Source organism: Pempheris klunzingeri, chromosome 17, assembly GCF_042242105.1.
Source record: "Pempheris klunzingeri isolate RE-2024b chromosome 17, fPemKlu1.hap1, whole genome shotgun sequence".
Lineage (NCBI taxonomy): Eukaryota > Metazoa > Chordata > Actinopteri > Acropomatiformes > Pempheridae > Pempheris > Pempheris klunzingeri.
In genome coordinates this window covers 3,589,922-3,733,038 of record NC_092028.1, presented here as the reverse complement: position 1 = coordinate 3,733,038, position 143,117 = coordinate 3,589,922, and the positions used below count along the sequence as shown (strand labels likewise).

General features: G+C 39.7%; 10 protein-coding genes across 11 annotated transcripts; 4 read left to right on the top strand and 6 right to left on the bottom strand.

Annotated features, from left to right (window-relative positions):
* Window positions 1–9,182: 9,182 nt before the first annotated feature.
* LOC139217217 (serine/threonine-protein kinase SBK1-like) lies at window positions 9,183–15,067 on the top strand. Its single transcript, XM_070848530.1, has 3 exons — window positions 9,183–9,354; window positions 13,379–13,581; window positions 14,246–15,067. Exons 1-3 carry the CDS (start codon window positions 9,183–9,185, stop codon window positions 15,065–15,067), a joined length of 1,197 nt encoding a protein of 398 aa, XP_070704631.1.
* Window positions 15,068–27,347: 12,280 nt separating this feature from the next.
* LOC139216993 (uncharacterized) lies at window positions 27,348–32,775 on the bottom strand. The gene is made up of 5 exons (XM_070848245.1): window positions 30,829–32,775; window positions 29,958–30,051; window positions 29,224–29,273; window positions 28,352–28,416; window positions 27,348–27,700 (listed from the first exon to the last, which is right to left on the bottom strand). Exons 1-4 carry the CDS (start codon window positions 32,740–32,742, stop codon window positions 28,375–28,377), a joined length of 2,100 nt encoding a protein of 699 aa, XP_070704346.1. The 5' UTR covers window positions 32,743–32,775; the 3' UTR covers window positions 27,348–27,700; window positions 28,352–28,374.
* A 4,320-nt stretch (window positions 32,776–37,095) lies between these two features.
* LOC139216504 (myosin-10-like) lies at window positions 37,096–47,217 on the bottom strand. Its single transcript, XM_070847642.1, has 14 exons — window positions 47,123–47,217; window positions 46,491–46,547; window positions 46,089–46,157; window positions 45,913–46,002; window positions 45,725–45,834; window positions 44,995–45,517; window positions 44,019–44,111; window positions 41,636–43,903; window positions 40,968–41,115; window positions 40,214–40,331; window positions 39,921–40,080; window positions 38,836–38,937; window positions 38,090–38,176; window positions 37,096–37,387 (listed from the first exon to the last, which is right to left on the bottom strand). Exons 1-14 carry the CDS (start codon window positions 47,126–47,128, stop codon window positions 37,247–37,249), a joined length of 3,972 nt encoding a protein of 1,323 aa, XP_070703743.1. The 5' UTR covers window positions 47,129–47,217; the 3' UTR covers window positions 37,096–37,246.
* Window positions 47,218–47,418: 201 nt separating this feature from the next.
* On the bottom strand, window positions 47,419–60,687 carry LOC139216286 (myosin phosphatase Rho-interacting protein-like). Its single transcript, XM_070847376.1, has 10 exons — window positions 60,497–60,687; window positions 58,247–58,324; window positions 58,065–58,130; window positions 57,526–57,677; window positions 57,335–57,419; window positions 55,888–56,062; window positions 54,428–54,623; window positions 52,590–52,704; window positions 47,957–48,096; window positions 47,419–47,539 (listed from the first exon to the last, which is right to left on the bottom strand). Exons 1-10 carry the CDS (start codon window positions 60,620–60,622, stop codon window positions 47,419–47,421), a joined length of 1,254 nt encoding a protein of 417 aa, XP_070703477.1. The 5' UTR covers window positions 60,623–60,687.
* A 2,176-nt stretch (window positions 60,688–62,863) lies between these two features.
* On the bottom strand, window positions 62,864–75,984 carry LOC139216770 (splicing factor U2AF 65 kDa subunit-like). The gene is made up of 11 exons (XM_070848001.1): window positions 75,919–75,984; window positions 72,930–73,104; window positions 72,702–72,805; window positions 71,038–71,189; window positions 70,831–70,947; window positions 69,823–69,961; window positions 69,654–69,733; window positions 66,461–66,583; window positions 66,290–66,376; window positions 64,980–65,222; window positions 62,864–64,534 (listed from the first exon to the last, which is right to left on the bottom strand). The coding sequence occupies exons 1-11, from the start codon at window positions 75,965–75,967 to the stop codon at window positions 64,403–64,405; spliced, it is 1,401 nt and encodes a 466-aa protein (XP_070704102.1). The 5' UTR covers window positions 75,968–75,984; the 3' UTR covers window positions 62,864–64,402.
* Window positions 75,985–79,569: 3,585 nt separating this feature from the next.
* dhrs7ca (dehydrogenase/reductase (SDR family) member 7Ca) lies at window positions 79,570–85,332 on the top strand. 2 transcript variants are annotated; one of them, XM_070848246.1, is made up of 7 exons: window positions 79,570–79,697; window positions 81,452–81,629; window positions 81,756–81,868; window positions 82,632–82,842; window positions 82,956–83,048; window positions 83,519–83,674; window positions 84,709–85,332. In XM_070848246.1, the coding sequence occupies exons 2-7, from the start codon at window positions 81,467–81,469 to the stop codon at window positions 84,912–84,914; spliced, it is 942 nt and encodes a 313-aa protein (XP_070704347.1). In that variant the 5' UTR covers window positions 79,570–79,697; window positions 81,452–81,466; the 3' UTR covers window positions 84,915–85,332. The 2 variants fall into 2 exon arrangements, with proteins under 2 accessions (XP_070704347.1, XP_070704348.1); XM_070848247.1 differs by having other exon boundaries at window positions 79,590–79,722.
* A 712-nt stretch (window positions 85,333–86,044) lies between these two features.
* LOC139217183 (protein NATD1-like) lies at window positions 86,045–87,636 on the top strand. The gene is made up of 3 exons (XM_070848481.1): window positions 86,045–86,232; window positions 86,862–86,980; window positions 87,071–87,636. Exons 1-3 carry the CDS (start codon window positions 86,079–86,081, stop codon window positions 87,185–87,187), a joined length of 390 nt encoding a protein of 129 aa, XP_070704582.1. The 5' UTR covers window positions 86,045–86,078; the 3' UTR covers window positions 87,188–87,636.
* A 3,392-nt stretch (window positions 87,637–91,028) lies between these two features.
* On the bottom strand, window positions 91,029–101,504 carry LOC139217254 (germ cell-specific gene 1-like protein). The gene is made up of 5 exons (XM_070848572.1): window positions 101,201–101,504; window positions 98,978–99,025; window positions 98,045–98,197; window positions 93,464–93,575; window positions 91,029–91,332 (listed from the first exon to the last, which is right to left on the bottom strand). The coding sequence occupies exons 1-5, from the start codon at window positions 101,502–101,504 to the stop codon at window positions 91,029–91,031; spliced, it is 921 nt and encodes a 306-aa protein (XP_070704673.1).
* Window positions 101,505–106,496: 4,992 nt separating this feature from the next.
* Window positions 106,497–107,847, top strand: rcvrna (recoverin a). Its single transcript, XM_070848201.1, has 3 exons — window positions 106,497–106,877; window positions 107,529–107,640; window positions 107,729–107,847. The coding sequence occupies exons 1-3, from the start codon at window positions 106,497–106,499 to the stop codon at window positions 107,845–107,847; spliced, it is 612 nt and encodes a 203-aa protein (XP_070704302.1).
* A 5,174-nt stretch (window positions 107,848–113,021) lies between these two features.
* On the bottom strand, window positions 113,022–131,889 carry gas7a (growth arrest-specific 7a). Its single transcript, XM_070848404.1, has 10 exons — window positions 131,761–131,889; window positions 126,225–126,314; window positions 124,437–124,552; window positions 122,293–122,367; window positions 121,138–121,216; window positions 119,486–119,617; window positions 118,060–118,183; window positions 115,746–115,825; window positions 115,181–115,279; window positions 113,022–113,187 (listed from the first exon to the last, which is right to left on the bottom strand). The coding sequence occupies exons 1-10, from the start codon at window positions 131,887–131,889 to the stop codon at window positions 113,074–113,076; spliced, it is 1,038 nt and encodes a 345-aa protein (XP_070704505.1). The 3' UTR covers window positions 113,022–113,073.
* Between the last annotated feature and the right edge of the window lie 11,228 nt (window positions 131,890–143,117).

Below are 143,117 nucleotides of genomic sequence, written 5' to 3'. Positions count from 1 at the left end.
AATTAACTCACGGAATGAGACAGCAGTTCACCAGCGACGGGAGGTCAAATTAGTCTGTGCTGTTAAATGATGTCTTATTGCCTGTTTGATTTTGAATCGAGGAGCCATTTACAATTTCTTTAAAAGCTGTTTGAGCTGATTAGAAATGCACAGTAAATCGATGTGCAGTGCAAGGTGGCAAAGAATTGTCGAGTCGAAGTAACCGTTAGCCTACAAAATGTCAAAAATTGGAAAAAAAATGCCCATCACAACCTCCCAGAGCCCAAGGTGATATCTTAAAATGTCTCGTTTTGTTCCACATCCCAAAGAAAAGCAACAAATTCTCACATTCAAGAGGCTCAACTACAAAATACTTTTTTTGTTGCTCCTTAAAGTGAAACAGTGATTATCAAAATACTTCTTCTGTCAATTTCAGCTCTAGTGGAACCTTCACTCTCCAGTCAAGCATAAAAAACTGTATAATACAGGCTCCTCTGACCGAGCAGAGCAACAGTCCAGTTGCTGGACTCCACTTTCTAACCGTGTTGACTGTCATGTTTTGAACTCATTGCAACTGATGAAGTCTGTCCTGTCTGTCTGTTTTCAGACAGAGACAAGGCAGATATTTGTGAAAACACAAAAAAATGGATTCTGATTGTTGGACATGATTATTATTATTTCCACTAAAGAGGTTATAGTCAGTCCTATTCGTTAGTTTGCCTGTTAGGACGATATCTCAAAAACATTACCTATTTAATCAAATTTGGCTGAAAGTAAGACCATGGCTTACAGGCACGTGATTAGTTTCCAGCTGAGGATTAAGGGTATTTCCCACAAGTAACTATACTTTAAGAAAAACAACACAAAGAGTCAACAGCCACACTAGCAGCTCTGGAAGGTCGTGCTTGGACACAGTGGTGCTTTGAGCTACATGCTAATGTAATGAAACTCTAACAATAACGACATACTGATGCTAAGCAGGAATGAAACAGGTAAGTGTAGCATGCAAACAATTGCTTGCACCAAATTTCATCCATCCAAGAGCAAAGTGGTGGACTGAGCAACATTTCCGTTCATAGTCATTCTGCTAGTGTGTCTGCTAATACACAAATTACTCCTGATTTTACCCAGATAAAAGTTTTTTGCTGTTTTTGGAGCCATTTGGAGGTGTAAAAGACTTTTTTTGTATGGAGCCAAATATGGCTTCAGGTGGTAGCATTTGTTCAGTAAGTATCTTTTAGTTGGCTGACATATTGATTCAGCTTTACAAATGATTAATTAGGTGCCGATGTTTTACAAGTCAGTGTTGGCTGGAACACAAATGAGGTGGCTGAGGCCGTTTTTCTGCAGTGCTTAATGTGGGTGTAGAAACAACAGGGACACCATTACTCAGCGCTTTTGTCACCTTTGTCACCTTTTATGTATAGTGACTTGTAGTAATATTACGTGTTAGTGAATTATCTGGCTTCTCAGTTGGTCATGGCTGAGTGTCTGCTCCAGCGAGCAGTAGAGAGTCTGTGGATCGCATGGACCATGAACACACCTTGGCACCATGTCAGCGACTGTCTGGGGTCATGAATGGATTCATAAACAAGTTCTTGGATGTTAAAGGCTATCCTGAAACTAAGAACAGGAGCAGTGAGATCTCTTTTCTTTGTTCCAGTTATAATTCTGGCAGCATCATTCTGTACAAGCTGTAATTGATTTACTGACTTTTTGGGGAGACTTGAAAGCTTTGCATTGCAGTAGTTGAAGTCCGCTTTAAAAGCTTACACAAGCTTCTCAGTGTCGAGGGATAGAATACTGATCTTTTTGTTGTGTTAGTTTGTGATGAGAAAATTAGACCAGAGTCAGTCACAGATACATTTCTATCCTATGGTGTAACGTCTAAGCTTTTCTCTCTCTTTATTTACAGGCTGTAAGTGGAGTCAGCACTTGAGTTGCTGTTTTCAGAGTACACTGGGCACAATGCCATCACTGTGGATACCAGTTGGATTATAAGTGTTTTATGACAATTTTATGCAAACAAAAATAGTTTGTCTGTTTCTCCACATGTATTTGACACACGTATAAACAGAGACTCACTGTTAAAAGAACCATGTCAATGGGACGTTCAGAACCTTATTAATGTCAAAAATGTATGAATGACAAAACTTGAAAAAAATTGAATATTAGTAATGGATTTTGACACTGATTATTAATCTTTTTCTTACTTTTCTCTTTGGGGATGTAAACAAAGTGTAATGTTGTCGTGGACTCAATGAGTTAAGCTATGGACTACAGCTTTTCTTTTTTTAGCCTATGCTTGTTTTACATTTTTGCAAATTAGCACCATTAAAAGTGTGCCGAAATAGCTACTACCCGTAAATATTTGCAGTGAACCAATGGATGTATAGAACTATCACTGCATTACTCTAAAGAAAACTTTAAAACATAATGATTCTTAAGGAAGTTCTGGAAGGAGTGTCTTTTTTTCTGGATTCTCTGTGTATTTATGAATGATATAATATATGTATATCATGCCAGTGTGTGTTTTTTTTTAAGGGTGAACATTTCTGACTTTTGGACCAATAACTTTAACCTGAGCTTTTGCATTTGAGTGGTAAAGGGAGTGCAGAGTTTCAGGATCATCTGTATAGAGTTGTGAGTCGTCAGCATAGCCATGAAAGTCAAAACTGTGCACGTAGAGGATGATCCCAAGTAAGTAATAAAACATAAAGACTTAAAAATGGTGGACCTAGAATTGAGCCTTGTAGAACTCCATATAGATTTTTTTTCTTATTGGAGACAAGATACTCCAATCTTGAGAAACGAATTTACTTAGAAGGCCTACTGATTTTTGTTATAGTCTAACCAATACTGTATTTTTGAGTCTGTAATCAGAAGAAATCCAATAATGGGAAGCATTTAGTCTACAAGGTGAGGCTGAAGACACAAAAACACAAATCAACCAATAGTTATAGGCATGACAGATTGATGCTGTTGGTGCAAGAAGATGAATAAAAGGTCATTAACACTGAACTTTTCACCTCTGTGCCACCTCTGCTCCCAGCAGGTGTTCCCACAGGTCACGCCATTCACCTTCCACTCCTGTTTGATGCAATAGGCATGTAACATTAGTGAGGACGTTCAGACAGAGAGAAAAGCAGCAATGACACAAGCCATATTGGCCGAGTTCCAGCTGTGCTTTGATTACAGACGAGCATTTCAGGGAAAGAAAGACAGCAAGGCGGTCTCATCCCCTTCGTTGGGGAAGCAAATGGGACTCAGCCCTCCTTTAGGCCCTCTAGGGAGCAGCCTTGGCACGGTTACCCTGAGAAGGAGCGCTGGTGCTGCTGGGAGCTCAACAGAAGATGCTCCTAATTAGTGCTGGTTGTGACTTCTTTTCATCTCCAGCCCTTTGATATGATGGCAGCATGAGAGGACAGGAGTCTATGCTTAGGCTAAGGAGGTTGTATGGCTAATAGACAGAAATTGAGCGTGAAGCTATACATACTGCATACATGCATGTCAAGGTTACCATGGTTAAGTGAAGCTAAGAATGAAACAAGGCATGAGCAAACATGTTCTTCCACTTAGATGATGCAGCAACACCAGAATGGTCTCAACAACATCTGAGGTACTACATATATATCACTCATTGCTAGTTTCAGTAATTTCAAGGAGCTCAAAATGGAATCAATCTGTGCTGGATTTGATCAACATATTCAAACAAAACATCAACAAAAACAAAAGTTCCAAACATTTCACACACGATGATGATCCAGGTGAACTGAAACCCACTTATTGTCTATTATCACAAGATGTTTTAAGCTGTACTAATAGCACAAGTGTTTACAGTTCGCACTGTTTTTTGAATGCGTGGGGACATAAAATCTGTGTGTAAATCAGTTTAAACACAGCAGTTCCTATTAAAAATCAGTGAATGCTGGTAAACAATGGGCCTTGTGCGTGATACATGAACAATGACACAAGCTTTCAAGTGCCCCCTCTTAGACCTGCCAGTGTCATTTGAAAGTGCCGACTGCAGAGGTGAGATGCGTCCCTCTCCAAGACTTTGGCAAATCCAACGAGAAGCGCCTGTGAAGCAACTCTTTATTCATGTGGACACAAAACCCATTTTCATTTATTACATTGATGTGGCCACTTTGATACTAACTGTGGTGCAAGACTGGACAGCACAGTCATTATTTAGAAAAGAGCTTGAGTTTTAATTAAACTCGAATCACAGAACCAGCATCTAAAATAAAACGGCTGTGTGTGTTCATCCATGAGCTGGAGTTTTATTCTGTGTTTGCAGCTCCAGACACACTCTGGTTGTCTCATCCACTGTATGTTTTATTGACCTTGTCAGAGGGATGCTGAGTGGACCGGTGATAGACAGCCAGTTGGCTCCTTTGGGTTTGGCTGACTCCTCATTTTTAGCTGCTTGTCGTGCTTTCACGCTCAGCACATACTGTTTGTCTCCAGAGCCATTTTCATCCACCACTGTCACTGCAGGACCATCCAATTTTCTTTTGTGAGCGTTTCTAAGGGTTTTATGTTAAGGGTGCTGTCAGTGCTCAAATACCCAAGGTGGGGTAAAGCTGTTGGTGTTAAGGTTGTAATTCAGTCCTGGTTGATTTGGTGACACCTGTGGTTACCGTGGTAACAGCATGTGGGGTTTAAATACAACAGTGGAACAACTGGTGTATATGTATGTATTATTTGAGTAAATGTACTTACATTCCACCACATTTCATCCTACTTTTCCACACTAGAGGAAAACTATGGAAATAAGTTGTTCTATCCTTTATAAAATCTGATATGGAGTATTCATCCCTCCGTCCATTGTCTATACCGCTTATCCTTCAGGGTCATGGGGGGTGGGGCTGGATCCAATCCCAGGTGACATTGGGCGAGAGGCGGGGTACACCCTGGACTGGTCGCCACTCAATCCTACGTAGAGACAGACAACCACTCACACTCATACTCACATCTACAGGCAATTTTAGAGTGACCAATTAACCTAACCTGTATGTGTTTGGACTGTGGGAGGAAGCCAGAGTACCCAGAGAAACAAGGGGAGAACATGCAAACTCCACACGGACAGGCCCCTGGTTCAAACCTGCTGGCCAGCGGGTTCGAACTTGGAACCTTCTTGTTTCGAGGAAAGAAATAAAAAGATCACAGTAAAGATTGTTACTTTGCTGAAAAAATTAGAAATTATGCTCTGTCAATAAAAATCAAAAGTCAATCAAAAGTTTTTTTTGTTGATGTATTTTCCATAAACAGTTGCCGATACACTATATTGCCAAAAGTATTCACTCACCCATCCAAATAATTGAAATCAGGTGTCCAATCCCTTCCATGGCCACAGGTGTATAAAATCAAGCACCAAGGCATGCAGACTGTTTCTACAAACATTTGTGAAAGAATGGGTCGCTCTCAGGAGCTCAGTGAATTCTAGCGTGGTACTGTGATAGGATGCCACCTGTGCAACAAGTCCAGTCGTGAAATTTCCTCGCTCCTAAATATTCCACAGTCAACTGTCAAACAAAGTGGAAGCGATTGGGAACAACACCAACTCAGCCACGAAGTGGTAGGCCATGTAAAATGACGGAGCAGGGTCAGCGGATGCTGAGGCGCATAGTGCGGAGAGGTCGCCAACTTTCTGCTGAGACAATCGCTACAGACCTCCAAACTTCATGTGGCCTTCAGATTAGCTCAAGAACAGTGCGTAGAGAGCTCCATGGAATGGGTTTTTGGAGCAGCTGCATCCAAGCCTTACATCACCAAGTGCAATGCAAAGCGTTGGATGCAGTGGTGTAAAGCTGCCGCCACTGGACTCTAGAGCAGTGGAGACGTGTTCTCTGGAGTGACGAATTGCGCTTCACCATCTGGCGATCTGATGGACGAGTCTGGGTTTGGCGGTTGCCAGGAGAACGGTACTTGTCTGACTGCTTTGTGCCATGTGTAAAGTTTGGTGGAGGGGGGATTATGATGTGGGGTTGTTTTTCAGGAGCTGGGCTTGGCCCCTTAGTTCCAGTGAAAGGAACTCTGAATGTTTCAGCATACCAAGACATTTTGGACAATTTCATGCTCCCAACTTTGTGGGAACAGTTTGGGGATGACCCCTTCCTGTTCCAACATGACTGTGCACCAGTGCACATAGCAAGGTCCATAAAGACATGGATGAGAGAGTTTGGTGTGGAGGAACTTGACTGACCTGCACAGAGTCCTGACCTCAACCTTTGGGATGAATTAGAGCAGAGACTGAGAGCCAGGCCTTCTCGTCCAGCATCAGTGCCTGACCTCACAAACGTGCTTCTGGAGGAATGGTCAAAAATTCACATAAACACACTCCTAAACCTTGTGGAAAGCCTTCCTAGAAGAGTTGAAGCTGTTGTAGCTGCAAAGGGTGGACCGACGTCATATTAAACCCTATGGTTTAAGAATGGGATGTCACTTAAGTTCATATGCGAGTCAAGGCAGGTGAGCCAATACTTTTGGCAATATAGTGTATGTGCAACTAGGGTGACCAGACAAACCAAACAATGGACAAAGAATTTGTGTGGGACAATGTGGAACACTCGGTAATGCTGAGAGGCAGTCTAAAATTCTGACAGTTTTGACACATACCTTTTGTTCATAGTGCAGCAATTAACATGATTGGATAAATGTTTGCAAAATACAATCCAATGTGCAACATATTATTAAAACTGCTTTACAAGGTTGCCAGCCAATTTCATTAGATTTTTTAATTAAGTAGTTTTAGCTGTAGTTTTTCTCGGATCGAGCAGTGTGATGTGACAAAACCGTACGAGAAAGCCACAACTAGTGCCTTGATCTTGTACTGGCTTTCCTCTTGATGGTGGAGGGGCACAGAAGGCCTCAGGTGTGCAATATGCACCACTGACGCTGTTGTTTCCAAATGCACACCTCCATAATGCTTCAAGATCTCTGACAATTACGATACAGTTGTTGATGACAGCCTTCTAAACTAAAGCCAGATTTTAGAAGAACATCTGTCCTGCAGTGGTTTGACTTTTGACTTTTGAAAAGTAGGGCCAAAATGTGGGACAAAAAGGGATAAAAATGCAGTCCCACATAAAGTGGGACACTTGGTCATCCTATCTTCAACTGGAAGTTGCAGTACAGAAATGGAAAATTAGCTTTTGTAATTTTAGAGATTGTGTTAACATTACATATTTATTACATACTCCAGAAGACAAATCAAGGGGATCCATATCAAGATGGGGCAGGTATGGGGGAAAAAAACCTTAGCAACTATGGGCAGATATATTGTTACTCTGCTTTTAAAACTCTAAAATATCCATCAGTGTCAGCCTTAAAAATCCAGCAATAAATGCTGTCAAAAACAGGGTCGGATTTCAAGGATCAAATGAACTTGAGTGAATAACACAAGTTTTACTGTCACTGCACTTCTTTCTAGGAACATACTGTATATTTGTGTTTGGTTTTATTGTTTTCACACGCTGTACTTGAGTTGTGTGTACACACATTCCCCATCATGCACACTCACACTGGAGACAGGAGCTGTCTCTGAGGCAGGCACAGATGGACTTAATGCACAGGATGTGGCTAGCGTCCTGTCTCATTCAACACTTTCTCATCCCCGTTAATGAGAGATGTCACATTTCTGCTGCGCCATCAGGGCTGCAAAGTCTCTCCCGTCATTCAGAGATGTTTGCCGTCGTGGGTGATAAGCGATGGAGGATATAGCAGACGGGTGTTACTTGGCTTTTATTTGGTAACAGGAGGGGGAAGGTGAGACAGATTTGCTGAGAATAGAAGTCAGCAGGTGCGATGGAGTAGAAACACATCGGATCAGATTTAGGCCTTCATTAATGCAGGGGGATCATTAATGAGCTGCAGAGGATCACCTCAACAACTAGCAATACTTTCTCCTCTTGGATCCAAGTGGCCTCGTTCGCTTCGCACTTTAATTATTTTCTTTACCTGGTCCATCTTTTTCAGAACTCAGTTCGTGCCAGCGTGCATTGCTTGACAGGCAAGGAAACAGCCTGGGAAGGGGTTACATCACTGAATTACCCATATTCACATCTACTGTCATCTTTTCATTTGACTTGCATGTCTTTGAGGGACACATGTAAACTCCACTTAGAAAGAGTCCAGTTTTTTGCTGTGAGATGAGTGCTAATTGAGCTGATTGACCTAGAATAACGACTATTTACAGCCAGGACTTCACTTCATGCTGCAGCCATTTTGTGCAGGAAGAGACTTCAGTTTTTGTAACATGCTAAATTTGCATCAAACTAAAGATTTAACTGTTTGCCTTAGAAAACCTTCTAGTCAAGCTAGCAGTGTGGCCCTAGAAATGACAGTGTCTGTTGTCTGGTCCACCACTTTGGACCAGACCAAAGACTGTATAAAAGAAGTGGACATGACTTCCAGGTCTCAAGGGTTAAGCCAGTGCCTTAAATCTGCTTTCCTCCTAATGGCCAGCAGGGAACGACTCCACTGACTCCAAAGTGAAGTCAGATTTTATGGAGGTTTATGAGAAAATGACCCAACTTATCACTTGATTTATTAACTCAATAAACATTTCCCAATGAGTTTGTAATCTCAATCGCTAGTTTCAAGACTTAATTAATACAGCATGATGTTCATTTTGTAAAATAGAAGCAGGGTATGCCTAAGCGTAACCAATCTGACTGTTGGCAGAACCATCAGATCAAAATAATTATTTGTAAATGACTAAATACCTCTAAAACTACACATTACTGTCACTCACTAAGATGATGAACATGGTAAGCATTATTTGGTTAATGATACTGGCACTCAGCACAGCCTTACAGAGCTGCTAGCATGGCTGTAGATTTTTATTTGTGCTGAAGATTTTTAATGACACACTATCCACACCCTGTCTTTCATCTTTATACCGTCTCTGGTAGAGCTTTCTCTCATTGTAATGGATCCCTGTGATCTTTAGAACACACATTTTCTCTAGATTCAAAGGTTGTATAATGGTTCATTTGGCCTGGACACAAAGCCTTCTGGCATATATGTGTGCATACAATACAGCAGGTGTGCTCTGTTTACAGTGGGGGTCATGTGGGAATGGAGACATGGGTGGATACTGGTCACAAAATGAACCTTTCTTTCCTTCCTGCTCCTCCTGTTCACAGGAATATCCGTCTCCAGACCAGCCCCCGGCCCCGGCACGTCCCTCCACAACAATGAACTCCTCGCCCCATGGCTCCAGGGCCTCCATCGACATCCTGGAGGAACTCCAGCTCATTGCTGCTCAGAACCTGGAAAAACTGGACATCAACAAATACTATGAGGTCGTCTGTGAATTGGGGAAGGGCACCTATGGGAAAGTGGACCTGGTCATCCACAAAATCAGAGGTAACTGGTGTGTTTTACCTGATACTAAATGCAAATGTTATAGGTTTTCCACAATTGCAAGTGTTTTGAAGCTGTCGACCAAGCGTTGGACTTGTTGGAGACATGTTGAAGTGCTCTACAAGGGGCTGCAGTAAAAGCAATACTTAATGTTGAAGAGCAACTTAACACCCTGTTTTAAGCCTGAAAACAATGAAAAAGCAGTGAAGCTAAACTGACAAGTTCTATATGACATCTGATGGATCACCCAGACTTCCTAGAAGAGACATAATTATTTGACTATTTCAACCATCCGTACTTAATACATAATTTTAGGTGACAAAATTGACAGTTGCATACTGAATATGAGAGGCTGCCATTGTCAACTTCAGTCTGAAATCAGAAACCCATTGTTTCAAAAACATTTTGAGTGGCAAATTTCCCACCATTATCACTGTAAACTGCATATACGTAAGAAAGGAAAGCCTGACAGCTTAACGAACGGCCAATTAGATCCCTAAAAATCGTGTGAAATGTCAGGAAATGGTTAACATGAACACACAGTTCATGTTCACCAATCTGCCTGGTGTTTGATACTCCAAAAGGCATTTGAGGTAAAAGGAAATCAAAAGATCCGACTTCATCAGCAGACAGTTTAAGTCTCAATCCATCACCTCTTGAGGGAGGAGATTTCACAGACTCGCCTCCAGAAATGTATTTGTCCAGAGCGAGCAGCTCTCCAGGGCAGCATGATGGAGCAAATGTGATGTTCTCTTCTGAGGCTGTACTTCGTGATTCAGAGCGATAAAACAGGCTCATTTTACATAACAATAGTGCAGAGTGCAGCTTTAAAATGCTTCTCTTTGGTACCACAGCAGCAGGTATACACTGAGAGAATCAGAAATAATGATGATGCATCTTGTTTTCACTTCCCCCCCGTCCAAACATGTAATCTATGGACAGGTAAAGCACTCTTATTCGTCTCTCAAGTGTTTACTTTTAAAAATGAACCACCTTTTTGCAGTAATTCAGCACAGATCTGGATCCAGACAGCCTAAATTCACTACTTAACTAATAGAAAATCTGTCCAACCTTTTCACATTAAAAGCCCAAATGCTGACCATCTGCTCTGAGCTTCTTAATAGTCTATTTTATGGAGCACAAAGCCGCAGCTACATTGCCCATTTCTAGTGGCTGCAGTCTGTCACTGAGATGAATTCTGACCTTTTCAAGCCTGTAAAGTGCACGTGTGCCTGTGGTTTCATTATCTGCTACTTCGTCACCAACTTCCCAACAATCAGAGAGGCAGTGTAGCTTTAATCGCTTTGAAATAAATGGGCTGAGGGTGAAGTCATTTCTGACCTTTTGAATCATAATTGTTTGCAAATGGATTTCAGTGAAGAAGGGATCTTGAATTTAAATCAAAAGTAGTTACAGATAACAGTCAGAAGAAGGTATGTTCTGATGGTGTTTTTTCGTTCCTGAATCTGTCTTTTAATATCGAGTATCTGCCAAGAAATCCAATATTTGATTTTGTTATTTTGATATTTCCCTTCATATTACAGCTGCACAGCACACTGAGGCGTCAGTGACATTTCATTAAAAACAGTCACATCAGGAAAGCAATTTAAAACAGCAGAGCAGCTCTGCTTTAATAAAATATAACTTGCATCTGAATACAGCGCCTGTGTAGATGAGTGTCAGAGTGAATCTGCTTTGGCAAGCAGCTTTGAACAGATCAGATCAGACAGCACTGGTGGAGGAAGTATTCAGGTTCTTCAAGTCAGTAAAAGTATTATGTGAAAATACCCAGTTATGAGTCCTGCATTTATATTGTTAGGTTAAGTGTATGAGGAAAATGTACGTAAGGGATTAAACTGCACAATGCATTCAACAAACATGCTCAAAATGATTAGACACTAAACTGGAAAAGCAGAAAATCTTCGCATTTGAGAGGTGGAACCATAACATGTCAAAAATATCAAAATAGTCAATACTGTCAGTTCTTCTAAGAAAGCATCATATTTTACAACCTCTTTTATATGCATTTTTATGCAACCATCATCATTTCTAATGTAACTAACTAAAGCTGTCAGATAAATGTAGTAAAGTAAAAAAGCACAACAGTGACCTGATGTAAACGTAGCACAATATAAAATACCTCGCATTAGTTCTTAAGTACAGCACTTGAGTAAATGATTCAATGTAAAGTGAATATCTTTAGGCTTCCTGTGGACTGGGAAGTTCCATGGAGATAAAGCTGACAATAGAGGTTTGTTCAATGTATGTACATGCACAGCACAGAGATCATAGTTCAGTTTTCTTGCTCAAGGGCACTTCAACATCGAATCTCTATCATTTCAGTAGCTTTGGCTCTGTGTTCAATGCAATATAAACCAACCAACCAAAATTTGTGATAAAATTATGGTATTTTTCCATCGAAATACAATATACATAATTCTATTCATAGTCCTAGGTTAATGCTAGTTAAATATGTAGCAAAAATGGTCAAAACGAAGGTTGAATACCTCGTTGTAAATACTCTTATTACTGGCATATACACAGACATTATGGGTCAGCAGGTCAGTAGTTTTTTTTTTTTTTTAGAAATGTAGGTTATCATTCAGTTTCTGCCCTAAAACACTCACGAGAGTCAGCTGAGTTCTCCTGAACAGATGGTGTTAGCCAGCAGGCTGATTTTACAAAGCACTCATTTTCCATGTAAACATGAAAATACTGTAACACAAGTAACCAAAGCTGCTGCTTGTTGGCTACTGTGCAAATCAGCTTTGTGATGATACTTTGATGCCATGTTTGAGAGCTGATAGTCTTACATTAATGTTAGACTGACTAAACATAGTCACCACGTTAGTCTCACAGAGCCAGCTGTGCCATATATGCAGAGGTTAGTTTATAAGGTGATTAAATAAGCTTCACCTTTACCAGCTGCAACAGTAAAGGGATAAAAACAATAATACATCCTAATTATAATCTTGTGATATAATATGCATCATTCCAAAAATGGCCATTCTGCATAATGATCACTTTTACTTTTAGTATTGCTACTTTTTTTAGCTTGTGATAGTTATCTGGACATCCATGGGCACAATGTAAACAGGAACAACTAATTTAGTATGCTTTTAATTGTGCACATTTTTCCAAAAAGGGTAAAGAATAAAAATGTTGCTCTAAGAATTTTATCTATTTATCTAAGTATTTATTTATTTATAGACTGTCCTGCCACCATGGGGGAGACTCCTCTTGAATTTTGGCATTAAGAACGAACCGAGAGCCCCCTCTTGACCTTTCCTAAAGCGGCTGCACACTGTTAAGTGCACAGAACGCTTTGCAGAGCTGATCCAGTGCTATTGGAGAAATGTCCCCTCTCATCTTCGCTGACACACTGACTGTTGGTGCAGGGAGAGGCAGATGTGGCAGCTCTCCAGGTTATTGTCTGGCATGTTTTTTCTCCCAGCTTTCGGATTAACCCTGGTAATTTCTCTCCCCTCGCTGCTCCTCTTGTTGCAGTCAGTCGCTGCTGAGGGGAGGCGACGTCCCCACAAATGACCTCCGTGTTCCCTCCAGACAACTGAGTGTGTTTTTTTGCGTCCTTTACATTGTTCTATCACATGAAATGATTTACTTCAGGCAGAATGAGACCCTTTTCCTCGTCTCTGGCTTTCTAATCTTGTTTCCAGCCCACTGTGAGGACACGTTTGCAGCTGTAAGTTTCCCTTTACTGCAAACTCCCTGACATGAAAGGGGATCAGTCCCATTTTGAAGCTGGGGTAACTTCCTGGCTACTCTGTGGGAACATAAGTAGTCCAGTAGAGGATTTTGAATACTTGCAGTCTAAATTTCCTGCAAAAACCCCCACCCGGATTTAATTCAGTGACATTGAAGATTTTAATTATTCATCACATTTTTGAAATGATTTTAATTAAGTTTCACGCACACAATTAGGCGGCCGTGAAACAAATCCCCAAACACTTGAAGCGAGGAATGAGATTTGGCGTTGCGTAACCCTTCGCTGTCCTCCTTTTTTCAGGCACAAAAATGGCCCTGAAGTTTCTGAGGAAGAAGACCACCAAGCTGAAGAGCTTCCTAAGAGAGTACAGTATCTCCCTCTACCTGTCGCCCTGTCCGTTCATCATCAACATGTACGGCATCGCCTTCGAAACAGACGAGTACTACATCTTCGCTCAGGAGTACGCTCTGGCAGGAGACCTGTTCGACATAATCCCTCCACAGGTGAGTGCATACATGCTGTGTTATTATGTGCATGACATTTAGCTGTCAGCTCTCTGGAGAGCTCTTGTTGTGCCAAAACACAAAAGTCCACTGGACTTTCATTGTGAAGTGTAATTAAAATAAAAGCCCAGAGCTGGGCTCGTTGATGCAAAACCTTCCTTTATGACTGATCAGGAGTTTTTTAGCACAAGAAAGCCAGATTCAGTTCCTAATGTAGAATCACAATGACCTACAAAGAAATTTCACTCCTGGTATTATCAGCACTTAATGATGCCCTGCAGAGTTTTCTTGTAAGCAAACTTTGTTTTCACCAAAACTTTTTTGTATCCTTGAGGTCACAAAGCTCTTAATTTTATTTATTTATTTTTTGTCACCTGGATTGTTTGATACCACCTTTTATTAGCAAAGTTTTTCCTGCCCTTTGCTGGTACATAGTTATGTAGATCAGTGGATGTATGCTCATGAAAGTTTGGGTTAAAGAGTTTGGGTTACCCTTTTTAAAGAGTAATTGTACCCACAACGTGTGCAGCCTTGATGTAATGATGCACTACATCACAGATTTAAACATTTAAACCCATAGAGGCCAGTCTAACTCTGTTCTTCCTTACCTGATGGAGAGCTGACGTGGTGTGGCGAACCTCATTGTTCCTCCCTCTGTATTCAGGTGGGACTCCCTGAGACGGTGGCCAAGCGCTGTGTGCACCAGGTGGCCATCGCCCTGGACTACCTGCACTGCAAGAAACTGGTCCACAGAGACATCAAACCTGAGAATATCCTTATTTTTGACAAAGAGTGCCGGAAGGTGAAGCTGTCAGACTTTGGCATGACGCGGCGCGCCGGCTCTCCTGTGAAGCGCGTGAGCGGCACAATCCCGTACACAGCCCCCGAGCTGTGCGACACCACGCGGCATGAGGGCTTCTGCGTGGACTACAGCACAGACGTGTGGGCGTTTGGCGTGCTGCTCTTCTGCATGCTGACAGGAAACTTCCCCTGGGAGAAGGCCATGCCAAACGATGCCTTCTACGAAGAGTTTGTGCGCTGGCAGCGACGCCGGACGGGCATGGTGCCCTCACAGTGGCGCCGTTTCACAGATGAAGCTCTACGAATGTTTCGTAGGCTCCTGTCCATCGAGCAGGAGCGCCGCTGCTCTGTCAAAGAAGTCTTCAGCTACTTCAACCAGTGCTGGATGTTGGACACGGAGAATGGGAACAGCAGCAGCAGCGCCGGGAGTTTGGCGAGCAGCGTGCCTCCTCTTGACCTCAGCTCATCCTCGTCAGAAGAGGAAGTATTAGTGGACAGACTGAAGCAGCAGAGCCTGTCACCTGCTTGTGTGGTGGCCAAGGGAAACGTCATGATGGACACCCACTATTCCTCAATGTCTACCAACAGCTCGCCGACCTCCACCAGCAGCTACGACCGCGTTAACAGAGAAAACAACGAAAGAGGACGCATCCTGGTGGCCACGCCCATCGAGATCTGTGTGTAGAGGCGGCTGATGCTGCGTTTCAGGCCACCTGCTCACACCTGTACGGCGAGTGTGAGCTGAACAGGAGGATTTCTCCAAGTATGAGAACGTGGAGGAAAGTGTGGCAACTGGTGCTTAGCGTCAGCAAACCATCAACAGTCAAACAGACAAACGTTGTAGCTTCACTGCAGATTTACTCATTTCTGATGAAGACGACGAACTCTGAGGAAATGAGCAGTGAGACGATCACGAGCCTCAAACCCGGCTACACTTCAGTTACTGAAATCTTACATGAGCTCACTGGATGACCTGTAAAGAAAAAAAGCTGAAGGGGGAAGGCAAAACAAAATAATCCATAAGCAATATGATCAAATGTTTGGAATTATCCAGTCACTGCAAAAATAACCTGAAGAAAAAGATGTGATCAGCTCTCAGTGAGAGGATTTGACTGTGACTGATGGTACTATTGTGTGTTTATTGTAGTGTACCATTTTCACGTTTGGTAGATTTGTTTCTGTAAAAGTGTGTTTGTGTTTTTTCTTTTTCTTTTGAAATTTGGAGTTAAATTATTTATTTATGTCAGATGCATATATTTATGATTTGTTTTATCAAGAGATAAAAGGCCTGTTCTTTTTTTTTTGTTTTTTTTTTCTCTCTAAGAAATTAAAATTCAATTCAAATAGAAATTTGAATTGCTTACAAAAGAACTGTTAGAAGCAGGTGATTGTGGTCCTCACAGACCTACCTACCTTTTCTTTAGATATTCATCATCGTGTTTTTGTGATCTGCCATAAAAGTAGCTGAACTTAGACTGCTTTTCTCACCCAAAACTGTCCTTTAAATGTTTGCCTGTGATGCCTAAACCAACTGTACAGTAGCAACCAACAATACGAGCGACTGATGGTCAGCAGTAAGTGTTATCTGGTTATCTTCTTACTCTTCTAGCCAGTCAAACTGCAGCATACGAGGACCATAACTGATTATGGTAAAAATTGCCAACTCATGACCACATATAATCATCTGTTTGGTAATATGACACAAAAGAGAAAGGCATACAAAAGTATCCTTAGAATGAAATAATTCTTCTTCCTGCATGGTTAATAAGGAAAATGGAAATTGTACTTTTTATTATGGAGCTAATATAATGATCTAACAAGTGATATATTTGGACTTCTCTGAAAAATAGGCAAGATCCAAGAAACTCTAACATTAAATACGCCAATTAAAGAATAGAATTAAGAATTTGGGCAAACTACTTGCTCATTCAAATTTTTATTCCAGTTTTCCGCTGTATAATTTATTTGAAAATGAATCCCTGAAAATGTGAGGTCAGATGGACGAATGTAAAAAACATGGAACATGTCTTTTGGATTTGGGGATTGAAATGTTTCAGAAATCGCTCTGTTTTGTGTTTTTCAGAAGTACTGCATGAAGTGATTATTGTGGTGAACATTTGTTGAAATAAACACCTAAAGAATCAAAGTGATCCGTGCTCTTTTTCTTAATTAAAGCAATAGTAGTAATTAATAGCAATTTTGGGCAACAACGTCTTCTAGCTTACATGAGCTAGCGGTAACAGAAGGAGAGCGAGCCTGGCTCTCTCCAGAAGTACCTCTAAATCTCACTGATTAAAAGGTTCAAACTTATTTGTTTTAAAGTGCACAAAAGCATGTTATGTGTAAAAATAACAATATGTAGTATTAGGGGGGGTTATTGTGAGCCAAACTATTTATTTGCTCTTAACAGTGTCTCAGCAACACTGAACTGAGCTGGTTAATTCATGTTAGCTAATGGAAACGGGCCAGTGGCAAGCCTGGCTCTGTCAAACCGCAACAAACATCCGTCTACAAGCACCTCTAAGATGGTTTCATCTTAGAGGTGCATCTTCTTCATTTTCTGCAGGGTTAAAATATGTATATAAGCATTTCTCAGCATTTGCAACTGCTACACACTCTACGTATGTAGTGACCGTGGACTGTATGAAAGAAGAGGACGGAGCTCCTGAATCCTAAAAGTGAAGCCAATGTTGAAGTGCTTTAAAACCTACATTCTGTCTAATGTAAGTCAAAAATAAGTTTGATTGTTTGGAAGAAAAGAGAAAACGACAATTTATTACCTCAGTAAACATGTTCCTAATGACTTTATGGCCGAGATCACAGGTTTCAAGTCTTGTTCAATAAAGTACAATGTTCATTTCGTAAATTACGGCCTCATTCAGATTAAAAAGGACAATGAAGGTCAGGGTTGGGCCTTTCGGAAGTGGGAGAAAAAAGATGTGCGTCACTTCTGAATCCAAAACCAAGATGGAAAATTTGCTAATTCCAGGCTTCAAAATGGCAGTCCACAAACAAGCGAGTGATGTCGTAGTAGCTACGTCCAATTATTTTGTCTGTGGAGGAGACATGGCAGTGCTGTCCATCTTCTCATGCAACTCAACATAGCCTAATATGTTAATGAGATAGTGCTAATGACAGATTCTCCTCTCCAAAATAGTGTTTGCAATACAGCTTGTGTTGTGTTGCTAGTGACAGCTGGCAATCCTGATGAAACACCATGTAGTCGTCCTCTTCAAATCTTCCCTTTAGTTCACAAAAGAGAAATAAAGCAATCAGAACTGGAGCTGGACTCTGCTCTGTGAGACTACAAAGTGTAAAACGGCTGCAAGGCCGATGCCAACGTCTCATTTTATTTGATCAAACAGCAGATTTAAAGCCACGAGATCAACTCTTATCAAGATGTGCATTCCTGCTTCAGCATTTTCAAACACAATGAAAACAGAGTAAAGCCCAGATCGCTTAGCACATTACATCAAGCTGTACTGTATGTCGGTCACATAATTATGCCCCAATAAGCTCACAGGGCCCCATGAAGCTGTAAAACCACTGAGGCATGTTTCTGGCTCGGCTGTAATGAGCAGCGTCTGCCTCCAAAACCTTGCTGGAAGCTGAATTACATAACACTCCCACCCAGGTAGGCCTGAATCTTAACATTGCAGTTTAAAAAACATCCATACATCTACGGCCAACTGAGGCTAAAACTCTTATTTCTTATGCAGCAGGGCAAAAAATTCAAAGTGAATGTACATCACAGCATTTTTATAGACTGACAAGAAAGAGAAGAGTGAAATTAGTCTTCCCAGTGTCAGTCCAAAAAAATAAACTCAGTCTGCAGAATATAAAGGAACCGAAGACAGAAAAAACAGCCAAGTGCAGCTGAGCTGGAGAGCAAATCATCAAGCGGCTCTGCATGTTCAGCATAGCAATTACAGCTGAGCGCTGCACTCACTGATCTCAGTGTTTCTCCCAACACCATGTTTACATATTCACCACCAGCAAGGAGGCAGAGGGAAGGATCTACCAAAGGATGTGATGTGTATTAAAAAATCAAAAGGAAGAATGTTGGATCGAGTCGGCTGTTATTTTACTTTAACTCTAATCTCCTGTTTGTCCCTCTCCCTTTAACAGCTCCAACAAAACGAATTATCACAGTTTTCACTTCAATATTTCATATTTTTCCTTACTTCAATAAATCCTAAAATATCAAAAAAGAGTTGTAACACTGGGCAGAGGTGGAAAAGCTGGTGTATTGATAAAAGCAAAATGCAAGTAACCATCACTCAACCAACTCCTAATAATCATATGGATCATATGGATGGAAACACATTGACTCACATTTTCTTTTGCTTATTTTCTCGAAATGTGATTACAGTTTGTGTTACATTTGAATGAAAACCCTTGATGCTCTTTCAGGCATCAGTATACAGTTAATTTAGGAAACACCAAGAGTGTGTCTGAGTATTAAAATCAGTTGCTTACAGCGCATTCAGTTTTAAATAACAGGGTTCAAGCTGACTGGTTTTGTGCCCTTACTGTGTTTTTAACTACTGACACAAGCATGATACCCTAAATCACCATGATCTAAACAAACATGACACAGAATTTGATCTACAACATCTCTGTACTGTATTTTTTGCTGATGTTTTTCTTGTATTATGCAAAAAAAAACAACACATCACATCTCAGGGCGGATTCCTGCAAATTCCTGGTATGTTTGAGTATGTTTGTGTCAGTGTCAACCACCTGCTAAAACAGCAGATCTGTTCTGCAGAGATAGTGAGGAGGATTGTGATCAGAAAAGAGTCTGTCAGGCCAAAAAACAGAGATAAGCCTGAGTGGAGGGATGGTGAAGGTAGAGAGACAGACATTGAGAAGTGAACATTAGGTAGATAAGGGAAATGGTGAAAAGGAGGAGAACAATGGAAAGGGAGAAAAAGGCAACGAAAGAGGAGAAATAAAAGAGAGAGCAAGAGATGGCTTCATCTGCAGCTGCAGACACCCAGATCCTCCCTTCATGGCTTATGAAATGTACTTTTTCGCCACGTTAGCAGCAGTCATGGCGCTAGAGATGGCCATGTCAGTCTGTTGGACGACAACTTTGCTCCAGACTGAAATAACCTTTGAAATGACAAACATTCATGGTCCCCAGAGGATGAATCTCATTGACTTTGGTGACTTTTCATCTAATGCCATCATCAGGTCTGCAATTGTGGGTTTTTTTGTGAAATAGCTCAACAATTATTAGATTCTGATTATTCTGATTCTGATTATTCAGTTCTGATGTTCATGTTCTCCTCAGGATGAACTGTAATGACTTTGATCCCTTAGCTTTTCATCTGACAAAGAGCTCTACATTGTTTATATTGTCCTGTTCTTTCCTTCAATGTACATAGACAGTCAAGTTTCACCAAGTCAAATTCCTTGTTTGCCTGTTCAAACTTGGTCAATAAAGTTGATTTGATTAGGTCAAAGTTTGGATTTGGGTTACAACTAAATACCTGCAATGCATGTGCTCACAGCCGCACACTGTGTTTAAAGGAGCCCTTCAGTGAAATGTTGTTAGTGAAGAGGAGCATGCGAACAGAGTTTTCATACTAGCTGTAGGCCTACTGATGTGTGGGCCCAATCAGAATCAAAAAGATATTACTCTACTAGGGCACGCTTCGAGCTCATGCTGCGAGCTCTGCGCTCCCCCAAAATGCTCCTGCTCACATGCTATTAGCGTCGTGCAAAGGTCAAAATAAGTTCTTTCAGACGAAATTATAATGAAATATTTTCTTCTTTAGCTGTAATACAACTGCTTACCATCAGCATGTTGGCAATGTTATTATGAACATGTTAGCACACTGACATTAGCACTTAGCACAAAGACCTGCAGTGTCTGAGTATCAAATCAACTTTATTTGCACACACAACAGAGAGGAAGAGAAATCAGAGTGATGATAAATAGTTAAGTTGTAATTGTAGTGACAGTGAGGGCGGGGCAGGTACAAACTAGAGCGTATGTGTGTTTTAAAATGTTAGTGCTGGGTGTAAATCGTGGAGGGAGCTGCTAGCATTATCTGCAGACTAGTTCGTCTTGTTTGGGAATGCATTTTCTGGAAGTGATGACTCAGCAAATTACATTGATATTAATTAACCATCTGATTTTCATCAACTTCCTCATCAGCACAATAAAAGCTCTGCTTCCTTTTAATTAAATGCATATTTTGATCTTTTATTTAACAATCTAATTGATCACCAGCTGTTGTGACCCCCCTCCAAATGACTGCATTAAGTCTGCCATGGTAACAGTTTCCAGTATGCTCACACTGTCTGTGGCTGCCAGTCTGCTGCAGCAGGTGAGAGCAGAGAGTCTATTCTGAGTCCAGCATGATGGCACAGAGAGGTGAGAAACATCTTCCACATGCTGCAGCAGGTCAGCACGGCAGTCTGATAATGATGTGATGCAGAAGAGCTGTAAAATAATTCCAGAGATAGATTTTTATCACCTCGATGTGTTGGAACAAGAACTATTTCCATTAAAGTGGGGTTGTGACTCAAGGAGTGTGAAAGTCTGTGTTGACTTTAAATACTCATAAATTAACTGTTCAGAATTAGTAACGCAGCAGCAGCAGCAGCAGCAGCAGCAGCAGCAGCAGCAGCAGTAACAGCAGCAGTAGCAGTACACTGCCCACATGTTCAACTGCGAAATAGCAACTTTTCATCTATCTGCTGATGTCAACTCATACATTATACTGCAGCCATACAACACTTACTGTCTACTATCTACATCGGTTTATGAATGAGCATATACATTTGTATTATTAGTATATACATAAAGTACATTTATCCATCACAGTAGGGAAAACTGGGCCTCTGTTGGTTAGTTTGTTTGTGTTATCGTGTAACTTTGGTGTTTTAAAGGGTTAGTTCGGATTCAACACAATATTTGTGCAACAATAATACAAACTGACCAATCAAGGCAGTGGTAGACCAGCAACTTCTATGTTCTGTGAGGTAGAATTACTGCTTATGTTAATGGAGTCTCTCTGTAACAATCTGAGTCTGAGCTCTACTGGACATGTACCTACAAGCCATTTCAAACTAAAAATATAAGAATAAAAACAATTAAAGCTGCAAGCAGCGTTGAAGGGCCCTCGCACCTTTGTGCATGTCGGGGTCTGCGGCGGCTTCGTCCTGTTGCCGGACACCGACCGTTCCATGCGGCTCAGAATTTTCATGTATTTTGGACAGTGCATCAAGGAGTTACACGTCACTTCCTGTGTCCCCTATGTGGTGCTAGAGAACAGCCACTGTCAAAAGACTTTTTCTTTAGATTGAGGAGATCGGAGCCAGCTTGCGAGTTATTACAAAGTTTAATCTTACATGTAAGAGGAGCGTTTAACAGTGCAACAACATCATAGAGGTTACAGAGTAAAAGGCTCAGTGAGCATGTACAGTTGGTTTTTATAATGGGAGTTGTGGGTGTAGCTCCTACACATCGTGTGATCATCTGCTGGCGTGAGGCGAAAGGTATTTGGGCTATTCAGGTCTTCTTGTCCTTGTAGATATGAGGCTACACACCGTTGCAGAGCACACCCCTGATTGCCATTCTGTCTGACAATTCGCGAGCATGTCCTCGGATGGGAATTCTTATAACAGCCACTAATTGCATCCTATATTTCAGCATATGAAGTGTTGACTACACCGTGAAAATTTCATGCAAATCAAATGATGATTAGCACAAAAGACATGTAGATGAAGTTTGGAACAGATTGGATAATATACACTGAAGATACAACAGTTTCCTGTTTCATGGCGAACACGGCGTTGCTACGGTGACAAAGTTTGACGAAACCTCAAAAGCTTCATAAGTGAGCATCATCCACGTCTTGGAAATATTTGGATCAAATTTGAGGTGGCTGTGGTTAACCTGCTGAGACCTTGTAGAGGGGAGTTACTGCACTTTCAATGCTCACGGCGAAGGAACAGCTTTTGACGAAAACTCACAGTTTTCACTACGGACCAACACGGTTCAAGGTCACCAATTTTAACCAGTCATTCCTGGCAGGGGTATTTAAGACTGAACACTAGTTAGCAAGCAAAGAGGTTGAAATGGGCAACTAAAAGTGGCTGGCATAGTCAAATAATGAAACAGTTCAAAGTAATGGATAAACAGTCTGAAGTCATTTCAAACTGCCAGATTTCTCCACAGAGCCGTGGCTCAGGGCAGACGGGCTCTGGCTCATGTGTTTGCTGCAAAAATGACCAGATGAGGCTCCCTGGACATAAAAGAGCACAACGGGCAGGTCCACACACTTCACATTGTTTTTATTTATCCCAAATGAAGTGCTAACACATATCATTGAATGACTCATTAAAAGTAAAGACATAATAAATGAAAAGAAAAAACAGTGAAAAAGAGAAAACGAGTGGAGGAACATTGATAAATAGTTACTCCTAAGGGGGCTGTGTCCTCAAAAATACAAAACACCTGAGCCCAAACTTCTACCTGCACTGTGGAATGAACTCCCTGAAAAGAATTGATTACATTTTGTTTATGATGAACACATCTACAGAGTTATTGCTAAACTTTCCTGGCTGGTTGTGTCACTACGCTGCCACGTTTCTCGGGTCGAGGAAATGACCAGTGCTGCCAACTCCTCAGTGAGGAAAGTAGCTATAATTACAACAATTTTTTGGATAGACGGTTTTAACTTGACAACATTAACAACCGATAACGACCAAAAAAAAGCTGCAAAACATTATCAGGCAGCTTGTGCTCATAGCAAGCCTCAGCAGACAACTTCAGACCAAATCTGACATACAGGATGGAGTCAAGGGTCTGAAGGTGGAGCTCAGCTGCCTTTGACTCAAGAAGGTAACCAAGGTACGGTTTGGGACTGATGTATCCATCAATTGGCTCTTTGAGTACATCAGTATTTGCCAGTGGATTCAGCACCCTGCTACTCACAGACTTTATCAGGCTAACCAAGCTGTCAAGAAGTTAAAGAGGATGGATGTACATGGAATATAATACCTCAGCCATGTAGCAGTGTTCACTGGACTTGGTGAATGTGAAATGCAGTTTAAGCACCTCCCACTGGTCCAAAATGCATGAAACCGCTGGTTCAATGGAGAGCCAATGTGTGGCACACACCTTGGTTATTTGTAAGGGTTTCTCCCCACAGTTGATGCTCTCATATTACGGCTTTGGAGACACTGAAAACCAGTTCTAAGTCTCCCGTACCAAGTACTCCACACTACGGGGGATGGTGTCATTGGAAGCATGAGCTGCAGAGAGTAACACACACAGCAAATAAGAACCAGATCTTTGAGGCCATACTCCTCCTTCAGCACTTTATGGTGTCACTAAAGTACCTCATCACAACCCCCAGGTACTTAGAAACACTTCCATCTGTGGACTCATCGAGGAGGAGGCTGAAACGCTGGTCACCCACATCTGTGACCAACTTTTTGAGAAAGTATGGTGCTAGAACACCATTAATCACTTCCATGCACTTTGTCCTGTGCATTTTGAAGTGAGTAGCAGCAGTGGAGTCTGAGAAAGCAGCTTCACACGCTTCCCCTGGCTCAGTGGTCCACCACTCCAGTCAGGAGTGACAGGAGAGCCCACAGGAGGGAAGGGATCTGCGAGGTGTTGCCACGGTGACAGCGTTTGACAAAACCTCAAGAGCTTCATAACTTTGTATCATCCACATCTTGGGAATGTTTGGACCAAATTTGAGGTGGCTGTCGTTAACCTGCTGAGAGAGAGACATCTGAGAACAAAACGTGCACTTCCTCCCGCCACTAGGTGGCGTTATGACTATGGTTCTAAATTAGCATGTGCATGTCTTCACAGTCGGACAGTCATCAAACAGTATAAATGTGGTGAAGATAGGAACTTGTAGAGTGGAGTTACTGCACTTTTAATGCTCATGCAAAGGCGACGCCTTTTGATAACTTTTCATCGTTAATGCCTTTTCTACCAGCTGACCAAGTTTGAAGTTCATTCATTTATGACCCCTGTAAATCGCCAAAAATGTACGGAAAATCCAATATGGCCGACTTCCTATTGGGTTTAGGTCATCGCTCCTAGAGACTTTTTTGTACATCTTGAAGAGATACATGAACCCACCAAATTTTGTACATGTACATAAAACACAGTTCCGGGGCTTGAAATTAGGGGGCGCTATGGAGCCATTTTGCCACATACATTTGCAAGACCCATAAAATATGTAATTTTTCACGACAACTGATATGCATGTGCAAAGTTTCATGAGTTTTCGTGTATGTTTAGGTCGTCAAAACTTAATTTATTTCGGATGCATTTCCTTACATTTCAATAGGGTCCTCGCACCGCTTGGTGCTCGGGCCCTAATAAATACAAAAAAATGAGCGAAAACTAGGGACCAGGTCCCAGGTTTAAAAATACCAAACTTATCAAAGAGTAAATGGCTGCCTCTGTTATTGATTGGTCACTCATTGTTAGTTGTGTTACAGTTCCGTAATGAGTAATCTTGTTTTACACCTACTGATGTCTAATATAATGTATTTTATCTTTAGAAATAAAAAATAAAATAGATATATATAATTATACTATGTATATTATACTATGTCCACTAAACTCCATTTCTTAATTTAACTAACTACTACTACTCTTACAATTATTACTTACTTATACAATACCATAAATTATGTTCTGCTATATTATTACTTTTCACCTTATATTTAACATTCCATGCTATATTATACTGTACTATACAGTATTACACTATATACCATGTTAGTATGGTATACTGTTTTATTACATAATGTACTTCATCATGGTTCTATATTAACACAAACATTAGGTATCATGTACATGTACTACATGAGTACTGTGTTTTATGTGTACTGCTTGCCTTGAATTACTGAATTTACTTTTTTCTGTTTATCTATATTCATTTCTGTCCTTTTGCTGTTGTGCTGTTGAGTTTCCCTCTTCAAGGCAATTATTCACATCAAATATTTCGTCATTTTCAAATGGCCCTGGTTTTCAAAATAAAATGAGCAATTAATCCACATTTAAAGCTAATATGAGAATTTGAGAGTGAAGTATATGAAAATAAGTTAGAAGTTTCCTTGAGAAAAGATTTCTGTTGGTTTCAAGATGACATTGAAATAAGTGAAACTCCAATAGATACAAGTATTGTTATCGCTGTGTTGATTTGCCAAAGCCCAGACACACTTTGTTCCTTGCAGCAAGAACATTTTGTTCCTGTGTAGGAGCAATAACGATTGTGGATCCCGATCCACATTTCGAAGGCACTTTGAAGGAAGGAGCTTTGCAAAACAAACACTGAGAGAAGCTCACTGCAAAAGTGTTTCTAAGATTTCAAGAGAAAGGCAACGTTTCAGTTTTATTGACTTTTATTAAAAAACATTAATTATCTGTTTATTCCCCAAATGATGAAAACTCCAGGCATGAAACCAAACTCCACCAATTTACTTAAAACCCTCCGCCTTAAACAATGAATGCTTCTACTACCTGTTTGTTGCATCTCGTGAACTGAAATGCACGAGTTCATACAGAGATAGAAAGTTAAAGCTGCACTAGGCGACTTCAGCTCTACAAGCCCACAAAATATATTAAAGGCTCAGTTCACCCAAATCACAAAAACACATTTTCCAACTTACTCCTGTGTCCACAGACTTAAGTTTGGAGAATATTTACTATTTTCTTTCCAAATGGTACAACGTGATTCTTCATGGAAACAACATATAGCTATATATACATACGCATAAGTATATGCTTAGTGTGAATTACATTTTCTGAGGATATAATTATCAAGTTCATTGTAAATAAACATCCATACATGTGCTTAGAAACCAGGAAAAAAATACACTCTGTATAACTGAAGAACTTGCCCCAGAAACATCATGTTTTTAAGTTAAGTAATCTAGAGATAGTTGTTTGTACATCCATGGGTATACTGCGAACAGGAGCTGCTAATAGCTAATTCATTCTATTTTCACTGTGTTGGCTTGCCAAAAAGTACTAAAACTCGTAGCCCAAAGCAAACACAGTGAAATAGTGGCTATATAACAGGTATACTTCCTGTTTACACCCCCTAAAACGTCCGTAACTGTCCTCTAAAGTGCCCAAAGTGACATTAAAATACAGTAGTTTGTTTTGTCTGACCACCAACCCCAAAATTTCTCATTTACAATAATATAATCTAGAAAACAGCAGCAAGTCCACGCACTGGGGAAGATGGAATTGATATTTTTTCTAAACCACTCAAACAATCATTAAAATAATCACTGAAATAGTTGCAGATTCATTAGACCAATTGTTTCAGCTCTAATAACCTCATCAGTGTGAATTAGACCACTTGGAGAAAGTGATTTTTGTTGTGTGTGATTTGGTTGAACTGCCCCTTTAACTTAAGCATTTGCATCATTTTCTGGAATGAACTCTCGCTGCCGTTCATGAGACATTTTGCTCCGTTTGTCCATCTTAAGTTTCCACATCCTGCGAGCGGAGAAGCATCCAAACCTGACACCAGAAATAAATGTTGCTTTGTTATGGCGAATGTACAGTTTATGGTCTCATATAGACAGGACGGGATGTTCTCTGTTGAAGCCCTAACTTGTTATATTTAAAACTTGCTTAGTGCAGCTTTATGTTAAATTTAAATAATTTTAGTAAAAAAGGGAAGGACAAAGTCTACAAACAGACATAAATAACAACTGATAGAATAAAGTTATACTATAAAGTGCATTATAGCAAACATCAACTGCGCATGCAACTTGATGAAAATAAATTATGTTGGTCATGTGATGACTAATCCACTAGCAGTAATAGAAAAGTAGTACAAAAACTGTAGAAAGAAAAGAAGTGGCCTTATATAAAGATATCATATCCTATACAACAAACCAATAAAGCTCGTTATCGTTATCATGTTCAAATAATAAACTGGATTTGTGACGTGGCTAGTCCAAATGTGGCTCTTCAAGAAGAGGAATAAATAACCATACACACTTCCATGCACACACACACACACACACACACACACACACACACACACACACACACACACACACACACACACACACACACACACACACACACACACACACACACACACACACACACACACACACACACACACACACAGACCCTATAGAAAGAACAAAACAGGACACATCTTATAAAAATCCTTAAGTGGCCCCTGGTTGATCTGATGATGAAGGTTTTCCTTCTGCTTGAACACTAATTAGTGTTAGAAAACTGCAGAGGTGAAATCAGGCAGATCACTTCGCACCCTGAGGAGATCTGTGGATCGTTCTGGAAAAAATGACACGATCGACATGATATTAAAGAAGAAGGAATACATCTCTGGATATAAACTAATGCTATTCTTCTGCATTTATACGCTTTCTCCTTACAACCAAGTAAAGCTGCAACTAAAAGAAGTTTTATTCTTCATTAATCTGCAGATTATTTTCAATAATAGATCAATAGTTTGTACAAAGTCAGAAAAAGGTGAACTGCCATCAAACTGTTGAGGGAACCCCTGCCATGAATTCAAGTACCCTTTCAAGACGCAATTATTTCAACCATTTATCCATCACTCTCAGAACCACCTCGACTACGACTGTCAAGAGATTTAAAAAAATTAACTAACTAATCCCACAATTTGCTGTGATTTTCTTCCTCCTAAATGTTTGTGATAATTGATACCTAAAATCATTAAATGAATGTAGAAAAGTCTAAAATGTAATGTTGGTAGGAGCAGCGGAGCTTGATGATCAACTGCATACTGAATATTATATACTATAATGTTGACAGCAGCAGCAGGTCTCTACCTCTCTCCGTGCTCACTAACTCATTTTCTCTGAAGAACAAACTGACAGCAACAATCCGAACATAATATTTAACTTACTACATTGTAAGACAAAGAAAGGCAGCGAGCTGTTTTGAATTTGAAACACCTACAGTGTCCCCAGATGTCTTCTCCGTCATCTCTTGTGTTGTCTGGTTACACATGTGAACGGTTTGTTCTGTTGGATACAAACACACATCAGGTGGAAATAAATACACTTGCTGAGATGATAATCAGATAACAAGGCAAGCAGCACATCTGGTTATCTGCTTATCATCGAACAAAAGAGAACCTGTGAACTGTGGGTATTTTATTAAAGATTACAGTGTAGTGTGAGCTGAATAAGAAGGAGACAAAGGGGCTTCAAATCAGGCAAACTGGATCAGGTAGATAAAATGTACGGCCCCATTTTATGTCTTTTTAGGCTTTTTATTTTACCCCAATAAATAACTGCCGTAGAGCATAAATAAAACATGAAAAATACTGCACGCTGCCTTTAGACAATCATCTCTAAATCAAGGGCAAAACACATCTATCTATCTATCTATCTATCTATCTATCTATCTATCTATCTATCTATCTATCCATCTATGCTATTTTCACAGAAATTGTACATTTCTCTATGTACAAGAGAACTTTGAAACACTGAGATGAAAAACAACCTCGGACCAAACCGGACAGGGGTGTCCACATAGCACACTTTGTTCCTTTCTCACTTCGTCTGAGCCAAAAATAGCATTATTACAAATATCCCTATTCATTCAAATGTGCTGCTGAAAAGGTTTGGATAGTGTGAGGACCATCACCTTCACACCTCCTATTATGTCTTTGTTGTTCCTTTAACACACGGTGTACATTTGCATATTTTCTTTTCATACACTGCAGCCCTCATACGGTTACCACACAGGAGACAGTACGACAACCTTAAAGCTACACTAGTGACCCCCAGAGGCCATGCTGCTCCTCACACTTCATGTCTGCTTACCTTGTGCTCTGGACATCTGATTGAGAAGTTCTCTTCGTTTAAAACGCAGCCTGAAAAACACACATAGACACAAAACAAGATATTTTAAGATCTCAAAATGTGAGTGAGAGAAAGAGCCGCTGTTAAAGACACAGCCTGCAAAACACACAGAGAAAATGTCATTATAGATCCGTCCTTTCAGGCTGAGTGAGTCTTCCCACACAAGTAAGAGAAGCACAAGTGACTCAGGCTCGACAGATCTGTCACTTTAAACACCATTTTCACAGCCGGGGCGAACACAGGCAAAGGATCCCGGCACGGGTCTCCATTTAGAGCTGATAGGGCTGGGCGGTACATCGATGTCATCGTCACCACCCGTGTGACAACATGGATGCAATAACATTACGGTGATAAATCAAGAATAATTGGTATTTCTTCATGTTCTCCCTCAGGTGGGCGCTCCCTTCTGTGTTGGCTGGTATCCTCCACTGGAGGCTGCAGCCGGTGGGTCGCCGGTTGCCCTTCAACTGCGGCAGTCGTGTTTAAACCACCTGTCTGACTCGTCCCGAGCGGATGCCTCTGTCCCTGATAGTATTCATACTATCACAGTATCAGCTATATTTAGATAGAAGGGACAAGACAGGCTAGTCCGAGCAAAACTTCTAAAAAATGTAAAACCAAACAATGAAAAACCTCTGATTAGTTTAGTGTCCTTGTAGCGGACAAACCTTTGTGACTCAGGTTTCATACTGTACCTGACTGAATGGCACATCTGTAGTGATAATTTCGGGGACAGCCCTTTTGGAAACATCCCATTATTGCACCTTCTTGTTGGCACGCTGAGCATTCCTGAAAGGAGAAGCACAGTAAACATGGTATCTTTGTTGTGGATCTTTTATTACTGTATGGAATGCTGAATCACATTAAAAACAACCAAAGTGATATTTAATGCGATTGTGTTTCCACATTATACATGGAATCACTAAAATGATTCCCCCTCTCCATACTGGCTAGAGAAAGGACATGCAGTTCCAATACAAGTGATCTGGACACTTTTTTCATCCTTGTTTTGTGTAAAACTACATTTGGTTTGAAATTCCCTCTTTGTGCTTCCCCAGTGTTTCCATGCTGAGCTGTGATGTACAGACTGTAAAACAAAGAAAGAATTTCATGCTAAAACATAAAAAAAGACCACTTCAGACCGATCCACTGGTTGGCTGACTGCCAGATAAATAATCAACTATTCTATTGATTCATTTTTCAAGCAAAAGCAGGGAAATGCTAAACATTCTCTGGTCTCAGCTTCTCCAACATGAGAATTTGCCTCTTTTCTCTTTTCTTTCAAACACAATAACTCAAAAAAAAAATAATCAGCACATCAGTGGATTGTAGGATGACTCACATTATTAACATCACAATATTAAGTACTGATGTAGCTGGTAAATATCAGTGTGTGCCTGCAGAATCACATGTTAAATATTAAAATGGGGTTTCTGGTACTCATGTAAAATAAGAACTTACATTTTCTGCCCTGACTTATTATTTTACATAATTCTAATCATATACACATAATGTCCACACAGAGCGCTCATTTCGCTTAAAAAGACCTCGTCCTGTGTCACTCACTGTTTCTCGTGCCAGACGAGCCGCCTCTGCCAACCCATACAGCTTTCCTCTGACCAGGAAGACCCCGGCGGACCAGATACCACAGTCCTCATGGATCCAGCACTCATCCAGATGAAGAGGCACCTTTGGGAGAGAGTGGCTGTCGCTCTCGAGGAAAGTTTTGACCGCAGAGCGGTCGCAAGCATCGTCTGGGGGATTCACTGAATGACTGTTGACGGGTCCACATAAATGGTCTTTCTGCTCTGTCCCGTTGTTCTGGTTCTGGCAGTCCACAGGCGGACTGGTAGGATAGTACGGGCCGTGAAGGTCACCGAGGCCCGTGGCGTTGGCCGTCTGACCACAAAGGCAGCACAGCAGCGTGGCCTGACACCTGCTCTCTGAGCTGAAGCGCCCCAGCTGGAAACAGGAAGTGTTAGGAACAAACCCCGAAAGAGACCTGGTCTGCTGCAGGCCTCCTCTGCTGCTCCGGACTGTCGCCTCCTCCTCCTGATAGTTTACAACCGTGCACATCCTCTGCTCCATATGAACAAAGGGACAAAAACTACCAGATTTCTTGTCCTTTTTTTCCTCTTTAATTTTTGCATATTTAAGCTTGATTTCTGGCTCTCTAGGAGGAAACTGAGCAGCAGCCCTCTGTGAGCGCCTCTTTTTCTTACGTCTCACAACAGTTTTCTTGTTTCCCGACATGTTTCTCTGATGCTCCTCTGGTGAGACTCTGCAGCTTTGTTTCTGTTCAGTTCTTATCGCTTTAGCTTTATGAATGACGGGCGTCTTTCGTTTGTGATTGATGCTTTTCGTACACGGCGCTCTGTGGCGAGGCGACTCTCTCCGTGGCGTCCTTCTGTCCGTCTGGCTGTCCACACCAGACTCCTCTGAGTTACTGCTCAGTCTTTGGGACACATTCGGCTGCGAGACCGAGTCATCTGCGTCAGAGCTGGTCAGCCTCACCGCGTACTCCATCATGTCATCCGAATCACAGCTTTCGTTATAAATACCCACCGCGTCGTTTTTGGCTTGTCTCCTCAAACTGTGGCGAGACACGCTGCAGGTAAACTGAGGCATTTCAGAGACAGGTTTCCTGATTCTGGTGCTACGCCGAACTTTTCTGGGTGGAGCTTTTTCATCCTCACTCTGCGGAGGAGTTTCTCTCACCAGACTTTTCTTACAAGGAAAGGTGTTGCTTTTCTTCTTTTCATTAGTGACTGAGACTTCGATAACATCGCTGTCATCGCTCGAAATATCTACCGGAGATTCAGCGCCGTTTCCGTAAACAGCACTTAGGTCTGATAGGAGGACGACGGGCCGGGTGTGATGTATGGGAATGTCCACCGAACTGTCTGAGGAGTCTTCTGAGTACGAGCTGTCAGGACTGGGTGAGCTCAGAGGCTGAGGTAGGTGATAGCAACCTCTCCCTTCTTCCAGTGAAGACACAGCCGGGGACAGGGGCTCCACGATGTGCCTCACGCTGTCCTGGATGAAAGGAGCACATAAGAGGGGCTCCTTATCTGAGGAGACGAGGAAAATAACGTCAGAGCCGCTGTCGCTCTCCTCTCCGCCGCTGCTTTCAGGAACTGGACCGCCGGTTTGGTCGGGCCCATAGAAACCGGGATGCCACAGGTTGCCGTGAACTCCATCACGGTACAGATCCAGCCCTGGAGCTAGTGTCGAATTCATGTATTTACCTAATGAGTCCGGGCCCTGCTCCATGTCTCTGCAGTGGACAGGTGCACCTGGATCAGGATGTGCAGACAGGGAGCTGTAGGAGGACGAGGCTCTGGATCTGTACGGGGACGCGATCTCTGTGTTGCAGCTCGGGGGGCGCCTGTGGTACCACTCGGGCTTCTTTGCCAGGTCCATAGCTTCGGTGTGGCTGCGGGTCAGGGGGTTGACTGAGTAGCCCTTTGACAGGTCCATAGCCACGAGAGATGGATCCTGAGAGGACACTTCCATCACTGCAAAACACACATAAACGTTATTGAGAGGCATTACACAACACCTGTTTCTCACCAGTAATTCAGAGGGAGTTTCACTATTACTTTTATCAGCTTCAAATCTGCAGGTTGACAATTTTATTTATGAGTCATCAAAAATAGTGAAAAAAATACCAAATCATAACCCCTGGTGCGTTCAAATGTCTTGTTTTGTCCAAACAAAAGTCCAAAATCTTAAGATTTTGTTTTCAGTGAATTAAAACAATGAAAAGCAGTGAATCATCCCATTTGAGCAACTACAACCGGAGAATGTTTGAAAGTTTTTTGCAATTTTTGCATGGAAATAGTTTTTTCTGTTGGTTCCAAGCACCACCTGATAGAGCTGATCGGTCGACAGAAAAATATAAACTATTTAGATAATCAATTACTCATTTTTGTCATTTTTAAAGCAAAAATAGTTCTTCATTGTCATGTTTCCCTGCAATGATGCTGAAAGTCATCGTCAGTTCTCTGGATCCAGGCATTGCTGCTGCCACTTGCAAGAGGTCTGAGTGGGCAGGGTGGACCCGGTGCAGGGTGGACCCGGTGCAGGGTGGACCAGTAGCATGGTGGACCAGTAGCATGGTGGACCAGTAGCATGGTGGACCAGGTGCACTGAACATATGAATATAACCATATACATTTACCTGGACTTCAGATTGCATATTGTCCATGCATAGTGACATCCCACTTGTCATACACCCCTGTGATCGTGTCATACCTGTTGTATTTGGACTTTGTATATTTGGTTTAGCATCTTGCTGTTCACTGGTTCAGATTCTGATCACATGATTTTTGGCATTTGGCAACAAACTGTGTTTGCAATTTACGTTTAACTAGTTCACATCTCTACTGATGATACTTACCATTAACCTGTTTATATTTCTTACATTTGCACATTTGGTTTAATTTATGAACCTAACTGTAACTGGGATAAATAAAGCACTATCTTATATATTGGTTGTCAGATCTTTAGTATCATCATTATTTATTTATATATTATTATTAACATTGTGTTAAGGATGAGGGGCTTTCTTCTAAACCATGTGAACAGGACCCGCCCGTCCACTGCTCCATGTGTGGCTGATGTTAAAGGTAATGTAACCTACCTGTGAAGAATGACATAATATACTGCAGCTCGAACTCCCAACAAGTGTTAAATCTGCCATCTTTAAAGTTAGCGCTGCTGCTGCTCTTACCCCTGAGGTGGCAGCAGTCTGGATGGACGGCCCCGGTCCTGGTCCTGGTCCTGGTCCTGGTCCTGGTCCTGGTCCTGGTCCTGGCCTGGCGCGGGCAGTTGTGATGACACCTTCCCTCAAACCAGTCGGGTAGCTGGGTTAGCTAACACACCTCTCCAGGCCCATCATCGGGACTGGATGTAAACAAAAGCTGCGACAGCCCGAGTTCATGCTAGCTGGCTAGCTAACGTTAGCCCGCTAAGCTACTTCCTAACGTATCCACACGATAACGACCGATAAACATCCTCGTTGAAGGATGTCTGGCAGGTAGGTTGAGCCCTCTAGCTACTGTTGGTATTTTAAAGTTGTCATCATGGACACCTTCTTCCTACGGCGTCAAGTCACACCGAAACAACCGCCATGACACCGGAAGAGAACCTTTCGCCTTCAAATTAAAAGCTTCAAGAAGTTTCACAGGCGCTTCAAAGCCTGAATCCAAATCCTTGTTCAAGAAGAGACAGCTGCAAAGAGCACACGAGTTCTCCACTTTAAGTCAAAGTCCTGCTTTTAGAATCCTGCTTATATCAGCGATATTTACTTGAACAACAAAAGTGAACATAATCATTCTGCTGTAAAATGGTTCCTGTTATTATACTGTGTATGACATTATTCCATTGTTAATACTGATGATTACTGCCGTAGCTGCTCTAGCTTGAACTACTTGTTTGTACATTAAGATAGTTAAGTCCAGGTGGGGCCCCCCAAAAGGTCACAAGGTAGATCAGAGGGGTCCTGAGATGAATAAAGGGACAGTACGGATTATTTGAAGTGGGGTTGTATGAGGTACCTATCCATAGTTAGGGTATTACTTGTAGTACATCTATCTATTAAAACCTTGGGGGAATGAAACATCAGTCGGTAACAACACTTACACAATCACCTAATAAAGTTCATGTTAATGTATTACAGGAGCTGTAAGAGCAAATGGAGAGAGTACCAAATCTGTTTCCTGTTTAATGAAAGAACACTTCCATTATATGTCACAGCTTATTTGACCTCAGAGAGAAAGAAAGCTGTTGGGTGAGAGATCTGCCACAGACGTCTGCTATTCGGCAGATTTACTTTTTTAAAGAAAGATAAATTCCTGTTTGGATTAATGTGGGAGTGGTGGCTGGAAAGTTTAGGACGTCACCCAGCAGGACGGCATTCCAATCCTGTTTAGGATCAACAGAAAACTTCATTAATTTATTTGTAAACTTAGTTAAGTTATATTTTTCAGTTTCCTTTTATCATTCTAACTTTTCAGATGCAGTTTGGTTAGGTTCAGGCACCAAAACCACTTGATAAGGTTGAAGAGTGGATAATGGTTTGGGTTAAAATAATAAGTCAAATATAAATAAATATAAAAAGAAGGGCACATTAAACACCTGCATACACATAGACATTGTGGCTTTTTACACGCAGGTACAAATAACTGTTGTTGACTACTGACACCTGGGTGCAGATAGCATCTGATTAAAATAAACTTTAAGCCATCCCAGAGAGAAACAGACTGGACATAGAGGTGTTCAGGAGCTCTGGGTGAACTTGTGGAGGTCCTTTCTGTAGGTGTCCAGTGATGGAGGCTTCAGTGCTGATCGCTAATTCAGGTCGAGTGATGTTCTGCTTTGAAATTGTATGTGAATCATGCTCCCCTCCACATCCACATGGTGACAGAAAGTTGAGACCAAAAGCTATTGTCACTGCTAAAAACGCTGCCATTGTCAAGAAAAAACTGAAGAAGAAAAAACTGGAAGAAATCAGAAAATATTCACTGGAAAAACAAAAAATAAATTGCTAATAAAAAATAAAATAATTTTGAATCCCCATGTGACATAATTTCAGGCTTAATTAAAAAGCTCCTATCATTAGCTATCACCAAGACCAAGTGCTTTAAGCAGGTGGCAGCTGGAATGACTGGGCCTTGTGAACAACCACATTTTTTTGATTATTTTAATTTGTGGCTGCAAAGGGGGAACAGAAGTTTAGAACCAACTAACCAAACTGTACTTATTTTTCGTGTGCTCAATTTATCAATAGAGTGCAATCACACATTACAACATATAAAATTCCAAGTTGTGGAACATTAATCAGGCATATTATTTATTATTCACCATAAATACTTTAATGAGTAAGTATCATCGTGGAATAAGCTGTTTTCTACCAGCATAGATATGATTATCTCAATACATATACGTGATTTCACACTATCCAAAGATGGATTATAGTGAGAAAGCAGTCAGTCACAAAGCTTTGGACTGAGCAGCCTGAGGAGCTCAGGTCAGCAGAATCACTATCCTCTTTTAATTCTCCTCTACCTTTACTAGAGAGCTTATTTTTCTTTATTGATATGAAATAATAACCTGCTTTTTATCTACCTCTTTCAAATGTTACTATTGTGACTTGAGTAATCTTTACTAACATGCCAGCACTCACTTACGTCACCTCAATGTCAATTAGGGCTTTTATTTTGAAATACACACTCGGAACCTAATCATATTTTTCAAAGTAATTTGACTTTTTTTTTTAGTTCTGTCCAAGATCGCCTTTAAATTTCGTTTACATCATGAAACGATGCCACAATAACATGACTGTAATAGTTGTTTTTTACTTCCATGTGCATAAACACATTGGATTTTCAAAAAAATAAAAGGAGGTCTGAAAATTCAACAGTGCAGACAGACACAAAATAACAGAGACAGCATAAGGAAGGTTTAATCTGTCAATTTGATTTAATGAATGTACCTGTTACCTGCCAGAAATGTTTAAACATTATTTTTTTTATTTAAAACATTTAACTGATAAAAACACTTGAACAGTTTAATGACATACAGCAGGGATGAGAAGGTGAAAACAGCACACAGATGTTGTACAAGTCAGGTTAAAGGTTACAGTAAGAAAAGGGCTGTACAAAAAAAACATAAAATTGATATTTGGTAAATACAAATATTAACGATAAAACTTGCAGTTTCATAAGACCATTGCAGGAGTAATCAATCACAAACTCTGTGTCAAAAAGGTTAATAATAATTGATCCAGACAGACATATTACAGAATAAACAGACAGTATAAATATCTTTATTCTCTTAAGAAATTGACAGAAGAAAACAAAAATAAAATGGATATGAAGTGAAAGAGTTCCTGGATTTATTAAATAAGACATAATAAGGGAGAATACTATATGTTACAGTGAAAACGAATGCAGTGTTGTCATTGTAAAAACGGATGAATTCACAGTGAAGTCTGGTCCAGAGCACGATGAGCGAGTCTCAGGTTTTCTCTCAGTTCTTCCATCTCTCTCTCTGTTTTGGCCCTCATGATGCTCAGCTCAGCGTACACGTCCTTACACTTCTTCGTCACATTCCTCTTGTCCTGTAAATTAGTTCAATATTCATCTCTTGTGCTAGACTGCTAACTGATGTTTATTCCGTGGTGTGTGTATCTGAACACCATCTTGTATGGCGACTAAAACACCAGTGTGCATCTGTTTTTTCCACTTCGCTGAATACAAAAGTTAAAACAGCCACCTGCAGAGCAGGGCATTAGTTCATTACAGTACAACTGAGAACATGGCTGCCACTAATACTGAAAACAATAACTAGCAAATAACTAAAATAAAAAGTAAAATAAATGATATAAAAAAAGGATAAAGTGTCTTATCAAAGTGTGAGAGAAGGGATTACTTCAAGCACCATTCTGGGGATCCAAGCAGTTTTAGTGACTATTGACATGTCAAAAGATTTTTAAAAACACAGCCAATTTATTTTCAAATGCTTCATCTACATTTGTGTAAATAATAATTTGCAGAATCTGTTTTCAGGATATTCAACCATTTTGTCCTGCTGAGAAATTTCAAAAGCAATCCTACCACACTGGAAAGTTGAGATTTTGTTCTTGAGTTCTTAAACACTAAACTTGAGTATTCAATAAAGTGGGAAAAAAGCTTGATTCAAAATAGAAACACAAAAACCTCCAACTTTATTTCCTCATTGTATTGGAGAATGCCCTCTGCATATTAACAGACAAAGAAAACTGTTCACAGCTCTTGTTTCCAGCTGCCTGTGTGACTCTCACCCTTTGTGCTGACTGCAGTTCATCCTTCAGAGATGTGATCTCCTGCTTCAGACTCTGGACCTCAGACTCCTTCACTCGAAGAGTAATCTGGAATCAAAACGTCAAATAATCAGCTTCATGTCAAATATTCAAGTTAAGTGCATCAAATTTGTATGACTGGACCCAAATATTTGACTATTCTGATATTTGTTTGTTGGGCTTCAGATACCTTATTAATTTATTTATGTTTAAACATTTTTCAGGACATTGTTATATATTTATGTTTTTTAATGGCACTGAATTATCTCCCTCTCTGCTGGTCTTATTTTGAAAGCCCTGACCAGATGCACTATGTTGTATTGATGGTTGTGTCAGTCAGTCGATCGATGAAGCACCTGCTGAGCAGAAAAGCAGCCTAAAAGATTTATAAATGGGCACTAGTGAGAGAACACGACCGCAAGCTTGAGTAAAGTCTGATAATTGGTGTTGACACAATACTGAAGAATCCTTCAAAATGAATGCCTTCAATTTAAGCAGAAGACCCATGTATGCAGCTCATCTCAGCCGAGAATGGAGAAATGTCTGGCTGAGTCCTTCCAGCGTAACGCTCATCGACCCACCCCTCGACACAGTCCTACAACTCTTTACTTCAGTGCTGGAATAAATGTACTGTTCGAGTGAGTACTGATTTACTTTTGGAGAGTTGTCCTTTCACATTCAACATTTTGACACAGTTTGTTCTTTTAGAAGTGTGTATGAAGACTTACCTCCATTTCGTACACATCCATCCCCTGACTGAGCGGCAGGGTGTCCTGCTTCGCCAGAGAACACAGTCTGGTGATCTCTGCTGCGAGGTGACCGCTCAGCTCCTGGACGAGACAAAAACAATACAAATACCAGGTTTCTTTTAACTGTAGACATAAGGGGCTTCAATTTAGGTTTTAAAGTTCTCTATAAACACTGCGTAATTTTCATACTCCTTGACTGCAAAAGGACACCTCCGGTATTTTTAAATTTGGGCCTTATTTATATCTATTATTTAAATTCATTAGAATATGTAAAGATTTTTGTAATTGGTCCAGTAAATCGCCTCAGCCAGCTGCAGTGAAACAGGCTGCAGTGGCTACAACGTTAACATTTGTCCTTGGGCCACTAAAACTGCTCGTCTGTGCTACTGACAGACAGGTTGTTATCTAAAGTGTCTAAAGGATCCCTACGGAGACGGACCTTTTTTTAAAAGAGTTTGGTCCTTTTTGTTTAGCCATTACATGGCTCTCTTAAAAGCCAACACACTCCACTGACAAAAACACTAATATTAGCTCACAGAATACAGGACTGTATATGACTTTGGTATATGACTTTTAAAGGGTAAGTCCAAACCAACCATTAGAAACCCCAAAGTCTCATAGTAAAGCAAACAAACTAACCGGTCGATGCAGCAGTAGATCAGCAAGTCCTGTGTTCTGTGAGAAAAATTACTGCTTATGTCAATGGAGTGTGGTAGCTTTTAACCCAGCGATAGAACAGCTGTTTCTGTTTAAACAAAAAGGATTTTACAAGTCTGTCTCTGTAGGGATCCTTTTCATTATGTTTTCAGACACTTAGAATAACAATCTGAGCCCGTCAGTGGCAAAAACAAGCATCTTTAGTGCTTGGACTGGTGCGGTTGCCCCAAATAATGACTTAGGTGCCATTGCAGCCCATTTCACCGTTGCTGGCAGAGGTGATCTACAGGACCAATTCTCAAACTTTATTCTCTGCCTATTAGTCATTTAGACACCAGAATATTACGAATAGGGCCAAGCTTTAAAAATACCGGGGCTCTCCTTGAACTATGTAAAAGGTTTATCACCTGGTTTCTGGTCCTCAGGTCTTGGTTTTCCTGCTGGCACTGACACAAGGCTTTCCTCTCAGCATCCAGAGCCTGAACAAGATGTCCGTTCTCCAGACACTTCAGAGAGAACTGCTGGGACAAAACCTGGAGCTCCTGCTGGAAGGATTCCAGCTCCTCCCTTCACAAACAAACAGAGATCTTCAGTGCAGGCATTTCATAAGAACATGTTGGCTAAAACTATTTCTGGGCTGAGTGAAAGTCAGTCATCAGGTAGAAGCTACGCCACAAGATGCCCAAATGTAAAGACATACCTGTGCTGTCTGTAAATGTCCTCCAGGTGTGCGTTTCCTGTGCTCTTCTCTGACCGCCACCTCCTCTGAACCTCCTTCTCCAGCTCCAGCCGGTGGACATTCTTGATGGCTTTGATTGCTGACAGAAGACAAACAAGATACAAGATTTCATGAGATTAACTGAGGACTTCATCCTAAAAAAAATATTGTACTGAAGCTGCCCAAAAATGTTTCACAAAAGGTGTTAGTAACAGTAAGTAGTAACAAGTGGACTAAATGACTTTCCTTGTTAGAAACTAATTAGACTACCACTTCTACTAATAAGACATTAATAATAACTTTACTGCTTCAAATGAGCTCAGGTAAAAGCTAATATTGATTAATTATCAATTCATTATTATACAATAAATTGTTTAGAGTGCTAAATAAATTACACATTTCTACATAATGGAAGATTAAATTAAAATAAGCATTATATGTGTTTTCCACGTAAACACCGTACAACTAAATAGGCTTCTTTTACAGATGATACTGATGCAAACAATCTTTCAGCCCTTTCAGTTTAATGCAATGTGTGACTGGCGCGCTAGCACAGAAGCTACACCCCTACAGCCTGTGGTGGTGAAATCAAGCATGGTGTATGTGACGGAGTTGGCAGTTCAGCTGGAGAAAAGGAATGTAATGTGGTACTCTATTGATTTAGTATCACATTCAGGATAGTGGTATTGCTACCAATTTTGGAATTTTTCAAACAATACCCAGTCCTACTCCTTACCAGTTGCAGTAGCGGCACACTCCTCCTCCAGCAGCCCGTCTCTCTCCACAACTAGGCGCTCCACTTCCTGTTGGTGTCGACGCTGCAGCTCCTCCACAACCTTCAGGTGAGACTCCTCCATGGAAGCAAAGCCACGCTCACATGTGAGCTGGAACAAGAGACAATCATGTGGGGCATTATTATCCTGACTGCTTCAGCATGTAAGAGCTAGCTGCTGTAAATAGTCATCACAGCTAAAATATTGGTTTGCCTGTGTCTAGTTGGACTAATGTTTTACTGTGATGTATACTGCTAAGTCAGTGGAGTCACTGACTTAGCATCACACTGCTATAACGTTGTCAGACTCAGGATAGACTCATGATTATTCCACTTTGTCTTTGTCAAAATCTGCATTAACCGCAGTGCAACTGGACTGCAAACAGATTCGGGTGCGTAATGCTAGTAATGGCTAATGTTGCCTTTAGCCTGCAGCAGACGTGAGCAGTGGATTTCTGGTCGGCTCACTTCTGTTTCAGTGTTTAAATTAAAGGCTTCATGCAACGTTTTTCACATTCGCAGCTGGATTACCCCTTTCATTTATGAATCACGTCTTGCATAACAATGGCCAAATGTACTGTCATCTTCAGTCTTAAAATACTGGTCATGGAAACTACATTAGAACTACCTACCTTCAGCTTTTCCATCTCCCTCTCGTGTTGCATCTGGACAGAACTCATTTTTCCATCAAACTCTTCTTTCATCTCCTCTGCCAAGACAGTGAGCTGCTTCTCTAGCTCCTTCACTCTTATCTGCACTAAAACTCCCTCCGTCTCCAAGTTTGAATTTGTTTCATTGTGTGATGCGTCACTCTTCTCGGTGTTTCCCCCCTGACCTTCAACACATGAAAGCGGGTTTTCCGTTAAGTTGAGCTCACAAGACTCAACCATCTCGTTTTCTTCCCCTTCGTCTTCATCTGCTGTACTTTCATCTGCTGCCTGTAACTGAATATCTGTGTCCTGTGAGTACGTTTCTTCTGTCTGACAACCCTTGTTCATTTTATTGCCCAAAGACGACAACTGCTCTTCTAGGTTTGACAACCTTGCTCTTAGCTCCCTGTTTTCTTCCATGAGGTCGACACAGTTGCTGCAGATGAGAGGAGGAGTGAGCGGTTTCTGTTTGCTTTCTTCAAGTTCCCTCTCATATTCTGACTGAAGCAGGCTTAAATGGCAGCAGTATAACGCTTCAATTGCTGCAGAGTGAATGAACCCAGACCACAGATGCTCTGAAAAGTGACAGTCGGAGAGTCTGTCCACCATCAGCTGGAGCTCGTCCTGTGAGGTGGTGCTGACAGAGGAGGCGAGCTGATTTAGCAAAGAAATTTTCACCTCTGTGACGACTCTAAAATGTTTTATCTCACACGGCTGGTTGTTAAAATAAAATATCCGGCTTTTATCTGTCTTTTTGGTTTCTGTTGCTGTCTCACTTGCAGTACTCCAAATACTATCCAGATCTTTCAAACCTTCCCTGCCTTCATCTGCACATGAATCCGTTTCAGAAAGTAGACCATGTCCTAAAAGCAGCATTTGTTTCTCAACTATCATACGTTCTGTTACCTCACGGACAATAACTTCTGCGCATTTCTCGTTGTCAAGCTGCAGGGTATTTGACTCCAGGTTGTCGAACAGCCAACTCCAAAATTCTTCCTCCCGCTTCAGCTGACTTGCCACTGTGGGCTTGTTCTCATCTCTTCTAAAAACAACATCCAACTTATCAATCACCTCAAGTAATTTCCCCAAAGCTTTCAACCTCATGACCATCCCTTCTATCACTTGCTGGATCCTTTCTTCACTAGAAACACATCCATTGCTCTCTCCGTCTTTTAGCCTCTCTTTCTCCAACTCTGCATTCAGTCTCCTGATGTCGGCCTCCGCCTCTGCAGCTGTTTGAAGGTAAAGTTTCTCAGCTTCCTTCAGCTCCATGTTCTGCATCTGGAGCTCCCTGCAGGTCAATTCTGATTCATCGAGCCGCCTCTCCAGCTCTGTCAGCTTGGCCTCTGCAGCCTCCAAACACTGAAGAAGGTATCCCTCTGCTTTATCAGCACTCTCACTTTTCTCCTGTTCTGGTTCCTCTCTTTCTGCAGGGACGTTCAGCTGCAGCAGCGCTTCAGTTTCCATTAGATTCTCCTCCAGGGAGGTGATCAAGGTCTGGGCCTCCAAGAGCTGCTGGTTTCTTAAGCTCAGCTCCCTCTCAACATCCTCTACCCCTGTTTGTCCCAGCTGTTCCACCTCAGGGAATGGATGGGGTTCTGAGTACCTGCTGCCAAGCTCTGCTTTCAGTCTCTCTATCTCACGGTCTGCCTCTGTCAGTTGGTGCAGCATCTCCTGGTTGCGCTGGTTGAGAGCTTCATTCTGACTGGTGAGCAGCTCCACTTCCTGGGAAAGGCTCTTCACCATCGCTTGATCTGGAGGTGTATGATGCTCTACACAGCAGCTCAGCGGGAGGTCATGTCCCTCTGCGGGATTCTCCAGAATTAATGAACTATATTTGGAGTTTTTTGTTTGTGTTTCTGAGCTGAGAAACTGCTGACAGTGCAGCTGATTGTGCTGGTTGGTTGTTGCAACGTCCAAGTCTATAGTTTGTCCATCACTCTGAGAAAGTAGGTGTTGGCTGTCTGATGTAGGTGATAATAAAGGTGTGGCCACCCTCTCAGGAAGTAGATCTGACAGTTCTTGGAACCTGCCCTCTGCATCTTGCAGCCAGATGCTGGGTGTCTGAGGAGTTACTGGAGGTGGTTCAAAGCTGAGCTGCTTCTGCATGCCCTGTCTGATAATGTTCTGCTGCTGCAGGAGCTCTCTGGTTTCTTTGTACGCATCTTTCAGGGTTTGTGTGTGGTTGTTTAATGGATTTTCATTTGTGTCCAATTGGCAAATATCTGCTTCAGTAAGAGGAGGGTCCCGCTTTAGGAAAGACAAGAGAGAAAAGTGGACATAAATAAGGATTAGTTATATAAAAATGATTGAATTGACCACAGCAGAGGAAAAACTAGAAGCTGAGACCCAAAATGTGTCAGACCTGCTGCTGATAATATCCTGCTGTACTCAGCTGAGCCTCGAGCTCCAGTCTACGATGCTCCGACTCTGCCAGCTGGGCCTTCAGATCCTCCACCTTCAAAAGACAACCGATTCATGTATAAAAGCCTCTCACATCCCAAATCTGTGGCTACAATAATGATTCTGATAAAGGGCTTTTAAAGCATCACATCCTAGATAACAATGCTTCTCTGTCCAGTTAATTAACATGATCATTACAATTCCTGACTGCACAGTCTTGTCAAAAGACGCTACCAAGTCAGACATGATGTAATATCATTTGAAATTGAATAAATTGAAAAATATAATATCGTTTTGCCAATAAAATAGTATAATTTAAAGCTGCTTTGTTGACCTTAATTAGAGTAATATTTTGTCTCTGTCGTGAATCAAAAGATGAGATTCCTGAGACTCTTTAGCTGCAAGATGTTCAACTTTCCTCAACAGCTCGTTGCTCACCTTTTCTGTCTGTTATTTGGTGTTGAGCAGATAGTGTATAGTGAGTTTTTTTCATTGAAATCAATGCTTTTTCAATGGAAATGGGGGTGATAAGAGTGGTGACACTGAACCACGCAGTGCCTAAACTTTACTAAAGAGCTCAGTTGAGCTGCAGAGTTTGTGATAATATAATGCAACCACCTTCTGTCCAATAAGACTAGAAGTCTACAACCATGCTAGCCGCTGAATGCCCAGATGCAATGACAATATTAGCATGATGTCATTTAGCATGTGTAATGTGTACCGTGTTCGTTTGGCATGCTAATAATTGCTAATTGGAAATATACACAAAGTGAAGCAAAGAATGGTTTTGCAGAAATGTAGTAAAATTTCATGGTCATCCAGCCAATACTTGTCGAGACATTACACTCAAAACCACAAATGTGAACCTCATGGTGGTGCCTGAGGAAAATTCAGGGGAACCCAAAAGTCAGTAGGATTCATCCTGTGGGAGCACTCACCCCCTTCCTGTAGCTGTCCAGCAGCTTCTCCACCTCCACAGAGTCTCTGGCCTCAGTAAAAAGTGGGACCTTCCTCTCCAATCTGAAAACGGTCTCCTCCACCTGCTTCCAGCACTCTTCAATCTCTTCCTCCACCTTTTGCTGTGATTTTGGACTCAGTGCTCTTGTGCTGTTATCTGGTGTTTTATCTGCAATCAATTCCCAACCCAGAGAGAAGCCCAGCGTGCTCTCGTACCTCTTCCTCCTCTCCTCCCGCCTCTTCCTCCTCTCCAAGTCACCCAACTCAAGTGCGCCCAGATCTTTAGTCCTCTGAGGGTCTGAGACCAGGGTCGGTTTGCTCTGAGGCCTGAACTCAGCCCAGTCAAAGGTTTTGTAGCGCCCTTCTCGTCGTCTCTCCATCACACTCCTGTGTTTGGGGTGAGGCTCTCTCTCTGTAGAGATGTCAGTGGAGGGAGAGTCCTGTGTCACATCTGGTTTAGGGAGGGCTTCAAGGGGGCTGCAGGGACCGTGGTGGCCATTTAAACTGTACATGACATGTAGGCATATTTAGATGGTGGACAGGAAAACATCACCATGTAGAGTAGGGATACAACAATTAGTCAATTATTTGATTAGTCAGTTGACAGGAAAGTAATTATCAGTAACTCTGGTAACCAATTAATTGTTTAAGTCATGTTTTCAAGGAAAAAAGTTTTACATTTTATCATGACACCATCCATTGAGACTTTACCTGGCTACATAAGGGGCATTAGCTGGATGAACGTTCTTCATCAGAGCCTGGATCCAGTTCTTACGTATCCCTGCAGTCATGGCTGACAGTGTGTAGACACCCTTTGGGGTCTGTGACATAAAAACATTAAACTTGTTAATGCAGAGGATACAGGTTTCCTCTGATTACTGTAGGAACCGTTTTCTTACATGGATCTGAAAGCCATAGTTCCTCTGGACCTGGTACTCAGACACATTGTAACACTTGGTTAGGTTGATTTCTCCTTTAAGATCCGAAGCCTGATGGGAGAAAGGAAACCACATTTGAGCATCGTAAAGGAAACACTTATTTGTATTTTATGTTTAAAAAATGTTCATCAACATACCTCCTCAGCTATTGAGTCGTTGTAATATCTCAGACTGTCGGTCGACAGCACAAACCAAAATTTCTTCCACTAGAGGGAAGCAGAAGACAAATAAAAGGCACACTTACCAAGAGAACGTTAACAAACTAAATCCAATGTATAGAAATAATTTAAATTAATAAAAGCAATCAATCAATCAATATTTATTTATATAGCGCCAATTCACAACAGCATTATCTCAAGACGCTTTCCATAAAGGGCAGGTCCAGACCAAACTCTTTAATTAGAGAGAGACCCAACGATTCATGAATTCAAAATTAAGGATTCAAGAATTCCCACATGAGCAGCATCAGATATTATATTGAGCAACAGTGGCAGGAAAATAACAATTTCAATCACTTTAAGAAAATAAAAATGGTTTACCTGGTCATTTTCATCCAATTTGACCATCCAGCCTTTTTTGAAGTTCAATAAATCTGGCTGTGAAGAAGACATTAACATTTTCACCATTAACAATAGTAACATTATTAATGTTAATAAGATTTGAGAGTAAATTAAACATTTGAAGGATTGTATTCATTTGTGTGGCTGTATATTTAAGGGGTTCACGTTGCTGTATTTAGAGTCTTAAAAGTGACCTTGGTGTTTAAGTTATATGTGTGATGAGTGCTGTAATAATAACTCTAATTGTAGTGAATATGTGAGACTTTTCCTGGTCAACATTTTTTGCAAAGGTGGAGAGAAGTGAGTATTGATTGACAGCTTTAGTTATTTTACAAATTTAGATTTCTGCACAGAAAATATATAAGGAGCTTGTAAAATATGATGTTTTGTCATGTAAAAACACACTATGGTACTAGTACCTCAGGAAAAGATCTGAATAATAATGTGTAAGGCCCTATGTGTCCTCTAGGGGTCACAATTGGAGTTGCCATACTTTTTTGTCTCCACTGTAGTTCAAAGGGTGACCTCTCACTGACATGTTGCTGCCTGATGCTGCCTGATGCTGCTTTAATTTACAGCTATGAATAATAAAAATCTGTTTGGTGACTCACCGTCATGACGGTGTCGGACGTCCGGCGGTCCAAAGACTTGGCTCTTCTCTGAGGCGGGAGTGCGGTGAGCTGAGCAATGTCTCCACATGACTGAAGTTTCTGTGGGAGGCGAAAAAAAAAAAAATCAAAAGAAATTATACCAACTCTTTTCATCTCTAACATTTTTGGGTTTGCCAGAAGCTTTCACTGCTGTGAAGACGTGACGTGTTTTCTCAATCAGGACGGTGGCAGTTTATATGTGCAGCCAGCATTCCATCAAGCAGAGTAACCAATAGTCTGGATCCTTGGCAGAGATGTCAGCTGTAAGGATTAGGCCTGCTGTAGAGCACCGCGGGGAGCCCAACAGGCTTCTCTACACTGCCTGTTAAACTCTTACTCACATTGCCAGTGAACTGCACATGGATGACTGCATTTTCACTACGGAATGCATGAAAAGGTTTTAGACATAATCCCTGATACTCTGCAGCTTTTTGTCTTATATTTCAAAATGATGCTGCAAAGCCTAAAAAAGCGAGTGTGAGCAAAATTCCCAATTCTTCTGGTCAGGTTTCATGCTGCTTCACCAGCACGTATTGGAGCCCCTTTCACGTCTGGATTACACAGCATTTAATGAAAAAAGGGTTCGTTTTTTGTTTACGTCAGCCTCTGCTATTCAAAAGATTCATTCTTCCCTCTTATATAACCACTTTAACAGGAAAAAATGAACACTTTAATCGTTACAAAACATTCTTTGTTTTTCTTTTCTGGCATTTACACTGAAAACGATCCAAGGACCCAACACACGGAGGAACACAGCGAGCTGGATCTTTTTTTTCTGCCCAAACAATCACTGACTGCTGCAGACAGAGCCTGTCCTCTGTTTTGTGAAGAAGCCTCCCAAAGCTGTGGGGGGAGAAAGAGGAGGTGGTCTTGGGAATCTCAGCTCTGAGGCCTGAATGAACTCCGGACAGGCTCTTTTGACCTTCTCCTGGCTGCTAAAACAAATGCACCCAAAGACACAAAAATCATCACGTTGGACAAAAAGCACTGCTGGTGTATTTAAAAGGAAAATCCTCTGGAAAGAGGCTGTGTGTTTAATTAAAGATTAACAGCCGCCACAGTGATGACCATCTGTGTCATCACTGTCAAAATAAATGTACTGTGATTACACTTTTACTGTTGTTTTCTACATCAGCTTTGACTACTGAGGGCTGTTTCTTAAAATCGGATCATTCAAAAAAAATAAACAAGGAATAAACTGTTTCATAACTCAGAGCTGCTGCAGACCTGAAACATCAAGCACTGATCATGTCAATTCACAGAGAGGAAAACAGACATGTTGAGACAAAACTATGAGGTTCCTGGCCACCGGGGACCAGCTATAACACAGAATAAAATATTACAGCAAAATCGAACAAAGCCATTGCCACAATCAAACCACTAGAGAACTTGTGGCATCATGTTTTACATCAGCGGTGAGCTCAGACTCCTGTGGACATGAAGTCAGTCCTGGGGCTTGTAGTTTCACCTAGTCTGGCTCTCTTTGGGTTACTTAACGTTGGTGATCCTGGATTCTGGCGCTGGCATCACAAAGTTGACGATGATGTGTCATGATGTAAGATCACCAGCTAAACTAGGCTTCTTCAAGTGAGTCAGGCTTATCTTCAGCAAATTCTGTTTCATGAAGGAAGTTTAAAAAAGGTTTCACCTTAGTTAACATGTATCTGTCCAGACTAGCCTGGTCTCGTTCTGGCTAGTTTTCAGGCTTAGCTTCACTTCAGAGTTACACTTATATTCATGACAGACTGAAACTGTGTTTTTCTACAGTGCCTCCCGCAAGGTTCCTCTACGTCACATATTGACATGAGATTTGCTTAATTGTGTAATAAAGGTCATAGCTTTCATTCTAAAATATCCACATATTCCAGTTAACATTCCAGACGTGTTTTTAAATACACAAATTTAAATAAAGCTCAAAAACATCTTTCACCCATAGTGGTAGCTACATTGTAAGAAATGTTTTCACCACTTCTTCTCTCTATAAAATTATAAAAAAAAAAAAAGTTGTATTATTGTCACTTGTAAAAACCAAATAAAACAATCCAACTGATACACAATTTAGCGTGGAACAAAGGCGAATTATTTTCTGGTCTTACTGTAAAATAAATTACATGGCCGGGGCCCTAAATGATATGTCAAAGTTGTTTAATGATAAGTTGCATATTTAAATTTCAGTTCTAATTATACAAAAAAGTTGACATCTTTCACAAGGGATTTGAACCCACAATATAATGATTAAATGCGACAAACTGGGATAACAGAGGAGCACATCTGACTTCAGCTCATCTCTAGTTCTGAAACAGAGTCTGAGTTTGCTACGTTCTCTATTGCTTTATTTGTCAGTGATTTTGTCTGTTTTTTTTAGCTCTCCGAATTACGTGCTGCTTTGTGGCACGTTGCAGTTTGGACTTTACATGTCCGTTTTCTTCACTGTGAATTGATGTGATCAGTGCCTGATGTCTCAGCGTCATGAAATAGACCAAGTCTGACTTCAGCAGTGAGTTGGCTTTTTGAAACGGGTCAAGCCGGGCTCAGTTTATTTGCATTTCTGAGCCACCTTTATGAAACACCTGTCTGCTGTGGAGCACAGCTACTAGTGGGCCACTTTCGTGAGACTAGAACATCTGAATTAAGCCCACAGATAGCAGATTAATCCACTAATCAGTCCTGCTGACTGTTTATGCTTCATATTTGGGTTTTGTTGATACAGTCACACACTGACAGGCACTTGTTTACTCACCTTCTTAATCACTAGTTTGCCACCACAACACGCAGTGACAATCATTCACAACAGATGTGCACTGAGACAGGAGCTGCAAATGGCAACACTACTTGGGGCCTGCCAAGAATTTTTTCAAGTTCATTAAATATGAGCCGTCATGTAATTCTGCAGTTTATCAGCAAAGCACTGACATTCTCAGAATGAGTCCTTGAGAGTTACGTCTCCCAACATTACACTGTATCTTGTTTTCCATAGGATCCCTGGAAAAAGTCTGGAAAAGGAATGTTGTCTCCCTGATTACAACACGCAACAGGAGGCGGCTTGAAAGCCTTCAGGGCATAAAAACCAGTTCTGTTCACAAACAAAATGCAGCTCTGAATGAATCACCGCTTCTCTCCCACCTGCTGACACATGCACCCACTCACACTGGAGGGAGCACATGCCTTGGCACAGCATGATTGACTCGTCTACAGGTTTCATGCCAAAGTCTCATCAGCTTCTTTTCAGCAGCCAAGACGAACCAAGTGAGAGGCCGCTGCGACGCACAAGGCTTGAATCAATCAGGGCCCGTCATGTTCACACTCATTGGTTTTCTGATAATTCAAGAAATTTACTCCATCCAGTCAGATCTTCACTGTTAAAGTGACGTCTTTCTCTGCATGACACCTGGTTGTGTGAGTCATGTTCAAACCGGTCCAGCCCAGCACAGGTTGAGTACATCTGGATGCAGTGACTGGCCTTAATCATGACTAACCCACGAGAGCTTAATCAGCATTTTTATTGCTGGTTATTGTGGTCATATGGTAGCTAGCAAACACAGTCAGGAAATGCGTTTGTAATCATTTTAATAGTCATTTCACATGGGATATTTAGGGTTTTATGTTTTTTTCTGTGTTTTTCTCACATAAAAATGGGCAAGGTTCTTTTAGACTAATGGATATCAGGTATTTACACACAACGTGACATCACCCCTTCATGTCAGACATCCCCTATCCAAACAAAACTACTTCAACTTACTCTGTCTCTTTTACCTCCAAGCAAGTTATTATTTGACAATAACTAATTATTACATTGCAATTCATCATACTTTTTTCTTCTGTCTTAATTTGTTTGGTTGGCCCTTTATTTAACTTCCATTTACCTCGTTTTGTCGAAATAAACTAACTAAAGCCGGTGCTGTACTTCACCTGTGTGGAAGATGAGGGATTGAACCTGCTTGTAAGTAAACATCTGCATTTATATTCCTAAAAAATCTTGAAAGATGGATGAGGAACTTAATCCACAGAGGAAGAAACATTGATTAAATTGGAGCTTGTGATGAGAATTTTCTTGTCAAACTATTAATAAATTATTCATAGTTTTTCCCCAGAATGATGCCAGCCTCAAGCCCTAAATCATAGTACCTGAACACTGTTAAATAAAACCCAAGATAAAATTGATTCAAGGGAAGGACTTGCCCACGACAGCCTGTAACATAAATCAGCTCCATAGTAAACACTGTGTCCACAGTAGTATCGCTTGCTGCTGATCATGCTGACAATCCACCACCTCATGATAAACAGGCCAGTGTTGGCCCAGTTCATCATTAAAGGCATAGTTTGACATGAAGCATGCGGGAACAGGGCGTCTACGTGGATCGGCAAGTTGAATTTAAGACTTTTTATGACTTAACATCACTGTTTAATTGAAAAACGCCAAATGTGAAAATATAGCTGTACGAATACATATTCATTCAGTTCAAAATGATCTGTATGGCAAAATGACAATAACTTGTTGAGTAGAAGAACATTTGTCCAAATACATTTATCAACGTGAAATGTGATTTCTCCTCAATGATCACTACAGTTGTCTGACAGCTCGTCTTTTGCCCAAATATTGGTGGAGTTGGATGATTGTTTGAATAATTGTCAATGAATGAATATCTAAAACCTTCTCAAATAGAATTTAAGACTATTTAATACATTTCAAGGCCTTTTATTAGTAACTGTGAATTTAAGACTTTCTAAAACTTTTTGAGGACCCGCGGCCGCCTTGAGAAACATGTGGAAAGTATACATCATACATCTTGCTATGGTGAATCGAAAGTTGCTTGAGCAATATCTGGTGGCATCCATTCGTGGTTGGCAAAAACACAACACTTAAATTGATGGATGACTTAAATTGAAGGTGGCACATCCAGGAGACTCCATGACAGACCCAGGACAAGGAGGGATCACATATTATTAATGCTCAATGAAAACCATGTATGCCCAATTTTGGTGATTTCAATTTTTTTATATTAAACAAACAACGGAGACAGAGTTCATCTATGGGTTCTTGTTGGCGTATGATGTTAATACAGGTGATTATTTCAACAAAACACATATTGTGCATAAAAAAAACCTTGAATGTGTGTGCTTAGATTTGAACGTTTTTTTTAATTACTCCAACCAATAATGCCAACATAAAAATAGTTAGCGATAAATCGATTAATGGTTACAGCTGTACTGTCCTGGGAGCAACTTGGATAGCAAATAATGGAGCGGCATCTTTGAATGCTGTATCCAGTTCTCCATAACACATGGGTGTAGTTACCCAAAGGCTATACATACCATTTAGAATCCTGCATTATACGAAGTGATTTGGACACGAATACAGTGAGTGTAGTTCGACCAGTGTAGTGTCGAAGGTAAATGGTAGCATTAAATGTGTACTTGGTGTGGTTACCTCTCGCTTGTTTGTGCGAGCCTCACTCCTGCCCTGTCTGGAAACGGCTGCCAGGTCCTCCTGCTCTTTCTCTGCAGCCTCCAATCCCAGAAGCCTCTCTGCCGGGCTGACACGGCTGGAAAACAAACTAATTAGTGAAAAGCTTCACCTGAGACAAACACACAGTATGCATGTGTAGCTTCCCTGACCCCGCTAACACACGTGGTTCTGACATCATTTCCAGCAGCGTAACACTGAGGATGACAGCTTGATAATAGACTCCAAGCAGCACCTGTGCAGCAGAAAAGAGCCCAGAGAACACTCAGTGAAGTCCACATCTTTCTGTGTCACCACTGCTATTCTTACTGTTGAGAGACTAAATAAGAGCCGACATCCTTCCCACTGCTGTCAGAGGTGTTTTGTGTAGAAGTAGAGTACGAATTACTGCTAACAAGCTCACAGCGACATGCTAACGTTTATCACGTTCACCATCTTAGTTTGCCGTGTAAATATGGTATCATTTGCTAATTAGCAGTAAGCAAGGTATTGCTGAGGCTGATGGGAATGCTATTGGTTCTGCTGGTATTTGGTCATACAAACATTGGACAAACTGAAATTTTGACCTGATGGTGGCACTAAAAAAAAACCTCAGCGGATAACCAAAGTCAGTACAATCCATCCTCTGGAGACCATGAATGTCCGTAAAAATGACATGGCAATTCAACCAATAGTTGTTGAAATATTCCATTTTGCTAACAAATGTTTCAGTTCGTATCTAAATTCAGAAAGTATGCAAGCAAGAGGTGTAAGTGACATAAAAATATCATTTGCACTCATTGCACCACCAAATAAAAGTTATCCATTCAGTTCAGTTGAAGTGATTCCTTATTATCTAGAGGTTTCGTTGGCTTGCTAGATTGTTTTCACCTTGCTCTTGCAAGCATATTTGTTAGCTTCTTTGCTAAAAAGAGACGTCAATGTTGCGATATTGTCAAATAACAACGATGGAAGTTTTTAAGTTCCTACTACCATTGAAAACTTCCCCTTTAGAATCTGATCAGTCTGTATAAACATGAAACATCACATCAGTGTTGGGCAATATAAAATTCCATATACTGTGACTGAAGATTCTGGCTATATCGCTCACCCCTACAACACATGTTGAACTCATTCGTGTCAAGGCTAACATTTACTGTTAAGCTAAATTATTTTGTAACTTTCAGTGCATTAAAAAACTTGATGTTTTAGTGCCTGATCTGGCTCTGGTGGGTGCAGACAGACTTGTGCCCTCGAACTGAGCTTTAAGCTGAAGTCCGCCTCCTCTGACAGGCGGGCAGACAGTCAGCATTAAGGTCCTGAGAAACAATGCAGCAGATATCTAATTACACAAGCGTTTTGGAATTTCTGCCCTTATTTGGGGGGCATAAGTATTTTGTGTTTTTGTTTCCCAAAAAGGCAATGAGTGAAGAAATTACATGTATTCTCCTCACATGACCAGCTTACGTGCTGCTGGGGCACAAAATGGGAGGGTTTCTCTAAGCTAAATATAAAAATGCGGCAGTCAGATCTCTAATGGAGGGGTAGAGCGTGAGCCTTTGATCTGGTGTTTAGCGGTGTGTGATGGCTGTTCAGCTTTATACTGGGGGGAAGCGGAGAGGCATTGGATGTCCTTTGTGCTAATTGCTTGCACATTTACCCCCCTTTCCACTGCCAAGGCACTTTAAACGGCTGTTACTCACAGAATACATGCAAACATATGAAAATAAACACCAGACAGCTGATGTATTAAATAACTATTTACACATATTATCAACAAAATTGGCTGGAAATTGCTAATCTTTCCCCACTTCATTTCTAACCTTTTGTCCTGGTTCTGGTTCTTGTTGCTTTGCTTTGCTGATGTTTGGATGTTGTTTGACTCAGCTAGCTGGTTGTTACTGCCAGAGTTGGTGCTTCCATTGGCTACCAAGTCCAAGGAGCCAACTGTGCTACTGAAACTACTGTCCAAGGTCATCGAGTCCCTGGAGACCGGGCACAGGTAGGTAGATGCATTGCCTGGATAAAAACACAACACAAAATGGGTCCATTAGATATACCGAGAGCAGGAGCACAGTTTGATTTAAGTTGTGTCTGAAGCAGCTGTCTTTGTTTATAAAGCATGTGAGATTGAATGTCTCTTTGCCTCATAACCCTGACTCTTTTTTACACGGCCAGCAGCCAAGCTCCATGAAATCATTCTTTTTTAAATCACACAACACTGTCAGGGCTCACACTGCAGCCACTGGCATAAAACCTCCATTGTTTTCCTTGGTAACATTTTATGAATGCAATACAAATGAGGCAGCTAATCAGTTTTTCTAGGTGTGAGGATACAACAGTAAGTGATTTGATGTGGTTTAATATTCAAACTTGTTATGGTAATGGTAACATTCACACACAAACACAAAAGACAAATCATTACTAAAAATCAATAAATTGATGGTTGGTAGATGACTTAATGTGACAAATACAGGACAAGGAAATGGGAGTCAGTATAAATCTAACACTTAACTAAGGCTGCTACAAAAACATGATCAAATGTAATGGATGCCTGAAATAAACTGGAAAACATATACACCATAGCCCCTTTTTTCAGATACTGACCGACTTCTGTTTGGAAATCACCTTAAAGAATTCAATGATGGTCCAGGAATTCAATGACGAGAGGGAATCCTGACAGAGTATCATTCATTAGACAGCCTCCCTGTCTGGCTCTGAGAGGGTCCCTTGTGTATAACCTCCATCACTCTAATGAAGCAGCCTATAGGCAAAGTCAGCAGGAGTTAATCCAGGCCTTTATTACGGGACCTTTCCAGACCCTGCAATAAGTCTGACGCCAGATGGGTGCTGCTGTCCACTCTGTCCTAGAACAGAGCTCCGGTAAGGAGCAATACCGGTCCTGTGCCCGTCATCGTGCCTATTAGGACTTGTTTAAGAGGTCTTTTATGGATCATGCTTGGCTTTTATGATGCCTGAAGGTTAGAGACACAAGTTTTCCTGCACATCTCACAGTGTGTTTCTGTCTTTGTTTATGTAACTCTGCTTCCTGTTAAAACTCCTCCAGCTCTGTTCCCATGATTACACATCAGTACTCGGTCAACATGCCTGGTTAAACAAGGGTTAACTGAAATGTATAAATAAGAGGCTGTGAGTGTGTGAACATCTGCAGGATGTTAGGACAGTACGAGGGGACAGGAAGTGGCTGCCATTGGCTGACAGACTTGAAAGCCTGGATATGCGTGTGTGGAGTATATGTGTGTGTGTTTTGCTTCTGGTGCACCTGCAGGGGTCTGCTCAGGGCCGGGGGGATCTGTGTCTGTGACAGTCCACATGGGGGTTACACCTGGTCCCCTTCCTCGCTGCTCTTCCTGCCACCGACTGAAGCCGGACTCTGAAGCGCTCTCCAAGGATGGAAAGCTTGGATCAGTTGCAGCCATCTTTGCTGGACTGGGTTCCTAATGTTTTGATGAAGAACGATTTGTTTGTATTCTATTTATTTTTACTTTACCACCACCTCCCTTCATTTAGCATTTCTAAGCAGTGTACAAACATGATGCACTAATGTAGTCAGATATACTGTAGATGTATTTATCAACATCACAAACTGTTGAAATACTGCACATTAATTCATATTTAAATGTGGCCTTGTATCTTTTAATTGCTATTAGGGCTGCAACTATTTTCATTATTGATTAATATCTTGATTATTTTATCAATTAACTGATTAGTTGTTTAGTTTATAGAATATCAGAAAAAAAACATTTCGATTTCATAGAGCCCAAAGTGACATCTTGTTTTATCCAATCAACAGCCCAAAACCAAAAATATTCAATTTAAAAAGTGAAATGAGATGCAAATGGACCATTAATCAATTAGCAGATCAACAGAAAAATAATTGGCTACATCGATAATCAATTTATCGTATAAGTCACTTTTCAAACAAAACTTTCACAGCAAACTTCTCAGGAAAGTTTGACGCTTTCAGCCATGCTAGCAGCTTTAGTGCTTTAGGGATAGAAATGTCTATCAGGCCCTTGGTCCACCATTTTGGTCTTAACTGAAACAGCTCAACAGCTCCTGGACAGATTGCCACGATGTTTTGTACATTGATATTCATGGTAACCTGAGGATGAATCCTACTGACTTTGTTGATCCTCTGACTTTTCTTGTGGTGCCACCTGTAGGTTGACATTTGTGGTTCTGAGTGAAATTTCTCAACAACTACTGAATGGATTCCCTGAATTTTGATATCAACCTCCATGCTCATGCGCATCAGGATGAACGGTAAAAACCTTGGCAGTACCTAATTTACTTCTAGCACCATTATCAGGTAAAACATTAACCATGTCCAATACTGATTTATGACCAAATATCTGCAAAACTAATGACAACCCCATCACCCTCATCTGTGCTTTGTGTTTACTGCTAATTCGCAAGTGTTAACACGTTCAACTAAGGTGGTGAACATGGTTCCTGCTGAACAACTTAAGGAACAATGCACTAAGAACAGCCTCACACAGCTGCTAGCATGGCTGCAGAGTGAAATGAAAAAAAAAAGTTAAAAACCACAGGACTCATCCTCTGAGGGCCATGAATATCTACTGCACATCAGACCAACAGTTGAGTAATCAAAGTATTGCAGCATCATCTGGCCCTACAGCAGGAAAAATACAATGTGTGATTAAACATGTACTAATGATGTAGTTGATGGATATTTGCTTCGCTACCTGGGCGGCAACAGGTTCCACTTTGCGTTTTTTCTTCTGATTCTGCTTGTTAGTCCGCAGGAAGACGGCCAGCTGCTCACTCCACCTGGTGACAAAAGATAAAAACAACAGAGATAAGACATTAGTTAGGTGGGATATAGGGAGCCGTGTTACTTAGTGCTCCTTTAACTTCTCTATGGTTTTAAACTGACCCATTAATGATTTCTTTATTGTCACCACGGATGAATATTTCCTGCTCCGGCGTGACAATGCAGAGAGCATTTCTTTGGCCCGTCCTGGGCTCTGCATCAGTGATGTCTGTGCACAGATTCATGTTCACCGTCCCCTGTGGCAAAGTGCTCCGCTGGAGGAGAATCAGAGCATCTCAATTATTCTGGTAAATATTGGAGAGTTTCTTACAAAACTGGTTCTCAGTGACATTGTGTTGCTAGGATTACACATGAGAGAATGCACGTGAATGACAGAGAGTAAACAGAGAGTAGTTTGTGGTGTTAAGAGATGAGCGAATGAGATTTGTGGGGATCACAGAGAGAGGGGGATGTGTGCATTAGAGGACAGGCTAAGCCCAAATCATCTGCTGTGGTTCTGCACACGACATCTGGCATAAAGATGCCGGCTTGATCCCAATGTACTGTAAATGCAGATGTACATATAAAGCAGGATTTACTGTACACTGCTACCTTATGTATATGTTTGTTAAAATGTATTCTCTGTTTGGGCAGTTTCCTACCAGTTCATCCAGGGCAAAGCTCAGACTTCCATGTTCATACAGGATAAAGAAGCGCCGCTGCCATTTCTGCCATTTAGACACAAAAAAATAAATCACTACAGCTGCATTTTTCTTGAGGAAAAAGTCACACTAAGGAACTGGAATATGTGTATGAATTTCCTCTCAGTTTCACCATGTCCTACCCTTGACCTCTGCATCGGGTTGTCGAAGTCTGTCCCCTCAGGAGCCAAACACAGCCAGCCTCCATAGATGGGTTTTGCCTGTAGGTCATGGGGGAAAGTGGAAAGTGAATAGTTAGCTTTTAGCCTCTGAGTTGTTGAAGCGCAGGCTGTGATCTACGTACTATTGTATGCAGTTTAAACAACACTTGAGTCTATGCTAAACTGTCCTGTGTTTAAGTACTACCTCCAATTTTGGAAAGCTGCTTTTCTAATTTAGATGACTGCTCATGAAAGCACCATTATGGCAAACCTTAAATCTGAAAGGAAAATATATTTCCTTTCCCAACATTTACAATTACAAATACAAAACACCAGAACACACACATGAAATATCTGCATGATTATTTTCATTATCAATTCTGATTCTTCATTATCTGCCCATTGGTCAATTAAATATCCAAAAATTTCAAACACACATTTTCTCACAATAACAAATTCCCTAGGCCCAAGGTGACACCTTCAAATTGGAGTTTGGACTATTTGTCAGACAAAATAAGAAGAGATAACACTTTCACTTTTATATAAAATAAAGGAAGCAGCAAATTCTCACATCTCAGTAGCTGTATGAAGAGGATTCGTTGCATCTTTTTGCTTGAAAAATACCTTAAAACAGTTGATTTTCTTGAGATTGACTCATAGATTCATCAACTAATAGTTTCAATTCTGCATGTACTATATCTTTGGAAACACTGTCTATTTTGGCCGATTGATTTATGTATTTATGCTTTTGGCAAAAAAACAAAGAAAACAAATGCAGCTTTGCGTTGCCAGATGTCTCCAAATGGAGCGGGAAAATGCGCACACACACCAGAAACATTGCTGACTTTTATGCTTCTCCATCAAAGCAATATGCACTTAGAGTCTGCTTACATGTTAAAAACAGCAAAAAGATAATCAACAGCTTTTCTCTGTGAACACGGTTGACTGTGTCGGAGTAATACCATGTGTAGTGTTTGCAGGTTGAGCAACAGCATTGAAATTACAGGGCACAGTGAAACCAGGCAGGGGGACAGTGAGTAATAACATATTCTAACAATGTGAGGCATGTAGGAAGCCATCATGATCGTCTGCTTGCATCACCTCCGCATGACAGACCTGCACGAACACTATTTCTGTTCTGCTGAAATGTTTGCCAGCTACTAACATGTGGATGGAAGGGTCATTTGGAAGATTCATTATTTGTCATATATGCAGTAAAAATAAACATTCAACTGTCTCAAATCTGGTATATTTAAATTCAATTGAAAGCTGATCTCTGCACAGACGGTCTGACAGTTTTTTTTATTCTGACAAAGTTACACTTTACAATGATTTACAGGGTTTTTCTTTTTTTCCCTTGGCAGAAACGGGCCTCCACAGCTTTACAACACAGAGCAGCAGCTAAAATTAAACCATTCAACATAGTCTCATTTTCTATGTTTTCGGACCTAAAAGTTGAATAAATATGATTTGACGTCAGTTGAAGAAAATTAGCAAGCAGCTGGTCAGTTTAGGATGCTAACAGCAAACCATGGTGAAACCATGATGACCACATGAGGACACTACAGGTGAACAGGTGAAAAAAGAACTAATATAACACCATGAAGCTTTTATCACGTGAAATTAGTTTAAATAGTTTAAATGTGCAAATGGTGCATTATCCAATTCAATATGCACTAATATCCACCCATAATATCCATACAGGAGGAGAAAGCTGCACACTGGATGAAGCCTTGTTCAAAATCCTTGTTTCATTTTGTTGACACATTAGAGCAAAAGCTTTTTACAGAGCAAATGTGTGATATCTTTTTTTTTTTTTATCACTGTTTCAATCAGAAAATACTGTCAACAGCCATAAAAAACATGCTTTTATGAATAAAATGTCACATACATGAGACTAAATCCTTCAGAATATACATAGAATAAAGCTGGGAAGCTTAATGGAAGTGTTAGTGAAGTGGAGATTTGTGGCTCAGAGAGTGAAAATGGCCCTAAAAGATATGAAGCAAACAGACAAAGTGCAGTAAAATAAGCACCTAGAATTGATTTACTGGACTTTTTCTTTCGTAAAGAAGACATGTTATGGTTGTAAAACAGCCAAATATCTCAAACTTGACCAGTACATGAAAACCCGATGTAGCTGCGCCTACTTTCAGGGTCAAACTGTCCTGCAGCTGAAATGAAAGCTTCGCTAACTGTCACATTCAAGTGTTAGTTTATCGTCAACCTTACCTGCTCCATGTCACGGTCGTTCAACAGATGCAGCTCCCGCGACTTGAAGCAGTTCTGACATTTGCTTTTATTAAAAATGTTAGCTTGGAACTTGTTACACGGATTGGACGTCTTTTCCCCCGACATGTTTCGGTCAGCGTGGCTCTCCTCCGCCGGTGAATGATCCGAGCACAGTCCGCTCTCCTCCTGCTCTCCTCCGGCATCGACTGAGGCGGTTTGTTCCGGACTAACATCTGTCAAACACAGCGCGAGCGCTCTGTGCTGCCTGCGGTCGTCATGGGCGTGTCATCTGACGGTACAACATCCGGTCACAACCTACAAAATAAAACAACCAATAGTTTGAACAACCACAAGTTTAATAAACAAAAATAGAAAGACACTATACAGGTCAGGTTACTTTGAAACTTAGACCATTTTCAATGTAAATAAAAATGAATAAATAATATACATCATTATATAAATATACATACATCATTATTACAAAAACAAAAATATTGGTCACATTTAACAAACACGGGTTGAGTAACTTTACTTCACATGTACATGAATACATTTGGCATTCAGAATCGGTTAAATCACATTACCCATATAAAACATACTGACATACATCTCTGTTGGTGTACTGCATTCTTTCTTCTGTTTCCTCTGGAGCACTTGTCCAAGAACCTTACCATATTGTAAAGATGTTAACAAAAGGTAATCAAGTAATCATTGACAATGTGTCTATAATGTAATTGTATTTTTTCAAACATAATCTGGGCACTACTATAGTTAGTTATAGTATAAGGATATACAGCAAGTTACCAACAACACCAATGTGATACATGAACAAATAGATAAAGGAACAGAAATAAGTACAGATAAATAGAGACAAGTAAAAAAAAAAAAAAAAGAAGATAATTAGAAGTACATAAAATAAGAAAAGAAATGTATAAACTATACAAGAGCAACTAAACTCAAACTTACAGGACAAGCAGTATACAAAGGCTACAGTAACTGGGACTAGTGTTTTACTGAAACTTATATTTGCAATGCTACAATACTGCCTAAAGTGAAGTGACATTAATTAGTAGTAATTAGTAGCACCAATGTCAGCAGTATAGTACATGTAGGAGTGATATGATACCATCTACGATAACAGCAAACCTCAGAATAATATATATGACTAAGTAATTGTCTTCATTAATATAGAAATAACCTATAATGTAATGAAACAATATTATTAGCACAATACAGTGTGATATTGTACAGTAGTAGTGCAACAGTAAATAAAATAGACTTTTTTAAACTATAGATGTAATGTATTATTTGACACAGATAATCAGCTCAAAAAAGGAAGTAAAACTGATTCCCTGTCATATTCAGTGAATCCAAACAATTACATTGACATTACATCACCAGTTTTTCAAGTTGGCCGCTGTATGCTGCAGCCAACTCTACACTAACAAACAAATAATGGTAAATAATGTACATAATATATCATGAATACAGAAGTGTGACATTGTTTGACAGTTAAGTCCACAGAAGGATCACTTTTGTTTTGTTTGACAGCAGCTTTGGAGACGTATGAAACAGACAGATTTGTTTGCTTATTTAGTTTTGAAAGTATTAACCGGCGGTGAAGGGATAGTCTTATGTTTTTCTTTACACTCGATCTCCACATCAGAAAATGATCTTTTTAGTTTTACCAAAGCATGATAATCACCAATACTTAGGGTTGGTATTGGTCACATCACATTTATACTACAAAGAACATTTTGCACATACTGATAATGACGCTTTTTTAATTAATATTGTGTTGCAGTTCCACACTGTGGCCACTGGAGGGCGGCGAACACGCATGTTTCTGAATGGTCAACTACACCTTTGTTAAGACAAACAACGCAAAATGCTTATACTGGAAACCTTTGTAAAATAGATTTTAATTATCATTATCATGACTTATAATTGATGCTTTATGTCACAGATATTACAGAATAAAGGACACCCCACTCAGGCCGACCAACAGTGGATGCAAGCATTTATTCAAGGCAATGGCAGTGGCAGGGATTGTACAAACTGAAAATGTTTTTAAACTTTTGGCCATCCAAAAATGTACAAAATGCTTTGGCTGTTTATTAATGTCGCATTTGTTACACTAAAATACAGTTTTTTACTTTGAAACTGAACAGTCCAAATGCATATTTTCTCGCATCCCTATGTCGTACAAATTTGTCTGGACACTGTTCGTATTTGTGCCTGCACTTTCCAAGCAGATAAAATATATTTCATAATAAATGAATGCTTTTGATATGATACATTTTCTTTAACAGATGCAAAACACACAAAGAATAAAGCTTAAAAAAAAGCTTTCAGTATCTACAAATCGTAACGGTGCATTTCTTAACATGTGCATACTAGCTTTATTTTATCAAATGAGACCATGAAGACATTTGATTTTTCTCTGATGTGGAGCACACATTGCAGATGGGAACCGCTAATTAAGCCCCACCCCCTTGGTTACTGTTGCTATGGTGGTCAAGCTAGCCTGACTCCATCACTGCCACTGTCTCCAGCAGTTTGGAGAAGCAGGCAGGAGTCCTTAGCAATCAGCGATGAACTGTTGTAGATAAAAGCAGCACAAACTCCTGTATTCTGACTATTTGACTATTTTTGTCCATGGAGTCTGGTGAACAACAGAACAACAGAGTAGAAATATTCTATATAAAGTATACGCTTAAACTGGTGTTGTGTTTTTAAGTGACCCCCTTTTTATTGGCTTTAATATGTATTTCTGATGCCCCATCCACAGCACAGCATTGCCAGTACTCCTGCCTGCTCCCCCAAACTGGGTGCGCGCCGAAACCCGTCTACTGTGGGTAATACACTGACTATGGTTAAGTACTTCTTACAGCCTCTCATCAAAAAATCCAAACTATCCCTTTAATGGTTACATACATGATATCATGCTAACAGATTGAGACTAAAGGACAAAGCTGCTAATGTTAGCCTGATAGCACCGCAGACAAGCTGCCACATGGTGCAGAAATAGTTGACAGCTAGAAAAACACAGTCGAAACAGTTAAAATATAGTATAGCTCTTATTATAGCCGTAGTCACGGTTACTAAGCTATGATTGGGCCATCGCTGTTCGGGGGAGGGGTTTAAAAAACAGTCAACGGTACAATTCATTTAAATTCATAATATTAACTTTAATAACATATCATTTTCTAATTCAAGTAGCTTCCAGTGTAAATGGCCAATTTAAGATATCAATTATCTTTGTACAATAAAGTTTCATATTTACAAAATGGCCTTTGTTCTGACAAAATCTTTTCACTTTTGACAAAAAAAAAGTTGAAATCTGGTGTTTGTTAGCAGTACAGGTCATAGCATCATATATGTTTAAGGAATATTAATATGTGACTTATAGAGGAAAATATTACTTTGGAAAAATAAATAAATAAATAAAAGCTTTTTTTCTCTCATTGCCACACAAGAAACATTATAATGGCTTCTCAGATCTAAACCAGAGAAATAAGTGTTTGTGCTCAGGAGGGAAATCTAAACATTTGACTGTTGTTTTTCTCATATAGTGCATACTTGATAGACAGCTACTCTGGCATTGTCAGGCAGTATTAGTTTAGGTTTAGGTAAGATACATGTCACATTCATTCTACTACAAATGTAATGGATACTACAGTATTCTTTTAAAATTCAGGATGAGATAAGTTCACTGTGTGAGTATTAGGCTGAAGCTGCGGGTAAGATATTCAGTACTGGAGACACACACACTGCAGTCCAGTTTGTTAAGTAGAAGATGTAATAAAACAAGTCTCTTCCAGGTCTAGTCTCTAAGGACACGTTCACAACATTCAGAAGAGTAAAGAAACCGACTGAAACAGAAAGGAGGACTCGTCTGTGCTTTCAAAACTCGTGTCTGTGGTACATATCTGGATCGTAGTATTTGGTGACCACCACTCTGTTGGCGAACTTGCGGCCGGTGAGAGCTTGCATGGCTTTCTGACAGTCTGCAGCAGAAACGTACTCCACAAAGATCTGGAATGAAAAACAAGTCGGTCCTGAAGTTGAAGCAAACTCAGCCTCAGGTTATGTGACATGACGGTTTATAATGCAACAGTGGAAATATGTCCACCAGTAGAGATTTGGTGATACCGTCCACTGTGGGAGCAATTCTTGCTGTCCTGTCTCATATGAGGCAGTCGATTAGTTTGTATGGAAGTTCCAAATGAAAGAAAACAATCAAATGTGATGAAGTGAGGTATGGCTATTTTAAGCCATTTCTTAATTGAATCTACAGAACAAAAACTGTATTGTGACATATACAGTTACTGTGATATACGACTACATATGCCATTAAGATTGTTCCATATCGCCCAGCCCTAACTCAAACTGAGCCTCTCCAGACCCCAATGAGACAAACAAAAGTTTGTGGGTTGTGTGGAGATAATGAAGTCTACACTTCCACAGATGCGGCGCTCACCTTTCCGCAGCCGGGGACTTCCACTCCGTCGACAGGTCGCGGGATTTCGATGGAGCGGACACTGCCGTACTTGCAGCACTCCTCGCGTATGTCCTCCAGGATCTCCTCGTAGTCCTCGTCGTCCACCAGTTCCTCAGGCATCACCATGTTGAGAAGGCACAGTACCTCCGTGGGCATGCCAGAGTTCTGCAGCCGCTGGAGTCCAGGGACCTGCAGCGTCACTGGGGTCTCTATGATGGAGGTCTGCAGGTGAACACATCAGCTTAGACTTAGACTGCAGACAAATAAGACTGTGGTCCAGACTCACAGCCTCAGTCTCATACCAAATACATTTCCCATGAAGTGCTCCCCCACCCCCTCATCTCTCTGTATCTTTGGCATGCCTGCAGTGGACAGACATGTTGGAAGTAATCTTTCCGTTGACCCTTCACTCCCACCATCTGCCATCATGAGAAAATCCAGCTCCTTTTGTGCTGGAAGTCTTCACATTGTGTAGTTTGTTTACAGGCCTTTTTTAACAGCAGACATTTTGCCGTGTCACAGAAGGAAAGATGCAAAGTAAGTACAAATAGGGCAGGATTTCCACCTATGAATGATTGTTATGTTTCGGTTTACTATAGTGGCCTCGAGAGGTTATCGTAGTGGACTTTCAGATTTTCAGTTAAATACCTGTCTGCTAAAGGATAAGTCTGGGATTTTTAAACCCCGGCCCTATTTGTTATATATTTTTGTTTCTAAATGACTAGTATGTACAGCCAAGAGCGCCAGCGGTGGGCGGTGAACAAGCTACAATGCTGAAATGTAATCCTTTGATTTAAGTACTTCCACTAAAATTGCTTGTTTTTGCCCCTGACAGGCTCAGATCGTTAATCCAAGTGTCTTTACAAAAGGATCCCTACAGAGAGGGACCTGTCAGATCCTTACTTGACCAGAAATACTCATTATATCACTTGCAGTGTTTTCTGTGTTTGGTTGTGTTTTCTCACTCTGCAGCATCTGTAGTTTGTCTGTAATTTACAGATTTTGAATATCGCTTTGTGGACCTGAATTCTAATTTTGCCACAAGTTGAACAGCATGTTGCCATTTTTGCATGTAGACAATGTGATCCAATGTTATTACCGTAATAGCAGCATGGCCTATACACCACACTAGAAATCAGAGAATCACTGTTTCAGTACTTATCACGGTATCTAGCACGCATGCAAAGTTACTTGCAGTTACTTGAGGAGTGAATTTTGTTGAGACATTTCGACAAATACCTGAATGTTGTTTCCTAAGGACGGTAAAGGGTGAAAGGAGTCCTACTCACAGGGTTGGCATTTTTAGCTCCCACACTCGCTCTTTGGACTATCAGCTTTTTGTCCCCCAGTTGCATCCCATTGAGCCCAGCAACTGCCTGACAAAGAAAACACACAAGCCTAAAGAAACACGTTAAACAACACAGCTAACAATCTCAAAACGAAGAATCTACGCACAATACCTGATCAGTGGCGCTGACATCTACGTATTCACAAAAGGCGTAACCTTTTGACAGTGACGTGGCACTGTCCTTCACTAGATTGAACGCTTTGAGAGGCCCAAAGGATGTCAAGAGCTCCTTCACCTGCAAAGAAGAGTCAGACAGCAAGATATGAGACTGATTCATAGTGAACATGCACTAACCTACAGAGCTCTACATGTCCATTTGATACCCAAAACCATCACAACAGTCTATTCCATAACATGATTACTGAAAATAAAATGTGTGTAGTTCAATAGAATTTGCTCTGGTTGTGTGAGTATTTTACAGGTTTTGCCAGACTGGACAGCAGTGCACAAAAGGCTTCATGATTTTTGAGGGTTTAGTGAGACATGTGAAGAGTAAAATGCTGATGTGGATCCGGTCTACATCTGGGGAACAACAGAAGAACTTCCTGACATGAGAGTATTATTGAGACATGTAACACATCCAGAAAGTCATAATAATACTAATCATATTCAGTTATTTTAACGACAAGTTGAGTGGTAAATGGTAAAAATAAATGAAATTGATCTTATCTTGATGTCTTTATAAGACTTTTATTGTATTTTGCCAGCGACAGGCAAAAACTGTAGGACAATATATTAATACTTTCTTACCTTTACATTAAAAGCTGAATACACCCCCACAAAACCATCACCATCAACAACCCCAAGTCTAAATGATCAGGTCTTAACCCAAAATCCCCGGGTCCTAATCGCGCTCCAAAAGCATGATGGGAGAAAGAAAGCAGCCAGTAAGGGAGCCTGCTGGCTAGGAGTGTATCCGTGTGAGGACCAGAATGTCTTACTTGCCTTGTGTTACATGTTGGCATGGCAGCAGTAGATGAGTACTACTGAACAAATTATGAGCGCAGACTTAACGATCTTACAGGCCCCTAGCTGGGGACAAAGTGGGGGAACAAAAATGAAACAGCTGTGAGTATCAACGCAGTGGCAGTGACTGCAAGTATTAAAAATAAATAAGTCAGTGAAGAATATACATCAGGCTACAGGTGCTCTGTAAACTAGTTGAGGTTAAATGAGACAGAATGGACAGATAGGATTAAATTCACTGTGTAACAGAGAACATTTACACCATCTGCCCGCCTGAGAGCGAAGATGGAGCTCTACTGTCAAACTGCTTAGTCCTTTAAAGTCTTCAGTCGTGACGGCCTGTTTACGAGCAAATGTTTACTTTTACTGCTGATATTGTTAAAGAAAAAGTCCACTTATGGCAAGACACTACAGGTGAACAGGGTGAAACGTTTACCTAATAGATATCAACATGAAACTTCCCCTGCGGGTTTCTTACATTAATACAGTTATTTGTTCTATCACAGGTTTTCTGAAATTGTATGTTGAAGTATGCAGATGAGGCACTATCTATTGAAATATCACTTCCAGACCAGACATCTGAAACCTGGATAAAGCCTGGTTCCAAATTTTGGTTTTGGTGACATGTTAGAACCAAAGATTTTTACAGAAAAAATGTGTGAAATCCTTTTAAATCACATCAGAAAATACTGTCACTAACCATACAAACTAATTTCACTATGTTTTTACAGATAAAACATTACAAATCAGACTATTAAAGATATATGAACAAACCCTCAGAGTATAGACAGGAATAAAGGAGAAAAGGTTGATGTCGGTGCTACTGAAGTGTAGATTCCTGGTTCAGAGTGTGAGGAAAAAAACAAACAAAAAAATCTTTTAGAAAACAGCATTTTAAATTGACACCAGCCAATGACGTTTGGTATTCAGGCTTAAACCTACTTTGTGGCTTCACAATTGGTTGCTGGTGAAATGACCATATTTGGATGCTATGTGCAGGACAGAGCTTTGCAATGACACCTTTGATGACGCCTCCTTTCCCTCAACCGGCCTCATTTGAAAACGAAAAGGGCCTAAACTTACTGGACTCGGTTAATAGTTGGGGCAAAATGGGACAGCAGGTACAGTCCAGGATACTGATATTGATATTGATATTACTGATATTGATATTTGGGATTAAACTAAACCAACTTGTAATTTCTCTGTAGTGGCCCAACTGTGTAAAGGTGACACTGATACATTGAGCACATTTGACACATACACTGATACTGATATGAATTCAGTATGCAAGCATTGTAAGTATTAGTTTCTGTATTGATTAAAATGTCAACATTTTGTCTATAAATAACAAAACAAACATATCCATTACTAGAGCTCTTCAAACACTGTTTTTGCATCCAAAGATATTCAATAATCAATTATATAAAACACTAAACACCACCAAATTCTCATGCTTGACAAGCTAGACGCAGAAAATATTTGGCAACTTTGCTTGATGAGTAGTTTATACAAGTAACCAATCAGAGCTGATAAGGTTTTTGCGATCAGCCATTTGATTATTTAGTCTAAAACAATATAAGAGCATTTTGAAAAAAAAAAAACATTCAAATACAAATATGATGGTGATGATCAGATTGCTTACTTTGTCCGTCTTAAGAAAAAACTCTGAATTAATTAACAATAAAACTGAGCTTTTGATCAAAATAAAATCTGCAAAAACAAGTAAAAAATAAACGTTTAGCAGAAAGTTTCTTAAGGTGGACTTTTTCTTTGACAATATTGACCCCAATGAATACAACATTCAGGCACAGAGGAATAAATGCATGTCAGTTAACCAGCCTGTTGTGTAAATATACTGGACTGTGCTTACCTTTCTTTATCAGTATGCTTTATGTGAGAAAGGTATAAGCAGTTTACTTAGAAATCCAAGTCACAAAAAATCCTTAAAATATTCATATATGATTAATGACATGATGGTTAATTAATGTTTAATATCAAAATAACAGCTTATTTTCAAAAGTTGTCTATTGTGAATACTTTAAAACATCAGAAGCATATTCACAAATACAACATAAACCTATTTATGTTTCCGTTTATTGTGTTTTTTGTTGTTATTTTGTCTTTTTTGCATTTATTCTATGAGGTCACATCCTGTTTTGGGCTCTGATAAACATTCAGCTTTTTTCTTCTCTAGTATGACTTCTGTTTTCTCTCTACCACAACACAGTTTTTTTTTCATGTCATAAAGAAATGTAAAACATATTTTGTGCATGTTTGTGCAAGTGAAGAGAAAAATGAGGAAACATGAGTGTGCCTGTGCAGTCTTTCAGTTAAAATACCTGGTCATCGTTAAGGTAGTTGGGCAGGCCTCCAATGAACAGTTTGTGGGGGGAGTCAGGAACGACTGTGGAGACGACGCCTGAAGGAACCAACAGAATACACAAAGAAAACATTTTCTATGTAGTGTAAAAGAACATGTCATTGCTTAGCATTACTCCCTGAACAAACCTGGGACGTGGAAGGCGGGCTGCTCCGAGATACCAGGTAAAGGCCGGTAGTCGTGAGGTCTTCTTATCTTCAGTGATTGGCCCTGGAAAATGATTCCATCGAAGGCCATGGCCTGCGTCGTCTCATCTACAGACCGAAACTAGAGGGGAAAAATCAGACCTCAGCTGCAGAGGCGTCGTTACAGCAACACAATACTAATTTGAAATAATGTGTACATGGAGGATAAGGAGGAAAAGACAATAAGGAGCAGTCAGGATCGACTGATCACATGTTCATATCAAAGATGGATCTACTCGGTCTGCATTTCTGTGTTTATGTGTGTGTGTGTGTGTGTGTGTGCGTGTGTGTGCTGGTTGGTTTATGTGTGTAGAAAATACATATGCAGCACGTATGTAACGCACATCGTAATGTCTGGTTTTGATACAGCGATATAATGAAATGATACTATTCCATCCAATACTATTATGTATATTATTAGTTGTCTGTCCCTGTGACTGACTGGGTTAGAAATAATCACAGCAGCTGTGGCGTCTTCCTTTTTAACTTCATTAGTTTGCTTGTACTGTACTCCTATTGCTTTGTGATTTAAAAAAACCCACTAAGGTCCATTTTGCTGAAAGCTGAAATACTTTCATTTGAAGGCTTTCCTGCAAACATGTGAAGCCTTAAACGATACAAAGCACACATTTACACTCATATGAGAGAGCGCTTCATGTTTTACAGCTACAAAAAGCATCCATGCGATCAGGCGCTAATCATTATGTCAGTATATTATTTATCCTTACACTTTGAATCTTTTAAACCAACAGTTTGACATTTTGGGAAACAAACTTATTTGCCTTCTTGCCAAATATTTGCCGAGATGATTCATACCACTTTCATGTCTGTATGGTAAATCTAAGGCTACATCCTCTCATAATTCTCTGCAAAAGGAGACAAACATTTGTCTATAAATGTCAAACTATTCCTTTAAATAAAGATAAATATATTGGACATTACAGCACAAACCTCTAAGAAAGCAAAGTTTTTATCCTGATTAATCTGCACAGCGAGAACAGGGTTGCTTGGGGCTTGTGAGAGGCCTGCAAGTCGCATCTGAGCATTGAAGAACTCGGCCATGGACTCCTGAAGAGAAAGGAAAGCAAACAACATGGCAGCGTGAACGTGCCACTGTGAACAGGAAGTCAAAGAAAAGAGAAACTAGAGAGACTTTACCTCAGTCACTCCAAAAGGAATATTTCCTACATAGAGGCGCCTGGCTTGTCTTGTCATCTGACTGCCAACTATGGGCACTTGTGTCGGTGCTGCAGCCACTCCGGTGGTGGTCGATGTCGCCAAAAGAGCGATTGTCGGTATCTGCCCGGCCGCTGAAGGACAGAGAACAAGAGAAACCTCACCTCCAAAACTATTACCTTCTGCAACCTCTGCACTGTTTCCCCAATCACTAGATGACTGTTTTCTAGATGAATCATCTTAGGTGTGCATTACAGGATAACTCATATGTTAGGTTCAAAATAACCAGTAGATACAAAAAGTTTTGGAATTTGTCCAGTAGATTCGTGCAGTAGACTGCACTCACTAACGGGTCGAGTTTTAGCCAACGACAGGTTCCGATTCTTATTCAAAGTGTCTGACAACATTATGGAAAGGATCCCTACAGAGAGAGAGACCCACAGGAACTCCTAATTATTAGGATTATTATTATTAATTATTTTTTCAAACTCAGACTCATCGGCCTTGGCTCATGTTGATGAGTCTGAGTTTGAAAAAATGATGAATCGTATAATTTTTCTTTTGATAAAGAACATGAAAACGGATGAAGTCTGGTCCACAAACCCGAACACCATACAAGGGTTAAACAAAAGGAATCGTACACGTCTATCTGTGTAGGGATCCTTTCAATAATGTTATCAGACACTTTGAGCACTTTTAGTGGATGTATTTGCAGTTGCCCCACAGGACTGTGTTGCAGCCAGTGCAGCTCATTGACAGCTGCTGGCTGAAGTGATCTACTGCACTAATTTCACAACATTGTGTACCTAGGAGTCATTTGAAACCCCAAATATCTAAAAAAAAAAAACAAGGGTCCAGGTTTTAAAATACCACAGTTGAATGTTGAGAGAGCTTATTTGGCTGTGTGAGAAAAATGTAATGGTAAATAAAAAATTCAATGATAAAAACCTCAAGTCCTATTTTCTCCCATATGCAATGCTTACAGATCCAGCAAATTAGGGGTGGGCGATATGGATGAGATACTCCCTCTTTTATTCATTATTAAGCATTATTTTATTCTAAAGTAACCGCTGACAGGACAGTCGGGTAAAGCTGCTATCTGCTTAATTTCATTCATTAAAAAAATGATATAAGAATGAAATATTACCATCCAGTCGACCTGCTCATTGATTTGAAACATTGTCCATGTTGGTCTAATAAAGTCTGACGCTGTGGGCCTCCCCCATAGCACCATTAAAAGAATGCTGAATTAGCTGTCAGTTGTTTGCAGTGTGTCCATGGATGTGCCGGCAAAAATCACCGGATTACTCTGCTGAGAGGAATCTCTCAGCGTCAGCGTCTTATTTTCTCTGATCTTTTAGCAGATGTGTGGACACTTATATGGGAAGCACATCAGGATGAGCGATGTTCTCTAGAGGTGTCTGTCACTCTGAATCTAAAAACATGCATCAGGTCTGTGCGTTCAGATTCGACTACTTATGGCTTTACAAATGAGTTTCAATTTGGGTGTTTTTGGTGAAGTTTGAGCTCTTTTGGAGGCAGAACGGCCTTGTTCAGACCTCGACAAAAGCTCGGTACTTGAAGTACTTGTAGGTGTAGCTCTGAAGGGGTCTGCCACAGGGACTAAAAAAAGCAAAGACAAGTACCTTGCATAGCTTTATATTGCATTGGTGTGATGTGTTCAAAGCCAGGAGGAGGCACATCCCAATATTTACACGTCCTTTTCTTCCTTGTTCTCCTCGGAGAGTGGCTGGAAAGCAGAGAAATGAAAGAGATGGATATTTTCCTCAGGAGGAAGTGGCTGAGACAGGTGTATTTTCACATTAAAAGCCTATGAAGTGGGCTTGCCTGTGCTGGAGCTTTCGCCCACTGACCTGTGCTTCTTGTGGTCCCGGGAGGAGCTCCGGCGGTCTCTGCTCTTTCGGTCTCTGCTGCGGCTTCGCTTCTCCCGGCTGCGACTCCCCCGATCTTTGCTCCAGCTGCGATGCTTGTCTCCTCGGCCCACGGATCCACTGCGACTCCTCTTCTTGTGTCTTTCTCTTTCTCTCTCTGTGCAGATAACAATAGGGACAGGACCTGATTCGACTTTATTGATACCAGTGCCATAATGGATTGTGCTTATCAGTTTGATTCTTTACCAACTCCTTTATTGATTCCAGAAAACATGCAGGCCTCCACAGGTTTTCAGCATCAACATTACTGCTGACTTTCCACCCAACTAGAAATGACCATTTTACAGACAACCAGCACTGTTGTGTGCGTCTTTCCTGCTCAGCGTCCAGTTGGGCAGCAGAAGGCTTTGCTCCACCAGACACTCAAAGAAGCTGCACTACTCCTTTAACATTCTTTCTTTTCATGAAATGGGGCCATGCTTGGATCGTTTCTTCCTCTCCGCCATGACTCCTTCTTGTTGCAAGTTTCCAGCAACCTCGACGTCATCAATAAAAGGAATTGATAACCCAGGAGGCGAACGGTTCTGATGGATCAGACAATTTGGACCCGGTTCTTAACTGGAATTGGTTTCCATCCCTAAATAATGAAATAATTACTGTACTTCTGTCAATTAACACTTTGTTATAATCTACATTTATAGACAGTGCTGTAAGTAAAAGAGCTGAGATGACGAATCTATTCATTATTTTAGTCACAAAACAGCCTCCGAGTCCAGATTTGCCTCTTTTCTGTATCAATGAATACAGCGGTGTGAAAGTAGGTATTTTACTGAGTATTTCCAGTTTCTGCATTATTACTGATTACTCCATCTCAGAGGGACACATTGTACTTTTTACTGTACAATACTTATTAAGAGCCACAGTTACTTTGATTTTACAAACAAAACATGTGATGACTTTATAAAATATTCTGTACTACTACGGATTAAATAGATCAAAATACTAAATCACAATATTTCAGGACCTGGCTTCATAATCAAACACTTTAAGTACATTCTGCTGACAATACCTACTTAAGTAGCATTTTGAATGCAGCACCTTTACTTCATAATAATACAAAGTATTAAGATAAGATATTCCTTTATTAGTCCCACAGCGGGGAAATGATTACATTGTGGTATTGCTACTAATACTGGGAAGCATCTCTTGGTGTACTGTTGGTCAGCCAAAAGTAATTTGAAGATGTCACCTCAGGCTTTAGGAACATGTAACTGGCATCTTTCACTTTTTCTCTGGCGTTTTATTAACCCATTTATTATATAATTGGTTACTAATAGAGAAATCGTATGAAGCAGCCGTAGTTTGTAGTGCTACTGTAATAATCATAATCTTTACAGGCACTTAAGAGGATCGAACAAATAATTGCTGCATAATGACATTTTAAACCTTTAATTGAAGCATCTAATGATTGAAATGACTGTACCCAGACTGGCGATTTCATGGCAGCAGCTGCAGGTAGTTTCATTTCTCTAAAAACAATTCATACCACAAATGGTACAAAAGTCTCCTGTCTATATTAATTACATGCTCGGATGCCCTCCAGTCTCCTCTGTGCTGCAGCATATTTCTTAGGAGAAGTCTGACGGTTTAATGTGGCCTTTCTTCTGGCAAAAGGGAACGTCGGCTCAGACATGACTTGAGATCATTTCATAAATCAATCTTTTCATTTTTGTACAGATCTGATCCACCCGCTAACTCTTTGTTGAGTAAATGTCAAGTTTTAGATGTTTGGGTGGAACATTCTTTTATTATTTAATTTCTCTTTTCCTTAATTTCTTGTGTCTGGGAATAATCTTTGTATTATATGTTACTGTGCGCTGCACCGCTCCACCTCACTGAGCTTGAGTTTAATATTTAGATCCATAATCAGATAGTGTAACACTTACTTCATTGACTTGTTTGGAATTTAAAATGTCAGAAAATGGTGAAAATTGCCTTTAACAATGTCCTAAAGCCCAAGGACACGTCTCCAAATGTCTTTCTTTATTACACTAACAGTCCAAACGCCACCAAAATAAACTTTATTCACATTTCTAATCACACCAAATAAATAATATCAGGATATCTGATGGAACAAAAATGTTTGAAAATTCTGCTGAAAAATTACAAACTAAATCATGAAGTCATTAATCTATTACCTGTTTTTCTGATGATTGACTAATCAATGAATCATGTCAGTGTTATTTTCCATCTGCTCAGTGTTTTCTAAAGATACATGGAGAAACTTCTTGTTCCATTTTTAAGCTGCTACAGAAATCAAAGTTATGATGGGGATGATGATGATGATGATGATGAGCATTATTATTACCCTTCATGTAGCAAGAACACTTGTGTCTAATTATGTATCATAATCGCACAGCATTCAGTGGGGCAGTGATCTTATTATAATTAGCATGATGTCAGCGGAAAAACAAATAATAATACTAATATTTCATATTAGTTTGATGAATAATGTGTTAGAATTATTAACAGCGGATGCCGAATTGAAAAGGACATCCTAATGATTCAGACAATGTCATAGTAAGTCATTTCTACGAGGATGTGTCTTTGCAGGAGCGGTTAACATTAGAAAAGGGGCAACATTTGAACTGAAATTGGTTCCTTTCTGTGTGGGGCAGGTGAGTCCACTGTGTTCCCTCACCGGTGCCCAGACTGCGTCCAGTGATGTCTGTGGATGTTTAGCAGCGGCTGGATGGCGGACACGGGATGAGTGTCAGTTTATCATGAAGCTAAATGTTAATTCTGCCACCACGAAAACAAGCTGAGTCACACCGAGGAAGACTAAAGTTGCTGTCAGGTCGCGTTATTCATTCATAAAACACTGTAGTTAGCTAACATTACGCACTAAAACAAGCGTTGCGTTGCTAGCTTGAGGACCAAATTGGGGCACAGACAGACCGTTAACACTTACCTTGTCGATTCTCGCTCAGCTGTTTCTCAAATTCCTCAAAATCCGACATGATACCGGTTATCTTGTGTAAAAATATCAGCAGGTCTGGTTTGACTGAGGGAGGACGATAAAGCAGCCAACCCGCTGTGTCAGTGCAGCAAAAAACCACTGAAATCTCCCCGGAGTCAAGACGGAGGCACCGCACACACACCACATCCGGTTACGACCTTCGAAATAAATCCATTCATGCGCACCCTGGTTTTCAGATGTGATTACCGGGGTATTAATGTGCAGGGTTGGGTAGTCACGGATTACATGTAATCAGAGTCAGATTACAAAAAATAAGTAACTATAATCAGTCCAGATTACATTTGAACATATTACTACTTTGTTCTGACCAACTGTAAATGCTGACTATGTGTAAACATCACTGACGCAGCTAGTATATATCTATATCTAACTATTTTGTATTCGTCCGAATTTGCAAAGTAACTTTAATTTCAAATAACACAACTATAAAGTGGCATAAAATGGAAATATTTAAGTATTTGAATAGACTACTATAACTGTCCTTAAATAGAGCACTTGTACCGTTACTTTTCATCACTGAAGCACCGCGAAACACACATGGGCAGCAAACACAGGCAAATACATTTTCACCACCAATAAATCGGCCCAATATTTCCTGGAATAAATGTTAAAACATGTATCATATCAACATCCCTTTAACACAGATTATTTTTAATGTGGTTGTTTTGTTTAATTCTTATTATCTACTATGATCAAGCATCCCTTTATCTTGGATGTTTTAATGTTGCACTTTAAAAAAATGGATTGCGTGATTGATTAAAACATTCAATTTGCTGTCATGTGTGTCAGAGAAAAACAGTTGTTTATTATCCACCAATTGATTTATATATTATTCAAGAGATCAATGCAGCTCTAAATGTGAATTCTAAGAATATATGCCAATACAAAACCAATTTAAATGAGATGGGATTAAACAATTGATGTAAATATGTACTATGTAATTAATTCAATTCATTGATTTTAAGAAGAACTTGTAAAAAAAAAATTATGATGGAGTCATGTTTACTTTTAATAAAAAGCAAAAGACTAATATTTCAGATCACAAGCTTTTATTGTGAAGACCCCACTATCCGGTTATGCTGTCTAATTTTCATAACTTTATTGACAGAATTTTCCAGTCTTTAATTTCCTCACACACAAAAATCTCCTACTTATTATTTATAAAAATGTTTGGGTTTGTACCAACTATTTATAAATGAATGACTAAATCTGAGCATAAATGTCTAATTCAAACTAAATACTGTTACACCTCAGTATTCACCAACTGTCAGATTATTATTGCCAAACTAACTGGTGTTAATTAACACACATCACTGGTAAATCAAATGTTATTGGCACGTTTTCAACACATTTTATTATGTAATTTTTGTTATGTTATGTTATATTATATTATATTATATATAGTGTGAATTGTCAATTAATTAGTATTTAAACAAAATATTTGGGATTACAATATTTTGGGACATGAGTAATGGGACTGAGATGTTGGACTCTTGCTTTGAGTCTGGGGAATAAAAATAACCCTGATTTGTTTTATTTAGTAATACAATACTAAGCAACTGGGCAGCTTTATAACAATCGCATAAATATAGAAATCTGCATCTCTGGGCAAACTCACAAAAGCGTAAATAAATGATTTACTCTTGATGTTTCCTGTTCATTGATTGCAGCCTGCATGTCCCACTGGAGGTTGAATAACAAATTTCATGAAAATAAGTTCAGAGTTCAAGAGTAACAGTTGATTCTGCAGCGAAGTCTGCTTCTCTCAGTACAGAATACTAGTGGGAATTGACCGTCCCAACATGGCTGACACACACACACACACACACACACACACACACACACACACACACACACACACACACACACACATAAAGCAGCGGCCAACGAGGTTTCTATGTTTGTCTATGTAAATATGTAATAACAACTAACTAAATTGTACATAAGAAAAAGTTTGTGTGGTTCTGTAGTTTAATTCATTTCTTTATCAGATTACATTACTGAAGATGAAACTACCCAGCTCTGTATGAGTAGTTAAAATTAGTGACATGCATCAACAATATTGTATGTAAATGTTAAGTTTAAAACTCTGAAAGGAGCAATTCTGCATGAGGAGCACTCCTACCGAGCTCATCAAACATGTTGTTGAAATGTCAGCATGTAGGTACTTGTTTTCACTTTTGAGCCCTGTTTTATTTACATTTTGATAAATTATTAAAATTATTATTAAAACTATTTAGATTATGCTGAATAAGCAGTTATTAGACCCTGTTTGCAGTATGCCAACTGATATACACACACGTATCACTGACTTATTCTGATACTGAAGAAAGCTTAAAAATGTGATGAGTCTCAGGCAAGTTCTATTTGTTGATTTCTAGGCAGATTTATGGACCTTTGTCAGAGATATTGATATCATCAGGAAGTGTAGGCCACACTGCCTGATATCAATATGTGTCTCTTGTCTGTGTGTTAAGATTTGACTGAGCTATATACTTTGACACAGAGTGCACCCCACTTGCTCAGTATCTTTGTTTCACTTTCATCCGCGGCCCCTTTGAGATGGTTTTGGTTTTATACTGTGAGAGAGTCCTACAGAAATAATAAAAGTTTTATTGGATATAAGTTCATTGCTTATCACTTTTTGAATTTGGGGATACATTTCATGTCACAGGATGAAAATCAAACAACAAAGCCATTCTATTTGGTCCTGGGTGTCAGCTGCCAAAGATACTATTGGTACTTTGGTGTAAATAGCCAGTGTGGTTATTTATATCCAGGTTTGTGTTGGAAAAAGTTTTGTGTTTACTGTACCTTGTCTTTTATATTTGCATGTGACTTATCACTTTAACCCAAACCAAGTAGTTGAACTGCCTAAACCTAGCCAAACTGTGACTGAAAACTGATAATAATTAAAGAAAACTGAAATATGTAAGTTAATGAAGTATACAATTAAATACATACAATAAATGATCTTTTTTTTTTTTACAGCTGGTCCCATACAGGACTGATCTCTGACCTGATCTCCAAGATGTCAGTCCTGTACCTAAACCATTCAGCCACCACACCAACATCCACTATAAGAAAATGTTGATCTTTATCCTGCTGGGGGCAAACAGACGTTTTAGACTTTTTTGTGTTAATAAAGGATGTTTTTCAGGACCAAGGTTCAAAAAGGTCTAGTTCATGTAATTTCCTCAGTTCTAAAGGTGGTCTAAAGGTAACAAATCTGCCCACCAGCACCTCTAAAGCTCATCGATTCATTTTTTATATCTTATTTCATTTTCACCAAGAAAAAAAACAACGTTAAGACAACAGTTCCTAATTTTACAGGACGTTACGTGTGCTGGTTACATGACTGGGAGAAGTAAGCTCCTGGAGTATTGTAAATTATTCCTTGCAATGTATGGTGAATCAGACATGTCAGGTAAAGGAAGCCAATGGAAACGTCTCTCTCTTACCCAGCAGCTCCATTCCCCTTCCCCCCCACCTGTCATTCTAAACATAACATGTTGACAACATACATGGAAAATAACTGACTCAGCTGTGTTGCTATTAAAAGAGCTCAAATCCCAAAGTATTGCTCTGGCAGGCTCGCCGACTGTCATGTCGGAGGAGCTCTGTGAATGAGCTGCTGAGGCGTGCAGCTCCAGCTCCTCGGTAGAGGAATAAATCCAGAGTCCAGGACACCTGCAGAGGCCGGAGAAGCAGTAAGTGTGGGCTTACATTACCAAGGTTAGTTAGAAATGACCATCTCTCTTTAATCTGTCACCCACTTGTGCAAAGTGCCAAGATACTTTGTCAACTGGACAACTGGACTTTGAATGGCATTTTGATTCTATCTTTAATTTTACTGCTGCTGCACAGAATAACAAGTGCCCTGTTTCTTTTTCCATGTCCAGGTTTTGGTTTGGTTTATGAGTCTCTTGACTTTGTTGTGGAATAATGTGGCTAGTGCTCTGTGACACTGAGCCTTTGTGAGAGATACAGTATCTATTTCTAGGGCAGTTTATATTTAGAAGCCCCTTCTTGGACAAGCAGCCAGTGCTTGGCACGTAAACCTAAACCAAAAGGTTATCTGTAAACTCCCATTTGGACAAAACTAGGACAAGTGAGCGCTGATTTTTATAATATGATGAAAAAAGCTAGCATTGTCAGGTCGTTTCTCACAGATTCCGCTTGATGTAAAGGAAAAATTGTCTCTCCTCGCTGATTATGAAAGGCACACTGTTAATATAATGGTATGAGGTAATAGACAGATCATGAGACAACCTGCACCTGAGAACAGCCATGTAAAAGGCCCCCACCCCTCCCACATGGGTGATAGAACCTCAACCTGTGTGGTTGTTTTGTGTCTCTTTGTTGTCTCTTCGTGTCTCTCTGTAGTCGCTTTGCACCTCTTTGTAGTTGTCTTTTGTCTCTTTGAGGTCGTTTTGTGTCCCTTTGTAGTTGCTTTCTGTCCCTTTGTAGCTGCTTTGTGTCTCTTTGTAGCTGCTTTGTGTTTCTTTGTAGTTGCTTTGTGTTTCTTTGTAGCTGCTTTGTGTTTCTTTGTAGCTGCTTTGTGTTTCTTTGTAGCTGCTTTGTAGGTGCTGTGTGTCAGGTTGTTTGTGGTTGTGGTTGGTTTGACCTCTTCTCACACATTATTGATGTGGTATGAATCATTTTGTTCTGATTACTAATGTATGATAAGAACATGGTTAAAAATGTCCTCTCTGTCTTTATTTCAGAGCTGTAAGAATAGTTAGATTTAAAAATGATTGTAGAGGGTGAGATGGATTCCAATGTTACGGAGCTGGAGAGCTTTTGGGTATGAAATGCTCCTTTTTCCTGTTCTCTAGATGCTAAATAGTCTTTGACATCCCATCCCATCTCATCTGCATTATGAGAAAAATCACGTTGCATCTAAAAAGTATGTTTCAAACTCTGAACATGCTTTAACAACAAAGAGTTGTTAGCTACCCATGACCTCCATGATGACATCAACACTGGTGCTTATTGCTTGTTTTGATGAAGAAATAGTTTGATATTTTAACTATGTTTATTTTCTGAAATTCAGATGAAAAGGCCTCATGAGTGACAATAAATATGAAGCTACAGTCGGCTAGCTTAGAGTGGAAACAGGGAAACTAGTGTGATCGTTTTCACATTTCCGTTTTTCAACCTTATGGTATGTGTGTTAATGAGCTTTAGATGTGCTGGTTGATTTTTCTATTTTTGGCCTGGCTATCTGTTTCCCCAGTTCCCACTCTTTATGCTAAGCTAAGCTAACCGGCTGCTTGCTGAAGCCTCATATTTAACCAAGGAATCAGTCTTTTCATTCAACTTTCCTCTGCAAATCAAACAAACGTATTTTCCAGAATATCAAACTATTTCTTTGAGATTTAGTTGTAGAAATTGCAAACATTTATCCTCTTGTTTTATTGAAGTTTTGCATATTTTGACCTAATACAAAAACATTTTTCAGGATATCCTCGCAGAGATGGACCCAGTATGGACCACCACTGTTCTTCTGGTACCATTTGTAGTCGTGCTGACAGCTGGATTTTTCTACCTCTATGGTGTGGTCATGGGTCTGTTGTCCAAAACATCTGTACGCAATAAGGTGGTGGTTATAACTGATGCTTTGTCTGGGCTTGGAAAAGGTAACATAATTATGCTTTGATGTTAACAACAAAAAACAGATTGCTCTGCAAAATGCTTACATTCATGATTTTAAAGATGGTTTATGTCTTGAGATTAAACTTTTAAAAAAAGTTGTATTACTCCAGAATGTGCAGGCGTGTTTCACAAAGGAGGGGCACGGCTGATCCTCTGTGGGAAAAGCTGGGAAAAACTTGAAGAACTTGCAGATGATTTGGCAAACGCCTCAGACCCCACAGTAGTAAGTATACCTAAAGGCCCACTATCAATTACTACCATTTAAATGCTTCTGATGGGACCTACTGTACCTACGATTAGGCCACAAGGTGCATTATTACGTAATATTATCAACAATTCCCAAATGAGACAAATGACCACTGAAGAGTGCCAGTGGAAAGGCATACCAGACCTTCATCATCATGGTAACAATGATAAACATTTCACGTTTTGGTTATGATCAGGCACCAAAAATATATGGTACGGTTTACTCAAAGATGATGACTTAGGTTAGAATAAGTATGTTAGTTTTGTCACGTGAATTTTAACAGGAATTTTTATGTAACTTAAATCATGTATATTATTAAGTTCTTATTTTATGTACCAAACATTCTTATTTTAACGTTCATATTTTAACCCAAACCATCATCATCATCAACCACCATCCCTCCACTAAACCAAAACATTATTATGTAGTTTAAAAATAAAAACTCAACACTTTTCGCTTCACAAGCGACACAAGCTGTGGTCCCTTGGGTGTTAGTCATGTCTATTAGCTTAAGTGGAATTCTTCCCAATTTATAGACATCTGAAATAAGACAAGGGGCCCCAGCTGCACATTATTGCCTTTGTAAGGGGTCATGTCAAGTAAAAAATGTTGGAAACGACTGATATACAGTATTTTACAAGCTTATCTTATGTGTAGAATTATGAAACATGGATGTGCTCAAGTAAATGTACTTCCCACCTCTGGAGAGCTCCTTCATATCACTGTCTGTCCTCCTCAGACGTTTCCACCTAAATTGGTACTGCTGGATTTTGGAGATATGGACAGCATGCCTGAGGCAATCGAAGAGGTCCTGGAGTGTTACGGCTGCCTGGATATTGTCCTCTTCAACAGCAGCATGAAGGTCAAAGCCCCTGTACAGAGTCTGTCTCTGGAGATGGACAAGTTACTGATGAACAACAACTACTTTGGACCGGTCACACTGGCCAAAGGTGGAGACACATGAAATTAGATTTCAGTCTGAAACCGTGTGATGGTGTCAGTCACAGTTCTTCTGTTGCTTGCTTGTTCTTGCTTTGCAGTGTGCTGAACATTTCTGTTTCAGGTGTGCTGCCCTCCATGATCTCCAGGAGAACTGGCCACCTGCTCCTGGTCAACAGCATCCAGGGGAAACTAGCGGTACCATTTCGCACTACATGTGAGTTCAGGGGTGTATGAGGGGAAATTTAATTCAAGCAACTTGTTTTTGTGCTTTTTTCACTTCTATTTGTGCCATGAACATATTTTAAACATGGTCTACAGACATAACTGAGATACAGTGTTAAAACCCCACATCAGCACTTTCCTCACCTTGTCTCTACATGATGTATCAATAAAGTTATGTCACTGTAAGTAAGTGTATGTGTTCACCAAAAAAAAGACTGACACGAGAGTTAACATTAGTCATTGAGTCTGTTTGCAGCCCATTTGTAGCTGCCAGCTGAGGTGATCTACTGGACCAGTGCCAAAACTTTTTGTATCATTCATTTCAAACCAAAAAAAATGTAAAAATAGGACCCAGCTTTAGAAATTTGGGAAGTTTTAGAAAATGAGATGTTGATGGCTGTTGTACAAGTGACCTGTCATATGATGGGACATTCAGGCATTTTACTTTCTATATTTTTCCAGATGCAGCATCTAAACATGCAGTTCAGGCCTTCTTTGACTGCCTGAGAGCTGAAGTGGAGGAGTATGGCATCTCTGTCAGCACCATCAACCACACCTTTATCAGTTGCTCTCCATGTGAAAACACAGAGGCAGCACCCTCCAGATCCCTCTGGTCATGTAAGTTAAACATGTTACATGGTGCATTTTCTTAAACTCAAATCATTTCATTATGCTCCAGTATTACTTGTTATTGGATTAAAACAAAATATTGTTCATCACCCAATATCACCTGGAATAAACACACAAAGAGGAAACGCTTACTTGAAAAATAAGTATACAATATTTTGCATTGTGCCTTTATTTGATGGTCGAGCTGCAGAAAGAAAACAGTGAAATGAATAAATATTCAGATGAAGTAAGTGTGGTATTACTATAATTAAAAAATGCTTTTTCCTGCATTCAAAGTCTTACTTACAAAATTATAATCAGCAAAATGTACTTAAGGTATCAAAAGTAAAAGTACTCATCATGCAATGTAACCCCATCACGTTAGTGCAAAAAAGTCCAAAAGCACAAAGTTATTGGAAGTGAAATATACTGAGAGTAACAAAAGTAAAAGTCCTCATCATGAGGATGCAGATATGTAATATAGATTATATTACTGGTTTATAACTATTAATGCATAAATGTCCAATGTGTTCATCACTTAAATGTTGCCGCTAATAAAGGTGGAGCTGCAGAAATCTGGAAGGTAAGCAGTAACTAAAGCTATCAAATAGATGTAGAGGAGTAAAAAAGTACTACATTTGTGTTTAAAATGTATTAAAGTAAAAGTACTCAGTGACATAAAATTATAACATTACATAAAAAGTCAAGTGAAGAATATGTACGTCAAAATAGTGGTACAGTGCACCTCTTGAGTAAATGTACTCAGTTACTTTCCACCACTGTAAAATATTGATATTCTATGTAAGTACAGCTATTAGATGTAGTGGAATAAAAAATAAAAAATTTTCCCACTAAAATGAACTGGAGTAAAGTAGAAGTACTTCAGTTTATGTACTTATGTAAATTCAAATATAACAAATAAATAAAATAAAGACATAGAATGTAAACGTAGGTTAAGTTTGTGGGTATTTAGGCTGTTTTTAGATAACTCTGAGTAATAAATCCTGTTTGCCTTGTGTTGTCTTTCTGTCCTCCCCTCTCAGTGCTGTACACTCAGAAACCTCTCGGCGTTTCTCCAGACGAGGCGGCCGCTGAGATTGTGAAGACTTTAAACAACAAGAGGAAGGAGGTTTTAATTGCTCCCTCGCTCCCCAAGGTGGCCATCTACACCAGGTCCTTCTTCCCTAACGTGTTCTTCGCTGTGATGGCTGCAGGAGTGAACAATGCTGCTGCCGCTGAGAAGATGTAGAGCTGCTGTCGAACGCTGCAACAACAGAGGAAGGAAACAGAGAAAATTAAAAATGGGTGGAAACGACAGCAAAGAGTGGGAACGGTGTTTTATTCACAATCATCCATAATGATGATCTGTGGTTTGTGTGCATTAATGTTTTGTTATGTTTTCCCATTAAATCTGTTGAGCTACATTTAAGATGTGACCATTTGAGTTTTGGTCTTAAATGTATTGACTGGGACGTGGTCTTAAAGTTCAACTTACTGTATGAGTAAAATGTTACAGGCCATCTTAAGTTGTCATAACATCCAGTGGACACTTCATATGTATACTTGTACACAGTTTCATCCTGTATATTTTACAGGTCCACATGTGTAAAATGTAGCAGACATGTAGTAAACAACATGTTTTCTCTGTATTTGTGGACTTCACGACATTTAGAATACAAATAAAACTTTGTGTCAGAAAAAGATATACTTTTTTCAGTTATATACAATGTTCACAACGCTTTTTTGCCACCAGGACTGCTCATACTGAAAGAAAATATTCATGTTACAGATATAGATAATGTCCAAGGAGATTTCCTGGACTAATTTGGGACTAATTACAGAGACATTTTTATTATAAAGAAAAGCTCAATTTAAATCCAAGTAAAAATGAATCTGTTATCCACTGATAGAAACATTTACGGTCACTTTACCTTCCACGGTTGCTGAATAGGATTCTTGCCTCATATTTCACATATTTTGCTGACCAGCCGACCCACTGACTAAAAGACTCTCTCTGGTAATCTCGCAGTTGATTTGGATCGTTGGATTTTTGGAAGGGTAATAATTGAATGGTTCTGCTTCTTTCTCTACAATTGTTATCAAATTATATAGATCTTTCTTGAACATTTCCAAGGAAATTATTCAGAAATGAGAGAAATGTAAAGTGAAAAACATTAGACTTACGTACAGAAATTTATTTTTTATTTCAATTTGTGCACCTAACTGTTAACATGTTTTTTCCCTCATTAAATTCTGGCTGTATTGAATGGTTTAAGTAAAAGCCACATTCAGCCTGAGGGGGGGTCATGAAAAAGTCATTCATTAACTTGTAGGCATGTGGCGCCCCCTGGTGGACAGTGTTTTTAAACGACCACTGCATGTTGCACAGTGTTCCGTGTGTTTTCGTGTATAAATGGCCTTTCAAATACTTTCTAGACTCACTGCACTCTCTCTCCGACTGAACCCTAATCCGACCGCCTACAGTACGTTGAACTCCAGCTGTAGTTTAATGGTGAAACATGACCGACAGAACCAGCGCTTCACCGTCACTCCGGGCAGCGGGGAGGGTAAGCGGAGAGAGCCGGGGTTGACGCCTCTGTGACGGTGAGATCCTGTATGGGACACCGGCGTCCACTCCCGGCCTGCAGAAACACTGAAATCTGTGCGACTGGATCAATTTAGAAAATACAAATGTGTTGTTGTTTATTTGTGTTTAGTATTTGTATTCTGCTCAAATATTGACTGTAGTTTTTGTAGTGACAGAATGCCTAGCGAAACTCCATAAAAAAAATTGTGAAATTAAAGTTCCGTTGTCCAAGGGCAAACATTGCGCGGATATTTTGAAAGACTCAACTCAATATGATTTATGTTTAGTTGCCTAAAAGTTCGGCATAGATATTGACAGCAAATGACACACATTTTAGTATATTTTTGGTTAGTTGCCCACAGTAACACAGTAATAGGCAGGCAAGGGGTAAACCTAAATAGTGGTATTTTTGTTGGGAGTTTGGTATTGTTAATTTAGGGCTTTTTGGTTGCTCATACAGAGTTTAATTCCCCTTACCCCATTAAAATGAAACAGGATGTGGTAATTCCTCCTTTATTAGAAAACAGGAGTTAATTTCATAAATACTTGAATAATTGGAAGTGAACTGACTCCCTAAGCCGCTGAATTATGGTTTAATTATGTCACCAGGCTCCAATGACTGTGCCGTACTGCACTACAGATTCACAGGGCAGAAGCAGGTGGATCTAATGTCCACCTATGTACCAGAGACCTTTAGGGGCCAAGGTGTTGCTGCACTGCTGTCACAGGTAAGAGTTTTCAGGCAACCATTGACTTTGAAAAACTGCAGCATTAAGTCATGTTGGATGCTTTTAATGTATTTAATGTTGCTTTTACAGGCTGCTATGGAGTTTCTGGTTGAAGAAAACCTCAAGGCGCACGTGTCCTGTTGGTATATAAAGAAATACATTGAGGATCACCCACTAAAACACTATAAAGAGCTTGTCATCACATGACTGCTGCCTGTTGGTCCAGCATAACCTATAATTTTACCTCAAATCAACCAAATGTAGCTTTTAATGTACTGAAGTACAGGGGCCAAAGGGAGGATGTGAAGACACTTGATCTGTAAAGAGTCTAAAAGCCATGGCTGTGAATAATAAGTGTTTTACTCTGGATCACAATATAGAAATGACTGATCAAACTCATTAATGTAAGTCATTAAATCTGACACAATTGAGGGTTTGAAGATGATTTTAAGTTTATTTAGGGCTGAAACCATTAAATTGATTGTTATTTATCAGATTGCACTTTTTATTCTGGTGTCTGTTATCATCGTTTTCTCACAAACTATTATTCAATGTTGGGACAATGCATTTATGTAATTATCACGGCGTAATGTTTGGATATTGATTATGTCTGTACAATTTAGTTATTGTAATATTGAACCAGGGTAAAGGATCAATTTGCTGCCGATTAAAAAATGATCTTTTCCTCATTTAAGCTTGTGGTTAGTTTATTCTCTTGTACGTTCTGGAAATAGTACGCTTAGATCTGAACAACTAGAAAAGTCAAAGTACAACCCCCTGGGGTTGGCACTAACCTGCCATTTGCCCCCAGCATGCTGCTTTAGTGGTAAATAAACGGTCACTTTATAATCACTGATTGCTGCATCATCCACCCGCGAGCTTCTCCCCCAGCAGGAGCATCTCGTTAATGTTGAGGGGTTGGAGAGCAGTGGTTCTCCCATGGCCTCTCCAGCTGGCAGTAAACCTCGTCGAGCAGGTAAATGATAGTTCTGTGCATGTCTGCGTGGGCATGGTATGAAAATTGGAGGTGTCTGGAAAGTCATTTGCTGTCCCACCTGGTTTTCAAAGCCCTCTACAGAATCAGGGTTAAGCTGGAAATCTTACCTAAGTGGAGAACATTTGATAGTTGGCAGAAACATGCCATGACCTCCCAGTGTTTTAACAAGTCGATGTCACATAAAACAGGTTGAAATATTCTCACTGCACTGCAAAATCAGGTTTTCAGGACTCAACTATACATACACAAGACTTTGCATGAATGAATCTGTGGTAATAATCCTAAATTATATTAAGACATATTAGACCACTCTGAATACAGGACTTGAACTTGTAACAGAGCATTTTTAGCCATGCTGGTGGTATGGCTTAAAGAATGACAATAACTATCAGATTGATTGCTGTGACATTTTGTGTGAATGTTCATTTTCCCCAGAGGATGAATCCTGACTTTGGTGATTCTCTGACTTCTCTAGTGCCACCAGCAAGTCAAGTTTTTCACTTACCCTTTAAAATATTGACCTGGTGATGGCAGAAGAAGAAAAATAAGGGATCACCAAATTTGTTACCTAGTTCATCCTGAGGGAAACATGAATGTTTTTACATAATTTCATGGCACACCATCCAATTCAAGACCTTTCAAACTCAAAACTCAAAAACAAACTCAAAATCACAAATTTCAACCTTATAGTGGCTCTGGATGAAAAGTCAGAGGATCACCAAAGTTACTTGGATTCATCCTCTGAGCACCATGAATTTGCACCAGATATTTACTACTTGTTAAGATGTTTCAGTCAGGAACAAAGTGGCGGACCAACTCAGCAACAGACTGATGCTGTCTTCAGGCAAAAATGCACTTGCGACAGATTAAGTTGGAACCAGGAGGCAGCTCTGCCGGACTGAAGAGATATTTTGAACAAGTACATTAGATGATAATTGATATTAATAGAAAGATAACATGATTCAACAGTGAAAGCCTGTTTGTATAGTTGTTACTGATACACTTAGCAAAAAACTGCCAAAATAAAAGCCATTTCATAAGAAACTGAAATGTTGCTTTGGCTGCATTCTGCCCGTGAGCCTAGAATTTAAGATGAACTAAGCACATGTTATATGTATATCTTGGATTCTCACCACCTAATGAGATTACTTCTGCCCCCACAGCAGCAGAAATAACCACAATGTTGTGCTAAGAATGAGTCAAAAGGTGTTTTCTGGAAGAACAAATGATACAAAAATCAGCCACAAGAGGAGTAGTGAGTGTGCTCAAGCTTTGCTTTGAGGAGCATACCACTCCATTTTATTTGCCTCTTCATTACATCTCCACTAACAGGTATACTATGATCAAATGATACAGAAATGCATTTCTTTGTTGCGCTAGAAATACAACTAACCTGCCCAGTTGATTGCAGTCTGTGTGTTATTTGTTTTTGTTCCAATAGATGTCAGTCTTACTCTACAACAGACATGCAGACATCTAGTGCTGTCAGTGTTTGATTTATATCTTAAATTAAGAAAATGTTCAACATCCATTAGATCAGTAAGAACCCTTCAGAAAGGGGCAGTCACAGATAAATCAAGACACCAGCTGCTTGAAGCAAAGTGAGAAGACTAACATGCAAATTTCTGATTTAAAATTGGACTCAACATATTTTTTTTTATTTTGGGGTATTCAGTGACAGAATTAAGACGGATAAAAATGATGAAAGGAATCAAGTAAAGTGTGCATCGTCAATCAAAAGTGTGAAAAAAAGCTTTTTAACACCATTTCTCAAGCATATTTGCAGATGTCCTTGCATATGCACACACAAGTTTGCCTGCCAAGTAGTGATCACCAATATAGCAACAGGCGCCGGCTGATCTGCTCAGCTCCATATGAGCTTTATGATGAACAGAGAACCGCAGACACAGCTTGAAAAAACGCCTCAACCCATCTGTTCCAATCATGGTTATAATACTCACAGCGTTGGCTCCAGACACATATAAGATGTACTTTTTGTTGACAAGTATAATCTGCTTAGATGCATTATGGTATACATAGAAGGATCTTGAGACAATGGACCCCTGGGCACAAAAGTGAAAAGGCCCTCCAACCCTCCTGCATGTGGGAGCAAGACACCAAGACTGACAGGGACACAATACAACCTCAGACCCATAATTTGCAGTTGTTTTATTCCTCTTTGTGGGTGCTTTTTTGTGTTTTTGAATGTCTTTCTGGTTGTTTCAAGTCTTGTGGTGGTTTTATGTGTCTTTGTGGTTGGTTTGCGTCTCTTTGTGGCTTTTTGTTTGCATCTTTGTGGTTGTTTTGTGTGTCTGAAAGGTCATTTTACATCTTTGGTCATTTCATGAGTATGTCTGGTGGTTTTGTGTATCTTTATGGTTGTTGTGCATCTCTTTGTGGTCAGTCACAATATGTGTCTTTTTGCATCTTTGTTTGATCATATCTCTGTTGTTGGTTTGTGTTCATTTGTAGTCTCTTGATTGATTTTCCAACTAGAAATGTCCCTTGACCCTTCAGGCCCAAGACACATTCATTCATCAATGATGTTATAGTACAGTGATATTCTCACTGAGATCATTCTCCTCCCCAGTCCCGACCTTTGTCCATCTCACAGAGTAGGTGACCAAGCCTTGTCTCCAAGAATATCACATGAGTAAAATTTAGATGCAACAGGGCCAATCAGCAAAAGAAGCAAAAGATCTCCTAAACTGAAACAGACGTGAAGGATGTGTGCTGCAGCAGCAGTCTGCAGTTTGCCACAGATTAGTGTGAAGATGGTGAAATTGCATCCCTCTTCCTGGCCTCCCACAAATAATATCACGCGGAGAGATTTGATTAAATGCATGTTGTGTCCAAGCTGACCATGTTACATTATTTTTGGAAAAGGAATCTGGGTTCTGGGTTCCCAGACACAGATGTGATGTGCAGGAAGGAACAAAACAAATATTGTCCTGTATTAGAAATTGAAATCCAGGAACAAGAGTCAATCTAGGTCCAGGAAATAAGCCCCGAAAACTGTTCCAGTGGGGCACGGGGACAGTGGTGCTGTTTTTAACAATATGCCTCCCCTTGTTGTTCTGGTACATCGTCCATTTCAACCACATACGTTGTTCCTGTTGATGGTTTGTGGCCATTGACTGGCAGTTCTAGCTGTGCCTCAGCGTCAGCCGGTACGGCAGTCAGGTACATGTCCCACATTTGCTCAGGTAGGTCCAACTCCATCATCTTCTGCTTGATCATCAGGCTCTTCTCGATGTTCCGCCGCTTGTATTTAAACTCTATGATGGTCTTAGTGTACCTGTTGAGCGCAGTCACTGCAGAGGCCATGCAGGTGCCAAAAGAGCCCCATGCTAAGCTGAGAAGAGGTTTGAAAACAGCATTAGACTAGTCACACTTCTGCAAATGCTACCAAATAGTTGAGTTAACAGGGCTATATCTTTTCTGTGCATTTATTTATCAAAGTTGAACTGACACTGAAGTACTGTGTCCGATGTCACTTTGTATATTGTATCTTAAATTTACTGTCTGCTATTTATGTGTCTGAATTCTGAGTATGTAAATTAATTCGCTTCATTGAGGCTCCTCTTAATTTCCCAATGGGATGAGAGGCTTGCATACTGCCTGCTGCATCACATTTCAGAAATGCAAAAACATTTGCTGTATTTCTATACACTAACCAGTGGTGACGCAAGAGTATGTAAGTCAGGCAAATTCCTGCTCACTATAGATTAAACTGTTGTTTAGAATAGGAAGTGAACGAGGAAGTAATTTCTGACACAGCTTCAGTGTCCAGTCTTAACTTCCAGTTGCTATCACTGGCTTAAGTCAAAAGCCTGATCAAGTTTGTGCCACGCCATTGTTCTGACACCCCAACAGGTCAAAAATGTCCCTTCGGACAGAAAGCCTATTTGTCCAATAGTCCGTTATCCAAAAAACAAATGCCCATTGCTGTAAAGGCTTATTGCTCTGAAATACCCTGCCATGGCCCATTTTTTTTTAACATGGACGAATGCTGTTTGTTTCTTGTTTACAGCCAACAGTCAAAGTAATTATTTGAACCCAAACCACAATAACCTAGTCAAGTTATTTTTGTACCTAATCCTAACGACACTTTGACCAGAGCATTGTCAGGTCATAGAACAGATGTAGTGTTCAGAGATTTGAGATTTTTAGGTCATATAAAGGTCATGGACAAACGCTCTGTTTGAGTTTTTGATCAGCCTCCATCTAACGACTTAGGTGACAGTGTGTATTTTAGGAGCAATGAGTGTTTGATAACTGGCTGTTGGAGGAATGGATTTTTGGTCTAATGGGACATTTTTCACACTATCTGGGATTTTGTCATAATGGGCTGTTGAAACAAGGGGCAGTCCTCCTCAGATGACACAAGCCTACTATACAGTTTAGAAAGCTAGAGACACACACACACATTTATAAGGAGGTTATATGACCTGACGACCACATCCACTACAGATACATTAAATCAAAAGAGGCAATCATTGGTATAACATTAATTATCGTGTTAACTAGCTTACAGCTGGCTCAATAAGCTAAGGGGAGGTGTCTTTAAAGTGAAGGCATAACAGTGATGTCTCCAACTAAAATATGTACATATGTATGTGCATCCCAGAGAAAAGTCACTTTGTATCTAAAGTCTAACTGTCATCATAATAAAGTTTTCCAAAAACATTTTGTTTTTTGGCTCAACTTGCGCCCAATAAGGGGTAAGCTCTGCCATATAGCCGCTTGCTATATCAAAGACAGACAAGTTCAATACCAAACGACTTCTTAAAGGTTTTGTTTAAAGATAACTAACCTTCAAACAACCTTTAAAGACCTATTTAAAATTTTGAACAATATTAAGTTCAAAATGAACAAAATTGACTGCAATTATCTTTTTCAACTGTTTATCATTACTTTTAGATAACTATTTCGAGTGTTATCCATTACTTAAAGCCAGCTATTTTGACTGTTTATCCAGTGCTTTTAACTAACTATAAGTGGTTATCCAGACTTTATGCTAAGCTAAGCTAAGCGGCTAATGATGCTGTAAACAGGATGTGTAATGATACCATGCAGCCATTAAATTAATCTGTCCATTGACCTGCTTATGACTCTGATATGAAAGGAGGGGGCAGGCTGATGACTCAGTTGGATGCTGCTGCAATGCAGAATTACAGTAAAAAGTAGTTTAGTCGTAGGGGTGAGTTGAGCCACTGACTCAACTTCTTCCAGGACTTTTGGCCTGAATTACCCCACCCCCATTCTACATTCTATGGTGTAGCCCCAAGTGGTAATGTTAAGTGCCCCAAGTGTGAGAAAACAACAGCCAAGTGGAGCTGTTAAATATTAGAACTTTTGCTAACGACACTTTCAATCTAACAAGTACACAAGCCAAGACAAACACATTGATATGATTCCATTTCAGCTCTACTTATCAACCAGCAAGGCTGACACATTTTTCAGTAGATGGAAAAACTGCTTACACATAAGACCAGCTGTAGTCCCAGGTCTTGGGCCTCCAGTCTTCTGGCCCCATAGCGACAGCCAGCTGGAATATGGTGGTAAACATCATGTGGGCCACCATCCCACAAAGGCCTGAGAACAAGACCAAATCACTGTTTAGTACCTCTGAAAACCTAATTCAATTCCATTTACACAAATTATTAATCACTTATGTTCTAACTACTACTAATAATAATTGGAGATGATTCTAATCTCCATAATGGTTGACATTGTTTTCATTCTTTCCGATCACAGACCTTTGACTCACATTAGATACCTGACATGCATCAAAAGATAAAACATAACTTCATGTTACTTTATTTAAACAAAAATTAGATTAGATTAGATTCAACTTTATTGTCATAACACCTGTACAGTACAAGGCAATGAAATGCAGTTTGACATCTAACCAGAAGTGCAATTAGTAGCAAGTGCAAAAATATATAAAGAGTATGTACAGAATATACAGAGTGAGGATGTTTACAGATGCTATATACAGATTAGTGCTATGAACATGTGTGCTAGTAAACATAATGTATGGTTATATGGATGAATGAATGAATATAGACATGATATACAGGTTGTATAATAATATACAGATTAGATTAAGAGTGGAATGTACATATAATACAGGTGTATACAGGTTGAGGTGATATAACATACTACACAGATTTAAATACTATATATATGTTCATATTTAGAATATTCATATTTAAAAAGGTCCATCTTAAAGAGAACCAAGCTAAATACAATACATGATGGGTAGTATGTGAAGTATTCAGCTCCCAATTGAATTTATCACAGTTTCTGACATTTGTCTAAAGGGGCTGATTTGAAGAGTAACTATAACCAGGCTAATAAGCCCTATGCTGGCTTGAATCTACAGCTCCTTGCAGCATTTTGCATTTCATCATTGTAAACTATTTTGGCTATTTTGATAAAAAACATTTGATATTGTAAGTTCTTTGTATACTGTTGGGTAGATAAAACTACAGCAATGCACCATATTTTATAAGATCGTCATGTTTGAAGACCAAGCTGCTGGCCATAAAATCAAAACAATGAGCTGAAAGACCCTAAAACACATACTCATTTTAAGCTATTGTTAATATAAAGATGACTGGTGTAGCTTTGAATTGGTTAGACTTAAAACTGACAAACATAGCTACTGTGTAATTACTTTTATTGATGATAAAAGTTCAGCTGATATCAATGAATTGGGTGTTTTTACTGTGTGGATGGGTATGTACATCTTGTTTCAAATGCAATACGAAAAGTGCTGGTTGTAAATTTCTTCCAAATAAACGGAAAGAGGGATTGTATCATCCAATAATACAATACAACAATTTCCTGAAATTGTAATGGAATGTCCAAAAAAGTACCCAATTAAAGTCGTGGATCTCAAACTTTTTTGGTCAGGGCCCCCTTTTATAACCAGAAGATCTGTGATTGGACCCCTCATCACAATCTGTTGAGGTTCAATTAAGTGAAAGTCAAAAAGTTTCTGAAAAACAATGAACCACCTGAAAGATAGTACATTATTGTTAAAAATATTATTTCAATATCTATCACATTATTGGGTTTTACTACACTTTCAACACAAATTTTATTACACATTTTATTTTTGTCATGATTGGGTGCTACAGGGATCTTTAAGGAACAAATATTTACTGACAGTGAAATTACATTGTAATTTGGTCAGAGAACAGACTGTTGAAGCCTGACACATGCTTTTATTTTATCTGCTGTCTGATTTAGAAAGACTCTTGGTGAGGTGAACTGGCCTCTCTGTTATCTCCCTGCCGGATGCTGACCCTCTCTCATCCAGCAGTCTGCCTCTCCACAGCTGCTTTTCTTGGGATTAACTCGTAACAACAGAGGGGGATGGGGGAGTAGAGGGGGGCGGGAGGGAGGGAGCTCCTCTGGGCAGGTCTTGGCATGGCCCAAAACCACTGCCCCAGCTCCAATCCGATTAGTCCACAAACCAGCAAATCCTCCGAGGAAGTGAGTGGACGCAGTACAGTTAGCTGCTCTGTGTGTTTACCGGTGCTGACTGATTGTCAATCTCGCCTCCCTCTGCCAGACTGAAATACTGCCCTGCTCCTTTTCTTCTTCACGTAAAATACCTCTTCATCTTAATTATAGAGATTTAAAGGCATTTTATTAACACCCCATGTTTGACTTTAAAGAGCAGTATATGAACAAGTAGTACATAGTTTGGATGGAGAACAGTATTGTAAAATATTTTTTAAATCTTTAATATAATGCTTTCTTCACTTATTAGCCTGGATGTGTGTATGTGTGTGTGTTCGTGTGTGTGTGTGTGTGTGTGTGTGTGTTTTCTGAGTGTGTCACTAATATATAGTAATATACAAGATGTCTTGATAGGAAAACTTAAGATTGGTGAAACGTATTGTACATTAATAAACACTTGAAACGTCTTTATATTTCCATATTAATACTGCATTATAGTTTATATTTCCATGCTACTACTACATTATATTGAGTTATAAACAGTGGTGGATAAAGTTAAGTAAAAGTAGCTATACCACAAAAATATAGAAATATAAAGATATTCTGTTACAAGTAGGTGGTATGTAAAGATGTACTAAGCAGCAAAGTTGGTTCTGTCACGGTTGCATTTTTATATATTATACTATTTGATTATTAACAGTGACGGAGTAACATATAAGATGCATTTGAATGTTTAATCTGGCTATAGTTAAGGTAATTGTATTCATTTTGTACTCTGTTGTAACCACTGTATCCTACTTTACTGTACAATTCAGTATACTATATGCTAATTATAGGTTTTTAAAACTGTTATGTACCTTAAATGTAGTGGAGTAGAAGTATTAGTACGTTCCACCACAGGTTATAAACCAAGAACATTTTTTAGATAGGGGTTGTAAATGCTAAATAAGACCATGACACGTGTTAATATAATATTTAGTTAGAATAATGGGAAATACCCCTACATAGTTGTAGAGGCTGTCAGGGTTATTAAATATCAATAATACGTAGTAATTGCAGGGGTTTGTTTGATGTGCAGCAGTTTCACAGTTGCATAAATATTATGAATTTATTACCCACAAAGCGTGGTTAAAAAATGATAAACTGAAGCTTTTTGTAATACAGACATTGTAGAAGCCTTGTGGAGTCATGGCAGAAATCTATAAAACTGTTTTCTCAAAATACAGATTAAACAGACAGTATGTGACAGGCTGCTCCATTGTGGTTTCACCCCTTTGATTGGTTGAGCCCAGCTGGACGTGAAGTAAACAAAGACTTTTCAGGTAATTTCTGTGACTTAGCTGATCCTCAGTGGGTGTCCCAGGGTCATCAGAGCCCTACCTGTGAAGATCATTGGATGAATTGAATATTTTTTTCAAGGGCCTTTTGAATTGTATTTTGTTATCCACTTAAATGTCTCTTTTTGACAATATTCAGTCTAAAAGTTTTTCCTCATTACTGTATATTCACTTTTTTCCTGTGATGAATACATTTAATTTCTTATCAATCCTTTACAATAAAAGCCTCCCTGTGTTTTGGTGGGTGTGTATTTGCAGTAACTTGCTACAACTTGGAAGAAACTGTAGGATAGTAAACACCAAACAGTAAGGATTGTATCAATGAGATGAACTCACAAACAGTACTACTGGATGACGTGCTGTATTGTTTCCTTCATGCACATTAAGGCAATTTGAATCCAGGAAGGGAATGGCGGACTCCGCCACTACCATGAAATAAATAAAACTATTATATACAGAAGTGATTATAGAATGTAAAAATATTGAATGAAATAAATGCTCACTATAAAGTGTCAAAAACAGGGATGATTTCATGAAAATCTTTAAAGACTGCTCTCTTTATTGATATTAAGATAAGTATACTTAGTATAACATTACAGGCATCGATTTTATGAATACCTGCAGACTCCCTGTGTAGAACATTTCTAGGAAGTTGCTGTTTGCTGCTGTGAAATAGAGGTGGATTGGTTAACTAGACATGAAATTTTCCAAGCCAACCATCTAGTCTTCATCCTTGAAGTTTTTTTCGATGCATTCGACGAAGTATAAATCTCACCTCTTGCTAAAGTAAGTTCTCTAACACCACTTATTCTTTGCGTCATAGTGGTGAACTGTACTGGACTCATCACTGTCCCCCTAAGGCCAGAGGATGAAAAGAACCCCACTGTACATCTGACTAAGATGTCTTACCTCACAGGACCAGAATGGGGCTATTAAATACATAAAAAATAGTATAACTAGTTTACATTTGGTCTACATTAGGCCAACTAGCGCTCAAATAAGTCCTGTCTTCTGCACTGTGATTCAGTTTAACTCACTGGCGTTAACCTCAACCAGTGAGATTATATCTGCCTCTGAGCAGTGTTTGTGTAACTACTGGGATTTCTATGAGTTGCAGCTTTACCGCAGCAGGGGAGCGTCGGCATCATCTGCTGTCATTCAAAACAAGTAGATGAAGCCATGCCAGCATCACACCTGCTGCCAACTGGTGACGTAATCATACTTGAATAGAAAACAGCAGAGCTTCCTCACCTGACAGGGCAGTGCACATGGCAGCGAAGGCACTGAGCTTCAGTTTGTTCATGATACTAAAGCAGGGACACTGCTCCAGGATCATCAGAGCCCCGCCTGTGAAGAGCAGGGTGAGGTACAGACTCTCAGCCACTATACACAACCACAGGACCCCTGGGAGGACAGAGAACAGTGGGGGGAGGGAGGGAGCGGGAGATGGAATTGAGTTGTGTTGTCCGCATAATACCCTGTCCCTGATGAATAATCCCACTTGTTTGAAGGCAGACATGCATGTGGGTACACCAGGTCTGCTCCTTTAAGGTCTGGAGATCTGAATCTGACTGTCTCGGACCGGATAGATTTATAAAATCAGGGCAGCAGCTGCTGAGCTGATGCTGGTTGGTCATAAATTGCAAAGCTTACAAAGGTGAGATCTCACAGTACAAGTGTACAAATACTGTTTAGTGAACTGTATGCAGATGACTTCAGGTAATCCCCAAATCACATTGAGAGCATCATATTCCACGTATGTGCACAGTACTTGGCCAGTAAAGTTGTTTCTGATTCTGAACACTTCGATGTGCACAAGCCTCTGCCAAGCTGTGAGTCTAATTGGTGGTAAATTAAAAAAGTTTTGTTGTTGAATTTATTAATTTAGTGAAACACGGCACCATAGTCACAGGCATCATCCAAAATTGACCCAGAATCTAAAAGTGAAGTGATTCAAGCTACAGATTGTGTCAAACTAACCCACTCAAATCTTGTGTTATGTGCAAGTACTCTACTATTGATGAAAATATGTTCTTGACGGCAAGGGGAGTCAACGTAAAAGCTAAACTCTAAGTAACCATGTTAGTGCTGTAACATTTAGGATTAGATCACACAGTTTTCTGTCTCTCAAAACTTTCAAGCAAAACATTTACTCATAGTTTAAAACTTCATCATTTTACAAACCTCTTTCATGTTCTGGTGCGATCTCTGAAAAGTCTCGACAGTCAAACCCTGTAAGCAGAAGAAAGAACATTTAGTAAAATTAGCTTATTGTTGTAGAATGAACAACACTTATCAACACCTACTCTATGAGTCTGGAATTTACTCATAAGTTCCCTTGATTCCTAAAGAGAAAATCAACTGACCTGTTGGGCACTGACTAAGAGACTCCTATGGCTATGTTAACATTACAGGATACATACATGAACCGAAATCAGTCACATGATTTCTGATAGATAACAGGATGTGTTCTGAAGCAGTGACTGGAGTGAAGCAGAACCTCTCAAAGAATTATAGCTTTTTTTCCTAAATATTACAACTGTTATGACACGCTTCTCAAAATCTGGTGAGTTTTTTTTTCTCAAAATGTTTGTTTCAAGGAGTTATTACATTTATGGAGTTCGTTTCAAAATATTCTGACATCTTTTCCTTGAAATATTGAGGGGCATCGCTTTTTTGTCCAAATAATATGACCCTTTTTTCACTTCATGTTATAAATGACCTTTTTCTTATAACAATTTCGAGACAATTGGGAATTGATTCTATCATTTTGGAGTTGGCTGTTTAGTGTTTGTGTCGATGAAAAACTAATTTTCATATAATGGTCGTATTGGTGGAAATCAGTAGATTAAACAATTTGGCTCTAAATTGCATGCAAATCCTTATATAAAAAACGTATTTTAGTCCCATTACCAGAGCTTATGGAACCAAAAGGGACGGCTTGCATGCTAAGAGAAATGGTTTTAATCCAGTTGTGACTCGCAGTACTGCAGCTCTGTTGCCAGGCCAATGTCAATGGAATCTGGTTGAACTACCCCACACCGTCCTGATGAAACAATTTCCAAAAATTAAACTCTGAATACATTTTTCAAAAAAAGTTAAATTATTGCATTTTTAGTCATGACTTTCTAATGTTATCAAGACAAACTTTAGGAATTAAAAGTTTGCATGAAAAAGTTATTGAAGCTACTTTCTGATCACAACAAAAAATCATTTTGAGGTTATCAGTAACTTCATTCTGTAAACTTCACACAGCACTGAGGAATCATGAAACAGTGACAGTTTTTATGTTCATGACTACAGGATTTCTACCTACTTTTTATTTTACTACTGTTTTCTTTACATGTTGAACTCCTGTCCTCTTCTGAATGGAGTGTCTAATATTGCAGCAAGGTCACAGGTGGAAAATAACCAAGTACATTTATTCAGGTCTACCTCTTTTATTAGACAGCTTCAGTTACTTTGCAGATCCAGATTAATTTCATATTTTGAGTATTTGTACACTGTGATATTACAACTTTTACTTCAGTGAAACGTTAGATCCAAACTGCAGGAGGACGTGGTGGATCCTCACTGTACCTGATGATATGATTTTCTGGTAAAATGACAGAGAAAATACAAAAGTTACCTTTATATTCTGTTTGTTGAGAGCTAGCTTTGACTTAAATTCTGATTAAACCTGATGACTGTACGTGGAAAACTACAGGCAACGATGTCACCTGCTGCAACATCTCACAGCGTTAACTCTCTGGTGTCCAGGCTGATTTTGGTTCATTTTCACTGACTTTCTATGCATTCTTCTTTTCATATTTTAAACTGTTCATACTCTCATTCATGGTATTTTTTTGTTCAGCATGAACTCAGCTATAAGTAATATAAAGTTTAAAGCTGTCAGGAACCGAAAGTACATGTACATGTAACACAGGAGCCATAAAAAATGCAAATACTCCTTGTCACTCAAAATATTATTATAGAACAGTTTGTCAAAATAGTAAAATACTGTATATTTACCCACACAAAATAGTGAAACCATTTTGTGTTCCATTATTTCCAAGTCAATACAGTAAATGCGTAAATGTGTGTGAGCAAAATATGAAAAATAAAATTGTTGCAGTCTATTTACATATGAAGCGCTTTTATCCCAAAATGTTTTTTCATTTAAGCCGATTTAAGCCTGTAAATCACTGGAAATATTAATGATTCACGATTTTAAACATCATCTACAGAAATAAATCAGATATTGAGTGAAGACCCCACGTCAGTACTTTTCTCACCTTGATTCTACATGAAGTTAATTCACTCTAAATAAATGTATTTACTAATGAATAGATGGACTCGTTTTGTGCTTCCTCCATCATTACTTCCTGTTTAAACACCTGAAGCTGAAAGCCTCGTCGTCATGCTTACCGTTCATGTCTGCAGCCTGCTCACAGGAGAAAAATATGCCTGTGTGGAACTTCTTCAAAAGAAACTTCTCCTCTCCGGTCTCAAAGATGTACTGTACCAGCCGGCTGTCATTGATGTTGGTGCTGTTGAAGCGGATGCAGAACCACTGCTTCACCTTCACAGGCGGCCCTGTGCAGAAGGGTTTGGCCACCTTCCTGGTCCCCTCACACCAGTAGCTGGTGGTCACCGCTGATAAGGCAAAAGCAAATGCCACAAAGTTGAGGGTAAGTGCCAGAGAAGCCCGCCGCCCGCGCTCTAGCCTCATGGTCGAGGCCAGGCCAGAGGAGATGAAATGAAAGGCAACTAATCCTGGCTTTCGATATGTAGCCACCGTGTTTCGCCTCCCAGCAGATATATCAAATCTTCATAATCTTGTTGCGTTTCGGGCTCCTTGGGTGAGAATTCTGCACATCCCTCTGCCGGCTCTAATAATGTGCTTCCACCTTGATTAAAGGATTCATTCTCTCCACTTCCACAGAAACAATAGAAACCCATGGCAGTCCAGACTCTTTGCTTTTCTCTGCTTCATTTGGACTATTTCCCTCTTCACTCTCTGCTGCTTGTCCAACCCCATTGCTCCTCCCCTTCTATAAATCTTTGCCTGCAATATTATCCATTACAAATGGCAAATTATATTCCAGAAAAAACAGATTACTATGATCTTAGATTATAATCCAGGACAAGTTTACATTTCCCTTATTTTTTTGCATTTCATGTCAAAGCCTATCTCAAAGTAACTGCAGCCACAGATCAAGTGTCTGTTTTACAGTCGCTGACCCATGACATAATGTGTAGTCTAATATGAAAATCCATCCATGATGCATGCAGGGCAAATCTCTTCATGTCTAATAGCCTGCTGATGTGGGTTACACAGCACAAACGAAGACAAATTACTTACAGAAGTATGTGAAGGGGATAGCAGATGTTAGGAGAAAACATCTGCTGCCTTTCCTCTCCTACATTTGTCTTTTCCTCTCTATAATTTTTCATCATTCCAGTGAACTTGTCATAAAATTCTGCAGCTCATACTTTCAGTTATAAATGTGTGACCTTTGGTTTAATGTGGCAAATGAATGATCAAATATACAGTATGATCTGATAAAACTTGTGCATTTCGACAGTGGTTCCCAAACTGGGATCAATTAAGCAATCAAAAGATGAATATGAAAGGTTTCAAAATGGTTAATACGGAAAATACATGAACAGGTATTGAATTTTGGACTGAACTGAAATTTTGACGTCATGGTGGAAAAAAAGTCAAGGGCTCATCAAAATGATAACAGTTCATCCTTTTGGGGTACATGAATACATGTGTGAAATTCCATGGTGATCCAGTGAATACTGGTTGAGACATTTGACCAAAAAAACACAAAGGTGGTGCTACAGGAAAAGTCAGGGGAACACAAAAGGTAATAGGAACCATCCTTCAGACGGATGTCTGGACAAAATTTCATGGCAGTCCCCATAGTAGGCCTAGTTGTCAAGATATATCAGTCTGGACCAAAGTGGTGGAATGACTGCCCGACATGAGTGTCCCTGAGTATGAAGTTCAAACCAATGTATTTCTATGTATTTCTGTCTGTGGAAGCTGTGCTGGGTGTGACTGGGTTGAATATGAAAACAGCAGATGGGAATGCTAGTCTGTTGGCAGGTTTGGTCTTCACTGAAATATCTCCTCAACTATTGGATGGATTGTCGTGCTAATTTTGTACATCCATTTGACCTTCATGGTCCCTAAAAAATAATTTGGTGATCCCCTTACTTCTTCTTCTGGTCTAGCACCACCATGACGTCTTTGGTTAATAACCAAATATCTGCAAAAAGAATGACATTCCCATTAGCCTCCGCATATTTTGAGTATAATGGTGATTAGTTAGCATGAAATGTTAGCATAAAAACATGCAAATCTAAGGTGGTGGACGTGATGAATATTATACCAGCTAAACATTACCATGTTAGCATTTTCACTGTGACCATGTTAGCATGCTGACTGAGCATTTAACTCAAAGCACTGCCGTGCCTCCACAGCCTCACACAGCTGCTAGCATGGCTGCAGACCCTTACTGTTAATTCAGAGTATGTAAGCAACCTTGTCATGTCCTCTGAGATAAATCCAAAATACATTGAATAATAAAAGTCATGCAAACTAAAACATCAAAGCTTGAAGAGATGCTGTAGGTACTACAGGATTATTCTGATTTAAGTCCTCTGGTTGAGAATCATGTACTATGGTCCACCGTGGTCCACTGTGGTCCTGAGTTTTAGAATTTATGGCCACATTAAATGATATCCCACCAACACCACCACAAAGTTTTTAAATGGGAACCAACGGTAATAGTTTTATAAATAAACTGCTGTGTGGTAAGATGTTTCACTGCCATAAAATAGTCGCTGAAGCCATAGAAGACATATGTGATGTTATTTTTCTGATTGACTATCTGTATGTGTTCATAAATTTCAGTGCCAGATTTGGGTTATATCTCAACAGAGAAATAGTGCAAAAGTCCAATGTCAGCAGCTACTTGGAGACAGAAAAAATGTCCTTTCTTTGCAAGAGTAACATTGGGATTCTTAAATGTTGATTCATTGTTAGTAGATTTATCTCCAAACTGGAGAACAGCACTTTGAGTTCCGTCCAGCATCTTACTGAGTAATTCCCCTGAATACAAAGAGATTATTCTGAACATTAGCTTTCATGTAACAAAAATGTAAACAGTCCAGCATTACACTTGATGGAGTAGTAAGCCTCTTGTACAGGGAATATTTCCTAGACTCATCCCTTTTTACATAATAAATACCTGCCAGGGGGAACTCATTTTCACAGAGAAAAACATTGTTATATCAGAGAGAACGACCGACAGATCTGAGATTTAAACATCTGCCTTTTTCCCGTAGACAGGGAATCTTCTCATTCTGCACATTTTATGACCAAACCTGAATTTATGTGGTTATATAAAAGTTCAAGATTTTAGACTTTATTTCAGATTTTGCAAAGTTAGATAATATCTAACATCTTTCATCTGAGTTTCAGATGGTTGAAGGCTGGAAACAATCAGAGAACTGTTGTCCTTGAGTAAAAATAAAGTTACTCAAAATACATTTGATTTAACTGCCTTTAATGCCATTGTATGTGTTGTATTACTCTCACTGCAACAGGACTATAATGAGCCATGTGTCACTTTGTTGGTCCCTAAGGCGTGAGTGACACCAAAAGATTACTATCAATGATTAATATTGATGCAAGTCACAATATCTGTCTAACAGGACACTGGGAATCCTGTCGTCCTCTCACCTTTATTCTAAACACATTAATGAGAGTCAGGCTCTAATACAATAATTTGACCTGATAAAGCAAGTAAAGTCAGTAAAATAAAGTAAACATGCTCACCAATTTGAATGCTGCAAAGTCAGAAAACATAACCAACCTATGATGCCTTTCCAGTGGAGAAAAAGTGATGCAGGGCCCTCTAAGGTGCCTTTGCAGTAGAGAAAACAGGATTAAGAACCTTCTAGAGTACCAGTGAAAAAAACATGATGATGTGTCTATAGCATGTCCTTCCAGTAGAGAAAATGTGACAAAGTGCCCTCTAGGATGACTTATCGGTGGATAAAATGTGATGCAGGGCCCTGTAACGTGTAATTCTAATGGAGAAAACCTGACGTGCCCTATAGTGTGCCCCTACAGGAGAGAAAACGTGATCAAGTGTTCTGTAGGTTCCCTTCCAATGGACAGTTAGTTGGCCTCTACATGTCTCTAATTGGTTAGATAGTTGATAGCTCTCTGTGTGTTTTTATAACAGATGCATAGTAGTTAGTATTAAATCTGAGTAACAAGAGAAAACAATTTCAAAATCAACCTTTCAATGTTTTGGATAGGCACATGCAACACCTCTGTCTTTTTAGAAATGTTTTATCTCAGAGCTGTGCATGTGCGCAGCAAATATACTCATCATGTTTCTTAATTGCCTTCACTTGTTGTGGTTTTGGCACCACTGAAGCAGATGGTCTTGTAATCTGTCTTGAGACTATTACACTGGAGACACAGATAATCTCATCCCATTGTGGAGGAGCAGCCCACCCCACTCAGGGCTTCACAATGACCCCCAGCGTCCGGCCCGCCTCATCTGAATCCCTCACTGCTCTGTTACTGCTGGGATAAGTTCTTGTTTTCAACACACCTTCACTGTCAGTCTGCTGGATTTAGATGAAAAGCAATGATATATATGCATATAGATGAAACCTCTGTTTAATACACATTGAGGGACGACATCCCTCTTTTACAAATATTCTCATTATAAAAACAAACAATACAATATATACGTTAAAACAACAATATATACGTTAAAACACAGAAGGAGTAGGTGGCAATGGTTGCAGAAGCTAAGATTATCAGTAACAAAAAATGACCAATACCAGTTGTCCAAATACTTGTATTCATAGACTTGCTCAAGACAAGTTTGATTTGAATGTAGCTTTGTCTGAATTTAAAAAGAGTTCAAAATTACAGAGTGAGATTGGAGATTTTTTAAAGAGGAAGGTGCAGATGTTCAGTAGTTTAAAATGTAGTTGGAGCGCTATAATGTAGGACTGTGTCTTCGGCATACAGAGGAGCACTACCACTGTGATTCAGTGTCACACTAAAGGGCCCAGAGTGGATTCTTGGAGAACTCCTTTATATCATTCAGCATATTATCACCTGGACAATAATCTTAGTTATGTATGTTTATTTCAGCTAGGATAATACTGTAAGATGCTATTGTCACCACTACCCATGTTCATTAAATCAAAAGCAAATCTACAAAACGTGGAATTAAATACAAGAGATACTTCTTTTCCCAGTCATGTTTTATGTGTAGTTTGATGTAACTAGATATCAACCCAAGGATGGCTTATGGCATTGCAGTTTAAGCAATAATGTTGCAAAAGGTATGACAGGGTCTCCCAGATGTTGACCTTTACAGCGTACACCTGTTGTGTTTAATCCTCTGCTGATACCTCCAGCATTTAACTGTGTCTTCAAAAAGGTGTCATAGTGATGTGACGTGCTTATCCCCTTAATCTTTAAGACAGCTGTCTGGATTTAGGTAGTGATGACCATAATCTCATTTGGCACCTTCTCCTGGGTGAATCCGAGGGAGAGTGACTCCAACGAGTGCGTCAGAAGAGGTGTCAGCCCCAAACACAGGAAAGCAAGAGGACGGAGTGACAAGAAGAAGAAGCAGAAGCAGGGAGAAATTTGTGAGAGTGAGTTTGCAGGATGGGGAATAATAAGAGCAGTGCTTTGTCAAAGGAGCTCCTGGAAGATCTGAAATCCAACACGAAATACTCTGAGGCCGAGCTCTGCACTTGGTACCAGTCCTTCCTCAAGGAGTGTCCCGGCGGGAAGATCAGCAAGGAGCAGTTCGAAGGCATCTATGCCAGCTTCTTCCCAAATGCAGACCCCACAGAGTACGCACGGCATGTATTCAGGAGTTTTGACACCAATGCAGATGGCACTTTGGACTTTAAAGAGTACATCGTTGCGCTGCACCTCACATCCGGGGGAAAGACTCTGCAGAAGCTGGAGTGGGCCTTTGCCCTGTACGACGTTGACGGGAACGGGACCATCAGCAAAAATGAAATCCTAGAGATTGTTAGGGTATTTATACCTTCTTTCCTTATTATGGTGTAGAAAACAGTGTAGAGTTCACTGAGTATATGTTTGACAGAAACGTCCTTTGTGAATAACTTTTGCCTTCTATTCGACCTCTTTCCAAAACCCTTTCACAACTTTAATATGGATAATTTTTGAAAACAGCATGGTATATTGTTCCAAAATTTTGTTTAAAAATTGAATTCATATCTGCTAATGCAGTTTACTTTATTACTCAAAATGTAATGTAATTCTGTAATGGAAACAAAAGAAAGCGGCTTTCTTTTGTGGCTGATGGGACTCAAAGTCAACAATGTTGTAGATTTGGCTAAATGGTTTTAAATCCTTATAGGTAGAATAATAACCACACTTGATCATATAAAATTTGTAAATTTCAATAATAATTCCTTCTTTTAGTCAGCACCAAACCCAGAAATCTTAAAATTATAGATGTAAAGAACCAGTGAAAGCAATAAATCATCTTATTTGATAAACTGGAACCAGCAAATATTTAGCAAATTTGTTTGGTGGATTTTTTGATTGTTTAAATACTTTAGGATCTTATTAATAATATTTTTAGGTATATACAAATAGTATTTTATGATGATGATGATGATGGAAATGAGCATGTAAGAAAAAAAAATTACTCTCATGCAGTCAATATTCAACATGATTCCTGCTGATGATCAGAAGAACCTCCCAGAGGATGAAAACACACCGGAGAAGAGGGCGGAAAAAATCTGGGAATTTTTCGGCAAGAAAGAGAACGGTAACTCACAATTTGTTATCAAGAGCCGCTTTAAAGGTTTTCTTGTCATCACCCACATGTGTTCATGCTGTTTTTTATCCTTTCCCAGATAAAATCTCAGAGGGAGAATTCATACAGGGTGTGATGGACAACAAGGACATCCTACGGTTGATACAATACGATGAGCCTCAGAAAATTAAAGACAAGCTGAAAGAGAAGAAACAATAATATATGTTTTAAGACTGCTTTATTTTTCTGTTTACATTCTAACATGATCCTCTCTTTTTCAATCTATTTTTGAACTAATGTTTTGCATTTTTGTGTATGTACCCAGAGAGTAATTAGATAATTGCATTTGACACAAGAAAATGCAAACTGAGGAAATCTTGAAATGGCAATTTATGACCTGAGATTGAAACTTTGTGCAGTTACACTGTGGATCTGTATTAAACAACATCATCACACTGTCCTAAAAAGCCAAAACTCTTTGGGACCAGGATGTGACTTTTAGACATCTTACCTAACCATCGAAATTACAATCTTATAGCAGTGAATGTATACTTTTAGGATGACAGCATTAAAAGATTGTAAGAGCTAGAAAACAGAGTTATGAACCAAACGACGTCTGCTCTCTGGCTACTTAAGGCTTGCTAGTGAGATAGTCTTAGCCAAAGCTATTTCACTCGCTAATTCCTGTTTCCTGTTTTGATGCTTACATCATAGTAATCAAGTTTCTTATAGGACATATAATTTGCAGCTAAATTTAATCCAAAGAAAAAAGCAGCACCAGATAAGCTAGATAAGTGGTATTCATGCGGTTTCAGGTGGTTAAACTACAGTTAAATCACATATTTTTGTATTGAATTAAAGATGAATTTATTAGCTCATTAGCTGAAAAAGACACAAGAAGCTATTTTGGTTGTGAGTTTTTCCCTGTACCTTTAAGATTATAGAGTTTACTAACTAAATGTTGAATATTCAGCATAAAAGTAATGAAATTAAGGTTTTACAACATATATATCTGTTGCACAGTTCAGCTAAGAGACTCTCTTTCACTTCACTTATTCTGTAGATTCGGCTCTCTGGCTTGGTAAAGCAGTGTAGACTTCTGTATCTGTGACCCCTCCCTCCTGCCACCTCTCCTGCTTGCATGCCAGCCTTTCCAGACAGCCAATTTACTCTCTCATGTCTGGCAGCTACCAGAATGTTTTTTCACACTTGGGTTCATTCATTAGGTTGATAGCAAGAAAGTCGAGAGGAGAGCCCCTTATGAAAGGAATTAGGCTCATGTTAACAATCTGCCCGTATCAGAACAATCCTATTAGGAGCTGAAGGTCAGTTGAGACAAACAACCTCCTTACTCAAGTGTCTAGTTATTATAATACAGGCTTGGGATGGTGAAGAATACACTCCTTGAATATCTGGACAGCTTGTCACTGCCACTTTTTTTAACATCTTTTTTATTTAATGATAAACACTCGTAAGCAAGCCAAGTGACAATGAAGACATACTCTGATGAGTGTTCTAAGCATGGAATATGCAATGACAACAGTGTATATTCACTGAAAACATTGGCCTTCTACCACATAGATGGATGAGTACTCAATGACAAGGATAGAGGAAAAATACAACTCCTGTGGGTACTTTGATTAAGTAGCTTTTGTGTTTTTTTTTTTTAAATCACAATTTTAATTTGAAGGCACCTGTGGAGTTTTTTTTTTTCTTTTTTGCATAGGGCTAATAAAACATAAGGGCCAGCCTCAGTTAAAGTAAGTTAAAGATAAATAGATAAATTAGGATTACTCTTTATGGTTAGCATAAATGTTGGAATACTGTCTTGGCAACAAAATCTGCCAACCAGCTAAAAAATGAATTGCTTAATCTGCACAAAAACCGAGGTGTGAAAAAAACAGTTCAATGCTTTTTGGGGGTAACGTGTTGGACTATTTCCTGGCCGTAGCCAGTAACTTCCTTGAGTATCTGCTGGTTGCCTAACAGTCTTTACACCGAATGAGATGTAAGGTGTTAATTGTTTAATTCAGCTTCGCTTACTACCCTAATGATTTTTCTAAACAGTCCACAAATTTGTGTTTACTAGCTAGCAGTCTATTGCATCACTTACAAACAAACTAGGGGCCCGCACACTACAACGCTGCTTCGTAGCACTACACGTAGTAAAAAACTCCACAGGGTACCTTTAAATTTGTTTTACTTGATTTTTCTGATGTTGAAAATTTAATATTTGACTGTTTAAATCTCATGTGTTAACTAGAGTTCGATTTTGTAGTCGCACTCAGATTGCAGTCAATAAGACAGAAAAACTACAACATAGTTTGTTTGTCATTGTTGTCATGTTTTGGGGATTGCTTGCAAAAGATTAAACCTATTGTTATCTGCTAAATTTCAAATTGAGTACAATTTCCTGACCTTTATTTGAGTCTTAGTTAAGTTTTAATTAGTTTTCTCTGTGCATTTGTGTTTTGGTCTGATCTTAATTATTAATTTTTTTTTAACTTAAAGTTAAAAGTTTCAAATCACACTTAATCAGTAAGTGTTGAGGTGTGATACATATGTTAGAGTTAAACCCAACCCACTCAGAGAATACAAAGAATCCACACAGCAGCATTTGTGTTAACTGCTTGATGTCGGCCTACAGCGTGGTTAGATTGACATGATTAGGTTTAAAAATAACATTCACCAATTTAAGGAGGCAAACGTTGAAAGTTTGACTATTTCTCTGTCATGACTAGCAAGCCCAGAAATAGTCTACATAACCCTCTGTAAAACGGTGAATTGTTGTTTTCACACTATTGATTTTGCACCAAATAAATAAATGAGGTATAAGGTGTTAATTAGTGAGCATCAGGCAGGCCATTTGTCACCACTGGACAGACCCGTGCTCGCTCGTCTTTGCTGCTGATCCAGCCTGGTCTCACCAATGAGCAACACACCAGTGTCTTTAAGTCATTACATGTGTTATCACAACACATTTTTTGCTTTTAGTGTGTCGTTTCATGCCATCTTTATTTATCTATATTGTGCAGAGACAGTCATCTTATATGCACATGTCATAGTCCCAGGACGTTTGTCTCCTGTGTGGAACCAAAAGTGGACATCATGAGTTACATCATATGTAGTGTAACTTCACTTCCATAACTAACCTTCTCATTTGAACCAAAACCAGACATGATTTCTGAGCAACATTTATTTTGTAACCACGTTTATTTATTATTGCTAACTTATCAGTATTAGCTGACATGTTAAATGTGGTTATATGGCATCCGACAAGATCACATTGGCCGATTTAACCTTCATATTGAAGAGACATTTAACTCTCAATCAGAAAACACATATTTCCTAAGCATGCTGAACTATTGTGGTTTGATGTGAAATTATACAATACATAAAATACTTTTGTGTAGAATCTGTCCTAAAGCCAGCTTTCGTGTAGGTTAATACCTGGTGAAAATACACACTGAATCACGTTCCCCTCAGATGTGTACTGGACTGGATCCAGTGTTGCTTGGTGAGGTCAAAGGTTTCATCTGATTGAACAGAGGGGTCATGTAGCTTGTTCAACACAATTGTTGAAAACCATGAAAGAATTACCTCCCATTTCTGAAATCCTAACCTCCAAATGCAGTTATGTAATAACACACCGTGGTATTTAATTTTCAAAGAAGAGATTTATTTTGGACACTGCATTCCACAGTACACCATCTGGACAGAGGTCACCTATGATCAAACATTCTCAAAACATCAGAACATCGGATTTAATGCACGTTATGAAAATGTTAATCACAGAAGGGCAGTAAACTCAAACGTTACGTCATCATGAAATTGTTGATTCTTGTCAAGAACATTTAGTTGGAACATAACTTGTTACACTTAGTGCACAACATTGACACATACTGATAAAACCTCTACCACAGATATGCTACTTAAACCTGCGCAAGAAGCCTTTTGGGTTTTGGGTCCATTTAACACAAAATAATAGTGCACATTATTAGTGTTTGTGATAAGGCAGGTAAGCATTTTTTTTTTTCATAGCAAATCTTTTCTTGTGCCTGGCAGCTGGATTAGGATTATGAATTGAATCTTTACTTAATTGGCTTCGTGCTTTTTGAGAAATAGCAAAAAAAAAAAACTGCCACAGGAAGGAAGTAATCCAAATAAATCCAGAACAGATAGACCACAACAAAATGTAAAGACAAAAGACGAAGACACATACATGTAAACACAGACACATATTGTACATGCAGGCTCTGATAAAATGTTGATCAGTAGCGTCCCGACCAGATCAATCCATATCACAAAGTCACTACCTTATCTTCACTTTTGGAATATGTACTTTGTTGAGTGTTGCTTTCTGCTGCATGTTGCCACCTTTTACCATTGTAAAGATATTCTCTGTACATTTACCAAAAATTAAACAAACAACATTGTACAGTACAAACACCTCATCGGCCCAAAGATCTGAGGCCTGTTAAACATTTGACAGCAAAATACATCTAACCTGTATGTACAAATGTACACTGATGCAGAGTAGAATATGTCAAGGACATTCCAGGTATATAACCATTAGGCACTAAAAGGTGTTTCAGTGTAACTTGGACCACCTTTTTCCTCTGAACTGATCCAAAATAGACCCTGGCCTAAATCCGATCCACCACGTGTTGGGACTTGTGGCGAGCATTATCAAATTCACATTCCAAAACACTGTATGCGTGTGTTTTTATTTAAATAGTTGAGGTTACCTGCTATTAGCGCTGTGCATGTGTGTAATTGTCTTTTGTTTTTCTTGTTTGTGAGAAAGCTCCTAAACTTATTCTGTCACTTACAAGATGCAGAATACCTTGTGTTAAAGTCAGTCGACTACACCAAAACAACCATCATGGTTCCACAAATTGTGCAGCTTTCCATACACAGTAAAAGCAAGATATTCAGACACATGCATTTCCACCAAAATGAACCAGCAAAATATGAAAATATATCATAGTCATTCTAAGATCTCAATATGCTTCAATATCTGTATCTAAAATAAAGGTAATATCAATAATCAGAGGTTTTTTTTTTTTTTCGTTTGTTTGGTTCTCAAACTGGAAAAAGTGTTGATTGAAGCGAAACTAAACAATTCAAAATACATATAATTTTTCTAATATTCTCAACTTTACAACAGGTAAACAGCAGAATATGTTAAATGGCATTCAATAAGCAAATGTTGATTATGATAGGGTTAAAATTTAGAAGGAACATGCTGGTACTTTGATCCATTACTGTTTCCTGGACTGCGTTAAGTATGAACCTTTCCTCTTGTTACTTCGGGCAGAGAGAAGATGAGCAGACCTCTGCAGTCTGAACATGCACTGTCCCTGGATCAGTGTTATTAGAAGTGTTCTGTTACTCTGTGTTTTAATACTGAAGACAGAACAGCTAATCCCAGGTCAGGTTAGTCTATATGTCCATATCCACAGGCCGAACCTCGCCGGTGTTATTCTCTTTCACCCACAGCTCTCTGTCTTTGGCTGGATCCACGTTCTGCAGCAGCTGGTCGACTGGCTCCACCGTCTACAGACACATAAACAGTGACATGGTCCCATAAAACATTTGTTCAATTCATTGTGATTGCTGCAGCAGGTCTGATACGCTTTACAGAAGGGGTGATGATAGCAGTCGGTCGGCTTGTCAACAATTACTGGGCAAAAAAACAGTTTGACCTTTTGCAAAATACACTTATTCGCTCTCGGGCAGAGTTAGATGGAAAGAATGATACCACTCTCGTATCTGTCCATTAAATATAATGCGGCAGGCTGTAGCCTGTTGGCTTAGCACAAGGACTGGAAACACCTAGCTTGACACATAACACCACATAAAACGGTGAAATATCTTTTTTAAAACATGGGTTTTGTCCAAATCAAACGTGCAAGCTAAACTAAGCTGGCTTCAATAAAATCTGCTGGTGAAAGCTGGCACCATCAACAGGGTAGAAATGAGAAGCAGCTTATATCTTATATATTGTGTGAACTCAAGAAGCATATAAACTAGCGTGTAATTGCTTTAAAACTGCCTGTAGTTACTTCATTTATCTGTGTTTCATCTGAGATTAAATCATTTTGATCTTGATAAGAGCAACATTTTATTTTTGGAATCAACAAAATACAGCGTTATAATAAAATACCCCCTACTCAATAGAGATGTATAACTTAAAATGTACATTCTGCTTACAGATCATCATATTAAATAAATGTAATTGATTGATCTTGTGTATCAAGATTGGTGTGTGTATCATTTCTGAGGAGGTTGTCTTGTCTCGTACCCACAGTGCTGACTGTCCGGATAGATTTACAGGGTTTTCTCTGCACTTTCTCAATAAGCAGAGTGTCTGGGTGGGCATCTCTGAGGCAGAGAGTGCCGACAGCGAGTGTATTGACTGAAAGGCTGACAGAGAAACACAGAGGCCTCGCTCTGTCACAATATATTTGCCATGGAGTCAGTTAGTTAGCTTTTGGGAACAAGTTGAGCCCTGTTTTTTTTTAGCTTATATTTGTTTACCAAGTGAATTAGCTATTAGCAGCTTCTGTATGTACCCATGGATGTACAGACAGCTATCACTAGGTTACTTTGATACTGAAGAAAACTTCAAAATGTGACGTTTCTTAGGCAAGCTCTGAATATATATGGCAATTTTTTTTCTATGATGTCAAAGTGGATTTATGGACACTTATAGGCATAGGCAAATAAGGGTTTTAAAGAAATAAGAAAACACAGTTTCTAATTGTTTATCACTTGTTGTATGCTAGATACACTTTTAGAAATATTTTTGAGTTGTGTTATGTTTGCATTTCCCTGGTTGTCTTGTGGTTTAGTCCAGTCACTGCTTCCTGTTTTATTCCGCAGTAGTCTTGTCCTGCCTGTGTTTCTGCCCTCGTGTTTTTCTCTCCTCCTAATTGTCTGCACCTGTTTGCTTCACCTATCTTGCATCAGCTTCATCAGTCCTGCCTTGTTCCCAGTGTTTCCCCTACCTATCAGCTTCTTTTGTTTGTCATGTCAGCTGCTCCCCAGTCCCTCATTAGTTCACTTTGTATTTCACGCCTGGATTTCATTTCATTATTGTTGGATTCTCTGTTTGGTTTGTGCAGTTTCTTAGTTCCTGTTTATTTGGGCCTGATATTTCTGAAGAAGGTAAATCTGCAGTACCTGCTGTCTCCTTTGTCTTGCATTTGAGTCCATCTCCTGCAATTTACCGCAACAGTTTTCTCCCTAAACAAGTCGTATAATCTCATAAAACCAACATTAGTTTGACTTTACTCTCTGGGATATAAAGGCCACTATGAACTCCGTTAGTATGTTTACTGTATGTCAGTGGGAAAAGTTAAGCACCATATATATGTATGTAGAGGAAAGGTTGGATTAACCCTTCACTGCATCTCTGATTTTTATTAAAATTGGTTCTAGTTTTGCCGTCTGTTAAAAATCTTGATTTCTGAAACACAGAATCCCGCAGAAGATCTTCAGTATCTTCACAGCACAAGCAGACAGAGCTACAGGAGAAAGGACTCACACTCTGATTGAACATGTCTGTTTCATGCCGCAGAGTCGTGTACTGGCGTAAATGCTGCTGAATCCACTCGATCCGCTCGACCTCAAGTTTCTCCAGCTCCTGAAGTGGAGGAAGACAAAAGTTCAGACGGTGACAAAGAGACACTGTTAATCCTTCTGTGTTGTTAGGATTAGCTTTTCCTCCATGTAGTCTGCTGTATGCATGCCAATTGTAATAGTAATAGAAAAATGAACCACGGGTTTGCTTTAAATATCCTCAATAAGTCATTTACATACAAAGACATTTTTTAGTTCTTTTTTAGAGAAATTTAGAAATCTAAATGTATTTGGGAGGGTAGAGTTTCATAAAAAGTATTTTCAACACCATTCAGATACAGAGCAGATAAAAATTCACTGTAATTAACCAGATTTTGGATCCCAAAAGGAAGTAATGTGTCTTTATCTATAGCAGACCTCTGATACAAGTGATCTTTTCAGGATTATTTTTATATGTCATTCTTGTAAAATTAGAGTCAAGCTGAAAAAACAAGTGTTTCTGAGCTTTTAAAGGTTGTTTTTTTTTTTACCATGCTGGTGGTGACCATCTCTTCAAACCACTTGCACTGGGTTTGGTTGTACAGATCCACGCAGCGCATGAGGTCGTCTCCTACACACAAAAACATGGAGGGGTCAGAGGTCAGCAAAGGTCTGCTGTCAACAACTCAAGCAAACAGAAATCAGTGTTTAAAAGGTTATTTCTTTTTCCAAACTTCTCAAATCATCCTCCTGATCTCTCAGCTTTCTGTTGGAGCGAAAGCCTTACAAGACCAGCAGAGGGCGCTCAGGAATAACTCCTCAATGACTGGAAAGTCAATCATACTTTATTGTGGACATGAAACCTTTATCATGACTGTTTAGTAAGTAAGAAAGTAATAAAACTGATTTCAGCTTGTGTTTTTGTTTTTCATTGTATAAATTAATTTATAACGATTGCTGGATGCTCTGTCAATGTTATGTTGATGTTAAGTGCATAAATCATCTAATAAATTATATGTTAATAGAGATTGAGCTACCTGGGAGTATGTGAAGTACTTAAAATGAACTCCAGCTTTACCAGCTGCAACATTTAAATAATGACAAGAATCATGCATCAAGAATTATGATCAAAAATTCTGAAATGGGTCGTTCTGCATAATAAGTTCTTTTGCTTTGGTACTTTTAGGATATTTTGATGCTGATACTTTTCTACTTCTACTCCAGTAAGATTTAAAATGCAGGACTTTATCAAGTATTTTTACACTGTAATATTGTTACTTCTACTTAAGTTAAAGACCTGAATACTTCTTCCACCACTCCACGCAAGTTCTTCTTTCAGTTTTGGAATATTGGTCAAACACTGCAGAATATTTCAGCTCTAAATATCCTAAAGCCTGAACACATGTGAGATAGTGAAACATCGCTGAAGGCTTCAGTCTGAAGCTCATTAAAATACACTCAGTGGAAGTAAAAACATATCCCTGTGCCTGGCAGCGAGAGCAGTGGGCTGTAATGACATTTGGCCCAACCTTGAGGCAGCAGAGTTGATCACCGGCACAAGGCTGACATCATTTAAATGTGCCTTATGAGCGCTATTGATTAGCGCTATGGACTGTGACTAATCTAGTAAGTGGAAGAGAGAAAGAACGAGATAAGTTCCTGCGGTGATTTCTCTCTGCTGCAGAACAGAACAATTACAACATGAACTCATCCTCTTTTGTATTAAAATGTCAAACACAGAATAACTCAGGTTCGATTTCTGTCTTTTGCTGTGCTTGTACTTCTGGTTTCTGCTATTTGAACTCAAACCACATTAACTTCACATTGTGATAAGCATGAACCAACAAATTCTGTAGGATATTTAATTTAAAAAGCGTCACCTCTAGTGTGTGGACAGCCAGTATTGTAAATTCATCGAAATAAAGGAGAAAGAGTGCAGCACACAGAGCCTCTTCATTATTATAAATTTAATTATAAAAGTTGCAAATAAAGACATTGATATCAGTGTTTCATGCAATAAAGAAGCATTCTAATCTAACCTTAACTAAATGATAACATCAGCATGCTAACATGTTCATATTTACAATGATGTTCAGCAGGTATAATGTTTACTGTGTTCACCATCCTAAATTAACATGTTAACATGCTAAAGAAATCCGAACACGCTGCACAGCTGCACAGTACTGTATTATTTCATACATTTATTTTAGTTTAGGATTTATTCCTTCATTCTAACTTCTACACTATCTTGTTCTATGTCTTAGATTCTAAAATTTGCTTTTTCTTCCATGTTTTTCTTTTTATATACATTGTCTGAGCATTGTTGGAGGGAGAATTAAGAATTGAATTGCCAGTGACTGCCACACTATAATCGTTGCACATATAACAAATGAAGAACTTATACTTACAGTACATACAGAGCAGCTGATTGACAGTTGATGGGAATTTAGTTAGTTTTACAGGCATTTGGTTTGAAGACGCTGGTAGGTGAACTTTGTTGCCTTTGGACTAACTATTTCTCCCTGTTTCCAGTCTTTGTGGCTGGAAGCTGGCTTCAGCTCCATATTTACTGAACAGACAGTCGTATCCTCTCATCTCAGCAAGAAATGAATGAGTGTTCACCCAAAATGCCAGACTATTCCATATAAAACCATACAAAACCAAACTGAATTTTATTTTTAAATGTCTTTTCAAGTAGGTTCAGCCTACTGTATGCTTTCTCTCCCAACAAACACTTGCGTTTTCTTTCTCTCCCAACAAACACTTCAGTTTTCTGTGCAGTTAGGTGGCGACATCCCAACAATAACACTAGAACATCCCTGAGTTTAATAAACTCCTCCAAACATGCCTGTCGTGACTTCTGACCTGCTTGTGTGGATTTCCTCCGGGCCTTCTTTATGTCCTCCTCTGTCTTGTTGCTGAGTTTGATCTCCAGCTGCTGGGTCTTCACCTCCAGATCCTTCTGCCTGTCTGCCAGGGCTTTACGGGCCTACATCATACATACATGAAGCAGGATGTGTGAACGTAAAAACAATGAGTCATTCAGCGTAATCCTCTGACTTACTGTACCTGCATCTATTACAAGAGTCATTATAGCCTTTTCATGTAGGCTACTAACATCTGTGCTCCGATCCTGGTCTCATCCTTTAATCTTTTTTTAATCCATGTCAGTGAGTCTTTCCTCTCATTCTTTAGTGTGGCAACTCTCCAAGGTCATGGTATAATAGTGTTCGAAAGGTAAACATACAATAATAGTAATGCATAAGCCAAGAAAATCTCCAGCAAAAGGAAACATGTGGGATGGAGTCACCCTAAACCCACTGATAAGGTCATTTAATTCAGTAGAGCTGAGATGGAGCCAAGCTAAGCTGAAAATCATTCTTATAGAACTTCAGCGAAAGAGACTAAACACTGAATGAAGAACATGTCAAAGATGGTTGCATTTGAAGATGATAAAAAAATTGCAGATGCTGTGAAAAAAACCACCAAACTACATTGGACATTTCAGATAATAGTTTCAGCTGGTTTTAAATACACAGCCAGATTTAGTTTCTCGACCTGTTAGTTTGCTTTTGTTATTGTGTGCATTGGATGTTTTAAATGTTTAGTTCAGATCCAAACTAATGTGTTACTTGATCTGATCGAGACAGTAATGGCACAGCGAACTCCCGTGTGCTGCAAGATAAAATGACTGTTTTTGACAATGGAGTCTGGTGGTTTTGGTCAACAAAGCTAAACAGAATGGCTTCAAGTCCCCACTGGAAAGGGAAGTCTACCAGCAATGTAAAGTGGTGAGCATATTCTACTGGTGGGCCTTTTTATGTGGCTAAATTATGTTTTTTCTGCTGCCCCTTTTCACTGTACATTGCTTAATGTCTGTACCAGGACTCCTGCCCACTTCTTCAATACCTCATTCGAGCCCAATTCAAAAACTCCATATTATCCCTTTACTTCTTGGCTGAGGTGGAAACGTTGGGTGCATCAACAAAAAAATGCTAAAAGCTACTTTTGCTTCCACTTTGCCTTCTTGCCATCTTATTCAGATAAATATAAAAATTAAAACAAATGACTGTGTGTGTGTGTGTGTGTGTGTGTGTGAGTACAGAGTGAACAGAGGGAAGCAGCTACAAAGAACTGTATTGAGATGTACCAAGTGTGGGAGTTCCTGGGGCTCTTTTTATTATGTAACGTTCCTGATGCAGACAGACATCAGTGTGTACTTCCTTGTGCTGACTATTTGAAGGGAAATATTGGCCAGTAAGGATGATGGGAAACATATTAGACCAGGTACCTTCTCCACACTTGCGTAGCGACTTGCTAGCTGCTTCCTGAGGTCGGCAATGTGATGGTCGTACTTTTTCAGGTCCTTCTTAAAGTTGTCGCCCCTGAACGTCAGCAAGGGTTTTTCTACCTCAGTGTGGAGCTGTGAAAACAAGGTTTTGGTAATTTAACAATTCGTATGTCATCTGGAGGAAAATGAAAAACAACAATTCAATCTAGTAAGACTAGGTGAGTAAGTATCTAAGTACTCTCTGTAAGTACACAGTTCAGATACTTTTCTTTTCATGCCACTTTCTACTTCTGCCACTAGCTTTCGGAAGGAAATTCACTACATTTCACTACAGCTTCAGTTACTTTACAAGGTTTGTGCACACAAAACATAAAAAGACTTGAATACAATATAAAATAAAAATACAATATAGAATATGATGTTTTGTTATGAATTAAACTACACAACAGTAGAACACATACAAGATCAGCTGAAAGTTAGTTAGTGGACTGATGATTAATTGGACACTGTTTTGATAACATTGTTAATAATTAAAGTTATAATAATAATTTTATGGGTTTTTAAAAATGTCGAGGCTTGGACTGTTGCTTGGAAAAAATCAGCATTGTTTAGTCACTTTGACACTTTGGGCTGTGGGCCATTGTGACGGCAATAATCAGCAGATTAGCAGCAGATTGATCCATAATGAAAATAATCATCAGTTACAGTCCGATACAGAAGTTAAAGCAAACTACAACAGGAATCCTTCTTTTACATTAATGCATAAGGAATAATAATCTAATGATATCATATATAATAGTGGGTCACAGGGGGGCACTTCTCAGCATTGAATACTTTTAATTATTTCAGTACATTTTTCTGATTGTACTTACATACTTTTGCTTAAGTAACATTTCCGATGCTTCTACTTGTAACAGAGCATTTTCACAGTGTGGTATTAGTACTTATAAGTAAAGGATCTGAATGCTTCGCCACTCGTTATCTAGTGCAAATGCCAAAGCTAAAATGTAGCCTACTGAAAAAAGACAGAGCCAGAGCTTCTATGGGCTTGATAAGACTTCTCATTCTCTGGGTGACCATACGTCACCTTCTCCTCACCCGTCTCATAATGAAGCCTGGAGTGTCAGAGCACTAGTGCAGCAGGGGAGAGCCTGCTTGGCCCTAGGTGGGGGCTCGTCAGAACACGTTAACTAATTAATTAGACAAAAGAGGGATATGAAAAGCTCCGAGGCAGCCTCTGTGTTATTTAAGGCTGCATCAGAGGCCAGCATGGAGTTTCCGCACCACTCGTAATCGGATCGCAGACAGGTCATTTTCTTTGGTCAACACTGTCAAGGTTGAGGTAAACAAGCCCTGATGTGGTCAGATAAAGTATACATTACTTTAGCTGATTGAAAAGATAAAACACTTGAGCTGAAAGGTGCAGAAACCTGCAAACTAAAAGCACCAATTTGTGAAGCTGCAATCAGATTTGTTGCCATTTTTGCTCAGAAAACGGCCAAAACAATTAATCTATTAGTTGAATGTTAATATCACTGCCAGTTAACTAATCCAATAATTAATTCTATATATATGTATATATCTACATACATGTTTTCAGCTCTATATGATATCCCACAATGATTGCATTCCTTTCTGACAGCAGATGTTACCTTGTTGGAGAACTTTAGGTGAACCTCAGCCTCATCATGGAGACTCTTCTTCAGTTGAGTCCAGGCTTCTCCAAGAGTCCTGAGACAACATTGATGTCAATTATATTAGAAACCCTGAAGCACCCTGATGGATGCAGAGAGCATGAACACTGAACAGTTTCCAAACACTATTATTTCCAGTGAAATCAGAAGTGAACAGAGCTTTAAAAAAAAAAAAGACACAAACTAACGAACACAAAATAATGTAGTTTGCCTGCTAATATGCTAACTCTTGGGATTAACGCTCAGTAACTTCTGTATGGAAGTTAGCTGGACATGCTAACAAATGCAATTTATGATAAATGAAAAGACACAAAAACTGTTGTTTATTACAACGTGTTTAATCTTCTGAAGTGATGATTTCTGTAGGCAGTGTAAAATATTGTAGCATTGGAAAGCCATTGTTGTGTGAGTAAAGAAATATATTTACAAAAGTATTTTGTACTTTAGTGAGTACAATTAATGATAAAACTAATGGTCAGAGCTACAAAAACAAAGCCTAATAAAGTTCTAATAAGTTCTAATGAGCAAGGTTTTCTACTAAGGTACATTTAATATAATAGTAAGAATGTCTTGGGTCTTGGGCAGTGGTGGACAGGGGGGGATGCACTCTTGGATGCATATATGGTAGATAAAACATGATAAAAGCTCTTCAAGGTGGCCAAATGTGCAAGAAAATTTGATGAAGTGCTCGCTGGGGTCCCCTTTCATTAGAGAAAATGTGATACAGTGCCACATGGTCACTACAAGCTAGTAGTCAGTGGTATTAAATACTTTAAATGACCTCCTAAACATAATAAAACATTTTCCCCATAAAAGCGAACTTGGTATTTGGACTTATGGTATTTGGCTTGTGTCTTCATCAGTTACACTTTCATGGCTAAAACATAATGTTCTGCAAGTGTGGAAATCTACTCAAGCGAAGCGTTATTTATTATTTACTATTATTTCACTGACAGACAAACATGAAAAAACACAAACTCTGATAGATGCATCAAACACATAAAGCAGTGTGGGAATGCATCCATTCTAAAAGCCCCTATATCCAAACAAAGTTCTTTTAATTACGATACATACATACTGTTTTGTTTTACAGCCTCTGTTTACTGCACTCACCCCTCCTCCTGTGCTGCCAGGGGGCTCAGAGACAGCTTGGAGAGGTTTTTAGCATATTCTTCTTCAATCTTTATCCTAAAACACAAAGAGAGAACCAAGATGTGATGCCTGGCTCAAGAGAGGACAGAAACTGCTTTCACACATCATTTCAAGGGCACAAAGGGCGAAATCACAGCAAAAATCACAAAAACTTTGACCACTATTTGCTGTAGTTTAATAGGCTTTAATTGACAAACATCAATAAATTGTAGTTATAGCAGTTGGGAATGACGTGTTCATATTCGCCCTGAGGACCATTCAACCAGGGTAGCCATGTTTGTGACATTCACTTCTTCTACCGGTCTCACATTTACCATCCACACCTGAGTAAATCTGTCACCTAAAGAAGGTCACAAGGCCCATTCTTTGACTTAATGTTCTGATACTCGCAGCACCGAGCAACCCAGCGACACAACACAAAAAAGGTCAGCACTGAACAGAAATCTTCTTGAAGGATTTGGGAGACAGTAAATACACTCAGAGAAGAATCCTCATTAAATTCCCACGATTCACACCAGGATGTGAATAGAGCTTTTGTAGAATTAGGTGGAGCTAATTATATAGAGAGTCGTGAGATGGGACTTTTTTGACTTCCTATTTCAGACTCAGTCAAAATAAGCCATCTATGCATCTCCTGTAAGCTGAGTTACTTCGTTGAGATGTAAAGCCCTCTTAATTACTGGGAACAAGCATGAATTGCAACCGTGAGCTGGAAGACAAAAGCTTAGAAACCCTCACCCTACATATCCTTTTATAAACTGAGCTTTCTCTGGAGAAATCTTGTATCACCATATACATGTGTTGTGTATATGTTGATATAACCTCGCAACACCATGCAAATGTCTTAATGACATTTTGATTAGTTATTTTGGTCATTAAGAGTGTACGCTATATAAAATGTATAAGGAAGTGGTGAAGAAAGTAGTAGAAGTAAAAGAAGTAATACCAGAGTGCAAAAATACTTTGCTACAAAATTTTGTTTTATATACTGTTTGGTAGTTTAGTCTACAAAAATGCATCTTAATTTATCCATGTAATCTGAATTTGCAAAGCAGCTATAACTGTCAACTAAATGAGTAAAAGTATAAAGAACCATAAAGTGAAAATAATGAAGTACAGAACAAGAACTCCAAAATTACATTGCACGACTGGTAATATGTATATCACATCATTACTATAATTCCCAGCAGTATTACTTGATGTGTGCCATGTTAAATATCACCCCAAAAATATAAATATTATATGAATGTTAGCAAGCAATCTCTCCATAGTGCTTATAGGACTTATAAATCCTATTGTGAAAACACAGAGATAGATTTTTCTGAGCACGCTGAACAATGTGGATGTGTTGAATGCAAAAGGTGAAGTTGCAGTTTTTTGTTCTTGTGTATAAATCAAAGTCCTAATGACTGCAGTCAGATAGGATATATAGCCAATATATGAAAAAAGTGGTAAATAATAATTAATCTGTGTCACTGTCAGTAGGAAAAGTTAACTCACCTGTCTGTGTTTAATAATACTTTATATTGATAATGCAATTCTAGTACTATTAATATTAATCTGGCTTCATGTGTCATTTGGAAGCCAGGATCTTGTAATTTACAACAATCAGTAAAAAGAATGGAATCCATAAAAAAAAAAAAGACAGTTAAGGAGGGATTTGTTACTGTCAGCAAACGGCATGAAGAGACCAAAACCAACAATGTGTGAGTCTGTCTATTAATACTTTCTGACCCCACTACCCTGTCTGTGGCACTACCAAAGACAAACATCTTTAAAAAGAAACTGCTAAAAATATATCTACTTTCTTTTTTAAAAATGCAGCTCAGCTTACAAGACATCTGGTTGTTCTGGAGTTTCTAACAAAGCTTATTCAAACACAGGAAATGATACACTTATTGTGGATTCAGTGGCGGATTCATTCACATTTGGTGCTTTAGTGAATACTTGGGGAAGCAGTATGTGTATGTTTCATATAAGCGGGAATGTTTCTGCCACCAGAGCAACTCTGTGTCTGACACTCTTGTTGATTAGTTAATTAAACCTGTTGTCTCTAAACTGCAGTCTGTGCTTGGTTGTTATAACAACTGAAATGAAACTGTTACCTCTCGTGGACAAACTCGGCCATCTCTTTCTGCATTTGTTTGCCCTTCAGCTGCTTCTGCAGAAGAACCTCGAAGCCCGCCACTGAGGTGGTCCCTTGGGGGTCTTTCTTGTCGGTCTGAGGAAGAGGAGGGCATCATTCAAAAACAGCAGTGGAGCGGCAAACAACCACAGGCGTGAGTTCATGGACAGAGCGTCCAGTAACACCTCTTTGTTGTTTGTTATTCAAGAGCGTGTAGGTTTGTGAGAATGAGCTCTGAGTGACTCACACTCGCATGTCAAGGAGGACATGCGTTGGTGTGAGCGCGTCAGTCTCTGATGGATGGATGTGTTTTGTATGCGCGCTTTTGAGCATGATCTGCAACTGTGCAACACTTGGTCTTGTTTGTCACAGGACTAATGTGCTTTGCAACAAGGAACAGAGGTGCCAGATTTATTTCACACAGCAGGTTTGAGCAGCAGGTCAGTGGACGTTCATAAGATCACACTCAGGAGGACACGACAGGGAGCTAAACAGCCATAATGGCGAGGAAGCAAGCATTGGATTTCAGTCAGTTATGCAGGGCGGAGGGTTTGTCGATACAAAACTAGTTTAGGATGGAAATGTATGGAAACTGAAAATTATAGGAGCCACTAGGGAGACATTTAAAGCAGAATGATCATTGTGTTTGCAGAGAATCCGGTCGATCAGCTGTCCGCCTGTGAGCAGCAACAAAGAAGCCAGTTGCAGCTTTTGTTAAATGACAAGAAGAGCGGATCCATTTGCAACCAACAAAAAGCATATTGGCTGTTTTCTGCTGTTTTAGTCACACACATTTCATGCAGGCATTTAGCTTTTAACTGCACTGTACATTCACTGGCAGATATTTGGTCAATAAAATGTGTTGACAAGAAGCTTCTGGAGCTTTTCTTGCAGGCGGGGAGTCGAATCAAACACACAGTGCATGATGACGATTCCTCTTCTGATTTAGATTTATATCATAGTTCAGTTAAAGATGACTTAGGATGATTTGGTTAGGCAGTTACAGGGTCTCACTGAGATGTAGCCTGATACAAAAATCAATATATGAGAGTTTTAAAAAATGCAATAATGTCCTCTAGATAATTGTGATGTTTTGTGAGCAGCACACTTTACAATTGAAAAATAAACCTAGTTCACTCTGTACTTATATCACTGCTGCTGAAGTCCAACTTATTTTAGGGATTTCCTTACAGCATTATCTTGTGAATTAATGGCATACATGCAATGAGCTATATAAAGGCAAATATATTAATGCATTGTCTAATGTAAGTGCTGCCATGTAAACAGTATACAATATGCAGTATATATTGTGTATCATATAATATCTATAATCAAAGGATGCTCCTTTACAGCCATGCTACCAATGCCATTAGTTTTGCAGGTATTAGGTCACTCTAAACACCACATTAGAGAAAAGTCAGAGGATCACCAAGTGATCAGTGATCCTTCCGGGGGTCACAATTGTTTATACAATATTTCATTGAAAACCATCAACATTTGTTGGGATGAGTAAGTCTGGATCAAAGAGGTGGACTAACCGACACACTGTTACCATGGCTAAAAGAATTTTACTTCTCAGGCAAATGTGTGGGGCAAAGCTGTTTATGTTCATGAACAGCTAACATTATAGAGCTACATGGTTCTCAGAGGACAGTGACTGTATATAATGCTCTAAATCTATGGTCTCAATATGGACTTGGCCCTCATTATCACCAAAATATCACAAGGTCTAGATGTGCTGTGGTTCCAGAGCTTCAGCACAACTCACCCAGAAGTAATCGCAGTAGCTCCATTCATTGGGCTTCAGGAGCTGCTGCTCCGGACCTTCTCCAGGCAAAGGGAACGTCACACAGTTGATCTGAAGCAAAAGGAGAAGAAATATTGAGATGAAAAGCAATGCAATTACTGAGAAATGAAGAACATTGACAAATAACGGCTCTGCAAGCCAAACATGACATGAGGAGTGGAGTCAAAATGGTGTCATTAAGAGAGCGAGGTAACAGGCCTTGGTTTCAGTTGGATCATGCAGATGAGCAGAAAAAGGTCAGGCATGAGTAAACACACAAATGTGGCAGCAATGTTGGCTGTCCAAGAAGGTGACCCATGGGCCCTCAGGGGGAGAGAGAGAGAGACAGAGAGAGAAAGACAGAGAGAGAGTAAAAAAACAGAAACCTTTTGTACTACAGTGAACCCCTCAAATTGAACAAACAAACTTTATACACTTGAGAATACATGGTGTAGCAGATAAACACACCCCACACTCAGCCTGAACACAGACTCCATGGTCCACAGCGTCTTCAATTACTCTTGGGGCTGCAATTATGTAATGTTCACCATCTGTGAGCCCTCCCTCCTGGCACAGCGAGATACCCTCTGTGCCATGTCAACCGCTGCTGCAAACTACATGGGCATCCACACAGGGTGCTTCATCCACAAACATCCAAAAACAGACTGAGTCACAGTTCGTACTGCATGAGCTCACCACTGTACTGCTGTCACACTGACTGAAGAAAAACATGCAGTGTTCACAGGCTGGCTTAACGGAGCCGCTTCTGTTTTTGCTTTCACATCTCAAATGAAAGGTGAATTGTCTGAACAACATGATGTTGGCTAAGTGCACACGTTCATGCTCGGGTCGTTTGTGATGCCTTCAGGAACACTGAGGGAAGACGCTAGAGAAGGGAGACACAGCATGTGTGTTCTGTTTAGTGGTCACAGTTTAAATGTGATGCAACTTTTTCCCCATACACAATCATTCACAAAACACTTCAAACACAGGGTTTCTATTGTCGCCAGTCCATGTGGCCTGGAAGACTTCCCTGTCCAGGACAAATAGGACGCATTATGGTCAAATATTATCTGTGTGAATGACATAACAAAGGCATGTAGATTTACAAAAATGTATATCAAAATAGTTGGCTACTTTATTTTGATTAAAATAAGTCCAGGCAATTGAGCACATAATACGTCGATCATGATCTACCGGTCGATCACAAAGGTAGTGCGGGTAGATCACGTGACATAAAAAAAAAAAAAAAAAAAAATGTAGTCTATCATCTATCATCCCTAATTAGGACTAAGCAGTTTAGAAAATGAATGAATGTATGTATCCTCCCTATGGTGTTTGCGACTTGATTGACGTACAGGACGGCCAGTCTGAGATCTCTTCTCTGCTACGGGTCACGGGCAGGGACATGCTCGTTCAAACGCGCTAGCTAATGCAAAACTCCAGCGAGCGAAGTGAACTAGTTAGCCTTCCAATTTATATCTACTAAAGAAGGGATACTCTGGGATGGGGAATAGGATAGGAAGGGATATTCAACTCCATTCAGTGCAAGTCATCAGAGTAAGGTAGTGATAGGCAGTATTGATGGTTATATCACCGCTGTCAATTTTTATGTGTAATACCAGGGGTTACATTGGTTGCGGTTATGCAGTGTACGCCAACACATATTGTATATATAAAGTATACTCAGCATATATATAAATAAATATATGTTTAGCATTTTTAATGTAGGTAGATCATTTTGACCTGGTCATTTTAAAAGTAGCTCGCAAGCCGAAAAAGTGTGGGCACCCCTGATGTATATGGATCATTCATAGGGCGGATCTGCCACGGATCTTTTTCCTCCTCTTTTTTCGGTGAATGTAAGTCAAATATACACTTTCTTTTAGCTAATTTTTGGTCTCCACCAAGTAACTCCTGAGGGAAAATTCTTTAGCTGCTAAATGCTCCATTATGTTCACCAGCTAGTCGCAAATTATGTCTGCTTTTTGCTGCTGAGCAGGTAGTGTACAGTGTTTTTTTAGAACGTTTATTCGACACTGCACAATACTGTGAGTGGTGAGTCTGAAACAAACAATAAGGCTGTGGGACATAAACCCAAAACAATGAGCTAATAAGAGGAACTACAGATTCATGAGAGCATACCAAATAGCAGTAATTATTAGCATTAAAACAATTTTTTTTAGAAGATGTGTTAACAGCAACTAACAACCTCAGCAACAGACACAACAGACCAGCATTATCATTCCTCCTGATATTATTCCCATGTTTCTGTAACTAAGTATATTTAGTCAAGTTTTGTCAAATTTGCAGTACTTGTGCTTTGTTTCATGCCACTTTCTACTTCTATTCCACTACATTTCCGAGCAAAATAGTGCACTTTTTATTCAGCTACACAAAAACTATGTCTTTGATGTACAACATCTCTGCTGCAGCCTCACTGTGTGCCTCATGGTGATAGGAAGGCTGTAGATTTGCATAAAATTCACGCCTGTGCAGCTATAAGCAAATATTGAGCATGAAAAAGCTGAACTTCCAATGAGCACTCAGCATTGACCTCTTCATTCTCTGCACTGCCACTGCAGCACTCCATCTGAACAGCTTCCAATAAACAACTTCAAAAATGTATGAGTAATATTTTTTCTGTTATATTATCACTAGAATACAGAGGAAATACTAATATGGCTGCTTGCCAAATGGGCATAGCGATACAACAGAGGACAAGTAAAACATAAACTCTAAAATGACATGCATACATATACAAAAAACACATTAAGTCACAGTCACACTTGCAATCTGAAGGAGCGGCAGCGTGATTTACTCGACCAGTCACTTTGTTCATTTTCTGCCTCAGAGATCATACTGATTGTCATGGGCACCAGATTTTCCATTACACTGGCTCCACATCTATCATGACTGTTGTTTATCTGCCTCTCACATCCAGCAGAAAATGAGACCATTTATCTAAAGGAAGGCTGTCTGGCTAACTTACTTCTCCTTTATGGCTGCTTAGTGAAGTACTCCAGGGTTGGGAATTAAATATTAATATAGATTACCTTTATGACACAGCGTGTAATAAATCCTTCGAAGGGATCTGAAGCCAGTCTGGGGGGCGTTTGAAGTCCAGCTGGTGGACTTTTGCCACATTTCAGCCATGAATGTTTCAGCAGAGCACAAAAACGAAGCTGCAAGCAACATATAATAGTGCCGATTTGTTGGGTGAATTGGGACATTTTGTCCTCACTCAGCATTCACAAACATTCGCTCTCATGAGGGTTTTCTAACCAGGCTACAGGCAATGGTTGTTTCATTACAAAGTTTACGCTTTTTATTTATTTATTCTGCCTTGCTGAATACAGGGAAAAAAATCATGACACAGGCGAAGAACAAATGGCCCACATGAGACATAAAAAATAATGGTTTGGCAGTCGAACAAACTGAAGCATCATTTCATCCGTCTCTCACTTCCATCTCTGAGCGGAATATTTCAGCAAATGAGACTGTAGGATGCTCTGCTGCTGTTGCTAAGCGACAAATTACTTTTGTGTAAAAGACCCCCCACACCTCCATCCACACACACACACACACACCTTCCCATAACAAAACAATCTCAGTCTTCTTCTCCATACCCACATCCCCTTCCCACCATTCCATTCTTCTCTTCTCCAGTGACCAATCAAAATGCCCCATCTGAGTCCCGCCAACGACGCCAGATGACTCTCTTAACAAGCTGCTGTTCCCTCGAGCGCCTATGCCGAGCAGCATAGCAACAAGTCAAACCGCACATGAATGAATGTTTAATACCCTGAAAAACACGGTGAGCTGAAACAAATGCATTTTGCCTGATTCGGTCACACTCGCTGAAGGTGAAAACAAGGTTACAGCGCGGTTTCTTCTCCTGTCGGACGTGTGAAGCATCGGCATCCTGCGAGGGTCCGTTTTGCCAACAGTCATGCATGTGTGCGTCTCCATGACAACTGTATGGGGTTGTGTAATGTGAGGTGCACCACGGCGAACAATAAGACACCTTTGTGAACAGACATCATGCAGCCCCTGCTACAGCTTCAGTATCACCTGTGTGTTTGTCATCTTCAGCTGCATCAGAAATATTCAGTGCTGAGGCATGACTTTACACTTGATTACGCTTTCCTCCAGCTATATTTCCAGAAATGAATAATTTAATCCTGTGACTTGATAATTAAGGTATAAAATTGTGATGAAATACCACAAAATAGCTGCTCTCTTGCTTCAGCTGTACATGAGAATCCATTGGATACTCACACTGTGCCAAAAATACATCTATGGCTAAAGTCTTTGAAAAAAGACCTGCAAAGAGGGAAGAGGAACAAAATAATCTTTTTTTTTTTTCACAGTATGTCTTCAGTGAACATCTGAATGGCTTCCCCGCCTTCTCCTATGCCAGTGTTTTCCATTTCAACACCCATTAATCAGTGCTATAGCTTTTGTCACCATGGAAACTGGACTTGCTGCATCTCTCGCAGGTCTGGTGGGGTTTTTCACAATAGCCAGACTGACGGCTCCTGTGGCTGCAGCAGGTCAGCGAGCCCACCGAGCGCAAAATCACACAAAACCACTTCTGTCTGTTTTCGCCTCCACCATCCACACCACACGTTTGCCTCACCCTCATCCCCACCCCCCTCCCCAGCCATCATTATGAGAGAGATTACATAATCACAGTCACTGTCTGGGCATCTTAAGACAAATATATGGTATACTTCACATCTTTTCCCTTCTCTGTGTTCTGAAATGAGCCTCATTATAGACTGTTACACAGTACCTTGTAGCCTAAATACTACTATGAGCAATGGGGGGTGGGGTGGGGGTGTTCCTTATAGTCTAGCGCACAAAGTGTTCACTTCCCAAATGCTGCTGGATGACAAACAGCAGTGCTGTGTGACCTGCGCTGCCCTGCAGATTAGATGTGAAGCTCTTTTGAGGCAAAAAAGGGGGGAATACAGTATCACACTGGGCAACAGCTCCATGTCAGAAACACTCAGAGACCAAGATCACTTCTTTATCTGTCAGACAGAAGACTGCACGATTCTAAAAATACCAACAGCGGTCTGCAGGCTACTTGATCAGCTCCGTACTCTCCACTAACATTTCAATATGGTGAAGATTACATGGTGATGAAACACATTTCAGCATCTTGACAACATCAATTCATCACTGACAGGTATTCCAATTAATCAATATCATGGACTAAGGCCAGTCAGTCAGTGAGATGGAGCTCAGTGCGAGACTCCTAGAGAGCTTCTTTATTCAGACTAATCATCCAATATGCAGGGAACCCCACAAGAACCCATAATGCATTATTATTTGAGCTGCGAGGTAGAAGACGATGCCAACAGATGAAAGGCAAAAAAGAGTCTTGAACTTCTTTCTGCCACACGAGAAGCCTCAAATACACTGAGAGGATGGAGACAGAGAGACAGCAGAGGCGGGAAAAGAAGAGGAAGAAGAGAGGAGGATTAAGTTGGAGCTTCTGGGTACTCACTGTGATCTTGGTCTCCTTGACCTCCTTGATCTGCCTCTTGGCCGGTGAAACGGAGCCGGGGGGCTGGGGGGCAAGACAGGAGGGATCGTCAAAACTCTCCTCAGTGTCAAAGCTGGCTTCCATCATCATCCCTCTCACCTCCTCCTGCTTCTCTATTCTGGGAAAGCCTCACACTCTCCTCTCTCTCTCTCTCTCTCTCTCTCTCTCTCTCTCTCTCTCTCTCTCTCTCTCTCTCTGTCTCTCTCTGTCTTTCCCTCCACGCACCGAGGCTGCCTTCAGTCTCACAAGCTACAGAGTGAGTGGAGAGGAGAAACGTTGCAGGGGGTTGGTGGGGGTGGGTAATGTTGGGAAGGTAGCGTTAGGGGTGAGGAAGGGAGGAGGGTTGGGGTGGGTGAGGGGAATCAGTGGCGGCTGTGGGAGCGTGACGAAGTCTAGCCTCCAGTTAAGCTCCTGCCACACGAGTTCTAAGGTTGAAGGCTGCGAGGAGATGGATGCTGCCTGCGAGGGGCTCTGCATCCAGCCCCCCCATCCCAACCCACCTCACCTCCACCCCTCACCCAACGATGTCCATGCAAAAAAGAGACAAAGAGAGAGAAAGAGAGACCACCGAGCCTGGTCATGGAGGGAGATGCCGAAGCACATAGGCGAGGATGTGAAGAAAAAAAGCATAAAGAAAGAAATGGAGTAAGATAGAGAGAGTTACGAGAGTAAGAAAAGGAGGAGGAGGATGGGGGGGGGGGGATTTATTTACATGATCTCTGCCACACCTCCATCCCCAGAGAGGTAGATAGCGAGGGAGGAGGGAGGAGGGAGCAGCAGTGGTGGAGGTGGCGGTGGTGGGGGTTGGTTTGATGGAAATGGTTGAATGATGATCTTTAAAAGACTGATCACAATTGGGAGGGCAACTGAATGAGGGAGGAGGAGAGAAAGAGCAGGAGGGAAAACAGGCAGCCAATGAGATGTAGCCTTTCTGATTGTGTGTTTATGTGTTGGAAGAAATGTGTGTTTAAGATAGTACTGCGTGCACGGTGAATGGTTTATAAAGGTGCTCCGATGAGGGACTGAACATCAACATACTGCACAAACGCTGCTTTGTGAGTGTGTTTGTGTTCAATGCAACGCTCATGCTTACAGTGTGTGCAAGGAGGAGGCAGCTATATGGTTATCATCTTCCTCATATGACAGCGCTTCACCCGAGGCGTCAAACACAAGCTGTGTGCAGAGCAAAGAAACAGCATGTGACCACTGCAACACTCACACCTTTTTACAACGTCTACCTGCGCTGGTCCAACGACACCATCACAGCCAGAACAACCCTCACAAAGACGCATAGCAAACCATGTTCTCACCTTCGCTGCACAAAACATGGCGGCTGGCAGTTCTGACTGCCACAATCCCAGTCCAGGTTTTGTGATCCGTTGCCCCCAGTGCTCCCAGTGAGAGCTTTCACTGCCTTGGCTGGCCTCCTTTCCAGAGCTGACAAACTCTGACAAGTGGAGTCCAAATCTCAGCTGCCCATATGGCCCAACTGTCTGTCCATCTATACTCTCCTGTGTGATCATGACACGGTATGCCCTCATCTGACTCGTAATTAGTCACGTGGGTTGGCATGTAATCAGTGTTGGCCCAGGTTCATGGGAGCGGCGGGAGCGGCCCTGCTTTCAGTGGGCAGTATCATGGAAATACTGGTATCATATTGTGTACTGAAAAAGAGAAAGCTCCAAGTGTGGCTTTGATGTTTCTGCACTCAGAACAAAAGTAGCAGTAAATCTGTAAAGCTGGAAGCCGGGAATGTCCATCACTTCTGCTTGATTCATTTTCTGTTGACCTACATATTTATCATTCAAATTCTCATTTTAGGATGAAATAAAACCATTTCACAAAACTGCTTCATCAATATTGGCTCAGGAGTTAAACAACACAAATACGAGACAGTCCTCCCAAGAGGGACGACGGCATCAGTTGATTAGCTGAATCCCCAAAACTGAAGTATGTTTCAGTTCAAGTCAACAAAACATCAGACTTTAAGATGGTAAACCACTGATAGGTTCCTGTTTCCAACCAACAATCAGCATGTCTTTTATTTCTTTATCTTATTTTATTTGTACAGCATGACTAGTCGTAGACTGAGACCACCGGGGTGCACCACAGAACGCCACAGGAGATCTTTCCTACCTGTGGCAATCAAACTGTATAATTCCTCCTCCTTCTGCAGGAGGGATACTTAACGGACTCGTTCAATCATGTGCAATATTATCATGTGCAATAGTTGTCAAAGGTTTACAGTATTTATCCGCTTCTTGTTTACATTTTGTACTTATTTAATTTAATTTGTTAGGCACTATTTCTCTCCATCCACTTAGACACCTTACACACTTAGACACTTTATACTTACGTACTTTGTATACTTATTTTGATTCTTATTTAATTCCTTTCTGTAATTGCGTATACTGCTTCAACTTTTGTATTTGTATTCTGGCAAAATAATTTCCTTCGGGATGAACAAAGTTGATCTTATCTTATCTTATCTTATCTTATCTTATGACCATGTGGTTGTTACTGTAACCATGAAGATGAAGCTCCCTCAACCTTAACAAAGTAATTATTTTAACCCAAACCATGGTCTTTCCCTTTTCAATCCTAAATCTAACCAAACCTTAACCTGTCACATCAAATATTGTTCAACAGTTTATATAACAACTAATTTTGTCATGTAATCTGGAGGACTTGTTGGGCAATCAACAAATTGATTAGTCTTAACCATAAAGGCATAACAACTTCACCAGTGTGTGAGACACACATATGACACTCTGAACCTCTTTGAGGGACACTTCCTACTGCTAAACAGCCTCTTTTAGTGCAGGACATACCTGTTTGTTCATGGTAGGCTTCCTCAGAGCTACATCAGCCGTCTCTGTGGGCTGACTGCTCTTTGTACTGCTGCGGCATCGACTGCCTGAAGACAAACAGATGATGAACCAAACGTTATTGACCAAAAGTGACAGCTGGAGTCTTACTTTGAACTATAACATCACAAAAATGACTAGGTGGGAAGCAAGCCATTGACGACTACAGCTAAACGGTCACATTTAAGGTATCATCCCAGTACTGGGGTGTCCAAACTGTGGTCTGCATTTTCAAAGCAGAAAGACACCACTTTATTCTCCCTCACAACAAAAAAATGAATATCATACAGCTTTTGTTAAATTTCCAGGGAATTTAAAGTCAAGATGGGCATTTACTTGCATTGCATCTATTGAATTGTTATAATTCAGTGATAAGAATCCATACATAAACACATATTGAGGAAATGTCATCAATAAGTCTGGCCCCAGTGGGGTTCACAGCCCTGTAGCAATGTTTTTCATCCTATAGGCCCTCAATGGTTCTTCATCGCCTATGATTCATGAGCTGTCTGCTCGTTGTATATCAAATCGTCCCATCTCCAGCTGAAGGTAAACACGTGAGCCCGGCAGAGTGCGACCCCTGAGGCGACCACATCACAGCCGTGGACGCTGGTCAGAGCAGGACCACGGACCCGCGTGCAGAAAGACGAGGCGACTCCAAAAATAACAATGATGGTCACTTTGCTTTAGAAATCTACAACTGCCTTTGACCTCTGCTAGTGACCAGTGAAAATCATCATTGACCAGTCCCTGACACACGTGCTGCAACTGACATGAATAACAGTAAGTGTAAGTGTAATATTTCTCCACTGATGGCTGTGTAATGGTAATTGTGCCTTGCCCTTAGCTTTATGGTGGAAGAGCTATAGAGCTATTCAGCCTTCACAGAAATGTCTGACTTGCTTGTGGCCCAAACCTCTCAAAATATACTTCAACATTGATGTAACTCAACTTGTGAGGCCAAGTGGAAGAATACAGAACTTTCCCTAATGGACGCCCTGGTACAGTCAGTGATCGGTTGTCCTGATAGGGACAGAAATAGAAATATTTCAGTTACAGAATCAGTGGGGTAGTTGTTTTATCAAGGTACAGTTAAAGGTGGTGAAACTCCCCCATCTTCAAAGAGAGGTGAGAGTACTGAATTGACCAGCTTCCACCCTTCATGCTAGCCTTGAATGATCTCAGATATAGGCAATATAGCCAACTCGGCCTCTGCTGAATGGTAACTAATTGGGAATATGATAATTTTTTTAGAATCTATGCATACGCAAGGATTTTTACAGGTACTTACAGGTCTGCCTTTTTTTTCTAAAGGGGATTAGAGGTCTGAATTCTGAAAACTGGAAGCAGAAATACGAATTAAGTGGCACGCAGTGCTCTTGCGGGAGGGAGTGTGGATCAGTGCAAGTCGATCAAAGCCACATATTTTGGTTTTGCCAACATATTCAGCCTTTTGGGAGAAAATGGGACAATTAATATCAAGAAAATTAGGCTTAAGTATTGACGATCAAAATGTAGCGGAGAAAAACTGACATTATTTGTGTCTGAGATGTAGTGGAGTGAAAGTAAAAGTTGTACAAAATGGGTTAGGGTTAGTCTTTAAGTATTTGAATTTGTACTTGAGTAAATGTACTTCAGTGTTAAATTCCACAACTGGAGGAGACATCCAGTCAGCTCAGATCTAAACCTGGCCTTCATTAAACTTCCTTCTCTCTAAGGAGGATCACACTCGTCTGGCTGAATGCTGACAAACTCCCCTGCAGCTGACTGCCTCCCCGTTTATGTTTTCTCTAAGTGTGTTTAGGCCACATGCCAGCAGAAAGAAGAAAACCATCTGCTATCTGCTAAGATGTCGTTAGCGAGGATGCTGGCAGCGATGAAGCATAATAAGCCAGTCATTAAGAAAATGTAGGATTTCCTCACGTAGCGTTAACTCAGGTTCATGATAATGTAGAACATAGCAGAGAAATGTATTACAAGGGATTTGTAAAAACCTTTTGGGTGAATGTTACTGAATCTCTTAGAACTACAGTGATTACTCATTGTGTCACTCAGCTGAAGGAATCTGGTTTTAGGATAATAAGCAGATTACTACTGCTAATGACTGATTGCCAAAAGGCTTAATCTGTCTGACAGGAGAGATGTTGAAAAATTAAGTCATGACCTGTAGCTCCAAATGGAAACAAAATAAATCTCTCTTTCTCATTCCTGCTTGTTTTGCTGTCTTTATGTTTAGAAATGGTATGAAATGATGGGTGGCTGAGAAGATAAAGTCTCAGTTTTACCATATGGTGAGGAATTGTGTTGTGCCAGCGGTCTCTGTGGGGCCTCAGCTGACAAGGAGGGACGCCGCCATGTTGTCTCTGGAACGATACAAACAACCGGAAGGTTGAAGGTTTGCAATTTTACAGTATGTTAGTTCTGTCTCAGCTAAATCTGTATGGATACTTATCTGCACAAACTTCATCTCCATCACACAGAAAAGATACAGACACTCTCTCACAATGACAAGTCTTGTACTAACAATATTACTTAAACAAACAGTCTACCAGGAAAATGTACGTAAAGCATTTCAAATTAAAGTAATCAAAGCAGAAAAATGTCCCTGCGACTGTTATATTATACTATTATACATTACATCATTAGGCCCATACTCATTAAGCAAATTTGAAATATTTTGAATCAGATTGCAACTGATTATTATTTTCATTATGGATTAAACTGTTGATTATTTTCTTTATCAACTGATAGATTGTTGTAAAATGCACTCAAAGTTATGCACAGCCTAAAGTCACACCTTTACAATGTACATTTTGTCCAACCAACACTCCAAACCTCAAAATTATTAAAAATATTGGAAAATGCATCAAATATTTTATTTAGGTTTTGCATAGAAAATGGCATACTACTAATTCATTCCATTTTTCAGTAATTTGCCTAAAATTGTTCATCATATTAATACAATTTATTTTGTGGACAAAGTCATGGAATCTTAGGTCAGTTTATCAAATTAACTACATTTTTCAGAGATAAAACTTTTAAATCGGTCAAATTTGACTGGAACACAACATGAGGGTTAGTTTGCATACAGTTCTGTGTGTTTTATTTAACTTTTGTACACTCTTGGTGTTCCCAGTAAAAAATGACCGGTCATTAGAAATGAATGGGGCAGACTACAATTAGTGTAAAAAACTGAGCTCAGGTACATCCTCATTTGTCAGATGGACACACACACACACACACACACACGCACGCACGCACGCACACACACACACACACACACACCTTGGGTTCCCTGGCACTATGGTGGCACCATGGCAGATCGATATACCATAAGTGAGGCTCTTGATTATATATTTGATCACCACACTGGTGAGGAGCAGAGAGGCCAGGAAACTGACAGTGAGGATGGATTAGAGGAGGAAGTGTCAGAAACTGAAGACGGCACGGAATATAATCCAGACCAAGAAATAACTGATGGGGAGGAAAGTAGTCTGTGATAAACGGTATACTAGGTTTCATCTGATTATTTCTTACAGTCAAAATAATCCAGAAATTATGTTTTTTAGAATTCGAATTCAAGATGTATAAGGTCAGATCAATGAGGCATACAGGCCATAAATAACAAATAGAAGTTCAAAACTTGTATTGTTCACAAGAACTTCAGTTGATAAGAAAATCTAACACAACAAGTAGTGATATTATTTGTATTAATACAGTTTTTATGATGAGCCTTAATGGAATGGTCATTTTTGACCGGGAACACAAAATTGTTTAACATGAAATGAACACAACCTGAGGGTTAACACCATAATCAGCATTTCCCCCCCAGTTTCCTCTTATTTGTCCATTCCACTCAGCGTGTACTGAAATAATTGGTAAGATATGTTCAAGTAACAGCGAGGCCTACAGACAGCTGGTTGTCCAACTGCTGACAGCTCAGAAATACAAGGTCTCAAAGCAGGACAGGACCGAACAGATGGGTTAACAAAAGTCTACAACCACACATGCAGCAGCTTGATAAGTGAAGCCAGGAATTTGACAAATGCTTTGTACAGACCATGACTGTCTGTACTTGTGCACATGAAATGTGAAATATATTTGGACAGACTGTCGTGAAATGTACTGAGCACATTCATGTTTCTCAGAGGATAAACCTTTTTGAATTTAGAGTCCAGTGAAACTTTTTGCAGAGCACGTTCCGGCTGCCCACATGATAAACCTCTCTGATTTTAATGATCTTTGATACTGGTGAGATGTGCACGATATTCTGTATTTTATTGTGATTTTTCCTTGTTGTATAGTGGAGGAAATCCTCAAATTCAAACTCTTCTAAATCTCATTCAACAAAAGTAAAAACATAAACTGCTTAACCTTGTTGTGCCAGCACTCTAAGTTAAGGCCAAGATAAACTTACTGAAAAATAAAAATAAAACAGGAAGATTATTGTCCATCTAAAAAACTTCCCTCATGCATTAAATGTGTGTGTGAAATTCATATTTCACTTCTCACTTTCTTGTTGTGGATTTTTGCTGCATCTTAAACACATTTTTCATGATGATGCAACATTTTACTGCCACAAATCTACGTCACCAAAATGGGATTTGAAAGATATGTTCATTATAGCAACATAAACCAACTAATCAGTGTAATCTGTGATATGTTTGGTGACACTAACAGGAACAACGAGCTATAAACATCATAACCTCATAACTCGTAAATAAAGTACATGACATTTGATAAAGTAGGCCTACAACAACAAAGCAACTTTTCCACAGGTTTTACTCAAAGCAAAACTAACCTGTCTGACTTCACAGGAGTGTTGGGGGTGTGTTGCACTATGTTTCTATGATAATAGGCACAAAACCAACATGGTTACGTTTAGGGAAAGATTGCGTTAAAATGACTGCTTTGTTACTCACAATGCAGACTTTGTGGCTATAATAATGTCACCTCACTTTTTCCTGTGTGTCCAGCCTGCTGAGGGGCCCTGCCACTTCAAAGTAAACATATACCGACATATGCTGCTGTTCTTTTTCGGAGGACAATCTCAGAAAACCAGTAGGAAGATGGGTTTGTTTCGATTATTTCAATTGCTACTATTACTAACAAATCATAACAAATGTCTTAACACACTTCCTCCTGGTGATTCTTTCTCATCTAATCAAATCCCACTGTCATATTTGCAGCTCCAAAGGGATTAAGTAGAAGGATTTCAGCTGTGCACCTCCTCTATTAAAAGACAGAGACTAAAAACAACAAGCAGCTTTCCAATAAACACTGTAATTCACACTGGCATCTCTATAACAGGCAGTCACAGTTGAAGCTTTTTGAAGCTTCATATTCAGACACGAAACAACAACAAAGAGTAACAAAATAAAAAGTGACGGCTGCACCGTATGGCTGCGGAATGTAAAAATAGCTTTTGGGTGTTTTTTCTCGCTCTGTGTGTGTGTGTGCTGTGAGCCAAAGTGAAATCACTGCCAGGGTTGTTGTTGATGCAGCCTCGGCCTGTCCCGTGGGAGCCTGGCCTATCCCTCTGGATTGCTTCCCAAATGAAGTGTAAAACACACACACACACAAACACAAACACACACAGACACACCAAAGCAGATGTTTCCGAAAGGTCACCTGCCTTGCAGCCTCTGTATTAATATAACTCCTCAGCCTTTTAGGTAGCAGTGTATTAGAGCAGGAAGACAAACAACAGACGTCTCCCTCCACCTCTGAATGTGGATCTCAGATCTTACTGGCTGTGCTGCATGGCCCGAAGTGCAACACGTTTAAGATAATGAGATTAAAGTGGATCGAATCTGCAGGCCTGTGTTCACATGAATGGACTGCTGGGACTCAATGATGGGGAGGAATGATAACGAGTCCTCATAGTTCACAGTGTTGAGGCAGTGAGAGCTGAATGCCATGAGGAGGTGACACTCAGGAGTTTTCATCCCACAAACATGCCTCTAAGGCAGAGCAACTTTGGAAGCAGAAATAATATGGGTTTGATTATAATCTAAGTAAGAGGAGCCAAAGAACAAAGGTCATGTGCTGTATGACAGTGTTTTGCAGGGGAAAACGTTGCTGTATCTTTATTTTAAAATATAGAAACAGCATAATACAAGAATGATTTCCCAGATAGTTGGGGAGCTATTGTTTCCTGCATGTCAGTGTACATTTGCAAAAAAGTAAAATCTAATTGACTGACTCTTTAGAGTTCTTTAGAGAGTTTAGTAGTGTTAATTTGGGTAGAAATTCGATATAAAAGTAAATAGCACAAGCATCATCTTTGCTCAAAATAATACTGCTATTATGTTTAGCATGTATAATGTTTGCTGTGTTAAGTATCTGTATTATCCATGTTAGCAATAAAGTGTTGAGTGAATGGAATGTTTGACCTGATGAGGAAGCAGAACCAACAAGCAAAACCAAAGTTATTACAATTCATCCTGAGGAGAACACAAATCTCAGTAGCAAATTTCATGGTAATCCATCCAGTAGTTGTTGAGACATTTTACTCAAAACCGCAAATGTAAATCCAATCTAGATCAGAGGATTCATCCTCTGGGGGCCATGCATGCTTATCCAAAATTTTGCAGTCATTAATAGTTGTTGAGATTCAGTGAAAACTGCTTATAGTGATGACGTCTATCTGGGTCAACTTGAGCACAATAACTGCGTGATTATTGTAACCTATTTTCTTAAAAAGAAATCTTTACTTTTCATGTAGATTACCATGTAATTTACATTTGCATATTTGTTACATAAATATTAAGTAATGAAATGGACAGCCTAGTTGTTTTATTATGTAACACATTACGCATTACAGGTGCTTTCCAAGGTGGTTTTGATGCTCCATTTGTGGCTTAGTCTTAGCAGATTGGATTTTGTATTTTACAATACAATTAGCTACATTAACATACGTATTGAGTCCTACTTACTAAAGAGCTCCACCAGTGATCACAGATCTACAATGTGTGGCATTTATGCACAGATTAAAGAGCCAGGAGAACACATTGGTCCGACTTTGACTTGACAACAACAACAGTCTAACCATTCATTTGCCTCCTTTCTGTGACACAAAACCAAGCCCTTGCTAATTAGAAGCTGGACTGATCCACTGAGGTTGCGTCATGTTTTCTCACCTTTACTTGAGCTGTTGACGTAATACCTCAGTCCCTCAGGTGACATGTAGCTCCTCCATCCTGGGGGAAGAGGTCGTCTGTCAGTCTCCTCCCTGGGTGCAGCAGAGCTCATGGCCGCTGGCAACTGTCATAAACAAACACTATTTTAACCATATTCATATAAATTAAGCTTGTTTACTGCCTGTTAAACATTATCATAAATTATTTAAATTGAGGCTTAAAGTTAAACAGGAACATCCATCCATCCATCTATCCATTGTCTATACCGCTTATTCTTAAGGCTTGCGGGGTAGCTGGAGCCAATCCCAGCTGACATACACTCTGGAGTGGATGCCAGTCAATCGCAGGGCTGACACATAGAGACAGACAACCATTCACGCTCGCACTCACACATACCGGCAATTTAGAGTCACCAACTAACCTAACCTGCACGTCTTTGGACGGTGGTAGGAAACCAGAGTTTTCTCACATGCTAATGTGAGAAAGCCCACACATGCACGGGGAGAACATGCAAACCACAAACCTCGAACCCTGTTGGGCCAACCAGAAATAATGAGGACTACATGTTTCTTTGCAACTTCTTTTGCAACACCAAAAGGTTTTGAATTCATCAGCAGAATGGCAGGTAGAAGAGGAGGTAGAAGCTCTGAAAGTGCAAAATACTCATCACCTCCATGAGGTTCAAACAGCTGATGAAAAAGCCCTGTGCTATTTAGAAGACATGCACACAGCAATATTATGGGAATATGAAATATTTCCAGCTGAAGTTCTTGGGAATGAAGTCAGCTCCCCAGTCTCTGCTGAGAGGTAGTGCTCACAGCCACCTGACTTCCCATCCCTCTGAAACAGACCAAGAGTTTTGTAGAAGATATTCTGTCTTGTGTTCTTCACAGAAACTAATGCATGACACATTTCTCCATGCTCATCCCTCCAAAGGTGGGACTTTCCAAGAGTGACTGCTGTTCAGCCCCTGTTTTTCAACCAGAGAGAACTGTAGCACATGATTCACATGTCAGTAATGCTAGCTTAGTCTCCCCTTCATCTGACCAGATCACATGACTATTTTAGGGAATTAGATTACAATCTAGTTGAATTACTGCAACTGCAACTGAAAGGGAGAAAGTTAGACTTGTGTGAAGGAAGACCAGCTCCAAAGCTGTCCACAAGCGTATACAGTCATGACATCCCAGTGTCAGAAATGATTACAAATTGCTCCATCGAGCACTTGTAGAGATTATTACAAATGTTTAAAGCACATATTCTTTCATGAATGCACCAGGCTTAGAAGAAAGCTCCACCTTCAAGGCCT

What these genes read in the sequence shown, in the direction of transcription:
- LOC139217217 (XM_070848530.1), top strand. Translation starts at nt 9,183, where the DNA reads ATGAACTCCTCGCCCCATGGCTCCAGGGCCTCCATCGACATCCTGGAG. An exon ending in GGTCATCCACAAAATCAGAG is followed by an intron (nt 9,355 to 13,378) that starts GTAACTGGTGTG and finishes TCCTTTTTTCAG; the next exon opens with GCACAAAAATGGCCCTGAAG. An exon ending in TCGACATAATCCCTCCACAG is followed by an intron (nt 13,582 to 14,245) that starts GTGAGTGCATAC and finishes CTCTGTATTCAG; the next exon opens with GTGGGACTCCCTGAGACGGT.
- LOC139216993 (XM_070848245.1), bottom strand. Translation starts at nt 32,742, where the DNA reads ATGGACCTGTCAAAGGGCTACTCAGTCAACCCCCTGACCCGCAGCCAC. An exon ending in CTCGTCTGGCACGAGAAACA is followed by an intron (nt 30,052 to 30,828) that starts GTGAGTGACACA and finishes TTCTCCTTTCAG; the next exon opens with GAATGCTCAGCGTGCCAACA. An exon ending in TCAGATGTCCAGAGCACAAG is followed by an intron (nt 28,417 to 29,223) that starts GTAAGCAGACAT and finishes TGTATCCAACAG; the next exon opens with AACAAACCGTTCACATGTGT.
- LOC139216504 (XM_070847642.1), bottom strand. An exon ending in TGGACAGCTACAGGAAGGGG is followed by an intron (nt 44,112 to 44,994) that starts GTGAGTGCTCCC and finishes TGTCTTTTGAAG; the next exon opens with GTGGAGGATCTGAAGGCCCA. An exon ending in GACATTTACAGACAGCACAG is followed by an intron (nt 40,081 to 40,213) that starts GTATGTCTTTAC and finishes TTGTTTGTGAAG; the next exon opens with GGAGGAGCTGGAATCCTTCC.
- LOC139216286 (XM_070847376.1), bottom strand. Translation starts at nt 60,622, where the DNA reads ATGTCGGGGGAAAAGACGTCCAATCCGTGTAACAAGTTCCAAGCTAAC. An exon ending in TGGAACCTGTTGCCGCCCAG is followed by an intron (nt 56,063 to 57,334) that starts GTAGCGAAGCAA and finishes TCAAAACATTAG; the next exon opens with GAACCCAGTCCAGCAAAGAT. An exon ending in AACCAGAACCAGGACAAAAG is followed by an intron (nt 52,705 to 54,427) that starts GTTAGAAATGAA and finishes TTTGTTTTCCAG; the next exon opens with CCGTGTCAGCCCGGCAGAGA.
- LOC139216770 (XM_070848001.1), bottom strand. Translation starts at nt 75,967, where the DNA reads ATGTCGGATTTTGAGGAATTTGAGAAACAGCTGAGCGAGAATCGACAA. An exon ending in CGGGACCACAAGAAGCACAG is followed by an intron (nt 72,806 to 72,929) that starts GTCAGTGGGCGA and finishes TCTGCTTTCCAG; the next exon opens with CCACTCTCCGAGGAGAACAA. An exon ending in AAAACTTTGCTTTCTTAGAG is followed by an intron (nt 69,962 to 70,830) that starts GTTTGTGCTGTA and finishes TTTCCCCTCTAG; the next exon opens with TTTCGGTCTGTAGATGAGAC.
- dhrs7ca (XM_070848246.1), top strand. Translation starts at nt 81,467, where the DNA reads ATGGACCCAGTATGGACCACCACTGTTCTTCTGGTACCATTTGTAGTC. An exon ending in TTTGTCTGGGCTTGGAAAAG is followed by an intron (nt 81,630 to 81,755) that starts GTAACATAATTA and finishes GTATTACTCCAG; the next exon opens with AATGTGCAGGCGTGTTTCAC. An exon ending in ACCGGTCACACTGGCCAAAG is followed by an intron (nt 82,843 to 82,955) that starts GTGGAGACACAT and finishes TTTCTGTTTCAG; the next exon opens with GTGTGCTGCCCTCCATGATC.
- LOC139217183 (XM_070848481.1), top strand. Translation starts at nt 86,079, where the DNA reads ATGGCCTTTCAAATACTTTCTAGACTCACTGCACTCTCTCTCCGACTG. An exon ending in CACTCCGGGCAGCGGGGAGG is followed by an intron (nt 86,233 to 86,861) that starts GTAAGCGGAGAG and finishes TTATGTCACCAG; the next exon opens with GCTCCAATGACTGTGCCGTA. An exon ending in TTGCTGCACTGCTGTCACAG is followed by an intron (nt 86,981 to 87,070) that starts GTAAGAGTTTTC and finishes TTGCTTTTACAG; the next exon opens with GCTGCTATGGAGTTTCTGGT.
- LOC139217254 (XM_070848572.1), bottom strand. Translation starts at nt 101,504, where the DNA reads ATGAGGCTAGAGCGCGGGCGGCGGGCTTCTCTGGCACTTACCCTCAAC. An exon ending in CATGTGCACTGCCCTGTCAG is followed by an intron (nt 93,576 to 98,044) that starts GTGAGGAAGCTC and finishes TCTTGTTCTCAG; the next exon opens with GCCTTTGTGGGATGGTGGCC. An exon ending in GACTACAGCTGGTCTTATGT is followed by an intron (nt 91,333 to 93,463) that starts GTAAGCAGTTTT and finishes ACCTCTTCTCAG; the next exon opens with CTTAGCATGGGGCTCTTTTG.
- rcvrna (XM_070848201.1), top strand. Translation starts at nt 106,497, where the DNA reads ATGGGGAATAATAAGAGCAGTGCTTTGTCAAAGGAGCTCCTGGAAGAT. An exon ending in AAATCCTAGAGATTGTTAGG is followed by an intron (nt 106,878 to 107,528) that starts GTATTTATACCT and finishes ACTCTCATGCAG; the next exon opens with TCAATATTCAACATGATTCC. An exon ending in TTTCGGCAAGAAAGAGAACG is followed by an intron (nt 107,641 to 107,728) that starts GTAACTCACAAT and finishes ATCCTTTCCCAG; the next exon opens with ATAAAATCTCAGAGGGAGAA.
- gas7a (XM_070848404.1), bottom strand. Translation starts at nt 131,889, where the DNA reads ATGATGATGGAAGCCAGCTTTGACACTGAGGAGAGTTTTGACGATCCC. An exon ending in GCTACTGCGATTACTTCTGG is followed by an intron (nt 124,553 to 126,224) that starts GTGAGTTGTGCT and finishes CCTCTTCCTCAG; the next exon opens with ACCGACAAGAAAGACCCCCA. An exon ending in GCCGAGTTTGTCCACGAGAG is followed by an intron (nt 122,368 to 124,436) that starts GTAACAGTTTCA and finishes TTTGTGTTTTAG; the next exon opens with GATAAAGATTGAAGAAGAAT.